The sequence below is a fragment of the Strigops habroptila genome, chromosome 14 (assembly GCF_004027225.2).
Source record: "Strigops habroptila isolate Jane chromosome 14, bStrHab1.2.pri, whole genome shotgun sequence".
Classification (NCBI taxonomy): domain Eukaryota; kingdom Metazoa; phylum Chordata; class Aves; order Psittaciformes; family Psittacidae; genus Strigops; species Strigops habroptila.
The window spans coordinates 9358171-9502349 of record NC_044290.2 but is presented as its reverse complement, the minus strand read 5'-3'; the positions used below and the strand labels follow the sequence as shown (position 1 = coordinate 9502349).

The following is a 144179-nucleotide window of genomic DNA, read 5'->3' as shown; positions in this document are numbered from 1 at the left end:
CCACTCCTGGAGTACACCAATTCATTTTACCTTCAAAGCATTACAGTGGAAGGTGGCTCTCTCCTGGGCTTCGGCTCATATTTTTTCCTTCAGGGTGGTTGTTTTGGCTGTTTTGAGGGGCACAGGAGCTGGGGACCACATCAACATTTGAGATGGTGGCTTTCTCTGTATTGGAATTTATTATAATATTAATGATAAGTGGCCTCTCTGATACCTCAAAATAGCAAGCCTCAGGGCAAGCTGCCTGCAGGATGGATAGCCCAGCCTAGACAGACTTTAGCTAGATTTCTCTTCAAATCCAGGGGCATTTTTGCCAGTTGTTGCATGCTGTGGGTCAGATGCACTGAAAGCGTTGAAGCAGTTCTTGATTTAGCCTGGCAGATAGTCCAGCCCCTCTTTCTGCATCTTCTTGTGGCATCCTGTGGCCTTAACATCTTTGTTCTCATTCTCTTTTGACTGTTCCTTGCTGAAATGTTATAACTTTCTTTCTGCTAAAAAGATACCTTCTAAATTAGCTTTTCAATGACCATGCAAGAGTCTTCCTTTAGAAAACTGGTAGATACTGCCCCAGGGAGAAATTTAAGATTTCTAATTTCTTTTCTGAACTCTTGAGCATCTCTGTGCCATCCTGCCAATGAATATACTTGTCAAAAGGCATGAGGTTTGGATTCTCTTTTCTCTATCTGTTTTACTTTGTTACCCATGGGTTTATCCAGGCTCCTGCTTAAATTACAAGTAACACTGTAAGAAGTTCTTCAATATTTTTGCAAATGGTATATGTGAAGGAATGCTAGATTATAAACATGTGGTCACGGTACAGAGAGACAGATGAAAGGAGAGCACATTATGGAATTACAGTATTTCCTGTGCAGATTGCCAGGCCCTGGTACTAATTAACCTCTTTTATTGTTCTTTTTCAAGCATTCCGCCTTTTTAATTGCTGTTTTGGAATTGTGCCACTTAGTTATGCCCTTTGAATGCTTCTCACTTAGCCAGTCCCATTAGCTTCATAATGCCAAATATTTCAAAGATACTCAGAAGCAATGAGCATCCCCTGTTTGAGTGGGAGAGGTACCCGATTCAGTGAGGAATTACCACCCTTGTTTAGCTGCCAGGGGTGTTTTTTCAGATTTAGTTAATAACCATTTTTAAGTCACTGCCAATTCTCTACTGGAGGTTTCATATCAATTTTCTCCCATTTATACATTTCAAATAATGCAATTTTGTGTAGAATATGGATGACTGATTATTTTCTCCTGTCCAAATATATAGCTTTCAATAATGTTAGGATTGTTATTGTCTTACTTGCATCCCAGAGGCATAGTTTATCTGCTGTTGCTGCAAGGCATTAAAAAGGAACCATGGCATGTTGCAATTATGACTTGAAATAGGATCTTGCTGGAGGTACATTGCCTAAATATAATCAAATCTAAAGTAGAACTTATTGCATACACCTATCTTAGAGCTGTGCATACCTATCTCATGGCTCACTGAGCATCAGTGATGGCTATTAGCAAGACACAGGATAATTCTGTTGTAAGAACCGTCATGCTGTTGGGTTGCTTTGTTTAAAGGTCAGCCTCCAGCATTCAGCTGCCTGCAAGCAAATGGAATAGCAAACTCTTAATGCTGGAAGATCTTGTGACTATTTAGACTAAGTTTTCAAAGGTAGCCAGATCTGAAAGTTAGTAATATTCCTTTCTATCTGACTCACTAATGGCAATAGTGGGCTTTAATCATGTTTGTCTAGTGGATCTTCTGAACTCAGGTAAACCATAACAGTGCTTCTTTGCATACTTGCATACATTTTAATGCAAAACTGGCTGGAGTTGGTTTCTTTGTGTGTGTGTTTGTTTTTAGCAAGCTGATGAAGCAGCAAGTTGCATTATGTCGCATCACATTTTTATCCACATGGATCTTGAGCAGGGTCAAAGCTCTCAGAGTCACTGAACAGAGCTCAGTTACTTGAGCCAGTGGAGTAAATAGCCCAAAGTAGATTGTTACTCTGCAGATACGCCTCTGCTGATGGTGGGTAGGTTATTTGTTGGCAATTGTGAATTGCCAAAACTTTGGGAACTCAGTTTCCAGGGCAGGTTGCAGAGGGAGAGCCCCAGACTCTTCATCTATTTCCTCCCCAGTTTACTGTCCCATGGTCCCACTCTGTCACCTGACATACACCTGGCTGACAGCGGTTTATTCTGTACAATTAAATCTCAGCAACATTATTAACCATTTCAATGAGGTTTTATTCGAGGAACTGTTGGAATACATCAGTATCAAGCAGAGCTATCGTAGACATGGTAAAATATCAATTAATAAATCGGGAAGCTAAGTAACTGTTTGGAAATGGCTTCTTAAAACTACAGTTGCTAATCGTAACCAGTTGGGTGCTTATTCTCGCCCTCCTGCCAGCAGGCAGCAGAGCATCAGTTATTTGCCATCACAGCAATTTTGGGTTCACCAATGTGCTCTTTGCAGACAGACCAACTTCTTCCCGACGGACCAGTAGGATGCAGACGGCCTCAATCCAAAAAGCCCCTCTACATTTATGCATGTGCTGAACCTGAGCCAATAAACCTGGCGAGAGGCTGAGTTTCTTGGCTCAGGCTTCGCACTGCTTGGATCTGCCCACCCTGCACTTGGATCAGAGCTGGTCCACGTCCCCCCAGCTCTGCCTGCTGCGAAAACACATTTTTGTCTGTCGACAAAAGATGCTCTGAGATGACAAGTAGTTGTTTCAAAGGCTGTGGCTTATGAACTCTAATCATGTTTCCAGTGAAGATTTGTCTTTAAACGTTGCATTGGGAGTCAACAAGATTTAATTTTTTAAGTTACTTAGATGTTTTCCAAAAATATTTATCCAAGACTATCTGCTAATCATGACATTAAACATTCTGTGGCTGTCCTCAGTAGACAGAAGGTTTGCTGCAGAGGTTGGTAAGCATTTCTCCTTTGCTCGGCATGTTTTGCTGTACTCTTGCCCTTGCCTTTAGCACTGGCAAATGCAGACAGTTTTGGAGATGCTTTGGGATCCTTAAAGATGCAAGACCTGGAAAAAAACATGCAGAATTTAGGAATAATGCTAGGGCTGTATTCACAGTATCACTTCTAATTATAGCCATTCAAACAATTCATTTGCAATGTCCCACTACGGTAGAGCTATTAAAATAGAATCCTTTTTATAGTTTGGTAGAAAATTAAGAGGGGAAAAACATTGCTATCCCATTCCATATGATGGCTTTGACAGAGGTTTACCCTCACAATTTGCTTTCTAGCGATATTCCCCTTGTTTTCACTTGTACTCCTGGTCTGATTTTTGATAACTTACTTTGTGTCTCTCTGTAGCCAATTCCCAGTGACATTTTTCCTCATTTTATTTTAATTCCTGTATAGAAATGGCAGCATTCTGGTTGGACACAGTCTTTAGATACTGCAGCAAAACCCTATAGAGAAAGAAAAACAGGCCAGAAATTGTCCACCTGAATTCTAAGTCTTACCCATGGCTTTGGCCACACAAAGAGCCAACATGTTCAACTTTGCAGCATCAGAGGAGCACTCACATGCAGAAGCTGGATGAAGGGCAAGTGGTTCAGGATCAGGGCCAGACCCGAGCAGCCAGAACCTTGCTGTTGGCACCTCCAAGCGTCAGTGCTGGACGCAGCTACTCTCACAGGTTATCCCTTTTTCTGGCATGACCACTTTGCCCTGGGAGGGCTGAGCAAGTGGTTGCAGCTGGCCAGAATATGGGTACGCAGTTCCTAATGCTGATTTTATAGCATTAATTGTGTACCTGTTTTGGTGGCCAGCTGGCACAGTGTTCAGCCTAAAATGTGTGTGTAAGCCCTGTATTAAAAGAGGCATAAGAATTAGCGTGTATCAAACATGTCATTAGGCACGTGCCTGGTAGACATAATGTAGGATAATGAGTATGATCACAAGAATAAATTAATAACTGAAAATATTTCTTTATACGTATGCACACTTAAAACAGGGTAAGAACTAAGTGACACTTGTGTCACCAGTTTATAATTAAAATGCAGTGCTTGAATGAAAATGTAAGCTTCAATTAGCCAGCATGACCCTGCTTCCGGCTTTACTTCCCACTGAAAAGCAACGATAACAAGCTCACATTTATTATCAGAGTTTTTCCTGGAGCTGTGCACTGAAACATGCTCACATCTGAGCCCTTTCACTGAAGACATTTTTTCGCTTCAGCAGTTTGGCATGCCATACAAAGGCTCTCTGATTTTTAGTGATGTTCACCTCCTCTTACATAAAAATGTTTTCTGTGCATATTATTTGGTTTTTAGTTAAAGTCCAGGTGCACGGGTTACTGAAGAACCAAAAGGATGCCTCATCACATAGCACAATGGGTAATTATTGCTGAGCTTCACTGTATTGCACAGACAAATCCTTTCTGGGAGCTCAGCATTGTAGCCGTGAGAGAGAGAAAATACCTACCATCTAGCCCAAAGTCCTACAAGGGTAAGAATAGATCCTCGGGTATATGCTTTGCCCATTTAATTTTTAACTATCTCAAAGGACAGAGATTCACAATTTTGTTTAGAGATACTATTTTGCATTTCAATTTCTCCAGTGGGAAATTAATACATATATAAATTATGAGGTCTCGTGTGTTCCTGTTTTAATCCCACGATTCTTTCTAGTTAGGCATTTTGTAAAAAGGATAAATAATTCTTTGGGTTTGGCCCCCATTTAAGCCAAGATTTATCTTGATTTATGCACGATCCAGGCAAAATTTGGTGTTGCATTGCCTAAGAATTGAGGTTTTGATTTCTGCAAGACAGGGCAGGGTCCTCGGCTGGGCAGCTGAGTTCCTTGTGGAGACAGGAATTAAACCCAGGTGCCTTGAAAGAGCAATTCTGGAAATGCGTGTGCTGTGTGTGTGGACCTGCCTATGTCAACTTGCAGGAAGGTCAATGCTTTGCTGCTACATATTGGCTCCTGACCATCTATGCAGTTTGGGTACTGGCTTAGTGCTGCATGCAATGGGCAATGCCATCCACTTGAGATCCAGATCCTTAAGGTGCCTTCTGAGAGCTGCTGACAGCAACGGTGCCTTCCCAGACACAAACCTTGCCAATGCCAAAAAAAATAGGAACCTTTTAGTCTAGGACTTACTCAGCCTGAAGGTGTTTGTCATGTCTTGGAGACATTCGGTAGGCACTTGGTTGGGCATTTTTGCACCCTTCAAATTGGTCCATGTGCTTATAAGGCTACAGTAATTAGAATCTAATCTTATTTTTATTTTAAATCCTTATTTTAATCTTATCTTTATTTTAAGTCTTTCTTGCTTTAGATAGGGAATGCCCTTCTCAGCCAGTGCTTAGGATGGCTGGTGAAAGGGATACAAACCCTCACCAGCCCCAAAATGTCAACATTGAGCAGTTGAGCCTCAGAAAGTGTGCTTAAGGAATATGTCCTCTCTGACAGAGATGGGACCAAATGTCCACATGGATATCTTTTGCAATGCCCTCTCCATATTTTAAGCAATTTCTACAGGCAGAATTTTTGTGATGTAGGAGTGGATGTCAAGCCAGGATATCTCAACTCAGCATAGATACGTACTCTTAGCTTTGGGTCAGGCAGTGATGTGTGGTATAGTTAGAGCCCCCAGGGACTCTTCAAGTTGTAAAAACTACAAACCTTCTGGTTTTTCACTGGTGCTGTTCAGCTGGGACAGAGTGACCTCTCCAAAAAGCTGTCCAACAGCAGCAGCAATCTCTCTCAATAACGTTTAATAACTACCCATGGAGAAAATTACACTCTATTTAAAAAGGCCAGAAAAATCATCCTCAGTGTAACTCTGCTGACTTTGGTAGAATTACACCAAAACTGAGGGTTTATTCTGATATCCTTTCCCATACTAATGTTCAGGAGCTGGGCTGAAAAAGCCTTTCAGAGGCAGATTGAACAAACAAGTCTAAATGGTGAAATATTCTTTTAATTTTCCTTTGCACATGTTATTTTAGGTGTAGCTTGGAACTCTGCCCTTACAAGAGGCATCCCTTTAAATATGTATACAGCATCAATATGTAGCCACCTTCATATGATTTTAATGCTATGTTCCTTTCTAAATTAACCATTAAATAACCCTGTTCTATAGCATTCCATATTTTGCACTGCTTTTACAGTACCCTTGGATTTTTATTTATTTATTTTGCTGTGGAACAATGAAGATGTCAAGGCAAGGCCCAGGGGCACCGTGGAAATTGAATTCTTGGAGCACCACCGCTGTTGCCATGGTGGACACACACTCAATAGCACACTGTGCTGCTCTGCAAGCCAAGGGGATTAAAACCCCATCTCTGCTGCTGGGCCATGTCAGTTCACTACTGTTACAATGACAGTTCTTCCTTTCCATAATCATCGTTCCCAGGATCAGGGAGAAAAAGGTACTGAAGCAAACCTGAGCAAGGAGGTGAAGGTGCTGTGAAGGGGCAGGATGCAATGTCTCTATTGCGAGGTTCTTTCTGGGAACCGCAGTTGTGTCTGGCAGGTTTCTGGATTCTCCAAAGGCTTTTCTCTTTTGTCTTCTCATTTCATGTTACTTAGTACGATGGTACAGTACGCCAAGGTGAATAGTGCAAAGCTCAGTGCTGTCAACTGAGTCAAAGATCTCTACTATTTCCTCAGCCCTGATCCAGGCTGAAAACCCACAGATGAGTAAAAGTGTTGGCACAAGCCATGGTTTTTTATAACAGTGGGATTTATGAGTCTTATTTAATTACACTGCATTGTCATAGCAAAATGATTTCTGCAGAACCTGCTCATGGCTTATTTCCATTCTGGTTTCCCTCTCTCCTAAGGGGACCGTTGGAGACGGCTGCACCATGAGATCACAGCTGCATAACCAAAAAGTTAGCAAAGCCTCAGCAGATTGACAGACAGCACACACATCCCAGGTTTCGTAGGGAGATTATTCCCCTGACAAAAAGAGACATCAGAGCTTGTTCTGTGCCCTGTTATACTGAAAGCAAGAGCAAAATATTCCTGCACACTGCTTCGCAAAGAAGAGTTGCACCCTTTAGAGCTGAAATCCAACCTCTCCTTCTCTTGCCTGGTGAAGGGGTCTTATCCTGTACTTGTTTTGTAAGTAAGAGCTTCAGCTAGGTCAGTAGAGATTTTGTCTGAGGATAATAGGCTCAATGAACCACTGAAATGCAATTTCCCTTAGTTGTGGTATATTGAAGAAAGAGATTGAGTCACAAGCAATCCCCTTGCAGCAGTGGAGCTCAGTTCCTGCTGTACACGTTGCTGAATCAGTCCGAGTAAGGATGTCACTGTCTTATGCTGGCAGATACGGTAGTTTGTAGGAAGCACGGGGGTATTTTTGTGTCTTCCCTCCAATGAACTGAATCTGGTATGATTTGGTTCCAGCAGTGACTTGGTTTAATTGGGTTTTTAAATGTACTGGTAAAGGGACATTTTTTGCTCCAAACAAATGCTGCCTGAACTTGGCATTCCTGATGTATTCCTAGCTAAAAGAAGCCAGGCAGCAGCTGAAATACAATGAACTGCTCTCTTCCTCCACGGGAAAGGCAAGGTATGGCCAGGGTTAAATCGTGCTGTTATTTGAGGCTCTTCTTTGGGTTGCAAAGGCAATTCTTTTCTCAGTGTTTGCTGCAAATATGTTTAAATTCATTCTGTTTTGGAGGCAAGTAGTCAATGCATCTGAAGTGCATAGTTGACATATGTTTCTTTTCACATGCTGTCCTCCATTCGTTTCATGTAGCAGATGCTCAGTTTACCGCTTTAAATGTATTCTTATTTACTAGAAATTATTTTGGAAAATAGCTGTTTTGAACTAAACATTTCCAACCCTTCTTCTGGGTGCTAGGAGCGCCTTTTTGCAGCTGTCCTATGTGGCTGCATGCAGATGTTGACAGGTTAATTTGCATTTGAAGAGCTGGATGCAGTGAGCTAAGCAAGGGTTTTTCTTCCCTGCCTCTGAAAGCAGTCACTTAAACACTCCTTGCCAAATTTATCCCTGATGCTACTCTTCTTAATTAACTAGAGCAACATCCAAGCTGAGTTTGGCCCATTGTTGGCCACCCGTTTATTCCAGGGTTGAATTAAGCCCCCTGAGCATGTAGAAGAAAGGATCTTATTCTGAATATTGATTGTACAACACTGAAACGCAAGGACAGTCCTAATTCACAGCAAAGTGGTATGTGCAAGCTGGTTTATTTGATTTCCACTATATTGTACCATTGCCAGAACCTGCAGGTCCAAACCTTCCAGCTGAGGTTTCTGATTTACCTAACTTCCATATACTAATGGAGTCAGAAATTCTGCTACCAAGAAAAATGCCTGATTCCCCTTCCTGGAAAGGGCTCTTTTTGTTCTTGTTGTGTGGGGTTTTTTCCCCTTAGAATAAGATTGCATAAAGACTTTCAGCACAAGGACCCAAATTTAGACTTCAGTCCCTCCCATCAATAAAGCAAAACGCAGAAGTCTTGATCCACAGCCATGCTGTCAGCCTCTAGAAACTGTTGCTCCTGGTCTTTCATGTACATGGTCCATCCACACTGACTCAAAGTGCAGTTTAGCAGAGACCAAAAACTTTTGTGCTGTAGTAGGAAGAAAAGCTAACATTCAAAGAGCTGCAGCACTGTCATGATCAAGGCCCATATGCTTTGCTTCTTCTTCATTTTCCTTTCTTTCCTTTAGATGTTACAAAACTGTCAAGGAAAGCTACCTCCAGCAGGTATTAGAGCACTGAACTGAACCTGCAGGAACATGGGAACACGTAATTAAGGTTGTCCTTTTTTATATACCTTCGTTTCACCACGCTTCTGTGCTTCCCTGCCATGTCCCTGCCATGATCAGCTGTGGGCAGATGCTGGTCTGACTTCTCCCCTATAATCTGGATTTCAGCAATCTTCCAGTTTCCTCATGCAGGTCTAGTTTGCTGTGCATCCACTACGGGGACAGTTACTCATCTGAACGTTGGCAGTTTTGATGTCTACATGTAGGCATTATAATGAACACTAATAACACATTGGGCTCAGTCTATGTATTGGAGCATTTATGGCAAAATTCGTACTCATCACAGTCAAATACAAACCAATTCATCACCCCAACTGTGCATGGGTGCAGTATGAGAGACCACTGGCTCAGTGAGCTTTCTTAAAGCAAAGCGTTTCCTCCAGTCAATCACTTGCACCACGCATAAAGCTTTTCTTGTAGATATGTCTTTTTTTCCTATATAAGAACTTAATGGGATAGGAATGAAGAATGTTGCTGTTAGACAGGCATGATTCAGGTACCCATGGCGACATGAGATCACTCCACACTGTCACCAACACAAGAAGATTACCTTATACAAGAATAACTAAGAATAGAATGTTTGACCTTCAAGATTTCCTTATCTGTAAACATTAGAACTGTATAGCAATGCAACCCAACTTGTCAACAAGAAGAAATAAAAGAAAAATAAAACTAATTTAAAACCCAGCAGTGGCAGTGGAATAAATTCAGACATTTATCATTTCAGAGGTTCCCATCGCTCCTGCCTCTTTTCCTGCAAGGTTTAAATTATTGGATTTTCTTTTTAATGTTATGCTTGCTCTCCTAAGAATAGAATACAATTTACAGAAGCTCATATGGATGAAAAAGCATTTTCCTTTTGTACTGTTGCTCACACAGTTAACACACACACAAACCTGCACCTTCCAGCTTTCTAAAACCTCAGTTCATACCATCAAATAAATTAACTCAATATTCAGAAATCTATTTTGAAATCCTTAGAAGAAGAAGGTTTGTTACCTGAACTTTCACTTAAGAAATATCATGCAGCTCAGTGTTTGGTGCAAAGCTCTATCTGGTCCAGTTAAAGGGGCAGATTCTTTACAACACTTGCATGTGGGGCTGGTCCTGCCAGTGTTGGAATTGGAGATATTTGCATGAGAAAAGACCCTTAAAGTAAAGAAATGCAGGATGAGGATCTAAGCTTACCATAACAGCTGGAAAGAACATAGTAAAATGAAATTCAATATCCGCTGCTGTAGATCTCCCAGGTTTTAAGCTTCTGAGGCAGGGAGTGATTTTTAAGCAGAATTTTAACTTGCACATACATGAATTATTTCTAGTGACTTGCTCAAAAATAGCAGTTTGAGCCTGACTTGCAATGTACTTACACAAGGCTGGAGTGCGGCCAGGCAGCCTGCCCATGCCTGGGAACACAAAACTTCCTGCACACACCTGAACCAAATACCCCTCCTTGGGTCTGGCACTGTGGGTTGGGGACATGCTCTCTGTGTCCCTTGTCCCTCCCCTGATATAGATCATGAGGGAATGGCCAGAGTTTGGGGTCCAGACAACTCATTAAGGTCCGAGCCAGTGAGAGAGAGCTGGAGTTGTTGCCTGTAGAGGCTAATGGGGAAGTGCTGTCCCCCGAGAGCAGGGGAGCATCATGCTGCATGACTCAGAGCACAGCTGAGTCACAGCCTCCCGTGGCTTCTCCTGTGATGGGAAGGGCTTAGACACCGTATTCAACATTGTGCTTGAAGTCACGATGCAAATCATTGTGTTCAGGCTCCTCATTTGCTTCACAGGGAGAAAGTGTGTTGTGCTTCTCGGAGAAGAAAAAGGAGTTGGTGGTGTGGGAAAACGAGCTCCTGGGTTCCCACTCTTGAGAGTGCTGTTAGGAAAGAAAAATCCAACAAAAAACACCTTAATAGCATAAGGGGATGACAATATCTCTGCTGGAGCCCCTCAGAAGGCAGTGAAGGCACACCTGGTATATCGAGTATTGCTGGTTAGCAGGACACATCAGCTAAGATCGCCTGAGGCATGCGGAGCTACTGCAGAAAAGCATCGATGTCTCATGAGGATACATGTGAGTTTGAGCCTGTAGGGGAGGATAAGTGCTCCCCTACTTGAGCACTTAAGAGGAGATCTGCAGAGAGGTTTAGGTATTGCTGTGCCTAAAAAGTAGGAGCTCAGCCTACAAACCTCAGCACCCTGGACAAGAAATGACTCTGAAGAGCAGAGCTTGAGAGCTAGACACTAATGGTGAGCAGACTGGCATCAAACAGCTTTGCAAACGCACAGGGCTGGTGTTTCAGGTTGTGCTCATACTGAGGCATAGACAGCACATTTATGAGTCCTCTGGATGGAAGCAGAGCAGAGCAGGCATGCATCGCTGCATCCCCCTTGGATGCTGGCACTTCCCTCGCAGCACCATTAGAGTTAAATGACAAGGCAGATCCTCATTCTCCAGTAGGTATTGCTGGTACATAACTGGGTGAAACCAGTCTATAGAGCATAAGTGATTTATAGTCACTAGGCAAACTTTCTCAAGAGCTTATTTAGAAGAGAAAGCCCTGATGCATCAGCAGCGCTGTGTGCAGGAGAGCTGCTGGAGCCGTTGATACTTCGACATGATTGAGTATTTTTAGAGCCATCCTATGGTGCAGGATTTTCAACTTCCATTTCATAGCCCTTGAAGCCTGGCAAACTTTCATTAACATTTGATGCCTTGAAGTCATGCAAGGTCTGGGGGAAAAGGGAGGGGAAGGAGGAAAAAGAAACACACCTTTTTGGAGCGTGTAGTTTGCAAAGTTGCTGTGAAGCTTAGAAAAAGCCTCCAAACCCTCCTGTTTGTACCAGGTGCTTTTAAAGTACCCAAACCATTTAGAGAGCATAGCTAGAATGCCAAACCATGGCTGCGTGGGAGAGCTTGCTTAATTAAAAGTTAACATGTGAAATACCTGGAGTGTCTCTGGCCCTTGGGGAGATTGAAGCACTTTTAAAGCAGAGAGCTCCCCACCCTAGAAGGATAATGCCTCTCCTCTTCATCCATTATTAGGCAACTTTGCTAACATATGGCTCTTTGACCCATAAATCCTCACATTATTTATAAGCCATCATGCCTTCAACCTAGAAGAAGAACCCGGGACCTGGAGCAATTAAAGAATTTGCTCCCAATTCCCACTGCACACACTGCCATTTCTGCTGAGCACAAAGTAAGGCTTTTCTGCCCAAATTTATACATGGTGAAAACAGTGCTTCCCTGGCTACAAGGCAGACTTTCAACTGGAAAATAAATTAACAAAACCGCTATTTTCCCCTCCCCTAAATATACACATGTATACACACACAGAGTCTCTTTGCGCACAACTGAGATTTTTCATAGGCTGAGGGAGTAGGAAGAAGAGACGTATTTTTGTCTCCTTGGCAAAAATATATTGGCAACATATCACGGAGTTGTAAAGATTGAGTAAGTACCAGAGCATGGCCCTGTTAGGAGAAGCTGGTTTTGGAAAGCTGCCCTTTGGCTGCTGGTGCCTGTCTGCCAGGACCCTTGCAGGGTTGCTGTCTTAGGGGGCTCTCAGCTTGTGGGACCCCAACAGCCTATACAGGCTCCTGTGGAGGAAGAGGAGTTTGCAGTACCTGGAAATGAGGAGCTGTCAGCTCTGCATCGCACCGGATGAAGTGTCTGAAGGGGAAAGGAGCTGTAAATCTCCCCCTGTGCATGGCACCATTCCCATGCGGTCGGAGCTGCTGCCTGCCTCCCAAGCTGCATACCTTTCAGGAGGTCTCGCCAAGGTGGTGACAAACTGGTCCTCTCCTGCTTTCAAAACTCGGGAGGAAATATGGTCCCCGAGATGCTGTTATACAAGGGCAGGGAGAAGGATGAAGGACTGATGAGGGAGGGCTGTGAGGGAGTCAACGGCTCGGGGGCCTCTGCCTTTTGTCCAGTCTTCCCAGCAAAAGGAAAATGTATTTTCTCCTTGCAGCTGTAAACCTTCCCAGACACATCCATGCCATCCTAGGACAACAAAAAGCAATAAGCATTTCTGGTTACAAATGCAGAGGTGCCTGATGCTACTAAGGGCTGGGACTCTTTGACATATTTAAATCAAATTCTGAGATCTCAGATTAGACTGCTCAAAGCCGTCACCACCATTAGCCTTCCCCCGTGCAGGTAGAGACATTTCATAGTAAAATGCAACTCTGAAATGCTGAAAGTAAACTCTACAATAAAATATTTATACATCTGTGCTTTAGTGCATTGTTATTTTGCATTATATGCTTTGCTTTTCAAGACTGACTAGATTAAGGCACTTCTGATTCATTAAACACATTTTCCCAAATCCTAGTTCTACAAATATTGTTGGGCTGTTGTGCTTACTTGTATTTATTAGCTGGTGTAACAAGAAAGTTACATCTTCCATAAACCTGAGAGGAACCTGCTTAAATGTGTTGCTCTGAATCTCAGCAGAGAAGAAAACAGTTCTAATGAATAATTAAAGCTTAAAGAGGTCATGCTGCGTTTGCAGTCTCATTTTTATTTGTCACTGCTTAGTTTGCATTAGGAAATAGAAAGTTTCAGGTACAGGAGCCAAATAAAATCTCTTCTGCATGTGTTCATTTAAACAGATCTGTTTGGTAGCCGCCTCCATTTTTATGTATTAGGTTATTTGTTAACTGTAGTCATTTAAATAAGTCCTGGGAATTATAAGTTTCAGGCTCTTTATTTTCATCAGGCAGTGGCTTTGTGCACCCCCTCGCCTTCTGTCAGCAGTACAGACACCGACTCTTCGGCTGGGAGGGCTGTGGATACAGTCAGAGCTGCTCAGGGAGGACCCAGGTCGCCATCTGGTCCCTGTCTCCACAGGCACCACCAATCTGCTAAGCTCCTGCTCTCCTCCTAAACCCTCTCCTTGCCTCCGGCCACCCACTGCCCACCCTTCCATCTCCTCCTCCTCTAATAACACTAATTCAAGCTAAAGTCCTTCATATTTCTGTTGTATTTTCTTCCAGGGTATATTACAGCTGCAAAATACTTTTGTTCCTTTTTTTTCCACACTGGAATCTATTCTTTGTAACCAGCAGCTCTGTCATGTGTTCCCAAGGTTAGACATCAGCCCTGGGTATTCAAGTAATCTCTCCTAGTGGAGTGTCTTTTCCACTAATACATCACACAGATGATTTTTGAAGCCTTTGCCTTGCATTTCCCAAACCCAGCCATCAGCAGGGTTTGGCAGTTACACCCCTTTCTCCTAACCTTTAGATTCCCCATTGTCATCTGCCTTGTTTCAGTCCCGCATCACTGATTGTGCATGATCAATCTCTAGAGGTTTAGCTTCTATGTATAACTCAACAAGCTGGCATAGAAACGAGGAAGACATGCTCCAAAATGAATGCAGATCCCACTCAAGGTCACAGCATTATGAAGATAGACATATTGCAAAGCATTCCCTTCAATTAAAATGATTTATGGAGTGAAATTTCACCATTGCTTCTTCAATATCCAACTATTTTTCTAACTGCCATCATCTTAAGATGAATCACCATGGATTGAAGAGATATGGAGTGTCCAAATATCCTGCCTATTTCTAATCAGTTAACTAGCAAGGTCCTAAAAACTTTGTGGTGTGTGAATGAACCAAAAGGTTTGTAAAGAAAGAGTTCAGTTCTAGATGTCAGGTTAGAGATCTTCCCTGCCATTAGAGCAGACAATAATTCATTTTATGCGGAGAGGTAATTATGTGATGCCTTGTAAGCTTCTGCTACACTAAGACCTCTCACAAGGAGTATCAATAATATGAGCCATTTTTCTACTGACCAGATCTGGAGGGTTTTTTCCATTACAGAAGAAGACACCGGGGCCATCCTTTGCATGTTACCCCAAATATCCCCAAGGATTACCCAGGTCCTCATTCTGGAGAGTTGTTTCTTAAATTTTAGGCTGCTCTATAACAACTGCAAACCTTGCCTGTTGTGAAATGATATTTCAGGAACCTCAAAAGCCGGCAATTTAAGAGGGTCGAAAAGTAGAAATTAAGACTAAGAAGGTACTAGCTCAAGGCTGCACATGTATGAAAGTGGAAGTGGCAGAAGATACAGGGGACAAAGCAGCACTCATTGTACTGGGTACATTTCATCTAGTTCAAGAACAGCATTCATTCCCCAGACGTGACCATGACTGTCTCAAATTATAAAGTCAGTGGAGACTTTGAAGTGATGTGAATGTCCATGTCCTTAAATTTCCTCCCCCAGGTAGTGGTGAGCCATGATACAGGCTTTATAAACATGCTGTGATCGTAAGAGGTGAAACCATCAAGCCCTGGTTGATCACGATGTTAATGAGGGAGAACTGATGACTTACTGAAGTAAGGGAAACCATATGGATAAAACCCAAGCTATCCCTGAAGGAAAACTTGATTCCAATTGTGCCAACACAGGAAAAAAAGCACAGTTTGACAATGATGTGAAAATAAACATGATTTGTCATTTTGCAGCATATGAACGCTTCATCAGACAAAATGACTATCTGTTCTCCAAATTGCATCCGGTACAATTTGGCATTTCAGCCCTCTTATAATGATTGATGGACTGGCAGCAATCTGCCTGAATGAGCAGTCTTTGTACCAGTGAATGTATGTCAGGGTCAAGAATACTGGGGGGGCAAAAGGTGGATTTTGGTCCAAATCAAGATATACCTGAATCCTGGCTAGCACACATGCCACCACAGCTTATTTCCTCCTGCTCTGTGAGGTCTTGGGGTGATGATGGCCATGGTGTAGTCAGAGTTGTGAATAAGAAGTTAGCCTCTGACACATTGTGCCAAAAGCACTGCTGGGTGCTAAAATACCTCTTTAGATTAAGACATTGTCTTGGGTTCAGCAACCACAACAGACGCTTTGGACCAGAATGTATGAAAGAGCTGGAAAGTCATTGGAGAATGACTTTCATGTAAAAGCTCTGATGGGTGAAGAAGCCAACACCAACCCCTCAAGTGTTAGACCAATTTTAGCTAAGGTAGAAAAGACAACTACATAACTCCAATGGAGGTCTCTATCCATGCTCCAAATTCATTTAAAAAGGATGAGAACAATGATATCAGCTATCCAGAAACAGCTTTGGCAAAGTAACAGCAGAGCAAAGTATGAAAATGAGTGGTGAGACAAACTTCTGGGCTGCTGGGATAAAGGACTGCAGCATGAGATGCAGGACGAGACGAGGTGTGAAGGCAGAATACAGCAAGCGTGGGCCGTGGTGGTAGGTAGAAAAGCAGACACAGAAAAGTGAGTTAGCAACCCCATGACAACTAGAAATGTTGACAGTTTCTTGGGACTGAGCCAGGCATGAGAATGCTTGCCATGGCAGGGCTAACTCATCTCTGACTTTAAAATGTTCCTCAAGCAGCATCACCATCATTGCCCCCCAAAATCATGCCTTACCCAGGTTGAGGAATTGCACTTATCTCCCTGTGCAGATGATTTACAAAATGCAAACTGAACATCATGACTGGTTGTATGTCAGTGTTTCTTCCTAGAAAACACAAAGTGTTCCCTCATTAAGATACATAAAAAAGAGGAACAAAAAAGACTAAAAAAAGCCACAGAACCCCCCTGAAATTTCCCCCATTTTGCCATCCCAAATCAGCATCCAAGCAGCAGCACAAGAAGACATGGTTACTAAAGAGCAAATTGCAGATGGTAATAGAAAGGCTGTCAGCAATACATGGAGAGGCTACTGGGGATGCCTGAACAGTGGAATAAGGCAGCACAGTACTTTATCTGCTGTTCAGCTAAGGAAATGCAGCTGGGAAAGGGATAGGAGCATTGCTGAATAAACCTCAGTCATTACTTCTGTGGCCAAAATGCTGATTTATGAGAGGAACATTTGAAGAAAATGCAAATTAAGTAGTTGAAAACAATATGTAACATACAATCAACTCTTACCTACTTTGCTGCTGTCCTACATTTCCCCAGTACTATTGGTATTCACTGTGGTAGCACAAGGGCATTTAGTACTTCTGGCAGCAGTTTTGTAATGACTAAAGAGAATTCAAAGGACAGCAGCCAGACACTGTGATGTGTTTTATTAGCTCCCAGATGTGCAGGTGAGGTGAATCTTTGGTAAATGAGTTTTGCTGCCATGGATTTTCTAACATCACTCAAGGTCTCATATAAAACCTTATAATGGAACAAAAGGCTGTCATGGAATTTTAAATTCATCTTTGGCAAAGCATCTTTTCTGCATGTGTTCATTTCTTACACAGAAATACAAATGCACAACATCTTTGATGGTATTTGCCCAGCTGAAAAGAGAAGGTCGCTGTAGAGGCTGTGTATACCCACGTGAATTATAACTGACAGAGCCTCTGTAGGCATTTCCCTGGATGCCTTCTGGTGTAGGTGATTCAGAAGCTTGAGATGCTTTACCAAGCTGTACAAAACGGCTTTCAGGTGTTACGTCCTGGATTGCAGCATGCCGGAATAATAATGCTCGAAGAATAAAATTGTTCGAGCCAGAACTAGAACTCACCACCCAGCAGCAGACTTCTTCACCACCTAAGTGAGATACGTCTTCTCCTCTGTGGCTGACTTCTTTGGGTAACAGTGAGTATATCCATTGGTAACTGGAGGAGATCAGCTAAGGCACCACATCTGGGCCACAGGAAACTCGACTGTTAGAAGAGAATAGGGTGGCTCATGACATGAAGGTCAAATTGCCCAAGTGGGAACCTCAGCAGTCGCTATTTATGGCTGGGAAATTGGCACTCAGGCCAGTGGAGGTGGCTTCTCTGCAATGCAGTGCGTGAGCTCCTCTGCAGTTTGAGACCACTGTAGAAGGAAGCTATGCAAGGAGTAAAGCAACACAACCGTCATTCTGTGAGGATATGGTGAGAGGAGAAGCTGTGAACTGCCTCTGCTTCCAACAGAGAGGGCTTTGCAGCAGAGCACCAAGGAGAGGCTGCAGATAGCAGAAGGCAATCAGATAAGACACTGCCACAGTGCTGGCAAGTTGGGGAAAACAGATCATAATACCCTAGAGTAAATACTTGAGAGTGGTGGTATAAGACAATCTCTTCTCTCATAGAAAGGAGAGAGGAGGGAGCATTAACTACTATATGAAGATAAGAGAAGTGAGGTTAATGGCAGGACTAGCATGTCAAATGACAAGATAAACTGAGACCTGTTCCTAGAGAAAACGTGCTTTTGCCAGGGGTGAGGGGAATGGCAAGTGCTAAGAATAAAGGGCAGGGTGAGAGCAGAGGTGATTCCCTGCCAACACCAGCTCATTTGCAAGTGCATGGGCAGAAGCAGCTGCAAGCTGCTCCGGTGCCCACCCCCTCCAGCACCACTGCCGCTGGGGCAGTCTGAGCCCTCATGAGGTGTGAAACAGACCAGGAACATGATTTGTGTTTAAAAGCCTTAAAAGTGGAGCAAGATGGAGCAGGCAGCAAAAGCGACCAGTAGTTATTCATGTGGCACCAAGGGGATGGGTGAAAAGCTCTGAGCAGCGGAGGGTCTGTAGGCAGCGGAAGAGGAGGATTGGAAAAGGGGGAAATTCATGTCAAAGCAGAAGATAAGAAAATAAAAGACTTGAGGAGGAGTTTTGCTTTGCCCACCAGACTATTGAAAATAGATCAAAAGAAGAACCCAAAGGGTTTGTTAGAGATGACAGCTCCTAAGGAAGAAAGTGGGGCAAATTTCATACATTTCAGCATTTTGAAAGCATTTTCTTTTTGCCCGGAAAGTAAAGGGGGAGCTAACAAAGGGACAAGACCAGATTCTGATATTGCTATTAATGGGGGTGACACATTTGAGCCCAGTGCACTGAAATCAGAATCTGGCTCTTAAGTAGGCAGTTCAGCTCCCTGCAGTGAGAAACATGAATTCGGAGTTAGGGGATGAAAGACAGAAAGAAGGAGAGGACTTCTGTGAGGAAAAATAAAAGATTATTGTTCCACTGTCTCAACACCATAGAGAAACACGGTTAAGATTCAGGATAAATCCCTTTTAAAAACTCAGCTAAGCTGCATTTGCTTTAGCCCAGCCATGGCACGTATGGAAGTTTGTGGTGGTTAGCTGGTTTATGGTACTGTGCTAGCCCACAGTTATGGGAATGGACTTCTGAACCTTTTAGGTCCTAAACATTTTCTGAAAGCAAGACCTACACTGGCAAAAGCATGACAATAACTCCTGGTACTTCCAGTGCTCATCAAACTCACCTTCAGGATGAAACAAAAATACATCATATGGACATACATTTGTCATATGGACAAATATTTCCTGGCCTGGCAGGTCTCGGGGTGTCAGACAGCATCTGTCTCAAAACCCTATGCTTTAACGTTCCCAGTTTCACGAGGCTCTCACAACAGCCAAACTTTTCTCAAAGGCAGACACCCAATGGATGTGTATTTAACTTCCCAAGGTTTCTTTCTCTGCTGGCTCCATCCTCCATGGCGATGAAGGTGGCGTTACAGCAGCAATGTGGGCTAGCAAATTCACATGGGGTGTGTTTTGCACACGACCTACATCAATACTTCATGATTTCTTTTATAATGACAGCATTAAACATCCTCTGGCAGACGCTTATAGGATCTGTGCTCATTCAAGTAACTTAAGGACAGGCTTGTGAAACTCTCAGCAAACAGCGGGAGACAAATAATCAAACTTGGGACAATTTAACATATGAAGTGCCAAGTAACAGAAAAACATCTAATGCTGTTCCTTGTTTCCTGAATGGAGAGCTCAGGACCGCAATAGTCCCTGTTTGAGCAGCAGCACCACAGAGCAGGTTTTGAAAGTAAAAGGAGGGGCACCACTTATTCCGCTTCAAGAGTGATTTTATGATGAGAGGAATGAAGAGAAAAGAAAGTTAACTCGGCAGCTGCATTCGCTGTTGTGTGTCAATGCAGTGAGACAGGGGAGTTGTACCAGTGGAAAATCAAAGAAATGAACACAGTGCAGAGATAGACTCCGTGCTATAAATTGTGCAGAGAGGAACATTTTTTGGCATGTCTGATCTCCTTTGCTCACTATTGCTCAAATCACACGGCAGAGGATTTCAGGACTTGTCAGCAAAGAAACTTTTCTATAGAAAAAACACATAACTGTTTCTTTTCTCCCCTGGCAGAGTCCAGTGCTGACATTCATTCACTATAAATAGAGGTTCTCCACTGTTGTCTGAGGGAAATGCAAAGCCATGCCACTCAGGAAACCCAGTCTCACACGGCGTGTTTGGATGGACACTGTGTTCAGGCAACTTCTGTTACAACAGCCCCACTCTGCACATCACGTTTTTCTTGTTGTCTGTGATGTTATCATCTGTCAGTCAGCCTTCTTTGTGCTGATATAGTCAGAAAACTTGTCATTTAAATGTTCAGATATTCAAGTGTTGCAGGAAATCAGGCTAACGGCTCTAGAACTGAAGCACAGCATTCAATCACAGAATAAATGCAAGAAGCAGAACCATTGGGCCCAATTTCCCATGGCTCCTTCCTAATTGCCTTATTCTTGATATGCAGTCAGCTCCTTACAACTTGTATTCTCTGTGTCTGCAAGCACTTGCTGTCAAATGATCTTGCATATCATTTCATTCCACATCTTTGAACATCCCAGAAGGCCCACATTTGCCAGAAAGAAATCCGCTGGTTAGTAGGATGTTAGGCTGGACAATTATGGGGTGTATTTACCTGTCTGCAGGTAATTGCTGTAGCCATGCAACCACTTCTGCAGCTGACATTCATAGCCCTCATTCCATCAGTATAACCCCCCTCAGGAGAAAACCTTACTTAACTCTATTAATAGTGTGCACGTGTGCTCACTAAGTATCAATAGCTCTTCAAGAATTACAAGAATGTGACATGTTGGCAGGGGAGAGTTTGATCCAAGGAGGTTGCAAATGTCTCATGCCTCATGAGAAAACAAGAAAGGTTTCTCAACCGAGTCCTAAACCTGATGTTTTACTGCATAAATTCACTACCAAAGGCAGGTGAGAGGGTTGGAAGATGAAATAGTTAATCTAGCAACAGCTCTGTAGAAGCTGTTGATGGAGAAGGAGGCAGCAGCTTGACCCATCTATCCTCATGTGTCTCCCACTGCTATCAGATATCGCCTCCCGTAAGCTCATGCTCAGAGCAAGGAGACAAAAATTGCTATTGACAGAAGTACCCTGCAGACAAGGTCCTCTGCTGCAAAGCTGCTAGCTTCTTGCATGGTGGAAACCTATTTTAAACCAGAACACAACACTAATGTTATGGAAAGATCTTGTTGTATATGGGTGTCAGGATTAGGGAGGAAGAAAACAAAAATACAGCCTGCCGTGACAAATATTGTCAGACATTTAAAGGCTCTATCTTCCAGAGCTGATTTGTGCAAACACTTCCAGGGCATCAGGGAATGTTGTCATTGATAAATATTAACCATGGGAAACGGCTGTTTCAAAGACATAGCTGATGGTATGGCCAACAACAACGTGATCATGTAATGCATGGCCACAAACAAAGTTAATAAGCATTGGCATCCTACAGCATTAACAATCACTCTCAGTGGTCAAAAAATAAAACCCCAGTGAGCCATTCTGCAATGGTACAGGCAAAATTATTGAAGGATTATGTGAGAAAGAGCAAGGAGACAGTAGTATGTCATCAGAACTTGGGATCACTACTTTGATTTACTGTTGAAAACTCTTTGTACTTTGAGATCTCAAACCCCAAAACAAAGCTAAATCTTCACTTAGGCACTACGATTCCCTCCCTTATCACATTATTGGAGTACATCACACTCTAATTATAGTTATCTGAACAACACTTAGTGAGATTGGGAAGTACTAACCGTTTTGGAGAAGCCCTTGAACACAGAGTAAAACCGAGTCAGAAACAATTTTAAGGTTTTAAATGCCAGCAAAGTATGCTGCAACCAGTGGAAAAAATAGTGTTCTTTTACACCACCACCAACACTTCAGGAAATTTGCCTCTTCATTATCGTTAACTCAGATCCTGAACTCCTAGCTCAAAATTCAGAACAAAGTTGTTGTTATTATTATTATTATGAGGAAAAAAATGCATTATAATATTTGTATTTCTAAAAGCATCATTAAAACATATCAGTAATCATTCAAAGAAAGGAGTAATACTTACAGCATCTCAGTGGGGTATTACATCTTACTCTCAAGAGGCATCCAGAAGTGCTGCTCAATATTTTAGTATCTGTTAGGCAGTGATTGCAGTTTATTTATCTCTCTCTAGTGGGTACAGCAGTAGAAGTTAAATATTCCATCTTCCTCTCCAAAGGATATAAGGGACTGTATCCCCTTACTCAAGCAAAGAAAATCTCTCTTCATATCACATTCTGGTGTGGGAAATGGCCCATGTGTGCCTGAGTGAGCATGGATCAGCAGCCACATCTGTCTACACATTTCTTCGAGGCAGCCTCTGTGAAGCCTTTGAGAAAAGCTTCAAGGAGTTCAGATCTGGTGCAGATGCTGCTGAATAGTTGTGACTGAACTCAATTGAGGAGTTTCCACCTCTTCTATTTCATGACTTTTATTCTTTGGCGTTGCTTTACACGCTAGGGTATGGAGCCAGGTATTTCACCAAATCTCAGTTTTGTTTTGGTTTTATTTGTTGTGTTTAAGTACAAGTCAGCCTCTGCTGTTGTGCTTTTAAAGCTGACCACTGCTTCGGTAGCTTCCACCCAGCTAGTTTTAATTTTCCCAAATCTGAGTTTCAAAGTCCCTCATGATGAAAAATAAAGTTATCGTTACACTTCCCAGCAAGACTTTGTTTGTGATACTTTGTGGATTAAAAAAGGCCCTCAATACCCTGTAGATCACCAGAGTTCATGATAGCACCTTCAAGCCTCACTGAAAGTTTAATAAGCTGCTGCACGGTTATATGATACCTGTTAAGTTGATGGAAAAATTTATCCAATCTGCTGCTGTTATTAGGTATCAAATACCACAGACACTAGAGAGGACCCTGAGCCAATATCTATGACCCGATCTACAGCAAAAATATTGGGAAGAATATTTTGGATTCCCAGGCTTTGATACAGGTCCAAATTTCACAGTAATTTGCTATTTCTATAAAAAGTTAGCCAGAATGACCAATCTCAGTATTCCTAAAAACCAGAAATAGAAGAGAAACCTCAAGCTCATCTAGAATTTTCTGTTTGGGGCTAATTATCCTCTTTGTTCACCTCTGCTTGACTTATATAAGCACCAGGAAATGAAGGTCTCCAACCATAAAAGAGGAATAGCCCGGACACTGCTAATACCAGCCCATCCTCTCCTGCTGATGCGTTTCAGGTCTGTGGAGGAAGGGATGGCTTCATGGCCTCCGCATAAGAGAGAGTTCTGCTGAGGGGCCCATTTCATCCAGAAGTTTAATAATGTAAAGCCATTTTACAGAGGCCAAAACCCTCCATCAATCCATCAGTGCTGCAAACAGAAGGGGCTTAGGGAACATTTCAGTCTTGCAGACTTCTCATCTCTTAACTGAGTTTCTGGAAGTAGAACATTTACTTGGGCTGTCGCCCCTGTCCACACTGTGAACGTGCAAGTTCACAAAGCAGCCTTCAATGGACAGAGCTCTCTCCTACATGCATGTACTTGTTGGGGGAGCTCAGTCACCTGTGATACTTCTACTTCTTTATCAGCTCTGAATAAATTCAGCCAACTACCTTAAAAGTTATTGGAGAAGTACATACAGACTGTATGTATATAAAGTACATACAGCAGTACATACAGAAGTGCATACAGATGGCACCACTAGACACACACAAGCACAGAGCCATTGAAAAGCCTATTTCATAGGAAATCAGGATGAGAAGATGATTTAGATTTTTTCCTTAATGAATAGGAGAGGATAAAAATCACACTCTAAATGTATTTCCTCTAAATCAGCACACCATAATGAAGAGGCTCAAAGAAATGACCATCCAACCTCAGAGGCCCTGTAACGTTGGGAGCGATTTAATTTCATTGTGTGAACTGCCATAAAAATAAGCACTGGGATCTTTAAAATCTGGATGTTGGATTGCCTTGCTGGAGAGCCATCGGGAGCGACAAACCAGCTGATGGCAAACAGAGGGATGCACGGACAAACATGCTTAGCAGGAGCAGTCCCAGCTGAAGGGCTCTCCTCCGCCTGGCAGACAGGGCAGGTGTGTCACTTCCAGATGTGACATGAGCCACTTACTTCTTGTTCACAGCCTTTGAAGTGCTGTGCAGAGAAAGCCTGAGCCGTTATCGCAATTAGAGTAGATACATCATTTGCTGGAAGAATTAAACGCACTGTAGTAGCAAACCTGCAGTTGACACTCACAGGGTGCAATTTAAATCCTCTGGATTAGTAATTCTTTTGAGATCTTTGTAATCATTGGTAATAGGTAGTGAAATAAATCCACATTTATATCCTACAGACTGCAGCTGTGCTTCTGTTAAAGCAGTATTAACTGAAGGCTTTTAAATCCTTCTGCCGGCTCGAGCTGTAAGCACCGAAACTCCTGTGCAGAGGATAACTCATCCTGGGTGATGTATGTTCCTGAGCATGAAAGCGCTGGTTAATGAATAATGAAAGCACCAAGGCAGAATCACACCTCAGGGCTCCGGTCCTGCAGTAAGCTCTCGGGGGAGAGGTCCCCGTGCAGTTTGCTGTGCAAGAGCTACCCAACTGCTGCTAAGACTAGATGTGGCTATCGATAACCATGATAGAAAATAATAAAACATACTAATGTATTTTTACCCAGATGGACAAAGTGCTGAACCTCATCTTGTTCAGTCAAGTGAGGGGTTCATCCAGCCAACTCTGGTATTGTTCCTTCAGGTATCAGGAGTGCGCACTCTCACCTTGACTTACTGCACAGGCTCCCAGTTAACTAAACAAATATGCCATTAAAAGCTGAGCCAACGTTGAGGGGGACATACGGGTTTAAATTGTAGCAGGAGGAAATTTATGGACTTGTTTTCCAAGCCTAGAGAGTAATTGAAGAGTCCTCAGACAGTTCAACAATTACCAGTTCTGATAAGAGAAGACAGCACTTCACTGGGGACGAGACAGGAGGGGTGATGGGAGCTAGATTGGTACTTGGCTTTGCTGTGGACCACCATCCCAGAGTGACAGTCACTCTAGGCACAGAAAGAAGCTTTGCAAACTCAGTGTGCTTGTTAAGATAAGCACAGTGCCGATAAAGCACAGAGAGATTTAAAATCTCAAGAGAACTGTATTAGTGGCAGACTGAAGAAAAGAGCCCAGAAATACTGGCTCTCCCTTCCTTCAGCCAGGCTTCAGCCCGATCTGCCCAAAAATCATGACATCAGAGGTGGTTTGTGACCAACCCTACAGGAGAATAATTTGCTTACACAACCTGGGAGGAAAAGGGAACAAAACAGAGCTGAGAGAAGCGCATTTACCTGGGTCTGTTCCTTACATGTTACATTTGCTTTCTTTTCATTTAGGAATCTACAAAGGACATTGCTTCCGAATCAACCATTTCCCTGAAGACAATGACTATGACCATGACAGCTCAGAATACCTTCTCCGTAAGTGAAAAGTAATACCTAATACACAGAGGCCAGAGAGATGTTCCTGGGTTTCTATTCTGTAGAGTGGAAACAAGTCTTACTCACTGTGAGAGACTGGTCCAAACTGGGTGGTACAGAGCAGTGGTGATATATGCCCAATTCACGCTGCCCCTGGCACAACCATGACCCTTGGAGATCTCCATTTCAGGGGTTTCCTTCAGCCAGTGGAATGCTCATGATTGTGGTGCCCGTTCTCTAAATAAATGGAAAATTTTTGAATGAAAACTACAGCCATCGTTCCCAGATTGGTGAGGATATTTTATAGAGCGAGTATTTATCCGATTAGGGTATCAAAACCAGTTTGAGGAGTGGGTTAAGAATTTCCTAATGCTTAAACCCAACCCTTATGCAAGCCTCATCCTTTGCAGCTGCTGAGCCACCTCCCCCTGCAGTGAAATTACTGCATTGTAGGAAGGAAGCTGAAATTTCTGCAGCTAACAGCAAAATCTCAGCATGAACATGGGCGGTGGCTTCCCTGCATGGAGAGCCAGCCATTGCTGCTCTGTGTTGGTGTGTAATCTGCCATGGAAGTAATTTCATCCACCAACCTGGTGTTTGAAATAAGGGAGATCATTTGAGCTCCTCCAGATGACCATTTGCTCAGCTGATGGGAAGTCTTGGAACATGCAGAGTCTGAGTTAGATTTCCCCCTCCACAGAGGACGCCCAGCCTCACTGTTCCTTTTGAGCAGAAGAGCTGGCCAGCCAAGCTGAAAGCAGTGCTCTTTACCAGAGAAAGTTCACAAGGCATTGGGAAAGCTTCAGGGAGCAATGAACGAGCTGATGGCTGATACACCCAGCAAGTCAAAACACTTCTCAATTACACTGCTATTAATTACCTAAAACACCACTTAGAGAACCACTCTGCCCTTCTGTTCACTTCTGGGAAACAAATTCTAGTTACTAACACAAGAAGAAAATATCAATCTCCAAAAAGGACACTTTACCAGAAAACCCAGATTTTTTTGCTCTTTACTCTTGTCGATTTAGATCAGTCATAGTGCTTCACTGACATGATTTCACTGCTCAGGCGAAGGCAGGGTAGCAGAGTGTGAGCACAGCTGCATTTATCTTTCATACAAAGACTTGGAATTAATGTTAAATGGGTGCCAAGTCAGCTTTAAGAAACAAACATCATTAATAAAAGGCCTGTAAAGGAATGAGGAATTAAGTAGCATCTTGATAAAAGCATATTATGCCTTCTTGATTTGGAGAGAAGGGAGAACTGGGAAAAACAGTCTACAGCTCTGCAGTAAGACATGAGATTGGTAAATTGGTTGTAAGTGTACTTGTGACGGGTGTTCCTAAAAGCTGTTTTCAAAAGTGACTAAGTACAGATCTTAAAAACAAGTTGGTCCAACCCTGTATCTCTCCTGCAAAATGAGCACCACAAAGGAGAGCTCATCCTCACATCGTCTGCACAGATAACAAGACTCCTCTGCTTAACTCTTGTAAGAAAAACTGAAGCTCCACTTAAAATGCATACCGTTGATTTAGAGATTACTAAAGGGCTATGTATCTAAATCCAGAAAAGATGAGCTCATATGTACATGTAATAGGTATCGAATCATTGTCTAAGACAGGCGGATATTTGCATCCTGTTTCAAAGGAGACGTGAGACATTCTGTCCCATTTTTGCCCTCTGTGCAACACTTTTGCAATCTCCTGTCTCTGTATCATTCACCATGTTCTTTAGCCATTTTTTGGCACAAGTTTCTCAGAGGGCCATGTTGAGGGTAATCCTTATTGTTCCTGTCTGGCTTAGACAAATGTGCCAATGCTGTGTTCATCTGGTGCTCCTGAAAAAGCAGCATGAGAGCCTGCTCCACAGTGACCACTCTAAAAGAGGCTTCGGATAAATGTAAACATTATGAATCAAGCACTGGTTCAAAAGCCTATTGAAATCAGTGAAAAAGGACCAATTTTAGGAGTCTTTGGTCCAGGGCGTGGGTAGGAGCAGGAGTTTGGATTTTGCCCTTTGGTATTTAGGCTGCTCCCTGCAAAACCAAGTGAGAATCAGCCGCAGTGACTACTAGCATGTGCAGAAGAGCTCAAACAAGATCCCTTGTGTTGAACCTTCCTTATGACAACACACACCAATCTGGATGTCTAAAATCATCCCCTTCACTAGGGCTGTGCAGAGCCCCAGCAAGTGGCAGGGGTACCACTGCCATGCCCAGAGAGTCCATGCAGTCCCCAGAGCTGGTGCCTGCATCACCCAACCCCAGGCATGTGCTCCAGCTTCTGCCCTTTCCTGCATTTCTGCAGCACATGGACACCAAGCTGCTCCAACCCAGCACTGCATGAAGCACATGCACCTCTCACTTTGCAGAAGAAGAGATTTCAGCCATACTCATCCTCAGTGCGTGTGTGAGGCTCTACTGCGATGCAAAAGCGCAGCCATAAGGAGGGGGAGCCCGTTTCCAGGGCATGTCTGCACATTCATACACTTCTTTCCCACATGCTATAGAATCCCCTTTTTAAAGCTGTTTGCTTGGTTCCTGCCTTTTGGAGGAGAATAAAAGCACAAGCACAGCACTGGGGCTCACAGCCCCATGGGGAGGAGCAGCGCGGTACGCTGCAGTGCTTCACCAAAGGAGGTGTCACAAGGCATAGCAGTGCAGAGCAGCCGATGTAAACAGACAGGATGGTAAACAAGGGAAAAAAATCAGGGGAGAAAGCAAAAATCAGATTGTCTTAATGGTTTTTGATGTGCTGTCGTTTTATTACGAGAATCAGGAGCCATATGTAAATTCTACATGGTACCTATGAGTTTCCTTTTAAATTCCAGAGCTACACATTGTAGGAAAAAATATACAGTAGAGCTCTACAGGAAGAGAACACTGTTTTCTTTCTCTTCATATTAATTAATTACAAATAAATGTGAATAAAATTAATTCATATTAATTTTCTTTCTCTTCATATTAATTTGACTGTAGAAAAATTATCTCTGGAGATCATTGCTACAAGTAGAACAACCCACTCCCTATATTTGGCATGTCTGGCAAGTTCCTTCCGATGATATCACTGAAGCATTTTAGGAAAGCTCTTTGATTTAATTGAAATCATTATAAACAGCATGACCATAAAATAGAGGAAACAACAGCCAGAAAGGGTGGGCCACAGTAGATTTTAAAGCCATGCTGCCTTGTGCCAGGACACTAACAGGCAGACAGTGATTTGGGGTGCCTTCATGTCCAGCAGCACAGAGATGACATTGAATCTGTTTCTAATAATTGACTTTAAAAACTGACCCAAAGGTCAAAGCACTATTACTTCATACCACACACGTGGGAATACACCCAGGACAACAGAACAGGCTCTCACCACTCAACAGGCTTTGATTAGAAACCTTACACCCTCATTGCTTGGATTTGCCAATTATTGCAAGACACTGTCTGAATAGTAATGCATCGACTGAATTGGGTTTAGATCCGGTTAGAAAATGCCCTGTCTGTAAAGGACACGTGCAGCGACATTGCCAGTTTTGGTAGGAGACAGACTTTCCTCGCTGTTGCAGATCGATACAGGCATAAGCTTCCCAGGCAGGGACTGTCCTTTTAGCTTTGTGTTTGCACCATCCTAATGAGGGCTGGGCCCGTAGCCGGGGCTCCTGGGGGGCTTTGAATCACTCACAAAAGCACAGTAAATGCCCAGCCCTGTCCCTTTTGCAGTCAGTGGGAGTTTTGCCACCGGTTACCAGGGGGATCGTTAGGAAGCAATTCACTGAATCGGGAACGCCGCGGCCATCAAAAGTAAAATGAGAAAGCATCAGCTGTAACATCTGGCTGTTTCTCCTTGGGAAACGGGCACTGCTGGTGGATGGCACCCGGGAAAGCACGCACTGGGAATGGCACCACAGCAGCAGATATGGCCAGATGGAGGTTTGCTCCTCTCCGTGCACCCAGTCCTGTGACAGCAGCCTCTGACCCCCATTCACCTTGGGCAACCCCATGCCCTGACACCCGCTCACCCTGATGGGACTCTCCTCTGCACCTTTGCCTCTCCACTGTCCCCAGCTTTGGGGCAATCCTGTTTTCCACAGCAGTATTCAGCACCTTATCTCCCCTTCTTCAACAAAATCCTCTCTCTCTCCAACAATATAACTCATTTCCTCGCTCTGCCTTTCAGGAACGCCTACCAGCTTTCACCCCTTTGGTTTTACAATACAGACATCTCTCTCCTTGTGCTTGTTTATTTTTCTCTCAGCCTTTTTCTTCCCTCCCTGCCACTTCCCTTTCGATTGCTGCTTTGTCTTGTAGTGACCTGACTTCGAAAGCTGGATTGAAGTGGTGGTTTAAATCTTTTTTTCAGGGATTTTATAGCCCATTCTGGTGAATGGACTGGAGCATACAGAATTTTAAATGACTCTACTTAGCTGTCAGGAAACTAAACATAAACATCTGAGACACACTTGTTGAAATTTCTCCCTTAACAATCTGAAAGGTTTCAACAGCCTCAATATTCAACAAGAGAAAAAGGGGTTATTAGCTGTGCTCACTGGCAACGCAAATGCTGCAGACTTCAAGAGCCGTAATTTGCTCACCTTGTGCATGTATCACGGAACAGATCTGTCTGCTGAAGCCATCCCCAAACGTAGGGTTCATAGCCAGCTCATGAATTTTTCACTGCTGCTCCCTGTGTGATGCTGTCACTTACCTCATGCTTTGCCACAGATGCTCTGTATGGTGGCTTCAGATAATGGTGATAACTCTGGACAATCTAGGAAAAAGAGATTTAAGCTACTCAGTTAAGAGCATCCATGCCACATTGACCACCTACCCATGGCACTGGGTCCCAAAAATGTACCCAGAAATGCGGAATCAGTGATAATTCCAGCAAAAGCCAAAGGTTTTGAGATTTTGTAATCTCTATACTTGCACCCAAGGAGACATCTGAAATGATTACTGTCTGTCTTGGTTTTCTACCTATCTCCCCTCCAGGCATTGTCCGTGCCTCCAGTGTGTTCCCCATCCTAAGCACAATATTGCTGTTGCTGGGAGGACTCTGTGTCGGAGCAGGAAGGATTTACAACAGCAAAAACAACATTATTCTCAGCGCTGGGATTCTCTTTGTTGCAGCAGGTATGTTCCCCTTAAATTGAGTCCTTAAGAAGTGCTGCCTTTTTAAACTGAAAAGGACTGTGGAAAAGCCTGTTGGCAGTTCTCTCCCTGCCATACAAAATATAAACATCTTTTCTGGATTGAGGGCACTAACAACATCACACTAGGCAAATTCCTCCAGACAAAAGCATGGTTTTGAAGCTCTAGAATAAGTAGATTCTAGAAAAGCTTTTAGTTTTCCTGCAAAAGGAAGCTAAATTCACTAACAAGCAGGTTTTGCACTATTTAAAATGTATTAAACATTAGATGAATCAGGCATCTCTTACATCCAGGGCCTTTTTCTTTTCTATGGTGGCAGAAAATATTCATCTATGATAGGTGAGCCCATTTTTCACGCTAGAAACATCGGAGAGAGTCAGCCACATTGTTAATAGCTTTCCCTGAAGCTCGGATTAAGCATGCTGCATATAGATGAAAATTCAGCAAGGTGGAAGAGAACTTATCTTGATCAAGGTGAACAGCCATAGCCCTGAGCTCAAAATGTATTTTTATTATTATCCTGAATGTTAGAATCCCACTAACAATATTAGCGAGCACCCAAATGCTACTTCTTCCCAACCATGGCAATGAAGAGGTGGGAATAAATCCTGATGAACATTTTGACATCCACGCGAGCATATGTGACCCAGATGTGGATCTGCTCTTTGTTTTTCAAGAATAAATGAAACCTTGAGATAGATGGAAGAGTAAATAAATGTAATAAAATTTCCTTGTAATAGTCTTTGAACTATTCAGGTCCAGAAAGTAACATGGCTTGAGTTTTATCTTACCAGGCACATAACCACTGATTTATGTTTTTCTTTCTCTAGGACTAAGTAATATCATAGGGATCATTGTCTACATATCAAGCAACACAGGTGACCCAAGTGACAAACGAGATGAGGACAAAAAGAACCATTACAACTATGGTTGGTCTTTTTATTTTGGAGCCTTGTCTTTCATCGTGGCTGAAACCATAGGTGTTCTGGCTGTGAACATTTATATTGAGAAGAACAAAGAGCTGAGGTTTAAGACCAAGAGGGAATTCCTTAAGACTTCTTCCAGTTCTCCTTATGCCAGGATGCCAAGTTACAGGTACAGGAGGCGGAGGTCCAGATCCAGTTCTCGGTCTACAGAACCTTCTCCATCTAGAGACATTTCTCCAGTTGGCATGAAGATAGCAAGCACCATTCCCATGAATGAGATTTCCATGTACACTCTTTCCAGAGAGCCTTTGAAGGTTACAACAGCTGCCAGCTACAACGCAGACCAAGAAGCCAGTTTTCTGCAGGTTCACAACTTCCTTCAGAAGGAATTTAAGGAAGGACTCCATGTCAACATGGTCAACAGGAGAACGACACCTGTTTGAAGTACCTTCCTTCCCCGTGCGTTTTGAAGAAATACCGAAACAGAATGGATCGGTCATGAAAGAGAAGGAGCGATGTTAAAATACCCTCTCACCTCTTGAATTGTGGCATGTGTTGAGGTAGCAAGTGGAGTTTCTTTGGACCAACATAATGATATTACACGCTCGTAGCTTTTTTTGAAGCTATTCGGAGTTTGTTTCTTTCAGTTCTTGGTGTCACAAGATGAAGGCGGTTCATGTTCCTGCACTTCTGTAGTGTGTACAAAGTCTTGGAGAAACTGCAAAGGACTGGCCACCAGTGTGTTTTAAAGGATTACAGAGAAATTGTTGTACTACTTCTTTTTTTCTAATGTTGAAATCCCTTAATATGAACTTGCAAATATAATTTATAACCAAGCCCAAGGATGAATACGAACTACTCCTCAAGTGAGCCACTTCCCTTTGACACAGCATAAGCTTTGCTTCTTTCCAAAAAAAAGGAAAAAAAAAAAAGAAAAAAAAAGGAAAAAAGGGAATATTTTTGAAGGCAACACTTTCTAAAACTGACCTGTGCTACTGAAACCATAGAGCACCCGCATGCTGAGTATCACAGACTTCCTGATGGGGTGTATGGGGGTCTCCCATCTCTGGTGTAAGTCGTCCCTCGGAGCAATGAAGGTAGGGGAGAAGAGGGTGGGTGCATCCTGAAACACCTAAAAAGGGAAGGATTAAAGTAGGTGGGACTTGAGCATATTTGCAAATATCATTTCTTGCCTAACATTTAGAAAACTTGAATTCTCATTTCGACTAGCCCTAGTGCCTGATCTGGCAAGGTGCTGAGTGCTGTCTGTCAGGAGCCCCTATAGACTACTTCTAGCAAGAGTGAGAAGCAGAGCTGAGCCAGGGTGGCCGGTTCCCTGCGACTGCATTCCTGTTTTCCTTACTGCTTCACAAGTGCAACACTAACGCTACTGGAAACTAAGATACCTAAGCAATGTGCGTGAGAAAATGAGAAGCTAATACGTTCGGACTAGCAAAACTTCCTGCAGCGATGGGAACTGAGTGTTAACAGAATGGATGACAACTTTGTATTTTTTAAACCAGAACAAAAATAATCATCGTTTATGAGATATTTATTAAACTCTTTTTATTATGAATAAGTGCCGCATGGTGCAAGGTATAGTTGCTTTTAGATGGAAACGATGGTTCGATCTAATTTAATTTATTTTGTAATGATGAATTTACTGACGTGCAGAGAGCCCACAGACAACTCTATGCATCACCTAAGGGGGGAACTAATTTGTACCCTTTGCTTCTGTATGTTTCTGAAAAAGTCTGAAATATTCTTTTTCTTTCAAATTCCTGCTTTCATTTTTTACACCTAGGCTTGGAATCTCAAAGCTCGAGGGCCTGACTCAAAGGTAATTTAATTTAGTAGTACTCATGTTAATTTTAGTGACCACTCGACCAAGCCATATGAGAATGAGGTGCCCAATTCCCTTTGGATGAATTAGGCGCGGTGAGAGAGGAGCATCTAATTCCTGTAGATTCCTTTGAATATACCCATCGTCTTTGGCCAGAAAATCTTTGCTACCAGAAGACTAGAGAAGTGGTGACAAGAAAAAAGTCATGATTTGGAAAACATGGCTCACCGGTAGTGGGAAATCTCAGCCAAACTGTTAAAACCTCTTTAGTCTTAATTCATCCTGTGATGGCCACGGCATCAGTGACTCAGTGGTGTTTTGGATACGAGGCTTTCAGCTAGTGGAACCAAGTCCTCCAGAGAAATCCCGGAGGAGCTGCCTTAACAACCCAAAAAGCAAGTTGTATCCCTTCTCCCCTCCAGGTAAACCCTGCTTAAGCCTCTCTCCTTGCAAGAACCAAGACACAATTCTCAATTGTAAGCTAAAGTCTTCCCCTAGTCGCTGTTAAGCTCTGCCTCGCCCTCGGCCTGGCAGAGCAACATGGTTATTTTGGTGGAGGTGGGTTGGAGCCTTCATCCCTGCTTATTAAGAGTTTCCATTCAGGTTAAAACTCTGCTGGGATCCTTTTTCAAACCTCTGAACTCTGAGACCTAAAGTGAATGAGTGATGGGAACAATTGAAAAGTAGAAAATGTTGTGCTACTTTCTGTATCAACACACTATGGAGAAAGATGTTACACAAGCTTTTTAAAGAAAAAATTCAGAGGCAGACGAGAAAACTTTTTTACCTACTTTTCGGCTAGGACAACATAAAAGAGTTCTAAAATTATTAAAGTTCTTGATGAAAGGTTTTTTTTACAAGAATCTTTATGCTTTCAAACAATAAATTATTTCCTACTTTTTGAGACTTCGTAATATTCAAATACTTTGATTAGCTATGATAGAAGTAGAAGTTTGCAATGAAAACAAAAAACCAACCTTCTGTCTCATTAGTGTGTCATACTAAGTGCTAATTAATTTACATCTAATTATAGTCGATGTATTTTTCAAGTGCAATTTCCCAGAACTATTTGTTTCCCACTGTGTTAATAAAACTAATAGTTAGAAATCAGTCCTCATTCGTGTTTACTGTAATTAAGAATAAAACCATTCCCTTTAAAACCAGGAGTTAGATATAGGCTGTTTTTCTAAGCTCATGTCCATTGAACTGGAAGTTGACAGTGTGAGGTTTGCTTCGCGCATTGGTTTTGTTCTTTTAATCATCATTCTCCAGTGAATGTGTTTAAAACCAACCATCTGATTCCAGTCAAAGCCCAAGGCTTTCCTACAGCCCGGGTCAGACCTGCAGAGGCACATGCGGTATTTTTACACCATGTCAACAAAAGAGTCTTACCAAGTGTTTTGGGATGTTCCTCTTTGCCAGAGCCTTCTCCCCAGAGCAGGGCTGGTTTCAGCAGCTCGCCAAGCACAATGTCCTGCTTCAGTCTGAGTCCTTCTCCAGAAGGCACCTTTGAAAATGGAGCGGTGCGAGCAAGTATTCATGGGATGCTCATGGGATACAGGGTATGGACAGGGAACAAAGGCACAAGGAGATAACAGGGACCAGAGGTTTTGTCCTGTGGGAGAATGGAGGCTGTCATTTAAAACTCATGGTCTATGTCAAATTGCAGCACAGTAATAACAATAATTAAATATTTAATAAGAATTTAATAATAATAATTTAATCAAAGCAAAAGAAAAAATGTTGTTTCATTTAACAATTCCAGTAAAAAAAAAATTCCCCCGAATTATTTCCAGTGAAAAACTTTGATTCTGACAAAACTGAAAGATTCGCATCATTCCTGCCCATGAGCAGTGTCTTGCTCCATGGCTGATCTGTCTGAACAGAAGATTGTGCTCAGAGTTTGAAACCACTCAGTGATAGTTAAAAAAAGATAAGAATAAAAATCATCTGTTCTTCCACATCTTTTTGGTTTCCCTGGACAGCATCTAACAAATTAGCCCCCATTTCTCAACAAGGCCTGCAGATACCATCATCACATCATTAACACAAAAATCAGTCTTTTGGTATTATTCTGTAACATACTGTAAGAGCAGACCTAAATAAAAAATGCTATGGGATCAGGCTCTATTTTCCAGGAAACAAAGTTTCAGGTGTATCATCAGCTCTCTTCCTAGTTTCTCGTACACAATAGGAGTAAAAGGAGAAATCACTTCATGTGCCCGTACATCTAACAGTAAACTATTTTTATATTTCCTTTTCTTTCTGTATGGATCACATATCCACAAGGGCTAATATATCACGTCCCTTGAGGTTACCTTTCTGTCTGCAGTTCTAAAGTGTGATTTTCACTGTGTTTCAGTTCTACTGGTATAATCACAACCATGTATAATGTACTTAATCCTTACTTTTTAAATAAACCATTTTAAATGTATTGATTTTTTGTGTGGAGAAAGGTATATAGATTTTTAACTTCCAAATTCCCTGAGCTGAGATTTCTGTGTTTATTGTTTCCACATTTCTACCTATTTTGATTGCAGACTTGAATGTTATTAGAACCCAATATATCAAAGGAGAGAAAAGTATTCTTGTGGTCCCCCAGACCACCACAATAGGCTATCTTCACAACATTTGGGTTAGAAACTAAGAAAAGCCTTCTAGTTTCCAGCTTAAACTTGGCCCATATGAGACACACTCTGGTTTCAGCGCCTGGTTTGAGAGTGGTATAGTGGCCAGAGGCACTGCAAAGAAAACATCAAGAAAAATAAGCCAATGTCTTCTGAAGTGCTAGCCCTAACCCTGTGCTTTGCCTCCACCTTTTGAGATTTCACATGAATTCACTTCCAAGCATCCTCCCCTCCCTGATCTTGTCCATTTTTGCCTGAAGAAAGCTCAACCCTGCGTGCTAAAGCTCCACGAAAGCCTTGCTCTGATCACCACCATAAAACCAGCAGTTCAGCAACCTCTGGCTGCTCCCAGACATGCCAAATCATCCCTGTATCACAGACACTATTTCTTCTTCAAATACTTCTTTTAACTTTATCTTCCAAGTTCCTAAGCCTCCAGATTGTTGTTAAAGATGAAGACTGCCTGTGTATATCAGCCTCTCCCCCTGCATATGATCAATCAGCATGTCTGGAGGGAGGCAGGGATTCACCTTTTCAAATGTCTCTCAACCTCAGGAGCCATTTAAAGCTCAAGCCCAAAGCTGATTCCCTTGAACGAAAATAAAGGTTTTTCCCACACTGCTGAGCAAGTCTGTGGGTAAATAGTGACCCAAGAGCTGTGGCTGCCTTGCTGTGAACAGGGATGTATCAAACCACCATGTTGTTTGAGGGGGAAGCAAAATGTAAGGCTTCAGAAAGTGGGAAAATAGTCCGGTGAGGAGGATGTGGCATTTCCTTGGAATAAGAAAACTAACAGACATGGGAGGTGCCGAAAATAAAAGGGAATGAGGAGTGTTCTGCACCTGTCTGCAAAGCAGCTCATCTTACAGCTCCTCTGCAGTGAAAGGGATCGCTTACCGAACCGGCACGCCGGGTGCTCCGTATTGGAAGAGAACTGTGGATCAGACACAGTGATGGGGTGGTCAGCCCTGCCTGCGCTCCATGGGCTGTGGGAATGGCGTGTCCAGAAGCTGGGCTGTGCCTGGTGGAGCAGGAGGCACATCCAGATGCTGGGCTGTGCCTGGTGGAGCAGGATCATGTCTCCTCTTCATGCCCATGGGAGTCTATTGAAAAATGAAAATGACTAAAACACACACACACATTTTGCTGTTGCCTTCAGTGGCAGTAGGATTTCAGCCCCAGAATTAGGGAGCTTTTGAAATCACAGAGTAGTTCGGGTTGGAAGGGACCTTCAAAGGTCATCTGTTCCAATCCCCCTGCAATGAGCAAGAACATCTTCAACTAAATCAGGCTGCCCAGAACCACATCCAGCCTGGCCTTGAATGTTTCCAGGGATGATGACACATCCACCACCTCTCTTTGGAGGGTGTCATTGGTGGTACTCGCAGGTATCATCTATGCAGGACCAACTGCAATTACAGTAGTCTCATCACTCTGGAGCAGTTCAGGCTCAGGAGCTCAAATGTTGCCAAGGAGCTCCCATTTGAAGAAAGTTGTTTGCTGAAAACACATTTGAGATGAGAGCAGATCGAGCAATCTCCTCTGCTCTGGGTTATTCTCACCTAGAAAGGGTCTTCTGCAGAACATTATTCTGCAAGAAGGGAACCATAGAATTTGGTTAACCTGGTTGTGGTAAATACTGAGGCCCGTCTGAAAATGCAAGTGCTGGGGAGCAGAGCCAAGCCAGCACCTCTGATAGAGGAGAAACCACACAATAGTTGGTCTTGAGACACCTCCTTTAGCATTTTCTCCTGTAGAGCAACATAATTGTGTCTCTCATTGCTGCTAAAGTGTGACTAATTACAACCCTCCCTGCTTCCCAACACGTCCTCATGAATAGGCTGTTTATATTTCATGTGATATTGATTTTTAGATGTGAATGCTTGCCACCTGACACAGGGAGACTGCAGGAACCATTCGTAGAGGATTAGGTATCATGAGCTTCTGGATGTGCAGAAAAATTCTGGGGTTTCTCTTAGTCCTTTGCTCCTCCAGAGATCAGTTATGCTTCTGTATTTGTCAGATGCCCACCTGAGCCACAGAGCCCACCAGCCCCAGGGAGGGCAACTCCATCTCCACACAGGGCTGTGGTTGGGGACAGAGCCTCAGCCCATGGGTAGAAGAACGTTTTGGCTCTTGCCACAGCAGTTACAGGGACCACAAGCAGTGCAGCCCCAAATACCTGCCAACATCCCCCAAAAACCGCATGGAGCCTGTGCTGGGCGTAGGAGGCAGCAGCATGCTTGTGATGCAGCTGCATCAGTTTATGTAGCAAACCCACAGAGCCCATGGGGAGCAATAACCCCACAAAATACTTTCTTTCCCATAGGCTGGTGGCTGCAGGTCACTTTATTTGGGCTGGGGACAGTGTTAAACCTCCATTGCAGTAATGTGAGTTTTCAGTCTGGGGAAAGCCACTGCTGCTCAAGTTGAAGCTCATCGCAGCTCATTCTCACTCCCAGCGCTGCCCTGCAGGGTTGGGGAGGATGAACTCCTCCCTTCTGATTGCATTTCAGTTGCTTCCTGGACATCATTAGGAAACCCAAAACAAAACCAAACCCGAGGAACTTACCCAGAACTAAGGACCTAAATGAGAACAAAACGCGTGATTCTTGCCAACACTGGAGGAGACACAAAGACCAACACCAACAAAACAAATTAGTGAGCTCTCACCCCTGCAGTGCTTGCAGGTTGTAATTAGTCTAAAGTGTGATCGTTAGCACTTGCTTCCTCAGCAGCCAGAACCTCGCTTTGTGCCCACATTGCAAACACACACTGGCTTTCCTCTGCTCATCTTGCAGAGGACCTGCAGTTTGGAGCAGCAAGGAAGCAGAGTCAGGCTGCAGCTCCTAAGATCGACTGGTGTCTAATGAAATTTAACAAGACTACTTCAAAAGAGAAGACATTACATTTTTAATGCATTCCTTTTCTGGTTTAAAGTCTGTTCCCTTTAGGCTTTTCCACTTTATGAGAACTCTTGGTTCTGGTTTAAATGTAAGCCTCTAATCTTTCTCCCAGCCCCAACACAGCATATCACGGTCCTACACAAGGCTGTGAGCATCTTCCTTCGGACATGCCCGTGGTCTCTGGTCCCTGCCTTGCCCCGTGGCCCCAGTGCACTCCTCAGTCCTTTCTCCCCCCATTTTGCACCACATACCTTCACTCCTGCCCATGGCTCCACCTCCCCAGCAGGACCGGGGCGCTAGATGTTGTACTGGGTTCAGACACATCATCCTGCTCCCCAGTGTGTCCAAGCCAGCCCTGTCACGCATCAAACACAGTAATGTTAACCCCTTGAAGTCATATTTCAATTCAGTTATTTTGGATCAATATTTTTTAACTTATTCCTTATTTCCTATCCTTTTCCCATGCTCCCCTTTCACCATAACTCCTTGCTTCAGATCATCCTCGTTAATTTGAGCTAACATGTCTGCACCTTTATTTTGGCATCAAATTGGGGTGTTCAGAAAGCAGGACTGGAGTAGCTTTGACATTATCTCAACACAATAACATGATATTTGCAGCTTTCCACTGTCATTTCTTTAACGTTGAGGTACTGTCACCCTCCTCAGTTTGACATTGCAATTGTAACATCATCTCCATAGTGGCCTCTGCACTGACATTATCATCAAATTAGCTTTATGATCAGTTGAAATACCAAAGGGAAGGAGAGAGGCTGGGTTCAGGGAGGCAGAAGGCACTTCTCAAAGAAGGAAAGGATGTGCTGGGTGGGTGCTGGAGTTACTATAGGCATCAAGGCAAACCTGGCTGGCGAGAAAGCGAGTGCTGGAGAGGTTTTGCATTAGAAAATATAGGCAAGAGTAAACAAAACACAAATCAACCCAACTACTCAGGATACTTCAGGTTAGTTAAAAATAATTATAACAAAAATAAGGATAAAAATAATAAAAATAGTAAAAATAAAAATAACTAAAATAATAATAATATACAAATAAAAATAAAGATATAAATAAAGACATTTGCTTATTTTGCCACTTCCTTTACCCCACAGTGCTGGGCTCTGGAGGGACATCCAGCTCTGCACTCCTTGCAGAGGCTGTCACAAGCTGAAGGCACGGGTGTGCAGCGAGCAGGCTCCCGGGCTATTAAATTATTTAGGATCAGTCTGAACTCAGGCCCAGCACTAGTATAAACACAGATGTTTTTGTAACCTCGCTGAAAAGTTAATCGTCCTGTTAATGCCTATTTCTGGGCATGCTGCAAGTCCAGAGATTATGGCCTTTGAACGGTGGCTGAAAGCGACTCGGAGCGAGCGCCCGCCCTGCCGGCTCGTGGGAATCCAAAACAATCCCAGTGGGACGGGGCAGAAAGCCGAGCTCCGCCGGGCGCTGCTCTCCTTATGTGCATTAATAGCCTCCTCTCTGCGCAGCTGACACAGCCCGGCAGCTGCCGGTGGCCATCCCGCTCTCCCTGCTGACATTCCCAATGCTTGGATGAGCCGGGATTTGGGGAGACCTCGTGAATCACCTGCTGGGAGCACCAGTCTGGAGCGGGATGGATGAGAGCAAACCCCTGAAGGTCCGTCTGACGTTCTTCGTGATCCTGGTGGGCATCTCGCTGCTGTTTGCAGCCGTAGTGACGGACCACTGGGCTGTGCTGAGCCCCAAAGTGGAGAACTACAATGCCACTTGTGAAGCGGCTCATTTCGGGCTATGGCGGCTCTGTACAAAGAGGATTTTTATGCATGATCAAGACCCCAAAGAGAAGGCCTGTGGGCCAATAAGCCTGCCAGGAGGTACGTGAACAACACACCAGCACATGGGAGAAAACACCAGGCGGTCACGCCAGGCTTTGCTTAGGAGGTTGCAGGACATGGCAGAAGGAAAAGAGGGTCCATATCCCGTGGCACTTAGTTTGGCATGGGGCTGCATGGGGCTGTTTTCATGTTGATCTGCAAACACACCTTGTTGTCATCCCCCTTGCTATAAGTGTGCATGATGTTGCCTTGCACATCTGATTGTGACCATATTTGAGCCTCCTGTGCAACAATGGCTGCAGCAGGGAAAGGGGAGGAGGATTTGACATGGTGGAAATCACAGAGGGAAATTGTCCCATGGGATGGGGGATATTCTGCTGAATATCAGCCAAGGGTCCCACAGCACCCAGGCATGCTGATGGCAGTAGGCAAGAAACAGGATTTGTGGGTCCACCATGCATATATGGATCTGGAAAGCCTAAAGATCCAGCTAGCTATGGAGAAACAGCCAGTTCATGGCAGGCATTAGGTTGCCTTTGAGCTATTTTAATAACAACCGTTCCTGAGGGCAGGGAGGAAGCGGGACCTGCAGCATGTTTTGCCAACTTCCAAAAGAAACAAAAAGTCACAAATTGGGTTTGAAGCAATTTCTCAACAAGTCACTGAGAAACTCCTCACCTCAGCGTTGGCAGGCTGGTCCCACACACATCACCACCACGGATTCCTCCAATACAATCGATAGGGAGGGTAGCGGGGGAACAGGCAGGGCTGCTTTCCGGGAAGACCATTCCATTCCCATGGTAAAAGGAGCTCATTATGTTTTCGCTGATCGCAAAGTCAGCAACATTCACGCCGTTTGCACTAATACACTGCCTCCGTGGCTGAGCTCCACTGCTTTTTTAGAAGGCTGATCGGGTACTGGATGCTATCCAGAACAGAAATAACAGGATTGCCTTCATGTTAGACTCGCTGCTTGAAATGAAATATAGATGTTAAGGCATATTTGAGAATTTCTTGTGAAAAAACCTGACCGCCTGGGCTTGCTGTATATTCCCTGTATCACTGCAATGCTTTATCTCCTTGGCCAAATTACATGTTCTGAAGAGAGGAGCTCAGCCTCAGTGTGCAGATCTGCCTCTAACCAAACTTGGGAGTGTGTCATCCATATGCTTAATGTCTCTCGCAAAGGTACTTATGTGCCTAGAAACCTATTTGTCACTGTACGTCTCCTCGCGTGCAGAGGAAAGCTCCCACAAAAGGAAAAAACAATAGAAACTGGTGGATAAACAGGGAAATTGCACAACTGTGGAGTAAATATAAACCTCATAAATAGCCAGCTGTCTGCAAAAAGCAGATTCACAGGGAGGGCAGCATGAAAGCAGCCACTATCTTTGACAGACATCAGCATGTGCTTGCACAGGCATTCAATCACAGCCCAGTGCTGCCGTTCTGCTGGGCACAGCAAATAACAGGGGGACAGTGGAGGGGCTGAGCCACCCATCCCCCACCAGAGGTGGTTTTCCAGGTTTTAAAGATATATGGGGATTTGGGTGATATCCTGTAATCAGCATCCAAGGTTTCAAAGGGTGAAATTTGCAATTATAATTTAAATAATATATATAAAATATAATCTATATAAATATGTTATATATATGAATATAATAATATAATATGATAATATAATAATATAATAAAATAATATAATATATATAAATATGAATATATCCCTGTTTTACTCAGGCAGGGAACACAGCAAGGGGAAGGGGGGAGTGCAGCCATGGCTCCGGTCTGCTAAACAATGCTGTGTGTCCCCACTGCTCATGTTAGAATGATTTCACACTTCTGGGAAGAGATGTCAGCAGGGAAACACCAGGGTTGTGAAACCTGTAGCAGCCAAGAAAATGTGAATGAACGAACATGCAGTAAAAGAGCAGATGTGGGCACTGGTTTTCCTGCAAATCATGAGGCATAACCAGACATTACAGCCAGGATTGTAAAAGAAATATAAGAATTTATCACTGCATTAATAACCACTCACAGTCGCTCCCCAAGGAGGAAATGGATGGCACAATTAACGTTATTTATTAGGGCTTGAGCTCAGCAGAGTGCAAAATGGGGAGGGTGCCCTGGCTCGCAGACCACAAAGCAGGGCTGTGATTTAGGCAGGGCTTTAAGGTTTTACAGCGCGCTTCTGAGGATGTTGACAAAACGGAAAGGGTTCAGCATCCTGCTGCAGAGATAAAAAGATGCTGTTAAAACAAGGCAAATTCAGATTAATACTGAGACATTTTTAACTGTGGCCAGTGGGCATCACGGCAGTTTACTACTGGCTGTAAACTGAGTTCACCGTCACTGTTAGTAACTCTGGTATAGCTGCTGTCCTACAAAGTAGGCTCTGGTGCACCTGGTGATCTACAGCCTGTGTGTGCTGCTGGCATGTTAAATAGGTCCTTGTAAATATGGGAACCTCAGTTTAGGCTATTGGAGAGGAAAAGTGCTTGAGCAAATGGATTATCAGCAGGGTTGTCTCCATACAAGAGATTCACTCTGCAAGACTGGTATGAATTTAAACTATTTGGAGATACCATCTCCATAACTCAGTGTGTATCAAAGGCCTTCTCCTGGCTTGTTGGCCAGGTCAGAGCGTGAGGTCTGGCCCCCTCCACTGCTCAGCCCTCACCTTAACACCTCCTCTAGTCACAACAGCAGGTCCTGCCTCCCAAACTTAACACGAGTAAAAACATCACATTAAAATCCATGTTTTTCTAACCACCCAGCCTGCCACAAAACCCCATCTCATGTTCAAGAGCAAGGTGGCTCCAGCCCCTTCCCAACCTGTCACTGCGCTGCTCATGGGTGAAGCAGCCACTTGAAACTCTGCATGGCTCCAACATCTCGTGGCCTTTCTGCCCTTTCTTCCCCCATGAGGTCTCCATCTTGCAGACCCCCAAGGTTCAACCACAGTTCAGGTGACTGTTCCCATCAGCACGCTGAGGTGACCTCATGGCAGAGATAATGCGGTTAGGGGTGGAGAGAAACAAAGATTGCCACACAGTTTTCATCCATTATAGAACCCATGTTAAATCCTATCCATTATGTAAATGTGGTGTGACACAAATGGGCTTTTCTCTTACTCACGGTGGCACCAGGGAGGCATTGAAGTGCCTCAGTTCTCTTGAATAACAAGGAGCCTTTTTGAAACAGGTATTCCCAGCTCAGCAGAGCACTGAAGCCTCTTTAAACAATATATCATTTCACCCAAAACAATCTAATTGTATTTTCCCACAATAAATGCCATTTACATAAAACCACCTCCCCTAGAGCTAGCCCCCTTCTGTGATAACCCTGTGTATTGTACCTTGGCAGAGCTTTGCTATAAGCCACAAGACACAGGGGGCAGCTCCTTTTCCTTCATCTCTGGAAGGAGAGTTTGTGTGTTCCCCCTCTGATGAGCCTTCACCCCCTGGAGAGGGGACCAGTTTGGTTCACCTGCAATGGACACAAAGCTGTGCTGTGTCCTCAGTCACACCATGTCTGGATGGCTTCGCCCTAGGCTTTGTACAGTTAACATGCCTGGGGACACCTTTGAGTTCAGGCTTTACATAGAATTAATCAAAAGACAAACCAGATAATACCAAAATGAAGCATCCCCATTTCATCCCATTCCTTCCCCTTTAGCACAGGAGCCAAAGGGTCCCCAAACTAGGATCACCAGACATGATGCTCAGTCGCTGGCAGAGGCACACAACCTCCCTCTGGGGCTCACAATTTGCAATTTCAGTGATAGAGGTCTGAATTCAACTATGTTTCCTCCAGTTGTTTGCAAGGATAATAAAGAACAGGTCAGAAGATGCCAGAGCTAAACATTAACCTAGTCTCCAGCAAGGAGAAGCTCCACATTAAATAAAAATCAGCTTATACAATTAAGTAGATAAGAGCATCTCAAAGGAATCTTCCACTTACTGACCCAAAAATGCTGCTTTGAAATTGCCTGTCTCTTGGGAGAGAGAAAATGAATCCTCCTTGAATCAGTAACTCCAACATCTGCCATTTACATGATAAAAAAAGAGAACAGGACCCAACAGGTAACATACAGTGTGCTGGTGTCTTCTTGCCACTAGAAATTAAAGCTGTAAATAACCACCAAAATGCACTACATGCCCACGGGCAAAACGTAGCACACCCTGCATGGTCCTGCACCCAGGATCTGGCTCAGATTTACCCCCCGATCTGCACTGCAGCAGTCTGACCCAGCCTGGATGCTGGAGAGGACCCCAAAGCATCTCCTGGAAACTGGTGCTAACTCTGTTATTCAATGGACAGATATGCTGGTGTTCAGAATATGGCCCCTTGCTGCAGGCAGTGCCTGTATTTCGTGGGATCTTGGCACAGTTTCCCAATCTGAAGGAGCCCAACCTGGGGTGCAGGAGGGATGCTGGGGCCAGCGCTGTGTCCTCTCCATCCCCTCTCAGCAGAATAGAGCAATCAGAGCTGGCACCACTCAGTGCAATTGCACCTTCCAGCCAAACTCCTGGCAAGCAACTCCGAGCTCCACACCCCTTCAGTTAAATAATGAGTTATGAACAGTGAGAGCACCCTCCACCCTAACCCTGCTGCTACCAGAGCTTCCAGTCAGCAGGTCCTCACCAGACCCTTCTCCATCCTGCTGAGACACTGAGGCTGAAAGCTGCCCCTGTATCTACTGACAGCAATGACACCCCTTCACTGCTGACTCTCGCTAGGCTGAGGATGAAGCAATACTGGGGACACGGAGAGACCCAGCTACCAAATTCCCTCTTCCCAGTATCCCTCTGCCCTACAATCTCAATCCCTGTACACTTGATATCCGCTCTATAATACCCCACATACCTGGCAGCACACTCACATTAAGTCTAGATAGAGGAACTTCAGAAAGTTCCCACTATCTATCCATCTAACTCAGGTATCTCGTAAAATTAATAGGCTGCTCTGATGGGAGAGGACTTTGGTAAAGCCAGGTTGTGTGAGAGCATCTTTGCCCTTGACTTACGGCTTTGATCAGTCTTCCCTGGACAACTGGTTGTGGTTTCAGACAGCTTTTACCTTTATTTTTCTGACAGCCATAAAAAAAGCCCTTAGTGTCCCTATTGCAGTAAAACACCATGTGCATTGCAGCATCTTCATCTATGGGATCCCCATAGTGTGGTGACACCCCTGAATTGCTCCCCCCACGAGCCACTGCCACACAGGGGTCTGTGAGCTGGAGGAGGGAAGAGCCAGGAGGGAGAAGGGGATGAGGACATTCCATCCTCCCTTTTTGGAGACCAAGCTCACCACAGGAGTGGTGACACTCCCATGGCCAATGGGGCAATGCCACTATGGATTGCATCTGCAGTGGCAAGGAGAGGAGAGCTGAGACGCCAGCTCAGCTCTGGGCACGGCAGGTCTCATCACCAGGAAACACAGTTACACAGAAAAACAGAAATGTGTGATGGGAAAAGGCAGAATGAGGAAAATTTGTCTGTCATTCACATTTCAATAGATGACCAATTGGTGTGCAAAGCCCTCAGAGGGAACAGCCCACAAAAGGCATCAGAAGGGGCTCCAGCCTTGTCCACGCTGGAGCTGGTGGCCTGGCCTGGCGTGCCACTTATCTGCTCCTGAATACAACAGATCCAACTCCAGTTTCTTGGTATCACTAAGGGTAAGAAACCTTAAAAACACTGCACATTTGATACATCAGTAAAAAGCAAATTCAGTTTGACTACATTTAATCCAAGATTTCCAAGCACACAAAATTACATTTCCTTTTCTCTTTCAGAACACAACTGCTCCTACTTCAAGCACTTCACTCCAGGACAGAGCTCAGAGATATTTGAAGTAACCACCCAGAAAGGTAAGAATGATGCTGAAAAATATTCTCTTAACATTGTATGAGCAACCTCATAACGTTGTATGAGGTGCACACAAGGTCTAAGGTAAAGGGGTCCCCAAAATGAGGGTTCAACCCTGGTCCCACTAAAAGCAGTAGTGAAATTCCTATCAGATTCCATCAGCTGTGAAAAATGTGGAGAATGCTCTGAACAAGGTCAAATGCCAACTTCATGGGAAGAGCTTTTATGTACGATCACACTCATAAGTGTGATTTTACTGAAAGCTGTCCCACAAATATATAACACTGTCAATATATAGGAAAACTGCAAAAAGTCTTTTCAGCATAAAAATGACGTTAGAACATTGATATTATCCACAATACCCTGAGCCTTTGCCATCGAAGGAAGAAAACGTTACTGAAATCTAAGTGAATAAATCATACCCCAAACAGCATCTTGACCCTGAAAAGAAGTACATAGACTCTGTGAAGACCTGCAGGAATTTTATGCTTCATATTGATTTTATATGGAAGCCGTGTAAAAACAGAGCAATCAACGGAAGGAAGGAACAGAAATCCTACAAAACCACAGAGCCAGTGTTTTCAGAGCATGGAGTTGGAAAACTTGGGTAAATTTCACATTTCTAATAAGTCCCTGATAAAGCCAATACTTTGAGCACTCACCTAACATGCTTCTCTCTCTTCCTTGTGCTCTCAATAAGGGCAAATTCCACTCTAATTTGCCACACAACATGTTTTACTGTGGAGTACATGAGCAGATGATCTCATGACACTTATTAAACAATCTGCTTTTCTTGCAGTGAAAATTATAATGGTGGAAAACACTGCAGACGGGTTTCTTAAATGAGCAGTTTCCTAAGACAGGAAAGAATGGAAATTCTAAGTGGCTACAAGAGCATATATGGGAGCTACCTGCTTTTGCTCATTTATATACTACCAAATCCAGCCATCTGAGCTAAAAACACACCCAATGCCTTCTTGGTCATGTCAGAAAAAGAATCAGGAAGAACTTCTTTTCTTTGAAGCAAAAGAAAAAGCTTAAGCCCAGCAAAAGATATCACATGGAAACAAACTGTTTCGGGCACTTCCAGCACCTAGGAAAGACAAACATGAAGGAAACCATAACAAAACAGTGGTATGAAAAGCAGTGAGAACAAAGAGTGATCTGCTGTTCCCCTCCACAGAAATAGCTACGTTTTGATGGGAGGTAATTAGTAACAGGCAAAACCTTCACGATTTTGCCTGGGAGATCTATATTTTAACGGCTTGAAAGGCAAATATCACCAGGCGCTCTGACGCTCACTCATGGCTGCGTGTGTTAAATATTAAACTAATCTGAAAACGAATGCAAGATGTAAATGAAGGCCTGAATTATTCAATTAGCAATTCTTCCCCTCCATTCAGGCACTGAAGTCAGCTGGGGGAAGCGTCCAGCACACGTCTTAGCTGGCTTAGCAAAAACCAGGATACTTTATGGAGGGTTTAATCCTATGCTCTGAAGAAGCTGGGTTTCCACAGAGCTGGAAATCGCTGGCTTAAAGGAGAACTAAAGGTAAATTAAAGAGGTGCCATGCAAACACTTCACCTCTGGCCTCCTGCCTGCTTTGGCTGCTCAGGTTTTGAGCCCCATGGAGGACACAGCTGTCCTGCATCGTACAACATCAGCACCATTTGCAAGGGCCTTGTCAGGGCTCTGCTGTACAGGCATGGAATAAACATAGCGTAAGGCTGCCTATTCACTCTGAGAACAGAGTGTGGGGTGATGGAAGAAGTGAGAGCACAGACTCCAGAAAGGCTTCAACAATAGCATCTATGCATCAGAGCTAAAACAACTCCAGCCCAGAGCTTCTTAGAACCAATTCTGGTGCCATTTGCTCTTTCAGTAAGTGTTCAGAAAGTGTTTCCCTCTCCTGCTCTGTTTTTGTACCCTTCACATTCAGCAGATACACGGCCAACACTTGCCCCTGCTTTTATCTGAGGGAAAAACTCAGTTCACAAGAGCCACCTTGCTATAGCAGCAGAAGTATACGTATTTCTCAAAGTGACCTACTGCGGTCGCCACAGCTGATGGAAGCGTGCTCAGAACTTGCATCCGTTTGCATTGTTTGGTATTTATTTTGCTTTGGCAGAGTACAGCATTTCAGCTGCAGCCATTGCCATCTTCAGCGTTGGCTTTGCCATCATCGGCACAATCTGCGTCCTTTTATCCTTCAGGAAGAAGAGGGACTATCTGCTGAAGCCAGCATCCATGTTCTACACCTTTGCAGGTAGGAGGCTCGGTGCTCACACACTTGCACTCAGTTCATAGGACAGCATAGAGACATTCAGGTCCTGAGAGGATGGAGACACTTCTAAAACACCCTGAAACTGGCATTTTCTTCCCAGCCACAGTCAGGCTACAAGTCCCTGTGTGATACTCCAGCTGAAGAGCTCTGAAAGCATTCTACTCAACAAGCATTACCCAGCAGCTTGTCTGTTCCAACTACGTTTAAAAGGGGTATTCTAGCATATTCAGCACCAGCCCAAGCCTAAATGAGGGATGTACGCTATTCTACCTCATTTATTAAGACTCAAGCCAAAGAAACAGCATATTCAGGCCCAAAATACACAGTTGTCTCCCCCAGCCATGAAGGCTGCAGTTTTATACGAGCTAGTAACACCCTGACATGCCGCAATGAGTGAAAGACAGAGGTGCAAATTGTCACCTCAGTAAAAATCTTACTCAACCTTTGGAAAAGCTCCCTAGGGAATGCAGTTATTCGTCCACCACTGATTTTCCTATCCAATCCTGCCTAAAAGATCACACTCAACAAGACACCAGCTGACTTGGACGGCCTGGGTGATAGCAGAGCTCTAAGCAGTTGACAGCATTGGTTCCTTCAAACACTGAAGTCAATGACTCACCTGTGAATCTCACTGCAGCTCCTGTAGGCAAAAAGGCAGATGAGGTGATTAATTAAGGATGCAAAATTGACAGCTGGTTATTCAACCCGGTGTTCCTATCGTCCTCCAGGTCTCTGCATCATCATCTCTGTTGAAGTCATGAGACAATCCGTGAAGAGGATGATCGACAGCGAGGAGACGGTCTGGATCGAGTATAGTTACTCCTGGTCCTTTGCCTGTGCCTGTGCCTCCTTCGTCCTGCTTTTCATCTGTGGCATTGCCCTCCTCCTGATCGCGCTGCCTCGGTTCCCCCGGAATCCATGGGAGACCTGCATGGATGCAGAACCGGAGCACTGATGTTCCCAGCACCCATGGGCAAATCCAGAAAGTGTTGTGAAAAGATTTGTATTTTTTAACATATTTGGGCCTCACTATCCAATGTGGGCTCCAGTAACCAAGTCATTACTGAACCAAGGTGTGTTCAATGTAATTATTGCTTTGTTTCTTTCTTTCCCCCCCCTGCCTTTTTTTAAAGAAAGCAGAAAGAGGGTTCAGCATCAGGTAGGTGGTGGGTGAATGCCACTGCTCTGTGACAATCTGGGGAACCCTGTCCTGATGCAGCTGGGAGAAAATCTCTGTGTGAGACAGCTCGTGCCACAGAGAAAACAGCTTTCTTAGAGAGATGATGTTTGGTGTAGTTGGGTGTATATTGGGCTTTTATGCCTCACTTAGAGAGAGACAGTGAGAAATTGTAGCTCTGTGGGGTGTCTGTTTCCATGTTCATGATGTACTCCTCTTCCTCCCTAAGAAGGGTGAGCTTACCACTCTGGAATAACTTGGAGATCCTTATGCTGTTCTATTAAACTGTTAAAATATGGGATTAAAAAACACCGAAACAAACCAAAAACTTTGCCTAGCATTGGGATAAAAATTTCTCCTACAAGCTTACACCCTGCAGTTCCATTCTTTTGAATTAAGCACTAAACCCCTGCAAGATACGTTTTTTGATGTGCTTCAACTTTGATAGCAAAGCCAGAAAGTACTGAACATTAAGAGTGATATTTTCCTTTAATAAAAAGCATAATCTTCCAGTAGCATGATTTTCTGGAAAAATGACTGATGGATGAATCACGCGGCCCATCAAATTCTGCTAGGTCCAGAATGACAGTGTAATTCGGGATGGTATTTACTGCGCGGAGCTCTCATTTGCTCTCTGTGAATGGGCTTTTTAAGACTACCATGCTTTGCTCACTGCGTACATATATAAAACTACATTCAAGGTACCTACCAAGAAAGAAAGATTTAGTCTGAAACACCCAGGAGATTCAGCCCTGAAAACACTACAGAAGCGCATGGCTGTTTATGCATGCCTGAAGAAACGCACCCCCGAGGCACCGCTGCTGGGATGCTGCAGGGCTGGTTGTGCTGCAGAGCCCCTGTGGTGCTGTGCCGCGGCTGCCTGCAGCACTGGGGGTCCCCAAACCCCACGTGCTCACTCAGCCCCTTGCACCATCACAGTCCCTCAGCACAAGGAGGAAAAAGTGTATGTTTTACATATAGTTTTTCCACACAATAATTTAAAAAGCAGAAGAAAAGGGAACTGAAGCATCCTTCCCTCCACATTTACCTGTCCACAGTTCTAAAGAAAAACAGAATTTGGAACAGAAAACCTCTGATCAATTTGAAGAGATCTGAAATCATGACATGTTCAAACATTCCAAGAAGCTACCCAGCAATTCTGTGCTGGTACAAGGGGCTGCTCATGGCCCTGCCATCAGCCAGATCCTGTCCAGGCACACTGAGACCAACCAAATCCCCACCAGACTCAGGCACATCTCCATTTTCCCACCCGCAGAGTGGCAGCAAGAACAGAAGCCTTTTGTGCACTTGCATTAATAGTTTTCAAGCTCTTTGAAGTTGAAAAGCATTACAAATAACACATATATTATAAAGTTTGGGGATAAATCATTCGCTGGTGTTCAGATCTGAGTGTGAGCTGGGGACCTCTGCCTGTCTCTCATCATGAGAGACAAGTGCAAGTCTTCAAGTTGTCACTGTGAAATGCTAAATGGTTTTGAAATCTTATTTTTGGGTACAGAGCTGACATTCTTCATTTGCATTTTCATTGTTGAGGAAAACAAAGGTTAGTTTCTAGGGAGATCCTTTACATGTGACAACAGAACGGAAAGGAGTTGGTGTGACCCCTGCAGCGGCTGAACTCAGGCTGAGATCTATCCAAACATACACAACACAGACTGATCTAAGCAAAACATTTCCAGCTCTGCCATCATCATCAAAATGACCCCACCTTGGACATGTAATGGGTTGAGATAAGCGAGGTTTGGGGCCATGGGCCTAAGTTTATCACCCATGCAGGCCAGTGGCATGTCCTGTGCCCCCAGGAAGTCCTTCATCCACACCTTTTCTGCAGCACCATCCCTCTCTTGCAATGCTGCTTCTGGGATGAAGTAATTTCTAGGTGGCTTCTTATCCTGATGGGCCAACATGTTTTCATGATACTCAAGAGCAAGACATACATATTTCAGATAAACACATCCCAGAAGGTCTCACCTGTCTCATGCACGCTCCTACTTGTGTCAGTGCTGAACTGCCTCATCCAAGCCCCAGTGAGTGCTGTGGTTTGGCCTGGATCCAGAGATTTTACAGCCTCTCTGGGATCACTCTACTCACAATCCAGACAAAACACACAGCTTGTAGCAGTGAGACCCTGCACCCACAGACAGCAACTCAGGCAACAGAGCTTGGTGCCTCCTAAAGCTCTTAACCCCACTGAGCTTTATCCTCTGTCTGCTTTAAGGTGAGGCTTTTTGATCACTCACTACTTCGTATGGTCCCTGCAAGACTGAGAAGCATGTGGATGACTTCATTTTCTTTTTCCAGATATTAGGAAACGCTGATGAGGGACCCGTGTATTAAATTGGTCATTGGTATTCACAGCAGCAAAGGCACTGCTCCTGCAGCAGGTTTGTTCTGCCATATCGAAATCCCTCTGCCAGGGAGAGCATAAAGTGTTTTGAGAGAGTTAATAAAAGTAATTGGCCTTCATAAAGGAAAAAGAAGAATATCACGTTGAGGGGGTAGCTGTAACCAGTTTCAGTTTTCATTCCCTCAGCTGAGTGAATGGCAAGGAACAGCCACCAAAACTTTGGGAAAGTAGCACGAAAATGTGCAAGAAACATCCTCGCTGGCAAGGAGTCAGAGTGAAACAGGGATGGGAACCTAGATGTTACACAACCAACAGGATCACACATGGGTTTGGGACACAAAGAACCAAGTGGGAAACATGTATCGGAGAGAGGAAGACGCAAATAAAGTCACAGAACAAGTAACTACCACCAGCCACTATAAAATCCTGAGCATTGGACCTATCACTACCACAGACAACTTCGGCCACGGCTCCCATGGACACATGCCATTTGCCACTCCATAAACCAAAATCCCTGCCTCACACCAGGGCGCCCCAGGGCATCACATGCGACACAGTACTAGGAGATTTCTCTTACTGGTATCTGCCCATCACACTGCAAAGCCCAAGCGTTAAATCCCAGAGCAAGAGAAGACACGGAGTCTTTTTGTTTATGTAAGAGCAAGATTTGCTGTTAGGCACAAGGCGTGGAGAGAATCTGCTTCCCTTATTTTTAAATGCTGTGTGGTGTGAACTTAATGTGCAGAAAAGGTGCCAGACTAACAACCCTGAAGAACAGAATTGCCTGTTTAGCATGTAGCTAGCTGAGCTCTCAGCATAGCGTCCATCTGCAGCACCTGCATCCGCAATAGCCACGCATCCCCAGCCAGGCGCAGGAGAAGGAGCTTACCCCGAGCTCACAGGTCAGTGGGTTTAGAGCACACAAGGGGGCACAGATGCGTGTGTGCAGGGAAGCTTCATTCAGAAATCTTGGTACAAAGCCTGCTTTCCTATTTGCCCATCCCTCACAAGGGCCAGCACATCCATTGCAAATCCATTCATCATTTCTTTTACAGTCCAAAGACTGCCTTGATTGCTGAGGCCCTGGCACAGGGCGCCCACAGAAGCTGTGGCTGCCCCATCCCTGTTCATGGCCAGGTTGGATGGGGCTTGGAACAACCTGCTCTAGTGGAAGGTGTCCCTGCCCATGGTAGAGGTTTGGAACTAGATGAGCTTTAAGGTCCCTTCCAACACAAACCATTCTGTGATTCTATATGTGCGATGCTCAGGTGTTTGACCACCCTGGCATGTGGTTTACAAAGGAATGATTACTTACTTATTTCCTTCTTCTTTTCTCTGACCCTTTTCCACTCTGTCACTTCTCTGTGGCCATCACCTCTTTTTTCTCCTTACTTTGACAGTTGTTGAAGTGATTTCCAGACAGTCTCAAAGACCTGAGAATTTCCACTCTCTTCCCCTGCAATGACATCTGCCCACTGCCCCACTGCGCTGGGGCCCTGTCTCTCCTGGGCTTTATAGCTCTTGAGGAACATACCTGATACAAGAGGTCATCGATGTCAAGAGATGGCTGTTCGCAGCACTGTGTCCTGCCAGCCCCAAGGAGGGCCCTGGAGATTAACACCGAGCTCTTGGGCTCCATCCCGCATGTGACAGTCGGACACTTGCATACCAGGAACCTGACCCATGTGCAGAAACTGTTTATAGAATGAACCTCAGTTTAAACTTCATTTAAAATAAGATTCCACTTTCCACAGTGGGACAGTGTCCCTTTGACTTATTTTTTGTATTTCAATTATTTGTATTACTTCTGTAACTTAAATACTGGAGTATTAGGCTGCTCTGTACCATAAACTACACACACACGACAACGGTACCTGTTTTAAATGCATCCATTTAAATTATTTCCCTTTTCTATCATTACCAAAGGGCAAGAAAAGAGCTTCACGGATTTGTTTTGACTGTAGTAGAGGATGAGATTGTTCTTGCTTTGTCATACTTGATGGATGTTCTGGCTCCAGTGGAGCTATTGAACATAAATTCAAGCCATACAGACATCACATATGCACACTCTGCAGCTAGACAGACAAGGAGCAGCTTCCCTGCTTTCTACAAGGAAATGCAGAGAAGGGAGTAACTTGGATTTCTGGCCTATTTCATTTTAACAGCAGGAGCAGCACAAGTCTGTTTTGGTAGGGCTGCACTCCAGAGTTTGGGTTCAGCTTTATGCCCACCATCACTGGTATCACTGGGAGCACACCACAAGTGATGGCTTGTGCTGGTCATGAAAGCATCTGCCCTTCAGGAGCGAGCAAGTCCTATGGAAAAAGGACTGACATCATCTATCTAGCCCGGGATAATTCAGATCACAGAGCAGTTTCTGTCATTTATCAGAAGCATCTACTAATCCTTAATGAGATAAAAACTTCTTAACATTTTCAACTAGAGCTAAAGGTACCACCCCACCACCCCTCAAACTGACATTTCCATTGCATTTGCTGCAGATCTTTTTGTTTTTCTTGAATGAAAGAGCTAGAAAAGAATTGAATGATTGAATCCTTGCTCCTGACAGCTAACAAAAAGATACTGGAGCAAGTATTGCTATACCAACACAAATAGCCCATATTTCATGTCAAGGAATATGATGTGCAAATTTTATAGGCACCATAAATCATCCCCACCCGTCTTGACAAGTTAATTGTCTGCAGTGTTTCGAGGAAAACCAGAAAGTTAAAAAACTAACAAAACAAATGAAATGAGCTGAACGATGACACGGGCAGAGCATGAAGCATCCTGGGCTGATTGCTTTGGAAACGTGCGGATTCTGATATGCTTGATTTCACTCCAAAGAAAAGTCAGAGTGGGCAGGCACAGTGTTCTCAGTGCTACTTATAGTAGAGATATCACATATACAGCAAAAGAATTGCTTATAGAGCATGATCTCTGCAAAAAAAAGGTACCAAAAGAGCTGAACTTGACAAATCTGGAAACAAAACACTAATTAATCAAAGTAGGGAATGGTACTCGCAGGGTTTGTAAAGCCAAGGGCAGCATTCACATTCTGCTCACAGTCAGGAATGCCATCACCTATAGAATTAAGTAAAACAGCACAAACTATACTTGAGGACATCTTCCAGGAGAAAGTATGTCTGAAGATCTCTGCCATATCATCCTCAGACTCCTGGGTGACAGCACTTAGGAAAATTTAGAACCAAAACCAGCAGGGATTTCCATAAAGTTTTAGAATTGAAACCCTAAGTCAGAGAGAAAATGCTCCTTCATTCATAGTATTTTCAGTGCAGAAAAAAATGCCAGTGTAAAACACAAATAAAATGTGGTGAGATGCAACCATCTCCCCCTTAACTAATTGACAGATAGCAGTAAATTAACAAGTGATGTTTATTAGTTTTAATATTCAAATATGGTGAACAGAATCAAAAGACTGCTCCATATAAATGAGTGATTTTGAAACCCCTGAAATTACAATGCCGACTCGGCGAAGTGAAGTGCATTTGAACCCTACCTCTTCTCTGTCATAGTCTCGCACATCTCATCAAGAACTCTTCACAGACTACAACGCTCAGGCACACAGATTCTTCTCTCAGAGCAGTGCCAGTCACTCCGTTGAGGAGAACTGGCACCGTTCCGCTGAAATAAAAAGACTGAGGCTAACTTAGACTGAGCACACACCCGGCCCTTGCAAGCGAATTTCCCATGGACCTATTTCTGCAGCCGTCAGCTTGGCAAAAACCCATTGAACAGTAGTTTTGCTTGATTCAAGGTTGCAGAATTTGGCCTCTCCTCATTTTTGGGTCCTCTCGATTTGATGCCATATGCTGAAGTGCTAAGCATAACTTGGCAAGGGGCTTTCCCCTCTCCCAGCATCTTTTGTTTGGTATACACATATAGGAAATAAATTAAGGAGTTACGCGTGCTCTTCTTTTTACAGCAAAAAGTTTTTCAGATAAGTTTCTGAATCATAAACCAGCAAAGATTTATAATAAAAAATTTATATGCAAACCTCTGCAGTGTACTGAGTTTAAATCAACCCCATTACATAAAGACCCTCGCCTTAAAACATGAAGTCAAATGCAAAAGAAATAATAACCCTGATTGTAACCAGAGCAAAAATCTGATTGAATACAGCAGCAGCCACTGCTCATTAGTCAGGTGTCCCATGGACAGCTGTAGAAATCTTAAATCACCCCCACACAGCTCTACAACTTTAATTCTTGCATGTCATTAAGTGGAGGAGTACTGCGACTACACCCAGCTCAGTCCCTGTAATGCACTTCCCAGATTTAAAGTTACTTCAAGTGTAAAAGGAGGACTATGAATCTGGAGAAACTATACCCCCCCTCGCTAGCTCCCCAGCTGCTAAAGTATGAACAGTGTGCAAGACCTGAAATCTTCAGCAACAAATTTCATCTTCCGAGTTTTCATTCACACTTATCTCTTTAATTTTTAAATATCCCATAATCATAATTTTCTTCTTTGCAGTTTGTTCTCCTAAGGGGCCAGGTTTGTGGAGAACTTGGCAGAACTCATATAGATAAATAACCTGGGAACCGTTCTCATCCCCCAAAGGTTTCGATTAATTTGGATACAGCTTTGACAAACATTAAATCTCTTCTTTAATGATGTTCCTCAAACAAAACAGTTAGCAAAATATCTGAATTTCCTTGTATAATGTCACATTTTAATGTAAACATCAAATAATGTACCAAAAGTTTTACCGGAGAGAGAGAAACAAAAAAAAAAAGAAAGAAAAAAAAAAAGAATTCAAGCGGCACAATTCTTTATACCACTGGAGAGGGGGAGAAGCCAGATTACAAACATTTACACATGCATAGTGGAAAAAAAAAATTAAACAAACCAACAAAAAAAAAGTAGTTTTACTAAAGTCACACATTTTTTTTTTTCCTTTTTAAAATAGTTATTAAATCTACTAAGCACCAACATACCTAAAAATTTATTTTCAGCTTCATGATTCATTTAAAAAACCTATCAAATTAACTTTTCAAACAAGCTTCTATTACCAGCTTGTCCAAAAATAAAATGTAGAGTTTCTTTGTTGGTTTTTTTTTTTTTTTTTTAGGGTTTTTTTGGGTTTTTTTTTTTTTTTTGTGGGTGTTTTTTTTTTTTTTTTTTGTTTTTTACATATTTTTTTTTAATTTTATTTTAAAGTATACCAATACTTTTTTATCTGAATGTTTCCAAACAATGGCAAAGGTGTCTGCAAAGAATGCCTTTACTTTACCCTACGGTGGATGGAAAATACAATACCACATCATACAGAATCTAAAACTAGAAAAGTCTGAGAATGCAGCATCCCTTCACAAAAAAGCTGATAAAACTGAAAGGATTTAGAAGATGCTGCACCTTTATTTAAAAAAAAAAAAAAAAAAATTAAATGAATTTAAGCAGAAATAACATACATTTTTACATTAACTGGCCATTTCTGGTACAGAAACCCAGCATAGTATGCTAATGTTATTGAATAAATGTAAATGCTACTTACAATCTTCTTAAATACAATTTAGACAAACTTTTTTTTTTTTCCTTTTTTTCCTTTTTTTTTTTCTTTTTTTTTTTCCTTTTCTTTTTTTTGTTGGACAGGTAATAACCTCTCAGCTGCTAGTTTAATGCAACAGATCAGTAACGTTATGCAACTTAAAAAATAACAGGTGTGTGTTTTCCTACAGAAAAGATTCCAAAAAAACCCTGACCCACATCCAAAAAAATGCAAAATAATGGAATATAATTAAAAAAAAACAAAACAAAACCCCCCAAAATTAGTTGCAAGTCTAGCAGCAAAGCAATTAAGTGAGGATATAGTTACTAATATAAACAAAGGGAATATTTGCAACTACAGGTGAAGCCCCAACTATCTTAGATCTACTGACACAAATAAAAATTAAATTCTCTCTAAAAAAAATAATCTGGTTATTTAAAATAGGAGTAAAAGCCATTGCTACCTGATGAACTACCTAGGCTAAGTTCCTGAAACAAAGACAAAGGGTCGCTATTCTTTTTTGTCTGCTCAGGAGGAGGTTTGGGCTTTGGCGGAGCCCGCAGAGCACTTGCGTAGGACATGACAGGCTTGCTCCCACCAGCGTTCTGCTGGCTGTTGCTGTTCGACTCGACGATCTGCTTGTTGGGCATGAGAGGTGGAAACTGGCCGAGATGCTGTAGCACGCTGTAGTTGAAGGAGTTGGATAGTTGTATGTTCTCCGCCTTCAGGTGTTCCTCTGGGGGCTTGACCGTCTTCGGTGGAGCTGTGAAAGGAGTAACCACAGTTTGTCTAAATGAACAGCTCAGACTTAGGAAATCACAGAATCAGCTCAGTTGGAAAAGACCTTTAAGATCACCAAGTCCAACCTTTACCCCACAACTGCTAAATCCACCACTAAACCATGACACTAAGGGCCTCATCTACACGATTTTTGAACACTTCAAGGGATGGTGATTCCACTGCTTCCCTGGGAACCTTGTTCCAATACCTGACCACCCTTTTGGTGAAGAAATTTTTCTTAATATCCAGTCTAAATCTTTCTGTAGTAACCCCAGGGTACTGAGGGATATTGAAACCACCAATTTTCTGTGTTTAAGTCACTCTAGGTCCTAAGAAATTTCTTCTTATTATCCTATCTAGCTTCATTCCCGACTATTGGATCTTGTATTATCCTTGTCAGCAATGCCAAGAAGACTGACATTATCAAAGATATTGTCCAGGTGTGTGTACCCGCAGAGTTCGTATCACTGAACCTGCAATTCTGCACAGGTGGATTTAGCAGATGTACTGAAGGTAAGCTGCTTCAGAATGGGATATATTCTAATTTAAACACTTTATCCACTGAGACAGCACAAAGAGCATTTCATTCTTCTCGCTTTAAAGCTTAATAGGCTAAAATTAAACTTTACAGCACCATATATAATTCATTCTCATACAGCAATTCCGACTCCTGAATGCCATCCAAATAATTATTGACATTTTAGTCTGAATGCATTCCTGCTAATTGATATGTTCTTGCTCCACATTTAACAAGCCCTGTAACTATCAGGAAAAAAATGGTGCTTTAAACCCCAGGTATAAAAGTGCTTTCAAGTGAATTTCCTGAATCCTAATGTGGCATCTTACTTTTTTCTGGACAATTCTGCTGTCTTACATAGCTAGAGACTGAAATACAGGTCTACATTCTTTATAGCTTAGGAGCTGGGCAACAGAGATATTCTACATTTATTTCAATCTTTAAACGTATAATGTTATTTTTGAAGTGCATAAACCAAAAATACACCATCAAATAAGTATAAAACTAGAAAAAAACATAAGTATATAGTTAAGTTTCTCACTGGAGGGGTCATACACAGGATTTTGTTTTTGATAAAGTAATACAAAAAAAATACCCAACCTGTAGAAGAATGAATATAGAAAGAACATAAGCAAAACAGTTTTGTTAGGGTTGCTATGATTCAAAAAATAGAACCCCAGAACACAAGCAAAAAAACCTCCCAAAAATAACCATAGCACTCAAAAGAAGACAAGTAATGACAAGCAAGGCCAGAGGTGAAAGCTATGTGTGATAAAGGTGTCTAATAGGAGAAAAAAAATCTGAAATAAACATCTTGTTCAAGAACTAAAATCATTTTCTTGCTATCAACAGAAAAAGCAATGCAAAACAAGCTCTCAAACTGGAATTTTGGAAAGTGCTGGCATATAACACCACTGAGCAATTTGCAGCAGCTCTCCTTGTACTCCATAAATCCACGTTGAGATAACCGAGTACTTGTGCCACAGCCATTTCTGATGTACGGGAAATACAAGCCCTTGAACTGTCTCGTGTCATGATTGCTCACTCTCAAGCAATGCATACAGGACTAGTTCAGAGCATCTCATTCTCATGGGTTTTAATTTCATGGATAAAAATCAATAGTAACCAGAAATGCTGAAGTTACTGGTCATTAACCCTTAGCACTATAAAACACTTCTGGGCTTTAAATATTATCATCATAGCCAGTGAGCTGTAAAGCAGAAAAGCACAACAGCCATAAAAATGGAGATCTGTTTGCACGAACTATTAGATACAGGGCAATATTGAATATACATTTATTTATAAACCAGAATTCATGCTTAACCACAACAAGAAACATTTTCATAGCAAATGCTGATACTAATCTAAACTCGCTCCTTTTGTTTAGGATTTATTATTTGACAGAAAATGTATAGATACGGTGCTTTTTACAGATACATATTTCCTCTGAGGATTTTACTCACAAGCATGTTCTCAACCTTTAAATTAAAGCAAGGAAATGTGGTATCAGCTGATCCCAGCATAATCTTATTAGGGTTCCTGAGCAACTATTAGATCACCACAGAGTCTAGAGAGCAACTGCAGAGATGGATGCCATTCCTGATGACATGTATCATGCATTCAGCAACTTGATTATCAGTGAAAATATAAATAGATTAAAGGAGGTGCCTTGAACTTGAAGCTTCGAACTTAGCCCAAAAGATGCTGCCATAAATATGGTTTTGTAAAATAACATTTGCACGCTTTGGCAATGAAAACGCACATGAGGAACTTAACTCTTGTGTGTTGTTGCTGATACAAACAGCTTTTTTTCATTCATTCTACAATGCATGTTTCTACTTCACAATTACTACACAATGAAATTACAAGATGTTTCAGGTTTATAAAATTTGACCCAAAGCAATTAGATCTTTAAGGACAATAAAACCAGCTTACAAAGATTTTTACACATTATTAAGTGTTTTTAATATTCACACCAAAGATTGCTCTTTTTTATTATTATTATTATTTTTTAATTATCGCTGGAGTTCCTCAAAGCCAAATCATGGAGAAGAAACTGCACTATGCTGGTAATTTTGTTTTTCACAAACATTAAAAATATAGAGAACAGATGAATAGCTGCACTGCTCCAACCCTGCACTTGCAGGTTTTTTTAATCACTGAAAAGTTAATTTAGTTTCCCTCTGCTAAATCAATCAGCACTGCTACTGCCAGCAGGGAAGCCAGGTTCCCGTGTGATTCTTCCATAGTGAGAGTTTAAAATTCATCATTACTTTGACGAAGTACCAGAATTTACTAGAAAATACAACAAAATTACTAATTCAGTTTATGTTGTTTCTCCTCCAGACTGTAATATCAACAAGAAACATCATTTATTCTGGAAACAAATAATCTATCTTGCAAACGAAGCCCACCAGTTACCTTAGCTCTGTTTAGCAACAACTGAGTTGCACTTGAAACCGCTGAAAGAGAACATGCGGGTTTACTAGGACTTTTGTGAGAAGGTAAGAATCTGTATTGCTTTTGGTAGATGAAGAATACTCAACAGTATTCTTCTTCAGGCACCAGCAATGTACTGGAATGTGAACAAGATAGCAAATGAAAATGGGATTACTCTGAGCAAACCTTTAACTACTAAAACAAGGAATAGCTTGAAAATCTTTGCTTAAGTTAGTTTCAGGATTTGAAGAGATGGCAGAAAAGATTTTGTGAAAAGGCAAAAAACCCAACCAAACCAACAGCCCTTTCATTTACACTTGCTCACTCCAGCCTGAATAGTCTACTTGATGGAACAGAGAGAGAAGCAGAAAAGCAAAGATAAGTCTGTACCTACCTAACAACTCCCGGGGTGGAACTGCTCTGTTGGCTCCATTGCATGGAATGTTTGGGTATGGGGCAGATGAGGAGGAGTTTACCCATAACTCAGGTGATGAATAATTGAAAGATGACTGGTTACTGTGGTCCTGAAGCTCTTTACACTGACCAAGACTGTCTTGAGGAGTGTTTAATTCTTCAGAACAAGCCTGGACTGAACTAGAGGAAATTCTTCTTTGGTACAACGGCCTGCCTGGTCCTCTTGGTTCATACTGTGAACAAGAAAACAGAACAAAAAAAGGCCTTTTGCTCCTTTTATTCAACTGTGTGTATCAAATACTGTTTTTCCATCCAGTTTTTCCACTGCAACGTCTTATTAAAAAAAACCCAAACCCACCTCCTTTGCATTTAGAAAAAAATCTAATATATATCAAGTTACATGTTGTATATTGCAGTCACTGATAATGTATTTTAATCACACAAGAGAGACACAATTTTAAAGGAAGTGCAAAAAGTGTCAACTGAGATTCCTTAATTCTTATCAACCTTTACATCTCACACTCCTACGTGGGAGATGTATCTCAGTGTGAGGAGGAAGATACCCAGCATTTACCAAGGAAGCAAATGAAGCACAGAAACAGAGAAAGCAAGAGGAAACACTCAATTACAACGTAGAGAGGAATAAAATGGAGTTTAGTTTCCAAAGGACAAACGAGTGATGTGTATACCAGGATTTGGGGAAGCACCATACATTTGCATACTGGATTTTGTGCATGTATACACAAAACAAATGCTCTGGAGAAGTGTGTGCCCTCAGGAGAAATAATGCAGAGAATTTTATCTGAAAGCAGAGAGATTACTTGTTTCCATAAATCCTGTAGATCATGCAAATGAAATGGCAGGAGCTCCCTTTATTAACCTGTTGGCTTCAAGAGTTCAGTTTCAAGGACTCTAAACTTTCTCAAGATTCAAAGCAAGTCTATTGTACTATAGCTTATTTTGGGGAATAAACACAGTATTTGTTCCCTTCTGCACTGTACTAACAAGAGCACAAATAACAAAGTCATAGTAGTAAATCTGTACTTCGTGAAGGGAAAAAGTAAACATCCTAATGAAATGTCATTAAAAAATTACCTAACTAAATATCAAATAACTAGCTCGTAATGCCCCAATATTGTTACATCTTCCACAAAAAATAAGGCAGAGAAAAAAAGAGTACATGACAGAAAACTGTAATATCTCATTATAGCTGCCACACTATTATGATATATCAAGGAAACAGCACTTAGATATCCTGTCACTCTCTCAAGGATATGCAACAACAACAACAACAAAAATCCTTAAGTTACTGCCTGAATCACACCCAGAAGGTATACATCTTATTGGGTTTAATGGACAATTTTGGTAAGCAATCAGGAAGTTATCAAAGTTCTGGACACTTGCAAGTATAGGGCCACACAGAGTAACTTAAGTATTCTCTTTGATATGCAGTTCAAATCTGGATTGACTAAACACATGCAAAAGCTTTCAAGTTTTATGAATGGTTAGAGAAAACTATTTAGTAGGGATACCAAAAATCACGACATCTCCCCTGACACTTGCCTTATATGAGGGATTTCTGTTAAAAATACAGCATTGTGTATTCAGACTGTGTATTCAGTCCTACCTACCAGCTGAACTAGCAGTCCTGGAAACTTTACAAGCAAGTCTCTGTCTTGAAACACTTTTATTGGGCTTGGTATTTCTGTCACATGCTTTGAAAGAAGAAATAAGACCAAAACCGAATTTGTACTAATTACATAAAGGCTCACTCTATTTGCCTTCAGATAGCAGGAGCTGTCACAGACTCTACAGGAATATTTATTAGTTTATTTCTGCTGAAAAGCCATTGTTCCCTTGTCCTGTTGTACTGATGGCATTAACTGTTGTCACACAATATTAGACTTTATACAAGGTAGTATGGCTTAATGGACCGAGACATAGAATTTCTGAATTTCTATAAAACCAAACCTTACTACAGCTCTGGCTGGGCCTGAGGACTCAGTAACTTCTCTGGATCTATGACAGAAATCTGTAAAATGCACTAGAATTCAGACTTAGTTATTTTGCTCAGGCACATAAATGAAATATTTTCTATTTTCACAAGTCAAAAGGCAATTAAATATGTGGGATAGTGATAAGCAGAGATACCCCCACAGCTCCTGTAAGAACCTTGACAGAAATGTATCACAGAACAAGCCACTTAACTTTATGTACCAATATTGGATTACAAGCAGTCAGTGCAAGATTATCTGAGAATATCAATTCTGACATTCCTGAAATACAACCTGGCTTCCAACATACTCCATGTCTACATATCATACACTCCTCAGCACTCCAGATTCCAGTAGGGACTAAAAACTCCTATTCGAAACGTAATCTGTTCTAGTTTTATGTGCCTGCATAGTCTGCATCCCATAACATACATCCTTAAAAGTCCAGAACAAAAAAGATCGAGAGGGGTAGAGCCAGCTGTGATATGGCAGGGTTTGTGCTGGACCTAGAATCATGAAGCACATCTGGATCTCTTTGCACTGATTTCCAACACTCTGAGCCCCCAAATACACGGGATTGCTTTGCACAGAATTAGCTCAGGGCAGGCAGGATTTATTAAACCAGGTTTTGTGCCGTGTTGAAACAACTGTACTGCTCTGGCCTCAAGCTCATATGGAAAGTCACTCAAACACTCACACTTTAATACTGAGCAAGTGGCTGGTTTATTCAAGCTGACTTTCCAGAGAGTCATTTCACCTGGGTGGGGTGTGGTTAATCTGCACTCCAGATAAATGACATGCAGCTAATACAGCAGTGATTGCAAGAAAACTCTGAGTAACATTTAAAAGGCCAAGATCTCCCGTTTAGTAGAGAAAACATTTTTCCTTGTGATGAGAACCATGAATACACACAGGGTGAACAGAGAAGACAGAAAGAAAATTTTTACCTCAGAAATTCCCAGTGTGAGCTTTTAATAAGTGAGATATTTTTCATTCAAGACCACTTCAACATATAATTTGATGTTAAAATGACACGCCAACTGCATCTACAGACAAAAATGCCTACCTCTTCTAAGCTGTGGAGCGAAGAAGCAGATACTGCTCGAGATGCGAGTGGATGAAATGGCTCCTGACCGACTGCATGCTGATGATTCTGTATCTGTATAAAAGGGTTTTGTTGCGACCTATGGGGCAATGGAGGTATACCATAATGAAAGCCCTGCCCCATAAGGTGATTCTGCTGTAGGTTAGCATAAGTCCACGATCCATCAGGTTGCAGGTATTTCAAGGGAGATGGGGTTATATGTTCAGATGGCATTGAGAAAGGGGGATTGTATATTTGGGGTAAATGCTGCTGAAATGCTGGGTTACTGGGTATTTCAATGTCTCTGTTGTTTTCAGTGAAGTTAGGGAAGTGACCGCTGTGGTTAGAGGTGCAGGAAGGAGAAGGGAGTGCTGGTGGGCTTCTGGGCTGAACTTGTCTGTATTGCAACAGTCTTGACTGAGGGGGTGGCATTTCAGCTAAGTCCCGACTTTCACTTTGATCACGGTGTGACAGTTCTCTGAGCAAATCCTGGAATCTGTATTGACAGAATAAATGTATCAAGAAAAAGAACAGATGTTTCACGGAAATCCTACTCTTTCTGAGGTGAAGAAAACTCAAAAGCACAAAACACTGAATTTAAATATACTCATTTTTGCACTCACTGACCCTAACTTCAAAGGATTTGACTGAGCAATCAGAAATTAGGCACAGGAGGATTAATTGGATGAAATACCTACCTCATCTCAAAGTTTTAATAATTCTTGAGATTTCCTTTTCAGTCAGAAGAATCATTTTTTGTTATCTCTTAAGAGGCAGCTAAGGTAAGGATTTCCTGCTTTACTATACAAAGTAAAAGACTTCACATAGTTATAGAAAATTTTAACCCTTTAAAAGGCAAAACCCAGAACAATCAGGGATTCCCCTCACTTGGACAACAGACTTCCAAACTTCTCCAAAAGGTCAAGAATATTCAATTCAGCACTTCACAAAGTCAGGTAAGAGAGCATTTAGATGCTTTACCATGGCTATAACAAACCAGATGGAAAATAAAGCATAGTGGGAGATGACAGTAAACAGAGGCAATTTAAAAATTCAGCCTTTACAATATACATGATTAAAGCTGATGACCACTGGAACCATTTTTCTGTTTATGTTCAACAGCTTCCTTTCTTGCCCCCTAATGCTTCATCTCAAAGATAAGCATTATTTTTACATCTGCTTTTAAAAGCAAAGCCTTTTTGAAAAGGAAGAAAAGATTAGGTTTTAGTGGGGAGCAGTGTCTGGGGAGAGGTTGGATTGTTTCAAGTACATAAACCTGAGGCTGCTAATTCAATTTGAAGAATTGGCAACTTTAACAGGCCTTAACTACACTCGGACACCTTTTACAAACACAAGGTTGTTACTCTCTATCCATTCCTTATGCCATAAATACAGCACTGAAAAGCTCCACAGAAGTATTTTTTCCACTACAGCTTTACTACCCAATACGCTAACAGAACAACACATAACACACAATAAAAGCATAGTTGTAAGTCAGCCTGTCAGCTACTTTAACCTTCATAATACCAGCAGCAAAAAGCAATACTTTTACGTGTCTTGCACTTATCACAGTGTTACAGCAGTGCCCACTGCTCAATTTTATACAAGCTCTGATGACTCAGTAAACAAATACCTTGAATATGTTGCCTCTGTTTCATCTTCTGTATTACTGGCAAGTTTCCAGTTTGCCCTAACTTGCTGCTGTTGATGCAATCCAATTGGTTGCTGAGGAAGATGTGGTAGATGAGGATGGTGATGGTGTTGATATGGAATAGTGCCTTGACTGAGATAGGCATTATGTTCATTCCATTGCTGTAACCTGGCTTGTTGTTGCTGCCTTATTGTTTCCAAAGCTACATTTCCATGCATACGATCTATAAAAATAGTTTTAAAAACAAAAATTTTATCTACTGCCCCTTTTTAAAGATCTTTATGTCAAAAAAAAAAGAATACTTTTTATACAGTATATTCCAGGGCCTATTATATACTAACTGTATTGCAGTGTATAACCTGGTTATTTAAATCATATGGAAAATCATATAAACATGGATCTTCTAATAAAGTGCTGAATATTCAAACATGCCTCAAGCAGCAAATTATGCTCAATGACATTACTTATGGAAACTAGCCCAACAATGACCCAATTCAGAGCAATATGCCTGAAAAGGTAAATACCTCCTTCATTTTCACTTCAATGTAGTTATAATTGCACACTCTGAATTTAAATAAAGTCACCTACCTAAAGTGTCCCCTAAGGGCATTCCTGATGGATTCTCTTCAATGAAGTTGTTCAAGTGGGTTGGTAGAACAGGGTTGTGCTGGGCAATAGGTCTCAAAGGATTATTGACTTCTTGTAACATAGGTGGGGGGTGTTGTTCTGAAATCACAGCATCTACAGCAGGAGAATGCGGTCGGTGGGGAATGGGATTATTAAAAAAAGATTGGCTGGGGCCTGCCTGGTAAGCAGGGGAAAGCTGCGAAGGTTGTGGAGGCTGCTGATTCAAATGGTTATGCTGCTGAACTACCTGGCTTTGCTGGGGTGGCATTTGGTTTTGTTGTTCAGGCAAATGATTTTGTTGTTGACTTAAAAGGTTTTGCTGCTGCTGCAGAGGATATGGCTGCCTTGGGATCTGTGCCAGGTGCTGGAAGTGGCGATTGGGAACTGCGTACTGTGAGTGGGGTGGGGTGAGATGGAGGTTCAGCTGCCTGGGGTTAAGGTTCTCTTTGCGATGGAATTTAGCATTAGGATAACCAACACTGGAACGGGACTCTGGGCTTCTATTCTGAGAATTTGCTTCTAAATCAACCTAAAAAAACAGAATGAAAAACTTTGAAAATTCACATTAACGAAACAAAACAAAAACATGTCAAGAAGAAATTCATTAAAAGTAGAGAATATTAAAAACCAAACAAACAAACCCCACAATCCCAAATAAGGCAGACCCACCTGCTTGGATTCCAGAGGTTTCTTCTCAGGTGTTCGAATTTTAGCGATTTCAGGTCCAGCAGTGTTTTCACTTTTACCTAAGAACATTCAAGAAATTAATTAGTTTCAACGGAAAATTGATTATTTTGTGTTGTTTTTCTTCCCCAGACACAGGAAAATGTAGACTTATTTGTATAGCATTTACAGCATCATAAACATTTAATATAATTTACACAAATAACACACTTTAATCTCTGTGCTTTGTTCATTAATCATCACTAAGTAGTTCTTCCAGCTTAATTGCAAACAACATCAGCTGTAGTTACCACTGGATTGCAGAACAGGGACAGACCAATTATACCCTCAACACCACCCCCCAAATTTGATTACTCCTATTCTGAATTTCACAGTATCTTGGTTATTCTATTTGTAATGGCAAACCACAGGTTATTTCCCTAACTCTGTAGATCCCTCGACATCACTTGAAAGAAAACAGAGCCCTTTCCACAATACCCCATTTAAAGTACAAACTCCCCTGAACCAAAACTAATTTGCAATGCAATTTCAGCAACTAACCATTTCGATTTTGTTCATGTTGCTCCTTGTCTTGATGCTGAAGCTGCTGCTGTTGTCCTATGCTAACTGGTGAATGATGTCCCAGACCATAAGGTATAGGAGACCCACGCCCATGTGCCTGTAACAGGTTCATATTATATGCCATAGCTGCTTGATGAGTAATGATTCGAGGGTCAACTGCAAACCTACCCTGATACCCCGTCCATGGTACCTACATCATTAAAAGAACAAGAAAAAAAATGCAATCTGTTAAGGTATATTAAAGGAAGGAAAGTAATGAACACACTGATATTAGGTCAGTAACAAGCAATTTTCCATGCATCAGATGACCTGACACACTAATGTAACGCACAAGTACAGATGGTGTGGAAAGGGAGAGCACTAAGGGCAGGCCTAGCAGCAAGGGGCAAAGAGCAAAAGGTTCTACAGGACTACTCCGATCAAAAAATTGTGTATCAACACCCATTCTTGTTTCTGCACGCACAGACACTTAGTGAAGTTAACAAGACTACTGGTAGCATGTTAAGAATGACATGGCCACTCCAAAGTGTCTATACTATGTGACACATGTATTGCGGATCATCTTCCTAAATATTTGAAGTAAAATTCACCTCCTGAAAGCATGTAAAAGAGTCCGGATTTTTTACATTTTAAAAGTTATTCCTAAAAGGAATGCAAAGGAAGACAGCACTGGATGAAATTAGTTCAATCTCACCCTGTAGGGAATTTATTAAAAGGAGGAAAACACATGAGTAAGAGGAGAGTGCAAGGAAAGCAATCATCAACACTCAGGCTGACAAAGCATCCTTTACTGATGACAGCAGATAACCTCCTCAGGTTTTTACCTTGGATATGGAAACTGCCTTAAACAAAGCAAAGAGATCATTTTATCTCACATGAAGAAACACATTTCAGTCCCTACTTGTTTTAAGTGTAACAACTTCCATGCAATTCTTTTTTGAAAATTAGTATTTACCCTTGAAATGTGCACTTTGAACTTTAGCTTTAGGCTACTACTGCATCTGTACAATCAAATCATGTCCAAGAAGCTTCTTTTCAACAGTAACTATCTCATTAGTACCTCAGTCTTGCCACTTCATTATTCAAAAATCCATCCTCAGGGAAGGTGAGCTCAAAATACTTTTTAATATATTTCTTTTGATTAGAAATACATAAAAAAATATATTAACCTTGGAACAATAAGACAGAACTTTTTAAATTACCTTGGTTTGATATTAATAAAATGTGAGCAAGCATGACAAAGGTACAGCTGCTGGCCTTCTCATTGCATTTAGATTTATCCATCAAATGTAGACTTCTAAGAAGCTAGGAAAAAGGAAAATCCCTTGACCTAGCAAAGAAAACCAATATATAGCTGCCAACTGATCTGAGACACACAACTGAAACCAGAGAACCTACAGCAAGTCTCCTATACAGCATCCATAACCTAAATTGTAATAGAGGACTCACAATTATTAATAAAACAAATTAACCATATGCCAACATTTAGTATTATCTGCATGTGGGGGTTCCATGTCCTTCCCACAGGCTTCAGGAGTTGTGTACAACACATACGTAATACTCCACAACACTCCTTCTGCAGCCTTTGTTCTTTCCTCCCCATTTTCCACCTGGAATATGTGTGAAGGTTAGAAATAAAGCAGAAACTGCTTCTTTAATTTGTGGAAATTTTAGTGGGATAGTTTTATTTGTAATGCAAAATTCCATACATAAAGGCAGCCTAAAAGACCTGATTAGGGATCTTCATTGTGTTCTCGAATGCCATTAAGAAAAGGGATTGGAGAGAAAACTGGTTCACTGTGAGGTTCTGGAAGTGGAAAACATCCCACTACGCTTATTTTTCTTATCACTTCAGACACCTTGCACTGCAGACATCCAAAGCTGGTAATTTAAACTGTATGAAGCCAATAAAGAGAAACAAGTTCCATCTGAATCACCAATGTCTCTCCCATGATTAAGAACTGAACCAGGCAATTAATTCAGATGCAGGTATCTCAAGCTAGATGAGACAGATTCCACTGGTGTGCCTAAACCTAGAGCTGACAAAACACCCCAAATTATATGAACAAGAAATTGCTTTTAGGCTGCCTGGAGTTGTTTGCAGGAGAAATGTTTTTAAGTCCTCATTTTCTGATCATCCTCTGCATAGTCACTCCTAAAGCCAGCTAAACCCACATATTTGTGGGCTGAAGAAACATGCAAAATATTCATCAACTGATTTTGCCATTCATTTTCCTACATACAATAACTGAGGTGAAAAAACCAGGAAATGAATTCTTACAGGCAAAGGCACAGACATGACCATATTTCCTCCATAGACAGCAGGTACGTATAGAATACTTGTCCCAGTGTGTGGATCTATCCTTTGAACAGGACTTGGAGATTTCCCCAGATTGGGGTGAGGTCCCAGAGGAGGAGGGGGAGGAGTATATGCTCGGATAGGATTTCCGATTAGAACAGAAGGATTGGGCTGAACTGAAAAGAAAGAAAGAAAGAAAAAAATATATATACATACAGAAACAGAATACAAAGGAGACTATTTCTTTTTCCTTTTATCCTAACAGCATCTATCTTTACAAAGCATGTGTGCAACTCTCTAGCAGCACAGGTCTGTGAGAAAGCATTAATCAAATCCTGAATCCCATTTCACAAATTTGAAGAGGCAGAAAATTCCAGTTGAAATATAGAGAAACAGGTATCTAGTAACTGCATTAATGAAAGAATGTCTCATTAAATATGCTGACAGTCAGAGTAGCTGTTAAACACTGCATCAAGAAATAGAATCATCCTCCTTTAAATTTATACTTTTTCAAATTAATAACAAAATTATTTAGCTGTTGCATGCTACATTGCAAAAGTACGATCAGTAGTATCTGGATACATGACAGCACAATCTTAAGTTCAAAGTACATCATAAAACAATGCATGCAATATAATATCCTAACTCTTCTAGTGCAAATACACTGATACAGTATTTTACATGATGAATTTCAAACAAAGCCGTTCTTAAGAGGCCAACAACTATGTTGTGTTAAGGCTCTGAAGTCAGCATGCACAACACCTATAAAGGGACAACCTCAAAAATACCTAATGTCTAGTTAACAGTCTATAACCTGTTTCCCAAATGCACACAAGTAGTAAATGGCTTTCAAAGACAGAAGAGACTAGATACACAATTTATGTCACATAACTATCAACTCCACTGAAGCCAAATCAGCGTGAGCTCAGAGGAACTCCTTCAGTAACAGCAGATTCTTACCAATTCCATCAGGTGGGAAATGGTCATTCTGGTTATGATGATGGACCTTGCCCTTTAAAGGGAAAAAAAAACAATAATAGTAATGCTTTGCATTCTTACATAAATCAAAGCTTTTTATTTCAAGTGAACACTATAATTAAATACAAAATAGAGTTGGAGATATTAGCCCACCATTTTATTCTTACACATTCAACTGTCCAGCAGCCCCATTACCTGACTATGAATTCACAATGTTGGACATTAAATCCCACTAATTTAATTAACCAGGGGGTCAGTCGTTACCAGTCCCTCCCCTAAGGGCTCTTTTCAGATGCACAGAGAGTTACAGCAAGCTACTTTAGAGTTTCCTTTCCCACTATTTTATTTCCCACTGTCTCACTTCTTTCATGAGCAGTGCCCAGTACTAACGTAACCCTCACTATTCCTCTTCCATGCAGTTCTTACTGGAAGCATGATCCATTTTCTTCTCCAGGTTTCAGCTCGAAAACCTTGGAAAGCAGCTGCCACCAGTTTTACTCAATTGCTCACTCAGCCTCATCAGACATTGCCTCCCTACCCTTCATGTATCTGCTTCTGAACTTCAGCCCCACAGTGACTGCTCCCTCAAAAGTACAATATAGTAAAGTCCTTAAAAAAGGAAGTTAGAGAATTGAGTTTATCCCTCCTACATACTCATCAGTTTACAGCATCAACTAATTACTTCACATGCATAAACTGTGAGCACATATTCAAATGAAGTACGCTCTTAAGTCTTTTGCAGGATAGGAAGAACTTACTTAATCTGGACCTAAGTACATTCATAAATGTAAAATAAATCTAAAAACCCTTTGATGCTGCAAAACTTTTCTTGCTCAGGAGATAAGTCTAGGCAGTGTTCCAGCAGTCTGAGCAAATTAGGGTACAAAGACAGGTTGTTTGACAATGTTGACTCATGCATAAACCAGATTAAAGAACGGGTCTCTGAATTCCCCTCTCCTTTTAAAAATGAATTATTGAAAAATAAAATAATAATTACTTTTCATCGCAGTACTTAAAAGAAACCTGTTTATTCACTAAAGAGAGCAAGAGTTTAAAAATGTAGGGGAGCTACATGTCTTAATCATTTATGGTTAGTAGAAGGCATTTCTTGATCTGTTCTGCTGTCAGTTAGCATCAAGCTGTATGTCTAACAAATCTCCGTTCTACCTACCACACTTGTATTTCATAGGTGGCATATTTTTCAAACTGAAATAGCAAATAATTACATCAATTCTTAAGAACAGCTGTCCTGTTGAACAAGAGCTTCAGCATGTAACGGTATCAGATTGGTAAATACAAGTCAACTGGGGCCATTTGTAAATTGGGAGAGGTGCTGGCTTTCTTTTGTCTTATTCTTTTTATAGTTTTGATGACTTAATAACTCTATAGTAGTCTATTATTAACTTAATCATTGTAATTTCTCAAAGACTTCCACACCAAGGCTCATTTCCCCACCCAGCTACTAAATACCTAAACCTACACTTTAACCGATGGCAATTGAGAGCACTGGAGTGCTCTCCAAACTGAGACACCCAGGTTCCCCTAAAAACTTGTTCCACATCCAGAGTATAAAAATCCACATTATATGGAGGCACTTAAGGCACATTCAGACCAAGATTTAGGTGACGTCAAGCAGTCAATAGCCCTGTCACTCCTAGGACCCCTCTTTATTCAACAGGAGAAGACTATTCTCCAGAGACTTACTCAGACCTGTGATCCTCACTGAGTGTATAAGATGTTTAGGATGATGCTTCATCCCGATTAAGTGCCTAAATCCAGACCAAAAAGCTGGAGCACAGGCAGTGCTGTAAAATTCAGAGCCTAATTTCCTGCACACCAACTGCCCTGCGGGAAGCTCCGAGTTCTGAAAACTTTGTTTCCACAACATCACCTTTAATAAAGGCTGTGCCTATCCAACTCTGCTACTCCTTCCACAGTTCCTCCATCCCCAGCCAAGCCACACAAACGCAGGTGAAGGCAGATGCCCTGACACACAGGGCTGCCATGAAACACAGCAGCCCACAGCTAGCCAGCATCACATCAGCCAGGTTCTCAGAGAGACAGGACTGAAACTTTCTTTCTTATCGAAAAAATAAATAGCAAAGAGGTTTTTCATGTCCTTGCATTAAGGAGGAGAGATTTAGGTTAGACATTAGGCAGAAGTTCTTCCCTGTGAGGGTGCTGAGGCGCTGGCACAGGGTGCCCAGAGAAGCTGTGGCTGCCCCATCCCTGGCAGTGTTCAAGGCCGGGTTGGACACAGGGGCTTGGAGCAACCTGCTCTAGCAGAAGGTGTCCCTGCCCATGGCAGGGGGTTGGAACTGGATGAACTTTAAGGTCCCTCCAGCCCAAACCAGTCTGGGATTCTGTGATTCTACATAAATCCAACAGCAATTCTGATGACTAAGGTGGTACTGTTTTGACAAAATCCCTCTTCACTGCACGGATGTCCATACACCACAAAGCACTGTACCAGAGGCTGTTGCCATTTTCTCACTACAAAATACACCAGCACTAGGGTTTTAATCTTTCATCTTTTAATGTTAAATATTGTACTTAGGAGGTCTAAAATAAGCAAAGCTAACCATCTGCTTTTAGAACTTGAGCAAAGGGAAATGTATCACTTATCACAGCCATTTTCTGTGTATGAAATATTGAGCATTACCTGCTTGCTTTACTTCTGTTACTGCACATGCTAGCTGACAATTGTATTCAGAGGGAAGAGATTTTATTATAATTACGATATAGATGGTTAAAACACTTAAGATTTTAAACTGAAAATATAGGGCTGGCAGTTTGAAAGCATCTCTTTTGATTTCTTCAGCTCAAGTTCTTAGTTTACTAACAAACTGGAAGAAAAATAAACAGTACAGTCTATTCACAAGACTCTCACTTCCTTTATTTTTAATGTACTATACCTGTATTTTCAAATACATTTCTTTCATTTTAGGAACCAAAAAGTATTAATAGTGATGTTCTATTATTAAAGAAAGTGCACTCAAAGCTGAAGCACTCATGAAAAACGAGAGTGCAGCAATGGCTTTTTAAAGACAAGTTTTTAATTTACCATTTTCTGTAAGCCTAGTGTTTTGACACATGACTAGATGCTTTAGAAATCTGGTGTTTGTTTCAGAAAGAAATGCATCTTGATGAAGAAACCAAATGTTCTCACTTACAAACTCTCTTTTGGGAAAGACTGCCAAAGGGAAGGCTTTCCTTTTTGTACTGTTTAAGTTCAAAATGCTGCCATAAAAATGTCACTTAAATGATACAGCCTGCAACAAAAATGCAAAGCTATGGAAAATACATAGGTTCCTTCCTTCTTGTACAATAGAATTCATCACAAGGCTGACAACCTGCATTTTAGTTGCATTTCTAAACCCAATTTAATTGAATTATAACTCAAATGATTATGAAATAAACTATAAAGAACTATTAAAATAGAATTAATTACCAATATATCAACCCCCAAAAAGCTCCAAAATGTGGTGTTCTTTATCATCTTAAGGAAACTATGTATTTTCATCACTTCATTACCTGCTTTTACAAAACAGCTGAATGGTAATTTAATGTCCCTGCCCTCTTGATGCTAATGAAATCTGGTCTTGTAAAGGACATTATCAGTGAGCTAATTTAGGGATCCACTCTTTTAAAATCCATTTGAGGCCAAGATCCTTGGCTGAAGTTTGTCACTGCAACAGTCAGTGAACATGCCAGAGTGACCCAAGGGATACATTTTAGTAAGGAAACCAGGCTTGGACAACCCCAAGCTATATTGCTAAATACTGTATTATAAATGCAAGCCTAGAGCTTTCGCTTAAAAATGCTGAGGATCCCTCTGGGATCTGCATTCATATCTGATTGTATTGATGCCAATTTAAAACACGCGGCTTGTTCCATAAACCTTTTCTATCATTTCTCAAAAGGCATTTCCACATTCACTTCCACTTTGAGACAAAATTCATCACCAGTAAAACCTTACCTTTGGTGGTGACTGCTGCTGTTTGGTGGTATTGGCTGAATGCTGATGCCGAAGAGCTCGCGGGATAAACTCGGGAGCCAGTGGGTTCAACACGTAAGTTTTCTTTAACTCCAAAGCTTCCAACTGAGCTTTGATCTGTTCAAATGTGATACCGTGGAGACTTTCATTCTCATGACATAGCGCAATAAACCTTTCCCAAAATTTCCTACGGAAACAATTTTTAGAAACAATAAAAAAGAGTAAGACTCGATGGCTGTTGTTAAAATTAAACCAGATTTAATATAACCGTGCGGCATTTTTATTTCTCATGTATGCTCGTTTTATACACCAAGCAACCTGATCCATGCATCTGAATCCCACAGCATAATGCAAAGCTCCCCAGTCATTTAAAATGGACGTTTGGATCTGGACATGCATATCAGATCGCAGCACTGGGTGTGTATCATATATAAGATGGCAGGGACAGGTCTAACTTGGAATTTTCTCCTAGAAAACCAAAGGTAGACAACACAGTGCTTAAAATTCTGGAATGCATGTGATTTATGGAATTTATTAAAGCTCAAAGAGTCACAGGGATTATACAGATTCTCATTCCCAGAAATGCCAAAAAGATTCTATGAATTTAGGCAGGTCATTCAAATCCAGTGTCACAAATACCAAAGTTGAGATATACTCTCAAAACTAGTGTTGTGAAGCACTTCAGAGTCACGTGAAGATTAATGTGCCAGGACTATCTAGAGGGCCTTTGAAATCCTCTGGTGGAAAACAAAAAAACCCTTAAATTTCACATACAGAAGACATTTCAAGCCAGAAAGACAACCACCAGATGACACATGAACGTTCTGTATGCAACTTTTTGGAAGGTGGAGTGGTTATTTAAACCAGGTAATAAAAGAACATTCCTACCTGCCTCCTTCTGCTTTCTCATGACATTCTATTGCTTATAAAAGTCTTTATATTTTTAACATCCACAGCAGGATTTACACAAAAACTTCACACTTATAATGCTTTTGATGGTTTTTTTAACCTCAAAGGAACATTGTGAGTGAAGTTACTTAAGCCTAAAAGATATTTAAATAGCGTCTGAAGATGTCACTTAAGAAAACCAAAACAAACCAAACAAAACCCCCCAAAACACCTGATTGAGCTGTTTTCTTTCCAAAAAATCATCAATAATAGAAGTTATTGAAAAAAGAGTATTAAAAAGAAAATGATCTTGAAGTTGTCCTTGACTATAACTCATTCTAGTTGACCCTTCAATTATAAGGTCTGGCCTATAAGCAAGCAACTTGTAAAATGAGAGATGGCTGCGCACTAATTTTAAAAGCAGTGTCACATTTTGCTGAGTAGCTGGTTTTGTGGAACAGAATAAATGTCTTTCTTGCAAGAATACTGTAATGTTACTGATGTATTTAAGAGTTCAAAACAGTTTCCCTAAAAGCCCACCTTCAGTCATGATTGTATAGACGTAAGAATTGCTGTTTGAAAATTCAGGATGCAAGATGGCTCTTTTCTGCATCATGCTGTAAGGCAAATCTATCTTGCAAGGTTTTAAGTGAGGATTAAAAACCAAAATGAATTACTTCACTGTGACGCTTTAACGATGGAACTCCCTCTGATTAATCAATTCAGTCACCAAATCTACTGCCAAGAACCACAAATCCACTGAGACCCATCCACTTGTGCTTAAAATGCCCTGAGCAGTCTCTCTACACATGGAGCACTTGTACTGGGGTGTAAGAACAGAGAATAAAACGCTGCTGCTTCTGTCTTACAGTGTGCTCTGGAGTTTAAAGGGAGTGTCTGCCACAACAGCCCTGTCTAGGCTCATTGTAACACACAGAAATGTAATGATTACCCTGGGCATACTTCACAAAGCTCTCTACGACTATCATTACAGAGTCTTGACTCATTTTGACAGGTATTAGAATATTTATAAAATTCAAGTACTCTCTAAACTTTTTTGAGGTCTGCTTTTCCTAACGAAATGTCACTTTCAGACTTCTATACTCCTGTTGTACTAAAAAAGAACCATCTTTCTAGCAGCATGCCTGAGCCCCTCCAGCACTATTTTCGAAGAGTGAATGTTCAATTATTCAGTGAAACAAGACAATGGCGTATTAAAGGGAAAGCTTGAGATACATCTTAATAAAGCTCCAATGCTCCTTGTTTCTTAATTATCTTTTTGTTTCATAATTCGGAACAGCTATACATATATAAACAGCTGCTGGCCTTCAAAAGGCAAACTCAATCCCTAAGTGCCAAGACTGTAACACATGTACAATGCTGATAGCCTATGCTTTTATTTTAGCAAGTTTTTGCATGCCCTATTTCAGATATTTTGAAGGAGCCATACTTGGAGAAATTGCTGAGCCCCCACGTTGAAAACTGAGTCCCTTTTGGGTATCTACATTAAAACCTCCACACTCAGGCTTATGTGAAAATTCAAGAGATTATCTTCCTCGCTTCCGCTTCAGGATTTCGAATAAGACACATGGTCATTCTCCAACAAAAGCTGTATTTAGACACATAGTTGGAGAACCAGTAATGGTCCTAGGTGCTAACTGGACTAACTAGGGATTAACTAACTCTCTGACTTAGGCAACACTGCACATCCTGAACCCCAGTGCAGGGAAGAGAAGCAAAATTTATGAACTGAGAGTAATTTCTGAACAAGCAGTAAGAGAAATCTCAGCCAGCACAGCATGGCAACCTCTACAGCTAAGTTATGCATCTCTGCAGAGAAAGCCAATGAACTAGACTGCACCAGCAGACTGTAACAGATGCTCATCATTTGTGGATCAAGTGTTTGGGAGGCACAGAGCTTTCTCATCAGTTAGTTACATAAACCAAGTATGTCTAAAAAAACCAAGCAGGTAATGGGGAAAGTGAAATAAAATCGCAACCATTATTTCTCTTTCAATAAGCTGTTATTAGTCATTTAGAGCAGATCATTCTAGTAATGTATGGATACTTTTGACACGTCCCCAGCAGATAAGAGGTTAAATTCAGGTTATAATTCATAAGTGCAGTAAACAAAGGTTTGGTTTCCATTTGGGCTTTTCAATTCTAGTATTTGAAAACCACATCCCTTTTCAATACAGTAGAAGAATACTGCTCAGGAAAGTAGAACACAACATAGATGTAACCACTGCCTAATACGTATTCTTAGCTTTATTTTAATAATGTAGTCAGTGCAGTGTTTCCTCTCTTTGAGAAATAAGCCTCAGGGTTTATCTCTAATCATTTCAAAATTTCAGCTCTTCCATCGAAAAAGAAATCTTTGAAAAATAAGAACTTTGTATCCTTAACATCAGTGTTCACATATCTTAACATTTTTCACATTTCTTCATTTAGGTCTGTAAAAAGCAAATTCATTCAAATCTTAATAAGTTTTTTCCTAGTGTCATGAAGATATATAAAAACGTAACTAGCAGTTTTCAAGTCTTCTACCTTCATATGACTGCCATGATATTTAACCTTAAAATACTACAGTACATCACAATTTTTAACTCTATATACTAATTTTACTTATATAAAAATTGTAGTAGGTACTAAAAAACAGTAAAAATGAAGCATCTTCAATTGTTACTGCCAAATAAAAATTAAAGCAACTACAAATACATTAAAGAGTTTAACAATGAGCAGGTGGTAGATGTCTCACACTTTTTCTCTGTAGGCTGTTACACATGGTGACACTATGACACTGGATAAGAAGGTAAGATCAGAACATAACAAGAACAAAAAAAAAAAAACCCAACAAAAAAAGCCAGACTTGTCCACCCATAGAGAATATTAGCTGCAATGCAGTTATTTTGAGGATTTAAATACAGTGTCTTATTTGACGCCTGAAAGAACATCTATCATTTTACCAAATCCATCAGCCACGACAAACACATTTTCTAGTATCCTTAGACCTGATGAACTAAGGAACATGTATGAAGTACCTGCATCTTCCAATGGAACACAAAGCAATAGGATCTCCCACCACAGCTACCAAGGATTGTGCTCTTGTAATGGCAGTGTTGAGAAGTTTGTAATTAGACAGAAAACCATAATCCAAGTCTTCTGTTGAATCCTCCAGTAACTGCTCTTTCCTTTTAATTGGTGTTTGCTTATGTTTGCATGTATGCCGTGTTCGTACTGTGCTGAGAAACAAGACTCTGAACTGTTTTCCTAAAATGAAACAAAAAACAAATGTCTGAGATAATAGCAGCTACGTCTGCTAGTAACACAGAGCACTGCACTCACCAGCCAGACTTCACACCTAAATACTCTGAAGAACTGATAGCTACCCTTCACATGAAGAGCTTTATGCAAGAATAATAAGATTTAAAAATTTTAGGAGACGCACTATAAATAGCATATTCTATTACCAGAATACTTCCCCTTTAAAAAGCTTATTTTTCATCTTAATATTAATCACTCCAGAACTTTCTGAAATGCTGATTATCTTTACAACATTGCCAGTCAAACAATTATAAATCTTAGATTAATTTATTCTACCTTAAAAAAAACCTAAGTTCTGGACATTCTTGTTTCGTATTTAAGAATTTCTCAACCATACGAATATCTACCATGAAACAACAGAACACCCAACAGTAACTCGCTGTCACTCAGTCACTTGATTATCTTCCTTTGTTTATTACTGACTAAAAGTGCAACCTAGCAACAGGCTATGCCTACACAAAATTCTTGTTATCCATGTGATTCCAGGAACAAATACCAAAATATGTGGACCTCTTTTTTACAGTCACAAATGCAAAGAAATCAGTAAAATGGTTTGAGGCTAAAGCCTTTTTACAATTTTATTTGGAGCTCTGTTTTTCCCATTAGGATGAAAATCCATCAGTTTTCACATTTTTCACCCAATCCATTTATTTTTTTAAGTAAGCTTGAACTTAATTTTGAAGAAAGATAAATCTCACATCCAGAAGTTTACTGCTTTGGTATTCAGTGGTGGAATAGCATCTAATCAGCACACTTGCCAGATTCATTTTGATACATTGGGGTTTATGGGCTATATCACAGCTCTCCTTTTGTTCTGATCGTTTTAAGATGATTTCGGTAAGTCTTACTTAGCTTCACCAGTCACATTTCTCACTTCCTTAGCATATCTTTGAGACACAGAACTATTACTTACCCTGAACGTTTAGCACTCTCTCCACACTGACATCAGACAGTCTTTTTTTCCGCAGCTCAGCCCGAATTCTGAACACTTGATCAGCATAAGGTGTTACGACACCTATACTGCCATCATCCAACTTGCCCCAGGCAACAGGCCATTTTCTTCTTAATTCTTCTACACGCTCCACTACTTCAAACACCTTAAAAGAAAGTCAGAATTCTTAAAAGCACGCTCCACTGAAGATTGTTCTTTGACATAGCAAGATAATATGAATTCTAAAGCTCTAGAACATTTACATGACACAGTACTACACAGCCTTCCTGAGCAAGCAATAATATTATTGCATCCTAATGATACTCTAACATATCATGTATTAAACCCATGTATTTACTATACAGTACCCCTTTTTAATCTTGAAATAGGAGTTTGACCACAAAAATGTCACCTTTAAAGTACAAGCTGGGAAATTATATTAATAACCTTCATTTTCATGCTTACATTTTTCTTAAGAAAATGGCAAGCGCAGTAGGACATTTCTTACCATACTTTACCTAATTTCCAGAAGTAAATATACTGCCTAAATAGAGATTATTTTATATTTATACTGGATTTTATATATGGCATATCAGAGTTTGTTAACTCTAGAAAGCGAGTACATATATCAGAGCACAATCACTTCCCATTCCAAAGGATAGCATCAGGAATTTCACATTATTCATCAACTGCTAATTCATCTCTATGAAACACTACTAAGTGTGTTACCCAGGGGGACTAATGACTAATAAAACCTGAAAACCACCTCCTGTGAGGAGAGAAGCTCAAAGTAACCTCCTGCCAAAAAGCATCAGGCATAGCAGCTTCTGTTTAAACACACTGAACAGAGATACTGTGCTATGGAAGGTAGCTCTGAATAACTTTATGGATGGGTTATGGCTCCTTTTTTAATTTATTTATTGATTTTACATTTTTTAAACAGTTACATTTACTATGTCATTCAAAATATCTCAATATAAGTCAATAAATATTTATCCAGCTATTTAAAGCAGGATAATTGATGAATGCAGTTTTCCCACAGCATCACAAATGGAAGCTCAGTCACGTAACGGAAGCAAGGCAGAGAATCTTTCCTACAAGAACCTCATGTATTCTTAACTTTCCTCTCTTCCCAAGTCATCCAGTTATCTGGGGGCATTAAATGGAAATTTAATGTTCTTAAGCTTTTATATTATCTCTTCTTCAAATTAGTAAGCGGGAATTCTAGGGACTTCTAGGGACATTTCAGGAACATGGAAAGTGAAATCACAATGGGTATATATAATAATACAAAACACAGTAGTTCTTAACTGCTTAAAGTCTATTGTTTCATGCTGACTTCTTAGCATCTAAGATCTGACTGTATGACACAGGTTCTCACGTATGTAGCTTTAAAAAAATTAATCTAAACTGGAACAGTTTATTGAAAAACTTAGGAACTAAAAAAATATCAGGAGGAAACTAATAAAGCAAAGAAAGATCTCTTAATGCTTTAAAAGCCTAATAGTTTATTGTTAACAACTTCAGATTTTCAAAGGGCAGTGAAATATGTGGCTGGTTTTGAGCAAACCCTGACTATAACTTTTTGCAACATAAATTCTTGTATTTAAAAAGCTAGTTCTACTGAAAAAGGATATTAGAATAAACTTTGATATCTATAAAAAACGTAGCACAAATATAATGATCTTACATAGGTATTTTGGCAAGCTTCCCTGTAAGCATATAGCTTCTGGCTATGTATTCAGAATTAACACCATATAGGGAAATTTTAGAATAAAGACCAAAAAGGGAAAGCGTATTTTCCAGATTAATACTTCATAGAGACACCAATGAACCATAAGATGCCCCAATGCAAATGTCCATTAAGAGTCAAACGGCAAAAATCTCCCTCATCATCTGAATTTCAGTTTTTCATGTTGGTGTTTAAGCAGCTGTTGTCCTTCATTTCTGCCTGTAGCTATTAATGACTCACAACCTTCAGACAGTTACTTGGCCACTGAAGATATTTTTAGGGTTTTTCCAACTTTTGTTCAAATGGCAAAGCAATCCAAGTAGATTAATTGAAGTAGTCAGGTGCCTTCAGTTTTTTTCAGTGATGTGTCCAGAAGTCATCGGAGCTTCTTGTTTAAGTGGATATTTTAATACATCAAAGAATGCATAACAAGTGCAGCATAACAACAAAAAGGTTTAAAATTGTGCATCACATGAACTGCATCATGATCAACAAGGTGGAAACACAGACAGCTCTGCAGTGCTTCATAACAAACACTGCTGCTAAACTGCAACCTAACTTCTGTTAAAATTCCTTCTCAGTTTAAGAAAATTAGTGGTATTTCTTGGTCTTTCTTTAAATCTTTTTGTTGGGGCTAAAAAGACATCTTTTTGTTGGGGCTAAAAAAGGAGTTAAGTCACCCTCCCATAACTTGAGGTGACCGGAAAAAGGCATGTTCTTCTACAAAAAGTATTACCAAGTCAGAGTGGGGTGGATTGGAGTGCATGTATTTGTTTCTTATGGGGTTTTGCAGGGTTTGTTGAGTTTAATTCAAGGGAAGGAATGAGAATATAAGGAATTTTTGAAGAATTTAAATATATCTATGTGAAACGAACATACTGAGAATAAGTTCTCACCTAAAAAAAACCCCACCTTATCTGCACATGATCAGTTAGACACTGATCCTAAATATATTAAAGCAAATATGAAATGTTACTCCAGAGGACTCTGAGTGGGAACATTTCTACAACAGTCAAAGAAATCTAAGTTTTACTTCAAATTGCAGCTACTCTCAGTTGCTAAGATACATCCACCAGAATGTCACAAAAAATTATGAGGAAAGACATCCTGAAGAATGAGCCTGAGAGAACTATATGCAGCTTAGAATTTGCAAAGAAAAAAGAAGATAAAATAGTGGAAATATTTACTACAATTGCAATGTTCACTTCTTCATGTTTAGCAAGCTCCATGTTCCCCTCTCCTAGTAGAGGGCAATTTATGTCTTCCACCTACACTGAGCATAAACCAATAAATCTGGGAGGAGTGGTGCTTTAAGAAAACAATCATGAATAAAGCCAAAGAAGAGTTACCTCTGCATTGTTGTAAAAAGCTGTACTATTTTTTTCTTGCACATCTTCTCCACGTGCTGTGAAGAAAGTCAAAGGGTAGAAATCTTTATGGGCTGGCTGCTTTCCACTTGCCATCAATTTGCCTTCATAGAAAAGTTCAGATGTGTAACTGCAACAAGACAAAACAGAATAAAATGTGGAGTCTACATATGAGCTCACTAATAAAATACGCAAATCTCACTGATAAAATATGCAATCACATATACCTGAAGAATATACCACTCTTCTGTGGATTCAGTTGCGAAACAATTTCTTCTGCAAATTAATTCTTAGTTATGAGTTCTCATGAAACAACAAAACAGTCTTTTTACAAGGACTGCTTTTTCCAATAGAGCTCCAAAGTCAGGCTGAACTAATGGCTTGTTCTTTATTTCTTTTGGTCTCTTTACTTAGGTAAGTAGGTATGATTAATGAGTCCAACATGAACCATCTTCCTACACTTACTTCTGTCTTACATGCCATGATCCCATTTGTCAGAGTAAATTCCATATTATTAAAAAAATAGACTTGAGAATCAATTAAATGGACCAGAGTATTTAACAGGTTCCACTTCACACAGCAGCACTTTGAAGTGGAATTAGGCACACTGGACTTCCACTAGACAGCTGGCTAGCCCCAGTGGTGTTTCTGCAATCCTTACCTCAGTGTTCACACAGTGGATCTTTCTGGAACCCACTGTCTGAACTCCAACTGCTGAAGTGAATTTTCATGAGGTAAATTTCATTGAAGTGATCTCTAACCAAGAGCTGAAATGATCCCTTTCTTTTCAGATTCTCTCTCATTTTGAACTTACAATTTCAAGAAATGGGTAAAATGTTTAGCACCACTCAGTCTATAATGACAGAGTCCATAAAATGAAGACGGATCAAGCTGTGTAATCAAATATGTTACATTCTCACTTCTGATTCCCCAGAGCAGTTAAATGCTTCTGCTTTGAACACAGTCATAACCTAATTAGTATGACTGGATACCAACATAATATTCCTCAGTACACATTTGAGCCAGGATTTCAACTTTAGCATTTTTCCCCATGATTGCACTTATTCTTTCCAGCACAGCTCATGGATGAGCTCATTACACTAGCAGCCATTAGTTTAGCATAGCATAAAAATGCAAACCCACTGATTAATGTCTCTTGAAAGAAGTAATAAAAGAAGACAACGGGAAAGAAACATGCCCAAAATTTGACCTATTTTTTCTGTTCATAGCTGTACATCTTTACATTGTGCATAGCTTACCATTCCAAGATAATCCACCCCAGTAATTCTACAATTCTAAAACAGCCCAAAGATAAACAGACCCTATATAATACACTGCTTAACAGTTAAAACAGGAAAGTTAGCTCTTCTTTAGCTTAGCATGCAAGTCTTGCAGTCACAGCATCCCCACCCGAATGAGGGGTCTGTAATACAACTGATTGAACCCCTGGCATCTGTTCTAGGAGACTGAATTTCAACCTAGTTACAAAAATTACTAATTAACTTTGAAACAACTAAAGACTTCATTACAGAAACATTTAATGCTTCTCTCTTTATTCAGCTCTGCTGGGCTGAGGAGTTGTTTTGTTCACTTACAGTCAAAGAAACACATGATACAGTGAAAAAGTTCACACCTACTTGATGATAGCTTCATGGGAGCGATAGTTCTCACACAGCAAGATCCTACATGGAAATTCTGCAGGGTAGTGCTCATAGAGCCGATCAAGCAATGAGACATGAAGGTTTCTCTCCCTGGCAAATTCACTGTAGACAAAAGGACTGAGCTGTAATAGACACACACATACAAAGAAAATGTAACTAAATACGTGGACTTGGAATTTCATGCTCCCAACATATCTGTTTTACATCAAAAAAACCAAACCTTACTTTAACTGTACATTCATAGTTGGAAGACATATACCATGGCTAGGCACACCGCAGTAACATAAAGGCCCTGGTTAGCTTCAGTTTCCTATTTCTTACTTGTTCAAATCTTTACCAGACTATGGCGCTTCTAGCAAAAAAAGGTTCCCTAAATCGTAATACATATTCTCTGTATTCTTCAATTCTTTCAAATATCAACAAGAAATACCAGTCATAAAAAGTAGGAGAAACTCTTACCCTGATTGTAATAGTAACTATCCCCTTATCTTTATGGAAATAACATCCCTTGGATTTTCCTTGGTTTCCCCCTCTATTCTATGGCTGGTAAAATGTATGCATCTCTCTCTTTAAAATGAAATTTTACTTGCATATAGATCAGTAGTTGAGTGGGCCAAGGTCTGTTCTATCACAGATTTCCTATGTAACCTTGGACAACTCACTTTGCGCCTCAGTTCCCTTTCTGCTAAGTGAGAATATGCTGTTGTCTCCATCTTAAAGTAATACTGTAAGTCTATGTTACATACCACAGAAATGTGGAGCAGATTAACGTAAAATATATAAATAGAAATATATATATACACACTTGGCATTCAACAATCAACAATTCTACAGCTCTTACCTGCATATGGTCTCCAGCCAAGACAATTCTTGTGTTTTTATTAGCTAATGCTAGAGGCATAATAGTTTCACACTCCATAGCTTGCGCAGCTTCGTCTAACAGAATGTGTGTAAAAAAACCTGCAAACCAGAGATATCAGCAAATAAATGGAACTTGAAATACGATAAAATAAACAGTGATAATAATACAAGAAATTGGACCTCAAGTTCTGTATTCTGATGGTAACCAAAACTAGAAAAAATTCAGTGTCTTACACAATTTCTAGCAACTACTAAAAACCACACAAACAATTTCCATACCCATCAAATGACCACTGCTCAACTGATTGCCAGTGACATTAGCAGTAGCCCACAGTTCTGCCTCTTTCTTCTGATACATGTGACGTTAAACAAGTGTTTTATCTGAGCTCTCCTTATACCAAAAGGAAATGTCTCTTGGCAGACCTCCCTCAGGAGGTCTCTCAACTCAGAAATCATCACTATGAGGCTTGAAGAGCTTTGGATGATGACAATGAAACAGATTTCCTCATATACTTCCGTCCTATTAGCTATTTTATATACTAAATTTCCCACTAAATTTGCACACACACCTGAGAACTTTGCTGGTTATGGGCTTTAAGGAATTTCAGGGGGGAAAAGAAACAGAAATTGAAAGAAAATTTAAATTCAATCTTATAATATTGAACCAAAAGGTTTGCTGGGTGGGTGGGAATCTATGCACTGGATAACTGGGCCACAGTAGATTTACATTTTACGGAATGTAAATTCAAGATAGGTATAGAAGAGACGTGGTTTTATACATTGGTATATATTAGGGTTTAAAACCAAGTATTAGAGGACTTACTGTACCATTCAATTAAGATTATATGCATAGGAATGTAGCAATTTTCTTTGGAAAACATGAATTTCATACAGCTGCACACACATTACTGTGGAATGACTATACAGAGCTTATTGCCAAAGGAGTTACTTCCATCTAAAGACCTGAAAATATTTACCAAGAATTCCATATTCGTTTTCTCTATTGCAACAAATGCCTAAATGTAGCCGTAAAAAGCCAACCATAACTTCCATAAGAAAATTCTACCTTCTCCAAAAAGCAGATGGATTTCATTTGGAGATCAAGAAAACAATGAATGCTAAGGAGCCTCTGCCCCTCAAAAAACAGTCTAGTATATTTCAACTTAGAAAACCCTGGAAGTATCACATTAACACTGCATGGCCTTGTATGTGCAGGAGTTCTTTGCAAAGCTAAACAATTCAGAAAACAAGCTCTCCGTGTGTATTTATGCTTACATGCTCCACTGAGTAATGACTTTACTGAGCATTATATTGAAAGTCAGAATCTCAAACAGAATTTTCTGTCTTGGATCTCAGAATCATCAGATCATAAATCATGGTTCTTTATTTTTAAATCAAGTAAAAACCAGAATAAACCAAAGGTTAATTTGACTGCCAGAGTTTTTAGCATTGTAATAAAGATTTATTCATTAAAAAAAAAAAAAAAAAAAAAAAAAGAAAAGAACATTTTAAGATGATCACTGTTTATTTTTTAACATTGGGTAACTAACTGGCACTGGTAAGAGGAATGTAATTCTCGTGCATGGACACTTCTTACTTAGAAATTATCTTACCTGGTTCAAGATCCAGTTGACATAGATACTGTGATGTATTTAAAGTAACGACTACTACTCGTTGCTTAAGAATGTCTTCTTTCTGTGGCATCTGAAAGGTGGAATGTGTGCTTGAAATCAAACAGTACTGATGCACAACTGGGTGGACAGTCTTTACCCAGCGATTTCTGAAATATACCCTAGAAAAGAAAAAGGGGACTTATTTTCTATACAATTTGAACACAGTGACAGCCTAATATTTCAAATGCTAATATTCTGTTTTCTGGTACTAAATGTAATCTTCAGGAAGAAAAACATCACAACTATGCAGAATAACATGCGAAAATATGCTAAAATGTCTTGGATTTACCTTCCATTATTTGCTGCAGTGCAATACTACATACATGAACAGCTACCAAGGATTAATTCACATATAGAAATCTGTAAATTCGTCACACATTTAAGTTCTGCAACACTCACATCAATGTCTATTTCATTTTAAACTGTCAGTAAACTCCTTGTAAAGAAGTATTTCCTCAGCTGAAATATAAATACCGCCCATAGTGTTGGACCTGCCAGAGCTGCAGTGCTCTGCACATTTCAGCAACTGCAGCCAGAGGATCTTAAAAAAAATAATTCAAAAGACATCAATAAAATCCTGTACTTCCTTTTACACATAGTATATGTCTTCTGAGGTCTAAGAAGCAAACAGTATATTCACCCTATATGCAAGCAAATTCATCTTAGCCCATCACACAGGGGCATAATTACAATACACTATATAAAAGAATGAGAAAACAGTGCCAAAAAGGATGGCTGGAGTCTAAAACATCAGGACGTTGCCAGCAAAGCACTGGGCTTTATCTTTCCATGACACACAAGATAATTTTAATTACCATATCATGACATCAATGATGAATTTTTCTTAAAAAGTGATGAAATGCTACAGCCAGTCTAGATAAATGGAAGAGGAACAGGGAAGACAAAACGACTGCCCCAGAAAACAGAGCAGAAGTAACTCCACAGAGGGATACAGGAATACACCAAAGCCCACCAGCAGAGGATCTGGATAAAGATTTCAAATGGCTTCTCTGTGGGGTGTTCCTCAAGAATATAATCTCTATCAAGTAGGAACTGCATCTATAGCAGAACCTTTAAACTACAAGAAACTATTGTAGAAATATTAATATACAGAATTAAAGTTATTCTTGTTTAATTCTAAACCAAATTAAGATGCTATTACTTCAACTAATTTCACTTCTAAATATGGGATTTAATGCTCTTTGGTTTATCTATTCATTATTTATTTTCACCTGCACTATTTCAAATCCCAAACCCTTAATCAAGTATTTGGAAAAGTGTAATTATGCACCTACATGCATTGCACTGGCTGGAGTTTGGATTTCACATGTCCACCCACGTTTGAAAATTACAGCTCAGTTCGATACAACGTGAGAGAAACAATTATAAGGCTCAGTATAAATTTGGTTTGTGAAAATACAATATCCATTTTGAACAATAAGCACAAAATGAAATGCAAAGAGGAGCAAAGGCCTTTGCATATTCTGAAGGGATTTTTAATTTGACAACACAACCAACCAAAATGGACACTTGAAGACCAAAGGTAACTCTAGTTAAGCCTGGGTTCAGGGTGGGAACAAACACCACGCTCCTGAGACGTTCCCAGAACAAGAAACTTCTAACATTATTCCTTATCAGTCACTGAACTGCTAAGCCTTATTTGACAAATTGTTATTACATCACCATAACAACACAGCCTAATAGGTAGCAGGAGCAAGATAACCCTGCTCTATTTATCCCAGCCTTCATCCAGCTTTCATATGACTCCATTTCTCAGTCTTAACTGAGGGCAATACTTACCTACCCTCTCACAGGAGCACTGTGAGGATTAATGAGTTTATCGTGAGTTTATGTTTGTAAAGCACTTTGAGATTCTTGGATGAAAGGTGTTATTGAAATGCAAAATATTATGGTTATTAGACATTATTATACCATGCACTGTCTTTTATTACCAAAATTCAACTATGTGTGACTCACAGATTGGCTGACAGCATTTCAAACTGCATTGCTGCTTACCCATTAATATATTTTGATGTCAGATCAAAAAGGTATCCCAGAGCTATTATTCACCACTGGCACAAAAACACCTGAGAGATGTGACTACTTCGAAAATGTCATGGTATACGTAAGCCACACTGATTTCTTTCTCAGGTGCAATTTGGGCTAACAAAGTCTCTTGTAATTTCATTATCAGGATTTCTTTTTTCTTGAAGTTAAGGAACCTATTACTGGGTTTTACCAGCTTACCACAAATCATAACGTTTCTCCCTGCAATATACCCTTAACTTCCGATGAAACAAGCAACTAACCTTCTCATATTAATACCTGCATCAGCAAAGTACCTAAATGCCAGCACAGTCAGGTAGTTACTAAACAAACAAGCAAAAACCGCAGCTACAAAACCAAAACCCAGCCATAGCTCACATGAGAGTGTATTTTCTCACATCATGTGCCTCACATCAAGACTTCAATTCCGGAGAAATTAAAACTTTGAAGGCTAACGTTTATGCAAAACACAGGCAGCGAAGTTACTATTAGAACTCACAGAAGATTACAGGTTAGGGACTCAATCCTGTGAAAGCAAAAGTACTGAGTATATCCACTGTACTTCCTAATACTCAGTTAACATACAAAGAATCTGCATCTCGCATGGAAATTCATACCACCTTTATTTCTAAATGTGGCATCTGGATATCTACAACAAAAGCCTTCATTTCTATGGGTCTCTAGCCAATGAGTCAAAGAATGGAACAAACTGCCAGCTAACCTGTCTATTTGTCCATCAACTTTCCAGCCATTACATTAAAAAAAATAAATTTGCCCTAGTATTTCTATTAAATGTTAGTGAAATTGAGTATTTCCTAATATTTCATGGTTTGCTCCCGTTGGTAAAGTTCCATCAAAGTATCACTTTGTACGACAGACTATTTGCAAAAGCAGTGAATTTATATCAGTAATTTAGAATCATAATCACGTCCTTGTTCATGTTTCAGGCTTGGACTGCTCCTAAATCACTTAAAATACACTTCTGTAAGTTAGTAAAGGCAGAGTCAGAACCTCTGAGGGAGGCTAAACGAGAGTTTCGTGTCACTCCTGTCCTACAAAAGCGACTTTTACTTCTCATGTCTCTTTAAGACAGAGTGACTGGGGACTAATTAAAGCTCCTCAAAACTTTTTTCCCCTGTTCTGAACTGGAAAACACAACTCCTCCCAGTTCTTGATATAAACACCAGGATCCTCCCTTCAGGCTGTGCTCCAAAGAACTCCGTGAAGAAACTCCAATCCCAGCTCCTCAGATTTTGTGCACTTATTTCTCACCTGAAATCCCTCAAGGAAAAGGAACACAGAAGCTTAGAGGAAAAAGAACCCAGCAGTCTAATTTCATGCCTCTGTTAAAAGACTATTAAAAATAAAATAATAAATCTCTAAGTAAACCCAAAAAGTCTAAAGAAAACTTGATAAGCACCTGATTTCCCTCTTCCATTTCTTTTGCTCTACCTCCAAAGAGAGGCTCATTCTCACAAACAAGCATGTTCCCAGGGATACAGAAAACATGTGAAGAACTTGTCTTACAACCTGACAGTTACCTCTTTTAATCAATTTTCCTCTGAGGATGGCATAAGATAGATAGAAGCTAGAGTTTCAAGAAGATAAGTGAAGGGCTAAAGAGGCATTTCTTCTACATGGCTAAAGAGGCATTTCTTCTACAAACTAACATTTGATAAGACACATTAATACCAGGTTCAGTACAAGAACTACTCCTGCCAATTTGGAAAAGAGGACAATAGTTCTTTAAAACCTGTTGGGTTTCTGGTTTGGGTTGTGGTTTTTGTTTGCTTTGTTTCAATTCAAACTCTGGTTTGCTCCCATTGATTAATTTTTATAGTCTGGGTATCTCCTGAATCTAGCAGCCACATGCTAAAGCTGCCTGGTTTCAGGCTACAGCAGTACTTATGCATACATGTTATGATTTAAGTATTTGAAAGATTAACTGAAGAGGTTTCAGCTGAGAGATTTTAAACAGAATCAACTTACTTTCTGACATTGCTGAACTGACAGCAATGACATGTTAGGCATAAATAGAAATAAAAATATTAAAAATAGAGATAAAAGCAGTATCAACCTCTTTCCCCTTGGTATTACATACAAAAACCAGTGTATGGATGCAACTAGATTTGAAATATGCAAGTAAAACGATAGTAATGAACAGTAGATACCTCAACCACTATATGCCCAGAAACATAGAGTGTTTCTGAGAGAGAAACTGCTACTATCTGCTCCCTAGGTCTTGACTGAGGTTTTTGGGAGGGTATATACTCTAACCACAGGAAGTGTGCAAGGCCAAGATAGACGGACAACCTGGTCTAGTGGAAGGTGTCCCTGACCATGGCTCTGACTCACCATCTAAAGGTCCCTGCTTCTCCACACTGAAAATCAAGTGTTTAGCACCTAACAGAAGCACTTAGTTGAAGGCTCTTTCCTCTTAACTGTAGGTTATGATTGGGGTTGGTTTATTTCAGAAACACATCTGCATTAATTTACATAAGTATAACAAAATCATTTCAGTGTCAAGTTTCTTCAGTGAGAGTCAGGGTTTGGAGTGTACCCCTAATACAGTTGAATCATCTCATCAAACCCAAGGGCATTTTTTTTCCTGGGTACGAATTTGTTTATGGGCAGCAGGACTAGGAGAATTTGGCCTTCAGGCTTCACTGGTATTTTGTTTAGGTGCAGAACTTAGACTCGACATAAATTCTCAGTGTTCGTTCTGACTTTGCACTTTCTAAAGGGCACAGAAAGTTATTTTGTTAGAAAAAAAATATGAATTTATAATATGATATTTACACAAAAATACCCAAACTCCAGGCTTCAAACTTTTATGTCGCATCATTGACAGGGTAATTTATTTAGTGTACATCTTACCCACAGAAATATACAGAAGTAGTCACACAGTTCTCGGTACTCAGTGGGTGTTAGATAATTTAGTTTTCCTTCTTTAAAAACAACATAAATATTATGGTGCTCCCCACTAAGCTATGGAAACATTTTTAGCCAGGATACTATTAAGCCAACTCATCACTTGTAGAGTAAATAAGGAAGAAAAATCTAAAGCCAACTATTCAGCCATTTAGAAACACAAAACTCTGCAAGTAGCACATCCAGCTTTGATAATTAACTGCTGCTGCTCCACTTGATGTTTCCTTTGGAATACTGCAAGAGGCTCCGAGCACCCTGTTTACACTAACAATGTTAATTTGAAAATGTATCTTAAGAACAGTCTAAAAAGCGAGGGAACAGATCCACAATTAATTTCATGGTAGGAGTCTCACACAGCTCCAGCTTTCAATTCAGATAAATTAACCCTTTAACTCCTGCCAGATAAGGCCGATACTTGGTTAGCTTTCAAACATCTCCCTCTCAATTATATGTAATAAGTTTTATTTGAAGACATACATATTTGTGGATCCACAAATATATATGCACAATTCCAAAGGTTCCTCCATTTCTGAAAACTTTTTACAGAGGTATCATGACTATTTGAGCAATATCATACAATCCACAGCAGCACTTTCTGAAGGCCTCATAACAAATACTATGACAATTATACTTAAATTCAAACATTCAGTGGCTTTAAATTATGTGCTGTAATTTCCTTGGCTAGTATGCATACATATATTTTAAGCATAAGGAAAATATCACTTTTGTTTATGTTTGTTTTCCAGAAGTATTTCTGAGACTGGACTATATAGTTGAATACAGCACATAAAAGAAGGTAGCAAAAGCCTGGCAACCACAAAAAAAATTGCATTTAACTTTAATTCCTTGCTCTGTTAAATCACGATTCAGTATTCCCAAAAGTGTCAGTTACACACATTCTTTCCCACCACAGAATTAAGACACCACAATGCTTTTCATCGCAAAGTGCTTTACAAATCACCTCAAGACAATCTGTGTTAAAATGCAAGCAGATCAAAAGTAACTATTCAAAAATAAGCTGCCTTCTTTTCCTTGGCCAGATCCTCAGTGTCTGTAAAATGTCACACGGCAACTAAAGCCACCAAACCTAAGGGAATTTACAGCTGTTGTAAATCTACCCCTTTCACACAACTTCATTGGCTTTACTAACATTGCATAAACTGTAAGTCCAGAATAGCTTTTAACAGCTAAGAAGCAAACATAAAGAGGCATTTTCTTAGCAATATATTAAACTCACAGACTGGCATTCAGAAAATTATGCCTATAGTTTAAAAAAATACACCCCAACCTAGCAGCATATATTGTGATTAGTGCACAAAATATTCCCAGGAGCCAGTTTCTGCCTTTAAATAACTCCTCCTTAACTGTTTCTATGCAAGTTTACCCTCCTTGCTCCTGAAGTTTCTACCTCTTCTTCATTTTTTTTCCTTAACTTCCCCAAAATCCCCACTGTAAGTACATTTAACCACATACACAATGACTTCAACCTGACTTATCAGAAGAAGCCAAACTACTTTCACATGATTCTCTATATATGTAGCTCCTATGACATCAAAGTTATTCCTCAAAAAGCCAGGTGGGTAGCCCCCAGTTTCCAAACTATCATTGGAAGTGTGAGTCAAAATGTTCTGGAATTAAAATACAATTAAAGTGCATTTGATTTTATCATAGTAGCTTTTAGAGGAGCATATCAAAAGTTTGCTCATTAGGAAAGACACATTTATCAGTAGAATAATAAAAGCTTAAAAAAGGATGTCTTTATTTTTATTTAATAAATGACCCAAAATTATGTTGACAATGTTTCACGGTCCTTTTAGTCTATGTTTTTAAAAGCACTGCTGGTAATGCCAATATGCTTTTATGTTTTAGAAGTTCTTTAACCTTTTTTTATAGACACCTTTTCTTAAGAATAGTATTTTATAGATACATAATAAGCCTTAAAAAAATACCTGAGAGGTCTTGCCTGGGGATTGCCTGCTTCTACATATGGATGTAAATAATCCTTTATGTAGAGATCAGCAGCACTATTAGAATGGGTGCAAATGAGAATCCTGCTGGAATAAATGGTGCAAATAAAAAAGCAATGAAGAAACAGAAAACAATTCAAAGCAGTAGAATACAAAAAAAAGGAAACAGTGGCCATCTTCCTGCATATTTGTCTTAATGAAACTAGTCTCTAACCTACCATAGTTGGCATGATTCAGCCCTTTAACTCAAATTCTTCAGTTAGGAGAAATTCAAACAGTTTTTCAATAATTATTTTGTGATTATTAATCTAGACTTGATTTTAAGCACGGAACAGCTTTTATTATCTAACATACTGCCAAACTTTCCATATCGAGCAAATCACAGTCATCTACATATTGTCAATTTTAATTAGTTTCATTCCAAATGGAAACTACAGGCTAAGACTATAAAATTACTTTCTCATTGAAAACAATGACGGATGGCTTGGGGTTTGTTTGTTTTTAAGCTGGATGGAAATTCTACATTTCTACCTTTTAAGTAAAAAACTACATTTCTGCTAATCAAGATTCACCCTATATTTAGTGCCCCATCTCACCTAGTATCCTGTTGTTGGAGTATGTGCTTGACTGCCTGAGCCAGAGTGAACGTTTTTCCTGTCCCATAGGGACCGATGATAAGAACAGGAGGCAGTTGTATTGAAAGTGGAGTAGTGATAGCCAGAACAGCCTCTTTCTGCTTAGCGTTTAGTCGAGGGTCCAACTGCTCATCCCATTGTCTGTACAAAAGGAGACAACAGAGTTTTAAAACAGAAGCTATGGCAATGCACTGTCAGAAATAAAAGGAGGTATAATTTCTAAAAGCTATAAATAAATTAAAGAGCTTATATGCTAATATCGTGGCATTGAGGCACAATGAAATAAATCAACAAATCTAGGAAAATAATCACATGCTTTAATCATAAAAATTTGGTATTTGCAATAAACGAGTTGGGGTTTTGGGTTTTTTTTTTTCTGACTACTTCTCAATTTACGTTATCTCACCTAACAATAATTAACCTGCATAGAACACGTTGCAGAAAAAGCAGACGCTGCACCATCACCTGATAACAAAGGCAAGTAAACATACAACAACTTTCTACTATTAATATGCAAAATGTAACTTCAGTTATGGTTCCTTCCTGCAGTATTTATGTTGTCAACTTTAAAAGTCAACAGTAAAACCGCCCCAGGGCTTGGTAAAATTTATCCATGATGAAATTAAAAAACAACTAAAAAACTTAATAGCTGTCAATAACTACAAACTTCTTTTTGCCTTTTGCTTTTTAAATCACTAATGCACATACCTCTAATGGGAAAGCAGTCTAAAAGAAAGGATTTTTGCTGTAAGCAACTAGTGATACCAGCATTAAGAGGAAGATTCTTTCAGAAAATTCCAATGAGCATAAGAGGTTAAAGATCTGTAGACACAGTTTTTAATATTCCCACTGACAGATTTAGAACTAGACATGCATTGTAAAAGCCACCTGTCACTGCTGCACATATGGCCATACTTTGGTAATGTGATCTGCTTTGGTACAAGAACTGTGCTTCTTACAGACTGGGGAAGTTTCTATTCAGTAGTAGGTAGTAACAGGGAGTAAAATCAAGAGGGAATTGACTGACTTCCCAACTTTTAAGGCAGCTATGAACAACAAGCTGGCAGGAGACTCCACGAAATACTGGAAAGTAATAGGGACATGAAACAAAAATAGAAGAAAAAGAGAGGGAAAGATTTCTAAAAGCTATAAATATATTTTTATATATTGAAATATATAAAATATATATTTAAATATATTGAAAATATACATTTTTCAATCACTCAGAAGTACTGATTCTCCAGGTAGGACAAACCAAGCCAACAGATGCTTATTACACTGAGTTAAACTGAACTATAACCATTATATGTATCATTTATGTATATAAAACATATCAAAACATTATACAAATAAATATTAACTACAGAGAAGATAAAAGTTCTCGCTTTATTGACTTACCTTCTTTCTATTGAAAACACTGCTAACTTCCAAACTCTTCTTAAACACCATTCCCTTGTGAGATTCACTCAAAACTTTACTAAGTCAGGGGATTGTCACTGACCAACTATTCCTCTTCTTTCTGCCCGTACTGTCAAAGCTTTGATGCATGCAGCAATCATCCCCACGAAGAGCACTGCTCCCACCCTTTTATTGTCTCTGCTCTTCCTACACTTCCAAACTAAAATTTTTCCAGTAATTTTTGTCTCACATTATCTCGCTGTCTCAGGTTTCTGGCCAGATCCCTTTCCTTTTAATCCTTGAGCTATCTTCTGATTTGTACTGCACCACAATCACTCTTCATTCTCACCTTCAAGACACCATACAACTCCTTGCATGCTGAACAGGATATCAGTTCCACATACCTCTCATTTCCCTGGTTTCTAAGTACAGAAACCTCATGCCTCTTTTATCCTTCCCCATGCAGCAAGAATACTGACCATATTCCCTGAGCAACATAGCCTCACATTTCTCTTCCCTAAGTTTCCTCTTCGAGACAAACTATTTTCACTGCATCAGCTTTAAGTTTCCTTATAAGTATTTATAGAACATAGGGGTTCACAATTTCATAAAGGAAGCTGTAAGACACGTATACAAAGAATCTCAGGACTGCTTGCAAGTGCAGTGCTGGTCCTTCCAATGCTCATTCCCACACCATTCTTAGTCATCCCATTCAACAATATGTCTAAATTTGGGCTCATTGCATCAAAATCCAGAAGTACTAATGGATCACTCCTTGCAAATAGGAGTCTGCACACTTGAGATCCTGCTCAGAAAACTCCTTGGAACTGGTATTTTCATTCCTACAAAGCATCATGCATATTTTCAGTGAAAAACAGAAGAGTGAGCAACAATAGCAGATTTGCTTTCTACAGCTGCTATGCAACTGCAATGCCTATAAAACCACAGCTCAATTGTAGGGAAAACCAATCAACAGATTCTGGTCCTCAGAGAATCACTTTTCTTGTTTTCTTTAGAACAGCTTCACTCCCTTCTCTGAACCATCCTCACCATTAAAGAACAGCAAGGCAGGTTTCTTGTTCTAGGGCAGGTTTCAGCCATCTGTTATGAGAAATTCAGTACACATCACCATACAATCTTTGATATTAAAGTGTTTGCATTCTCATACCTGTTGGGACTCCAGGGGATGGTGGGAGTCATGCTGACATCTGGAAATAAAATACTGTTGTCCTTAATCCTGTCCAAAGCATAATGCATTTCACAGAGGGGTAAGCGATTTAACTGAAACTGAAGTTCAACCTGCAGCACAAAACGGATGAAGAAACAAAGAAGTGAACTAAAAACGACTACTTTGGGAAACACTCTTCAGACTTTACTGCATATGATATATTTTTACCTTCCTGCAAACTACAGACTCTGAGAAGAAAGCAGTAAACATCATTCAATCAAAAGATCTGTGGTAAAATTAATTTGCTCCTTTTTGTTTTGAAGCAAAGATAAATACAGCATTTTCCCTCACGTAATTCTGTTGTTTGACTTTTAAGATTAGATCCCACTGTACTTTCAGAAAAAAATTAAAGGGAAAGTATTCTTGCAATTATTTTTTTTAATATAAAAAATACTCCTAGAAAATATTCTTGTCCTAAAACATTGTTTTTGCAAACAGAAGCTTCCATCCCTTATTGTAAGAACCACCTCAGAAAAGCAACAGACCAGAAATTTTCACGGCTCAACAGATGACATAAATCAGATGTGTGACCAGCAGAGATAAACCCCAAACATTATTTATTTCTAGTCAAACATTCTGCAATAACATAACTTGTTATTTATGTTCAATTATTAGGGCTCTCCAAAAGTTAATTTCTCACACTTTGTTACTTATCAATACATTCATTTTTTTGTTCTCTCAATTACTTATGTTATAATGCTAGTAAATAAAAGATAATGCCAACAAAACCCTGGTACAAAGCCAGAAACAACATGAAGAGCACTGTAACATCCCTGATTAAATTCAGAACTGAACAATGAATAGTGAAATTAGTTTCTACATACGTATACTAAAAGAGCAAAGAGAAAAATACACTGTAAATGTGAACATGGGATAAAAACAGCTCCTGGGGAAACAATTCATAAAAACAGTTCACTCAGATTATCATTTACACATATTTAAATTTGCATTTATTAATCTATCCAAACCCAAATGAATCTGAGCAGAGCATTATGCCCGAGAACTACGTGTTAACAACTAAAATAGAAGCCTTTATACAAAATCTGACATTTATTTGCACTAATATAAAGCAGCATAAAACCACCTAAAGCTGCTGAAGAATTTCAAGTCACTGACATATTTTTAGTTGTTGGTTGGTTTTGTGTGGGTTTTTTTTTTTTGTTAAATCATTGCTATCTATCACTAAAGGATTTGCAAAACATAGCTCTCAGCATTTATTTTCTAGTATATTTAAATATTATATTATTATGTAGCATATAAAACCACTATAAAATTTACAGCACTAGCTTTGCTGTAAATAAACAATGTTTGCTTGTATCAGTGCAGACCGTAGCCATTAACTTTCAGTCTCTGGCAGATATAAAGACATTAAATATTCATCTTGACTAACATATTTTAGAGCAAGATGTATAACCATAATGCTGGAGAAAAGGGCAGTAACAAATCTGTACAACTTTAAGCAGAGAGTTCACTGAAGTGACTGTAACTGCTAAGAGAAGTTTTGTAAATAGGACATATGAGCGTTTAAGGATCTTTTTCCCCACTGTTCCATCGTGTAGTTTATGCCTATCCACTACCTTAGTAAATACGGTGGTCTTCAGAGCAGTGGAGTTTAGCACTTGTCAGGAATGACAGCACCAGCTCATCCTGCCCAAGGGGGACCTCAAGCTTCCTTTCCTTCCAAAGCTCTGGCCTATCCAGCCCTACCCAGGGCCGATTTGTCCACTCAACCACATCCCACAGATGTTTGGAAGAGACTTCCCCAGGAATGGCAATGGTCCCAACCTCACAGTTTGATCTATACAGGGAAGATATCTACGCTCAAACAGGCCCAAGGCTGACAAAAGAACGCCCAATGTAACAATGATAATTTAAATGTAGAAAACCTGTGATGCTCATCTGAGTGACACTTCAATAGTCCCTTCTGGGAGTCCAAGCAAGGTGCCTCACATTAAATACCCCTCATTATCTACCTGCATTCACCACCTGCTTTTGATTTGCTTAGTTTTTAATCCAGTTTGGATGGAATCAAGTAGTTATATTTGCAGTTGCAGAGTACTGAATGAGGCCATCTGTGAAGGAGAGGCATGTAACCTGCTTTAATATATGTTCCACAGTAAGAAAACAGTGGGAAAGGAAGTTAATCTATTGCCAGTTTCGCAGAAGAGGACACAGAACAAACACTCCAAAAATAAAACTGTCGCCTGTTAGTTTGGTCTCCACGCAGAGCAGCAGCCAGGGGGTTTAAAGCACCTGTTCACTCCATCCTACCTTCATCACTTGATATAAGGAAAACTGTGTATTTGTTATGGTTAAGCCAGGACAACAGGCAAACAAGTGATCAGGAAGTTTCCAAGATGAATTATTAGAAGAGGAAAGGAAGCAACCCACCTAACTTAACCAAAACCTGCCAGAAGGAAAGCAATTCTGTCAGTGTCTGAGAATGCCATGGGGAATGCTAACTCCACTAAGCAGACTTTCCAACACCTTTAATAAAAAGGCTAAACATTCAAATTACAACATCCTCAGTTCTAACCTGAGAATCCCTTTCCAAATTTCCAGTTAATAGTTAATCAGAAAATGTTTCCTCACAATTAGAATTCCTTAAAACATAGGTAACACTGTAAGGATTTGACCACCAGTTCACTGACACATGAATGATATACTAAATGATTTTACAAACAAATTAAGACCCAATTTTTCATGCAGAATAGATTTGCTGCCTCAGGTGAAGTTTTATAAGACACTCAAAGCAAAATAAGCCATTTCTGATGCCCCAGCTCATTCTGCATTCCAGAGGAGTTTCTGATAGAATCAATTAGTAAGTTTAATTATTGTTTTAAGAAAACAAACACAAAACCAAGAGCCCAGAACAACATAAGTCTTCCCAGACCAATTATCCATGTTAAATTAAGACATTAGGATGCTTGCATATGTTTCTTCAAAACAAAATGAATGGGAGGAGATAATCCTTTGGTGAAAACGCATTCATTTCAAACAATTCTAGTGACCTTAACTTGAGGTTATTTCTGTTTGGTAACAAGATCAATCAAGCTCCACAGCAGACACACACTGGGGACGGGTGAGGAGTTTAAGTATTTAACTTCATTAGAGCTTTGCCTTCCTTTATATGCATTTCCATCTAATTCGTTGTTTGCAACCCACACAATATTTAATATTTAAAGTGTCCTCACCCATGTCATGTTATCTGCAAAGTAATCAAAAGCCTGATCTTCCTGCCAACACCATTTTCTCTAGCGAAAGTGTTACAAATCCTCATTTTGTGACTGAATGCCTCCAAGACAGATAAATATCTGTCCTGGATACAAGTGTCAGGGAAGCAAAAGCCATGGAGGCAAGTATTATCATTCTGAAACACAGGACATATATAATAAAGGTATTTATTCACCTTCCTCATGCCTTCACCTACCAACCCTCATCATCTCCATCAAGGAAGTACTGCAAGTTAGACTCTTCCACTGAAGGACAATATTCCCTTGTTCTGATATAGGCACAGAAAACAGCACAAGGCCCAATTGTAACATCAAGAAACCTTATTAAAAATTAATCTCACCTCAGGCCTAGGAACAAATAATGGAATCCACAATGACACAAACATAAAGACTGAGAAGATACAAAATAAAGAGTCCAAGATGCAAGTTATCAAAGAGCGAGCTGGCTATGCCAAGAGCAGCAGAGATTATTGGTTTGGTTTTGCTGTTTTTTTGGTTAGGGTCTGTTTTTTGTGGGGTTGGTTTGTTGATAAAAACACAGAAATAGAAAACTCCCTCCTTTGACTTCATTAAGAAAAGGCTCCTGAGGTCTCTGGTGAAAATAGCAATGACAGACACAATGATGGAAGCCACATCAGAGAGAATAAGCCAAAGAAAAGTCCAGGCAGCAAAAGTAAGCAATATATTCAGTGGGTTTAGATGAGAGGGGAGAGGCTGGGCAGGTCTGGTGGAAGAAAGCCCATGAACTACCCACAAACACCTACCTGCAGGAAAATGAAAATAAGATAAAGCTTTCCTTTGCAAGTCCACAGAGGGCTCTGTATTTGAACCAGAGATGTAAAACCATGTCCAAGATAACTTACAAATCAAACACTGAAAACCATGAGATATACAAGCAAAAACCTGCAAGCATGCCTAATATCTCAGAAGAATTTTGCCAAATTAAATTCATTAAAACATATTTTTACACTACCACAGTTCTAAAATACTAATTCATTTTCCATATAGTAAGACTCATATATACAAACCACACATACATATGTGTATATTTATGTAGAGAAAGATTTCACCTATCTGAAATTCTCCTCCGTGCTCTGCTTTCTGTGTATGATGACAACAAAATTCCTTTTCATATCTTCAAGCAATTGTTTTGGGTGGAGCCAAAACAGACACAATACAAACAGTTCCCACACCAAAAGCACTTCCACTCAGACTTACCTGCATTTCACAATCTGCCCGAAGATTAAGTTCTTCGCAGCATTCCCTGGATACCCTCAAGAAGATATAATCTTTTGTTTTCTCCTCAATAGCTGCTTCATAAACCTTCTCTTTGGTTCCTTGGGTCTGTGCTGACTTCTCTTTAGTGACAGGCAATAAATAAACAGCATTGACTTTGGTCATCACCAGCCGTCCAGCCAAAGTATCTTCCGAAAGCGTTTCAGTGAGCTTAAAGCGGCCAAAAAGTTGTCCATTTTGGGCGTACTTTGCACCTCCAGAAACACCAGTGAGCATGAAGCTTGCTACGATCTGCAATTGCACTTTTATGTTGAACCTAAGTAAGAAAGCATCGAGTCAGTGCAGAAAAGTCCTCTCGCATTCAGAAATGTCATGTATTCAGACTGAAGACTCACTGCCTTACATTCTGAATGTGTAACTTTTAAACATGAAGTACAGCAAAACTGGCCCTCCCTAAGTACATGCTGCCAAATGTTCACACATTTTCCTTTTGATTATAGCCTATAAAACATATATATAAAAGAACTAACATCTTTGAGGCTTACAAAAAGAACCCTCACAAGAAAGAATCAAAATACTAGATAATATCTGAGACCAAAAGAAGTTTAGGCTGAATTCGAGTTGCTGTGCATGTCCTAAAGCAGACAATTTCTATTTAAATAGTTTGTAAGCTTATGTTAGGTATTCAAGGAGAGACGTGCAGGCATAGAGCAGAGTAAGATTCCTATTTATTTCACTTATCTCTTCCAGGCTGCATACCACAGAGGGTAATCTACATCTCAAAAGGTAAATGGTATTATTATACCTATAATACAGAGGGATTGATTAAAATTTCTGGGGAAAAAAAGGAAAATAAATCAGAATGTATGCATGATGAGAAAATTTATCTGAAATCAGGGAATGGCATCACAGGCTCAGCCATATAAACCATCTATCCACAGAATTCCTACTAGCAGCAAGTTCCTCCTGCAATCAGAGATGTAACAAATTCATTCTTAGAAGCCACATGCAGAACACATTGGAGTGACTTATTCACACACTTTATTCACCTCTCACCAATACAGAGCAATCTCTTCCTAGAGTGCTGGGGTTTGTTTTAAACAGACTGCTTCAACCTGGTTTTAGAAGGGGAAAAAAGTCTGGCACACCAACAATATTCAGTTCTCAGTAACTTTTTCCTGAATTTGCAACAAATTATAGGAAAAAAAATAAAAAGTGAAAACCAAAGGTTTTCAGAAATGATTTGAGCTCATTTGGTAATTAAAAATCTACTGAACCAAAGCTATTGTTTTCCTATCTGGCAAATCATGAGTATTGCACAAAAACTGCAAGTTTGCCCCCTCGTGGTACTTGCTTCTCTACAGAATATGGGCAGAAAATCAAATCCAAATTTCACACTCCTCCACTCAAAAAGCAAGAGATGTTTCTTACTGAGCACGGATTTGTTCAGTCCATCACTAACCACAGATGTTACTGCACAAGCTACAGTTAAAGCAATCACTGAAAAGCATGTACTTCACTAGAATTAAATGTAACCCAATCTCCACATGTGCTTAAAAAAACCCCAAAACTAAACAAAAAACAAGCTTTCCTCTATACAAGCACTGCACTATTCCAAAGGAGCTATCAGCAAGTTAACATCATCTAAACCAGCTTATATCTCATTCAGAGGATAGTTAAAATACTGTATAAAATGTTTAACCCAGAAACCAAGAGCTCAGCATCATTACTAAGATACAATCACTTGCTATTGTGAATTGATTTTGTTAAGACTTTCCTAAAGTTGAATTCCTCTGCTACTGAATGTGTATCAGCTTGTTCTCAAGGTCAGATTTGCAAACACGTGCTGGAACACAGTATTACCGCCATTCTGAGACAAGGCACAAGTCAGTGTCTTCATAAATGACTGAACTGACTCTGCTGTGCTAAAGGGAGTCTAAGGTTTAGAGAGCATAAAGCAATTTCCAGTGAGCAAGCTGACACCTTCTGGCAAACTGTTAAACTACAAAATCCTCTAAGATTTAAAAAATCAAAAGTTGCTGTTTTCATCCATTCCTCACCCCTATTTTACTGGTTTATACAAAATGAGGTTTTCAGTCAGGCTGATACAAATCAAACAAAAACTTATGTTTTCTCCTAAGCAGTGCAAAAACCCAGCCCAATGGCAGTGCTAATGAAACTAGCTAAAAAAAAAAAAAAAAAACCAACCCATTGTTCCTATTTAAAAACACAGAAATTAAAGAAAGACTTCATAAATCATTAATCCATCCAGTACCAAAGCAAACAATAAATTCCCCAAAGGCAAATAAACCCATTTTGAACAAAGCCCCATATAACACTTTTTTAAAAGTACATTCAACACATTTGCTCTCACATTTACACATGCAGAGTTCAGACAGGGTGTGCAGTCTGACACCTACCTACGTATTGATAAATGTAAGATACAGTAATGACAAAAGCAAATTTATTTTCCATCAAAGCCAGTATTTTATGTTTTCACAGCCTTTAGGATAAATCTGCTCTGTAATTCTGCATGGAAAGAGCTCTGTGTCACCTCACACACTCTTTAATGTTCATACAAGAAAATACACATGAAGTTGTAGCCACTCATCAATCACATGCTGTTCTTCTTTTGAATGTGCAAGAGAGAAAGGAAGAGCTTTAAAACCATCACTGGATGTATGTAGGGCAACACTTTCCCAAAGCAGTATCAAGATCAGAACATTGTTTTGCTTTTCCTCGTAGAGTATGCTTGCATTTGGAAATAAGACAGCAGTGGCTCGCTTATTACTCTATTTTGTAATGTACTAACGTGCAGCATTTTTTATAAACACCTCTTGAAATATTAGAATAACCATGATTTCAAAGTAAAGCTCTCTAAGACTATGCAGAATGAACTCCCTTATCACTGAGTTCAAGACTTTTAAAGCCACTGAACCTTCATCCCATGATTTTCAGTCGTTCCCCTCAGGTGATCCCACATAAAGGCTGAGACACCGTTTTCCTAGAAAGTGAGAGATCATCAACATTCTTCCAACCCAATATTGCACTCCAGTCTGAACCGCAGACACTCATATTATTCCACTCTCATCATAAGAGGCCACGTTGACAACCCCACTTACTACTGTTACAATACACATACACAAACCCATCAGAGCGCAGCAGCTCATCCACATTTTCACTCGTGGCACAACTTCAGAGGTACCACAACCCACTTGCATTTGTATTTCCGGGCCCGTTTCTAGGCTTGCAACCCTGACACTTCACTAGAGAATACCAAGTGTGTGATCTTAGCCGCAGAGGATCAGAAGAGTGTGCTAGTTTGAGCCTCGTTGCAATAAAGTGGGTCAGCTACAAGATCAAAAGAGTATTTCTGTCATCAACACCATCAAAACAGAAGATTACAAGAACATTATTCAAACTTACTTTTATTAATCTACCAGGCAGAAAAAGAAGAGCAATAACTTATCGCTGCACCAAATTGTCCAAAGGGGAAGCATTACACATAGAGCATACATTTGTTTTTCTTTCTTTTCTACAAGCACACTACTTTTTGGTTTCCTATGAGGCATGAGTGTAATTCTCAATGTGAACATTCACTCAGTAAATATATTGTTTACTTTTTCACCATATTTCATAATGCTTCCTTTAAACCCACTTTTGTTTTAAAAAGCCTTAGAAAAGTCAACCTGATTATAAATATGTATGATGGAGAACATTTCTGTATGCTGAAAACAGTGTTCAAGCATGATTCCTCCATATGTTAGATTCCAGCTCAAGAGCAGAGCACAGCAGTGATGAAAGATATGAAGAAAAATGGTTCAAATATACTGCCCTTTATCTGAGATACAAAAAAGAAGCTGAACCATTTTTCTGCTTTAAAAGCATTAGAAATACAACTACTCATAGTATTTTCTTCCTAAATTCTAGAGGAGTGATTCAGTTGAACCTTTTTAGCTCCATGAGTGGTTTGTCTTAGAGACATTTCTGATATGGCACTCAGGTCATGGATAGAACTAAGTGTGCTATCGAATTAGGTTAAAGGGAAGTTATACCTTTTGACTGTCCATTCTGAGTAGTGCAACACTTTAAAACTCTTTTGTACCACGTGAGTGCAGGCAAAATTTTGAACCACAAATATCAAACTACAGAAAAAAGGCCTCGTAAGAGTCTATACATGGGAAATTCACATCTTTTTCCTAACTCTGTATTGTTCGTGCAGCTAATCCAGTTGGGTACAATGTACCTAAAGACAGAACAACACAAATGATGTATATTATGTGCCTTTTATTAGGAACTTCTATTCAGAAGCTCAGTTTCAGCCTATTTAGAGAATAAATATAACGAAATCAGCTGCCATATCATTGTAAGATCAGAGCTTGAGCCACTCACAATTCAATCCTTTATACAAACATTTTGTATATTTCTTTGCTATAACCTACTTTCACCAAGGAACAAATATATAGCTCTTATTATTAATATCTTTTTGTATAGAGCCAAAAAAACTCTAAACAAAAATAATTATTATCCAGACACTAACAAAACATTGTACAATAGCTGATACATACTATTTGTTTTAAATCAGTTACTATTTCCAGACTCGGACTCAAATTCATTTCAAAGAAACAGGAAGACTCAGTATCTTAATTAAGCATGTAGGTTTAATGAAAAAAGTTGTCATCGTCATTTCAATAGGACACCAAGAAATATCAAAGAAATACGTTATAAAGGTATCACTTACTTGCTAACTTCCTTATACTGTGCTATTTCCTCAATATAAAGGAGGTCATGGAGCCGTGACTGATAGTTGGTCTTGGTCAATGATTTGTCCAGGACAGATTGTGTAAATAGCTGGTCAGCAGACAGAGGGATTTGGTATCTGGTAAGAAGGCTCTTCTCCAATTCAGTAGTTTCATTAGGCTCAAATTCTACAATAGTCTTAGAAGTAGAATCCCAACGCTTAGCTGTGGTTAGTAGCTGTTGCCGTGCATGCATCAGGTATTCAAGATCTAAATGTAGACACATAATAGTGAAAGGAAGTAAGTTCAAACTCCATTTGTGTTTGGGTTTTATTTAAAAAGCCAGTAAGCTCTACTGAAAATAATCCCATTAGAGATAATGAACTAAATGGAGGTAGGAGTCTCCTCTGCCTACAACAGCTTTAGTAAATTCATTGTTAGTACTTACTACCCCTACTTTTCAGGTGTATACAGAGAGCAAACACGCTCTCAAACAATACCATAAAGTATTCTGTAGATAGGAAATCAAATTAATATTGACAAACACAGAAAGCACTTTTATTTTAATAATCACGAGCAACTTTGAAAGACTTGGCATCACAATATGCTTTCAAAGCCTAACTGCAACATCACCTCACTTCAAAGATATAAAGGAGTGAAGAACCTTGCAATATATACTATAAAATTTAGAAGGTAATAAAACCCAATTGATAACCTAGCTGGTCAGGTATCATTAAATTTGCAAGACTGTGAAAGCCTTTAAAAAATTCTGCAGACAGCTTCATTATACAGCTAAAGTAAGTTTGCTAGGCTAAACTTTGGAAACATAACCTAACATGACATAAAGTTAGAAAAATAAAGGGAAAATAATTTAGTATACCCTCATTTCAGAGACCACACAGCTTACATGAGAAGCAGACAACCAAGCATTGTCTACAGCCACCTAAAATATATCCATTAACACCACAAAAACACTATGACAACAGTGCATCAGTTAACAAAATTGCAGTTAAATTGCAGAGCTGAAAATATTTGGCATTTATAGTGAAGCTATGATATCTTAATGTATTATGTCTGAATAAGATTTAGGATGGGTATCCAGGATATCACACCAACGCTGAAAAATGTGCAAAAAAGACATTTTCAAATTCAAATTAGATACTTAACATCATCTTGGCTGTCTTTATTCTAAGTAGAAGGAAACCAGCTTTTTAGCCAAAGAAATCTCAGTTCAGCTTGACTACAGGAATGTAGCTTATTTTACTAATCTCATGTGTTCACCAACAAGCCACATTTAAATATCTACCTCGAGCCTGAACCATATTAGTCGTATGGCAAGAAAAAGTCCATGTTTGTGTGGTTTCTGTGTTTAAAATCATTTCACCGTAACTGATTTCTCTCATACTAACCATACCTCAGATCAAAAAGCTCAGTAATTATGCTGGGATGGGGTTCTTGTTTGCTGGAAAGACAGCCATTTAATTCCCAGCACTTGAGAGGCTTCCACTGGAAGCCTGACACAAACAGTTCCTGGCACAGATTGTGCATACCGTGACCCTTTCTTAAAGAGCATTTTGTACATTCTCAGTGCACAGAAAGCTTCTCTTAGCTCTTTTTTTTTTGCCCTAGCAAATGAAGATTTCAAAATGCTTAAAGGAAGCTCCTCCATTAAAATATTTTAACATTGACCTTTCTTTCCTGTTCAGGTAACTAGACAGGACCCTGAATTCCATGAAAATATAGAGACTTCTTTTTCTGTTTGAAAAGCCCTTCTATGAGATCCCAATTCATATACACTAAAAGAAACAATGGAATTGGACACGCATCCAGCAGAGCATTACCCCTTTCACTTGCCTGCTTACATGCTTCTTAGATTAGCTTAGCAAAAAGCCCAAGATACTCTCCTTACATTTATCTGTAAAGTACCTAAGACTCTTTTCATTTGAAATAAGTATTCGTAAGAACCTGCTTGAGGACTTCGGTATCCCTCTGCACACAGACAAGCAATATGTGAAAAGGAAATATCAGTAGCTAATACTAGAGAGTGCTATCTCAACTTTATCTACCACTTTCACATGGACTTGACTATCCCTAGTATCGCTTTGGTTAGTAATTTAAGCTAACAAGGACCCGGACGATAGATTGGTTTGACAGTAACTCTGACTTTGCAAGTAAGTTATGGCTTGGTTCTCTTGATCTTAAACAGGTTTACAATAAAAGGACATGTGTTCTGCACAAACTCAATGTCTTTGGAAGCCTGTCAGCTGTGGTTACCCACATCTTTAAATGGAGATCATATAATAGCTCCCGAAAAGACCACAGCCTTCTAAGCAGTTTCTCATTCGCAATGCAATGTCCTCTGCTTCAAGAGACATTACAGCTTGTACGGTCTTCGTGCTCTTGGCTACAAGTACTTGGGTCATCTGAAAGATCAGTTCATGATCTCTGGTATTTGCTATTTATAGTTTCTTTTTGTTAATGTTGCAAATGTTAGCCTGTTATTGAAAATAAACACCAGGAATAGAAAACCGCTGTTTTCTTAGTTACATCTTTTTTCCTTCTTTTTCCTGCTTAGACCCCAGTGCTACAATTCTGTTTCTTTTGTGTTTTTCTCTCTCAAAATCTCATTAAAAACTACCACACTATCCCACCCCCTTGCTTGCTGCCAAGTGACATAGTGACCTATATTTAGCTCTCTTCATCTTTTAACCATAAATCAAAGTGCTTCCTTCTTTTTTGCACCTCTTCAAACATCTTTGAATTTACTGACATCTTACTGATAATAGAGTTATTTCAGGTTTTAACTGAGAGGCACTCATCAGCTTCATAAACAGAATACAACCCTTACAGTAACAAGTTGTTAATTTATTTTTTCTTCTTGGAGCACATGCAAAAATATAGTTACACTTCCTTTACATTTTCAACATTCATGTCAACAGCAATTCATTGAGTTACAAGTCTGTGCTTTGCCTCTTGCTTTTGACAACCCTAGTCAGCTATCACAAGGGGAGGAAAATAACCAAACAAAAACCCCACACACAACTCAAATAGTCTGCTTTAACTAATGAATGAATTACCAGGTGTATTCTTATACAGAAAAACTTCAACTCTCTAGTGACCTTCTTCTATATTTTTAGTGTTTTCATCAGTACAAGAACGATTATAAAGCCATAAACATACTTGAACTTCCAGTGCTGCCTTCAGACATACACCAAACCAGATATTCCCAGCATTTTGTCAAGATTTAGGAGCCATAACAGTCATACTCCAGCCATTGCCATACTTAAACCCTCTGAAGGTTTTGTCTACTATTTGTATTTATATACATGATGAACATAACATACAGTAAAAGACATTCATTAGCTGTTAATACAGATGCCGTTCTGCCCAGAACTGTGAAAAAGAAGATAGCATGAAATATTTCCACTATTCCAAATAAAATTTTTAATACATTACCTTCAGTTGAAGCAGCATCAATCATTACTCGTTGCATGAGGACTGGTTCTAATCCAAAGTCAAACACAACAGTTTGGCGAAAAGTTCCAAAGATTTCTGTGTTAAATGCTATACTGACTTTGTATATATAATGATCTATTCCATTCTGGACCATCTTTCCTCCTATCCATTCCTGACAGTTTTCTGGAACTTCTTGTGATACCTGGGTAGTGCTGTCTCCAGCAGATATTGCAACGATACTAAAATGTGGGCGATGGGCATCATACAGCAATGCCACTCGATACAGCATTCTTGCAGGCTATAATAAAAAATGCAGAGGTTGAAATGACAATACATTGGAAAACAAATTATTTCAGGACTATCTTCACTTGCAATCAGATAATGAGAGCTTATAAGAACTTCAGATTCTCAGAGCAGATACAAGTCCTGCTTGCTTTCCAGAAATCTGGCCAGTCAATACATGATCACCAGAGTTGCTGGGAAGACAGAGAGAAGGGATGGTGCTAGGAAGTTTCTCTATTTTAAGAAGAATTACGCAATTAGAATCTTCATCACAAAGTTTGTGGGTTGCATTCCAGTTATTACAGACTCACTTTCAAAAGATAAGTAGTCCTACCTTGCAAGTGAGAGCAAATGTCCACGTCTGATGAGACTTTTTGGTTGTGACAGTTACCGATAGCTCAGGATTATGTTCTACTCTCACTCCTTCTACACATTCACTAAGCTAGATTAAAACAAAAGAAGATAATGTTAAACTTCTACAGGTATTATCAAAATAAAAACATTCAGGGAAAGGTAGTAATTTTTAACAGGAAGTGAAAAAGATGGTTTCCTAAATTATGCAGGATTGATGCAAGTCCTGTGAAGTGACTTTCATATTAATGAAAGTAAGTGCTAATTCAGAGAGACAAGCAAGCCAAAACTGCCAGATCACACTGTGTAAGTGAAAAAACACAACCATTTAAGGACAATTAACTGCAGGACTTGACTTTCAAAAACCAGCTTAATCATAAATGTTTAAAGTAAAATATGATTTGGTTTGGAAAGAAGGATCTGATACAACCAGGCCCAAAGACTGCATTTCCAGAAGACCCCAGGTCTCACCAATGAGACATCAATGAGACTACTAGAGACACCAGGAAACTAGGATCAGGCTTTATACTCATTAATGCACTTTGCAGAAAGTCCACTCTTCCCAGATTTTAATCAACAATAGATAGACCGAAAACTCCTTAGGGCCACTGGCAAGTAGAGCTGGTCAAATGCCATAAAAACTTTCTTTAGTAGTCCAAACAGCTGCTAAGTTCGATCATATCCATACCCCACACTCTGGTATACAAACTGTTTTGAACATTTGGGGGATTGGCTGTTCTACATACAAGTGCCTGCAGCTGCAGGCAAAGAAAAGGAGTCATGCACAAGCAAGAGTATTCTCCACTAAGTCATGAAAGCTTCGCCATTTATTGTTCCCCATTTTAATGTTCTGTCATCTAGTCAAGGAACAGGAACAATACCATGAGACTTGGCTGACCCACCCTGCACTGGGAAGAGTAAATATGCAAAATGAATGAGCTGCGATTAACCTACAAGCTCTAATTCACAAACTCTACTGAATTCCTGAAAAGAATGAGTACACTTGCAAATATCAGCTTAAGTCTCTGGTATCTTTGCAAGAAGACATAGGGCAGGATGGAGAAGGGAGCAAATTGGTTGGACAATTTCTTGGTAGGGAGAAATTCAACCAGCTCTGATAGTAAGGGCCAAAACCAGGCTTATCTGTTCGTTTTAAATATGAGCACATAGGGAAGCAGTATATTTTCCTTACCACTTTCTCAGGAGATAACGAATTCATCCATTTCTCAATCAAGGTTTCCATATAACTGCCCGAACATTGTTTGTTTTCCTTCTGCTGTTTTAATCTGATCAAGCGGGAAGCATATCGTTTTTGCCATTCTGTTAGCTCCTCCTGGGAATGTGCTGAAGTACACTGTGCACCGTACCTGCAGATCCCTTGCTCTAAAAATCTACATAAAATAGGAAACACGATTATGCCTTGAACTTTTTGGTCTCCAATTAAAAAACAAAGAAAATTATCAAAATTATACTTCTCAAGCTTCCTTAGGTCTCTCTCCCAGAACTGAAAGCAGTTTAGTCCAAGTGAACTAATTTGGAAATACATACATGTACCCAGCATTCTGAAAGAGGCAGCAGCCCCTCATACTGTGAAGCCTGGAAAAGTATACCAGATTTCTTTTAACCATAGGGGGACAGAAGTCTTCTTAAGACATTTCCAGTTTCAAAGAGGAAAGAATCAAGTGTACAGCAATTAACACAATGAGATCCTGGACTATCCCTGAAATGACTAGACCCTGTATTAATATGAATAAACCACTGTTCATCAGCAGCAAAGGGAAGATACAACATGATTTCTTCCAACAGTTACGTTATTAGCTGATAAAAACTCATTCAGCATTTTTTCTTAGAGCAACAGTGACATCACATGGTCCTTTCTACTAAATACACCTACACCACAGACATCACCTCTCAAGGAAAAGGTTTAATCCTCTCCTTTGCAAAGGGTGTATCAGACCAAAAGGATCTATTTGTGCAGAGGTTAAGGATTTGTTAAAGTATTACATTTTTAATTTAATGGCATGTACTAATGCATCATTCCAAGCACCTGTACACATTTAAGCATTCCAGTACTCAGGATTTATTGCAAGTCTGGGCAAATGCCTCTATAACTTGGGAACTATTTTTGTAATTAAACTTTGTATTAAAATTATAAAACAGCAGTAGCTGCACCTTCAGCATTCTTCAAAACTGAAGCACTTAAAATATAGATGACAAAATGAATAATAAAATGGGACGAGTAAGTTCTGACGGTACTAAGAAAGTATTGGATATATAGAATAAATATCAGGCCAGGATCTGGTTATTTGTTTTGCATAAGGAGACTATAAAGAGTTAATTTAAGCATCACATTTATTACAAATAAAGCCAGGCAGGATGGTCTCTGTCAGGATATTAAGTTTTTAGAAACTTTGTAGACATAGCTGTATTTGAATTTCATGTGGATATCTACGTATATAATTACACTAAGAATCTTTTCTTACAGTGATGAGTTACCATACAAAAAGAAAGGATGCACCAAGACTAGATACATACAGCAAGTCAGGACCCCACATCATTGATGAAGACAGCACAAGGGGATCAGTGAGTGAATAACTTTTCCGTAGTAAATGCTTTATGTAATGTAACGTGAATTAGAATGTGAACTTTGAGCTATGCAACAAAAACAAGTAACATCTGACTATGACATGAAAACCTTGCAGCACAAGTACCTGGATATCTAGGCCACCCTTGTATCAGTGGTTATAATTTGGCATGCACTTTTCCTTTAAGAATTGTTTAAGTATTTAAAGGTGTGTGTGTCCAAATTGTAAATAAAACAAGCATGATATATATCATGATGTTACTAAAGGCATTGTAAAGCTGTATTCCTTATTCTGAATTAAAATATTTTTCTTGGCATTTTCAATATTTTTATTGTAAATTTTCCAATTCACCACTGCATTAGAATGTTAAAGTACAATTATGATTTCCATAGCCCAAAGTAAATAGACTGCATAAAAAAAAAATTGTTGACCCGTTCTTACTAGCTATATAGCAGATTGAAAATCAAGTCATTTTCCTTTTCATTATTTAATAGGAAAGCATATTACCTTAAAATTTGTCATCATTATGCAAGTTTTCCACACTCTCATTGTTCGTATTTTTAACAGGCACTATTTTTTCCTCATTTTTAGTTTCTTATTTAATACCTCCTGCAATTCCATCACTTCATTATCTAGAATAAATATGCTGTACACCTACGGCTTTATGGCACACAGGGGGAAAACAAACCACGGCTTCAAAATTCCTATTCAGTACCTGTAACTGCCTCCTCATAAGGAACTACAGTCTTTAGTCCATGGTCAAAATGATACTGTTCACATGGATTTGCTGAGTAAGGCACATCCTTCTCACTGTAAGGGTTAACAGTGTGCATAAAGCTAATTACAGATTCAGTGGAAAAATGTTTCAGAGCAACGGCTGGAAACATGGTATAGATGTTACTCAACAGAAACATGGTATAGACGTTACTCAACAGACAATCATTAGGAGCTAAAAATTGTAAATATCTGCTTTTTGAAAATTGCTGAATATGCATCAGATATGATAAAAGCTAGGAAGAGATGCCAACATTTAACATCTCCAGAAAATCATGCCAAAAAATAGCCCAAATTCAGCGATTCAGTCGTGTCATTTAAAAACCAGGTCAGATTCCTGCTGATGTTTCTAAAATAACTTATTTGCATCAGTTATATATATTGCAGAATCAAGTGCATACTGATGGTTCCTCCCCATATATATTAATACAGTTTTATGCAAATATTGCTGATTAACACCACAAACTACAGGCAATATTGACTAGACAACTGAAAAAGGCAAGGAAGAGAAACTCCAGTACAAGCCACTGGATCTTGAGCGAGGCAATTCTATGTATTTCAGCTTATGCAGAATGGAAATAATGAGACCTGGAGGAAAATTCCACAAACACTTTTTTCATCTGGAGACAAAGCATATCTATCAACAAAGCCTATTTATTTTATCACAAACTAGAAAAGGTAGAGGAAGAAGACACGTGCTGCCCCGTCACTAGAAAAATGGCCCTCAAACCACTCTCTTCCATTTCATAAACTGAAGCACTTCCAGATAAACTGATCCTTCCAAAAGAATCTGTGCACACATCAAGTCTTGTTCTAACAAGTACCTTCATTTTCCTGACCTCTTAATCATCCTGTCAGCAGCTAAATAACAGACAAAACATTATGGTCCCTTGGAGAATGGTGATATAAAGCAACGACTTTACCTTTTACATAGCGTATATTCTTCACTGCTTGTGACTCCCCGGGGTGGAGGGCGGAAGTGCCAGCCATCCCGGGACCCTGCAGAGGAGGCAAGACTTTGGTTACTCCTCTACTTGCCAGCTATTTCTGAGTCAGGTACTAACTGTCCAGAGAACTCTCTCTCTAAATATCAACCCAAAGTGTATTTGTACACAAAGCAAAATTATCCACCAACAATTAATTTTCAATCCTAACAAATTCATGTAGACAAAGGACATGAAGGCAAGTTTCTAACAACTTGCAGAATGGAGCAGGCTGTGATACAGCACTTCGACCAATAAACAGGAACTTTGCCTCCAAATTCGGTCAACGATGAGGTAATTCTACCTCAATCCCTGGGGCTCATCATGATAGTCAAGCCCCCTTATTGTTTTTTGACTACTATGCAGTGCTGAGTATTCAGCAGAATCCAAGTCTTCTCATTACAAAATGTAGTAGCTTTAGAACTGATTTACATACCTTCTTCTAAATCTTCTACATGATATCCTGATGGTACTTTACCAGCTGCCTACAATTATATAAAAAAACCCCAGAGTTATAAAGGAACACACAATAATTTCATCAACAAGAACTGCTCTGGCTTTATTTCCTGTCAAAATGTGTTTCAGACCAACAAATACAAAAATATTAATCAGAAGTCTGAAATCACTTTCAGTCATAAACATGAATTTCATATTAACCTAATTGGATTGCAGCCACTGATAAAAGGAATTCTGACAGGAACACCAAGTCCACTCATTGTTGGATGAAAATCTGAGAGATTTTTACAAGTCCAAATTCCACCCTGTGATCGTTTCAATGTGGACTGCAGTGAAGCTTTTAAAAGGCCAAAAGTCTGAACTGTATTAAGATGTCTTTCAGCTTTGAATCTACACTAAAAATAAAGCTCATATCAACGACAAAGCATTGGGGGGGGAGCAAAGTGGCAATTTTACCAGTAGAAATGACAGATTAACCTTTAATACAAAAAAAGGTGACTGAGAAGGCATTGATATTTGTCATGGTTATTACTTCAGAATCATTTCCAACATAGAAAAATACAATAAATAAGTAAACAATGCAGATCTAAATGCTTTGAATTCTTTCTATTGCTACTTCAAGAAAGTCAACAACCTATTAGCAACTTTCTCTATTTTCTCATATATCATGCAAGATTGTGATGAAGGCTCCTGGATAGGTAGGTGGTAAAGTCCAACAGACCAGTGGAAACACTGATGTTTGAACCAGTATGTTCACAGTGAGCCTTGATCTCCTGGGGCTTTCAGCTCTTTCAGGTACTGCTCATTATTTTTCCACTAATATGCTCATTATTACCTCTGTTTCAGCAAGAAGTGTTTTCAGTCGTGTCAGATCTTTAGTTACCATCCCGTTCTGGGGGGAGAAAGAATATTAATACCTCAAACACAAACCTTCACATGCATTAAACCACAGCAACTAAGTTCATTTCCCCCCACACCACAACCAAGGAGAAGGGCAAGAAGGAAAAACAAGTTGGACTTAGAAAGCACAATTTTAAATGACCTACTACATAACACTGAGCAAACATTACAATGAATTACTGCCCAGAACCAACACTAGACTTAGAGCAAGTATCAATACAGGACAATGCAGGAGAGCAATATGTTTAGAACAACTTAGGAGACTAAAAAAATCTTAGGAAGTTTAGCTGCTGCTCAAGACAAATATTAATAGCTACAATATGTATTGATTGCTACCCTGTAGAGTAGTACTCTACATGCAGAGTAGCCATGGACAAGGTCTCAGGAGATCTGTCATCAGCTTGGCTGCTGGCCTGCTGAGTGACCTTACGCAGGTCACTTCACCTCTCCATGCCCCAGTTTCCAATCTGTGATACTGACTGTCTTCACAGAGCACTTTGTAAGCTACTACTGAAAAGCACTATACATGAACTGCATGCTATGGTTACTGAAACACTTCGGCTATGAAGTAATACAATAAACTTTCACTGCAGTTGCAGTGATGGATTCCTTTCTTTTTAAGGACCTACTTTAGAAATTACTAATTTCTACAGTTTCATAACTCTTTCTGCTCTGATGTAGACTAATTGTCAGAGTTTTCACTAAAAAACAAGGATTAGCCATGTAACTAAAAATAACTGCATATTCAAGTACCTCTGAAGTAAAAATCCTTCAGAATTGAATTTATCTGAAATATGTAGCTATGTGTAATGATTTCACACTCACGTAAGCCAAAACTTTGATTAAAGAAGCCAGACCTGTGGTTTTTATTTCAATCATCTCTTACAGAAACTTGATTAAATGCTAGTACATTTGTTACACTTCTCCACATTTTGATTGTGCTACTGAGCAGTAGAAATTACTCTTTGCTGAGAACTTACACACTCAACAATTCTCACACTTAGGCTTTTCTCAACCTGATTTTTCACTTCTTCAGCAGAAGGCTGAAAATTCAGCTTAAACATATTAGAGGATAAAAATGTTACCAAGAATCATTCTCTTAAGTCACTGGGGAGGAAACTGGATGGATTCCAACTCTTCAATTCATTTCAAAACCGACTTTGATTTCTTCTCTCATACAATGGCACAAGTCAGTAAATCAGTTGCTGATTTTAATATTCCTACTGAAAACAACTGTGTTTAACAACCTAAAGCTTGTAAAAACCACTCAAACTCTGCTTTGGGACAACACTCTGGAATTGGAGACTAAGTTACCTTTATTTGCACAAGACCTCAAAACAAGGGCACTATACGCTTCCTGTGATATGCAGCTTCTGGCTATTTTACTGATTTTTCCTGCAGGCAAGTTTCTTTTGACCTCACCAGGAATTTTTCAATGAAGCATTTTTTCACTAGAAAAAATGAGCTAAACAAAGTAAAAGCCTTTTTCTTTATGTAAAAATAGCCAATGGCAGGGGGGAAGGGAATTCAGGATACATACCAGACAGACAAACAGAACTGCCTCTCAGAAACAACCTCCTGATTAAGTTAAGCACCAAGGTATAGGAGACATGATCCAATTTCAAGGTAACAGGCTCTCCTACCACAGTTTCTGATGTCACTTAGACATTCCTCATGGTCTGACCAGAGGAATGCTCTTGTCTGTGTTATGACCACATTTCTGGATTTAGCGTCACCAGCAGTTCATGGTGACAAACTACAAGTTATTTAATTTAGATTACAGAAATAAAAAGGACACTATCCTCTGAAGACTTATATATGCCCCTAATTTTTCCCATATGAGTACTCACATACGAGTCACAATAGTTACTCACATGAATGGGGTTAAAAGCATCTTTACAAGTTTTGACAGTTGAAGGGTAAAAAAGAAGCTTTGAACTCAAACCTTTATCTTCATCTGGAAATACACAGGTTTGGGGTTTTTTTCTGAAAGGCTTTTCATGCTCTCTTACAACTTATCATGTGCTAGTTATTTAAAAGTCCTATCAATCATTTTTCTGCTTTAAACCAAACGGTGTCAGGTGCAACTTTAACAAAGTTTGAGATTTACATTATTCTAGTCAATCCCATAAATATGCAAATTCTTTTGTATTCCCTGAGGATTCAGGCCAGCAACAAAAAAAACCTTTTCAAAATCATAGCATCTCTAAAACACTGGTAATGCAACAACCGAGGTATCCTGATGAAATATGTGTGCCCATAAACTTCTCTTTGTCTTTTTCATACAATTCATTTTTGTTGCAGCCTTCCAGAAGTTCGTTATTACACACATTTTTAAAAAAGGAAATACAAAACTGCTTTTTAAATTATAGAGATTGCAGCAAACCCACTTACCAGTGATTCACCCATCAGTGATTTGGAAAGAACATTAGACACAATTTGCAGCTTCCCTTTAAGATGCATGCAGCAGAGCACTGCACGGAAAGATCCATCTCCCTTGGCCAGCCCCTCTCCCAGCACTGCAACACAAATCGGCAACTATTAGCTTCATCACAGTACACATTTAAATAAACTATATACAATTTTCCTTCATCTTTAACATGAAAATAAAGTCTGAAACTAGGGTTGATCCACGGCTTCTTGGGAAGACAAGTCTTGGATGTAAAGGACGTATTGCTCTTGTCTAATATTAACTTGAAACTTGTCTCCCACCATCTAAGAAAAGCTGTACAAGCTGTACATGAGCTCAAAAAAGGTTGTCATGTTTACATGCTAAAATAGACAAAAATTAAATATGGGAAGGTTAAATTCAAATATCTGACACAGACACAAAGGACCTCCTCTTCACAGAAAGGGTAAAAAATAAATCGCAACCAACAACCTCTCAGTAACACAAACATGCTCATGAAGATCCATTCATGCTCACAAAAAAACATGCCCTCTCGTTTCCAAATATAGCTAACGTCCTCGTGGTCAATTCCTGCGACTTTGAAAGGGCTTTTATTCACTTACACTGTAAAGTGCAGGATATAAGAACGATTGTTTGAGTCCAGAAATTTACAGGCACTGTGTAACAGAAAACTCTCCTAATGCTTTCTAGCACTGGATCAGATAGCTGCCAAACAGACACTTTCATTGACACTTCCAACAGTGAAAGGATTTATTTCACGATATAGACGTGCTTCAGACAAGCAGGAATAACACTTAATCATATATATTACCTGTCCAGAAAACGAAATGCCAGAGTGACTAAAAAGCTAGTAAGCTAAGCATGTGAGTTGAAAAGAAGGCTGGACAGTTGTTTAAAATTACAGAATCATAATATATATCACTGTTATTGCAAGCAACATCAACGTCTGTGTTTATACTGCTACTCATGCAAACAGCTCCTGTAAGTGCTACCAGGAATTTTACATTCACCGTAACTTCAGGATTATATTTTAGAATAATAAATCAAAACTCCTCACTCCACAGCCGCTCACACCATTAACGCAAAGTGCACGAAAAAAATAGTCCCACAAAACAGTTACATAAAAACAACTCAGCATCTCTTCAGAATGAAATGGTAATTAAATCCTGTTTCTAAAGTTCCTCAAAGATCAGTCTGAATTCACCACTCTGACGATACTGACCACATTTCCAAAAATAGAGCTTACTTCCCAAATCAGAAGGAGCCGCGCCAGGAATAGCTTTAACATGTCTGACAGTTTGCTATTTTAACCTCGAAGATTGGATGTCCAATTACAATCTTTCATATCATTAACTGCACAGTATCACCAAGCTAAAACATACGGTTGCACATAAAAAGTTACAACACATCAGCCAGTATCTTTTGGTAAAGATTTGTGGAATAATTTAATGGATTATGAAGTACCATCATTCCTTGTAATGCTACAAGCAGCACACTGTAAAGAACTTTAATTTCTCCAGCTATTTCAAATGTACTTATCATGCAGGTTAAAATAAAGCACTGTCATAGGTATGCAACATGTCAAGTCTTGTAAAAAGACAGAACAGCAGCTTGAATAAAACTGTCTATTTAAGAAAAAAAGAGTATCAAGGAAGCATGAATATCAGGTAGTCCATACTAAGGTTGTTTCTACCCAAAGATATTTCAAACATAAAACTAAAATTAAGACCTTTCAGGATCACAAAATGTAGCTACTCTAAACTGTGAGATGCTGGGCTACAACTCATAACAGCACATCGTAAAGAACCCCATCCAAATAGTTCATTCATATAGTCATAAAAATACAATGTGTGTGTATACAAAAATACACACATAAACCATTTTCATATACATACATAAATATGACATTAATAAGTTGAAAAACGTCCTCAGTTTTAGATCTGGAAAAAATATTTGCAGAACATGCTGGCCTGAATTAAGGAAATTAATATTAAACTAGATGATGTTCCTTTGTTACCAGTTACATTTGAAAGCTCTTTACTTAATTGGGAAAAAAAAAGCAGAGATCAGTGCTGCTCTTCCGCCCACTTCTATGCCCATCCAGTGAGACGAGAAAAATAGTTAACATGACAGTTTCTTTGAAATCCTGATAACTGACACATATGCCAAGAAAAAGTTTCACAGATGGATGTCACTGATCTACCCCTATGACAAACCCATCAGACCTCATCAATGAGAATCCTATTCATTAAACGGCATTCTCCCTCCTACCTCCTTTAACCTTCATTCATCTTTCCATGTGTGTGTGTGTCTCACTTTGATTTGCCACCGTGAAAGACAACTGTGAGGTTAGTCAGAATATTACACCCTTGGCAGAGATCAACAGTTAAAAGAAGCAGCTTAAAATAAAAAAACCTCCAGCCTATTTTAAGCATGATACTGATTAAGTGACATTCAGCCTTTTTAAATCTGTTGAACTTTAATTTTACACCTACAGAAGCAAGTTTACTTTTCTTAGTTAGATTTTGTGGGCCTTCACAAGCAGGCTGCAAAGCCCCACAAATTCCCCAGACTATGACTTGAGTATCAGTGAAGACAAATGCATTTAAAACAACCAAGCAAGCCACAAAAAAACCCCCACACAACAAAACCCACACAAAACCAGAAAGAACAATTTAAAGATTATCACTGCTAGCACAGGAATGGCAGAATAGTGTATGAGTCTGTGTAACAAAGCTCTGGTTTGAGGAAGTTGCCTTTAAAATTCAAGAGTAGTTAAGGAACCAAAAATTGAAAGGTGGCATCTACCCACCTGCTCTTTTCAAATCCAACTGATAAGGCTCTGTTCCAACACTTACCAAACTCAGCAAAGACTTCTCAGTGAGTTTTGAGTCACTTGCATTATACATGGATAATAGAATATTAGGCAGGATGGTTAATTCCTTTAAAAATACCCTGACTGAACAAAGCAGTGAAACATGAAAGGCTCAACTTCAATGTGCCATATGCACATTTGGAAGCTATAACAAACAGGAATCAATGTAAGCACATCATCTTGATTTTCTCTGAATCAAGTCCCAAAATGCAAACCAAAATATCGACCATGTGCCCAGGAAGAAAGACGGAACCATCAGCTGTCTTTAACTTCACAAGAATCCTAACAATAGCCATTCATCCTACACTTGTATACTAAATTATCTATTAGCCAAATACACCACTGTGCCAAAGACATGCATTTTGAGTTCTGGTACTTCAATATGAGTTACAAAATAGTGAGATCTCTCTAAAAAAGAAGGAAAAAAAGAGAAAAAAGTAGAAAAAGTCTTATAAAGCAGACACATAATTTTAACTAGGGAAAAAAAAAACCCCACTGTTAGCAAACTAACAAATCTGGGCATCAGTTTTCAAAATGCAGACAACTGATTGCAATTTATAACACTATGTAATGAAAAAAAAAGAAATAAGCATACCATGCCTACAGTCTTCATCTGCTTGCCCATACTTTTTCTGAAAGGTAAAACATGAAAAGTTTAAAGATGGCATCATTCCAGTTAGCACAAACAACGACATGCTTGAATTACAAGTGTCTTAAAACGTTTTAGAATCCATTACCTCATCTTTTCCTGGGTGCAACATTGAAAGAACATCAGTCACATGTCAAATATCATGTAATTAATTCTTAGAATGCTGACTTCTTCTCAGTTTCTCAGCAAATGGACATTTTAAGAGAGGAACACGAATGGGCAAAGGTATATAGAATCACAGAATAGTTAAGGTTGGAAAGGACCTTAAGATCATCTAGTTCCAACCCCCCACGTTTTATATGTGTTTGTAGGTGGCTCACAACATGTAGGAAAAAATAGGAAAACTGAATTTTCTTTTCTAGCTACTGTGATTCTTTTTTTAAACTTGCACCAATATGGTGCTGTTGAAATCTATGGGTATTTTATTTTACTCTGCCCTACCAGTGGTGTTTTTAAATAATTGCTTCATTTAGTAAAACAAGAAAAAAGAAAAAATTGGATTATTTTTTTATCACTTTTAGGCCTTCAAGTACCTGTATAACCCAAGTCTTTAAGAGGAAAGTTTTGATTACAAGTAATTTTCTAAAGCCCCTGAAGACTTACTGCAATAATGTCACTATGATGAACATCCAGATCGGTGCCTCACAGGATTTTCCAAGGCATCAAGGTCAGAAATGTCTTAAATACTGCTCAGCACCTATCTGCATATTGGCCTATGCAAACAATTTTGAGAAGTCAAGTCTGTAGTAACTTCCATTAACAAAAATAACCTTAGTTATTTCTGAATCTCTTCGCCGAGGGAGCTGTAAGATAAGGTGACCTCTCAATTTAAGAAGTTTCCCAATTCTTGCATAGTCCAATTCAGCTGGGTATTTAAAATGCTCTCTCATCAGATGGGCAAGATTTATCTTAAAGCTGCCCATCAAGGTCTTACAACTTGGCCAAACTTTTTCCACTTGGGATGAAACTGTTCATACCCAACACCTGAAGAAGTCCCCTGTAAATCTGTAATAACATTTCCAAACACAGAGGTAAGGAAAAAATGTAGGTTCATTAAGCAGGTTGTAGGTTTATTCTTAAGCACTGTAATGTCCTTTCCTTTAAGAAACTGTAAGTCTCTGATGCTTAAAGGAAGGACAGGAATTTGGCAATGGGATCACCTATAATTCACGGTTAAGCCTCTTACCTTACATTTATAAACCTCTACAAAGACCCCAGTTTTCACACTTCCATTAAAAACCTGCCAGAGCCTAAAAGTTGTATCTTTCACTAGATACGCCCTAGTCTAGCAATGGAAGGCCAGTACATGATCAAGTATTAAAAGACTAACTTCGGGCCTGTGCAAATGGAGCTAAATTAGGCATGAACTGGCTACCTGAATCCTGGCATTTCTTAACTTTGTTTTTTGAGTGTTTACATTTGCAACTTTAATTTCACGCTCTTTAAAGATAAGGCCATTGGTATGTAATTCAGCATAGCTGTACAAACATAATAGTCTAAACCCAGTCATTTTGCCTTCCTGGAATATATTTTTAATTTAAGCATTTTTGTTCATTCTTTTAGAGAACTGTGATTCAGCCCCAAACTACTTAGAGGTCCCAGTCCTGAAAAATAAACAGATCAGGGAAAACTACACGACAGAAGCCTCATATATGCTTTAGCAAGAGGGATTCCGTGGCAAACCAACATGCCAATCACAGGAAAACTCTGAATTTTATTTAAATGTTGACGGTACAAGGTTTTCGATGTTATTTCCAGTTCACTAAATACTATTAAAGAGTCACACTCACAAGTTGTAAAAAGGAAGCAATTCTATACAGAAGAGTCTCGATTTTGATGCGGTCGATTTCTGCCTGGCATGCCTCCGGGAGGTGAGCTGGGGGGTACTGGCTGAGGGAAAGGAGAGCCTCTGTGCAATGCTTCACTGCCACTTCATAATCCTGCTGCTTAAGAGATTCACATGCTTGTTCACATGACTTCTCTGGTCTTCTGTCTGCCATGACTCAGGGACAGAAATCCTAGAGTGGGGGCAGAGGGGACGATAAAATGTTGGTTAGCTATATAATGGCAGTGACAACTTGCCAACCAACTTCCATTCCCATCTCAAGGTGCTGTATCACATCCTCTTCGTTTTACGCCACTCATGTTTCCTATCCCAAGCTTTCTCACTAACTAATCTCTTCCCAGTCTTTTCTCCATCGCTCCCAGCTTTCAGGTTTGATTCTAATTCAAGAAGGTATTAAGCCCATGACCGATAGAGGCTTTTGGGTCTTCGCTGGCAACATGATCTTTGCTTTGGAAGTTATACAATTCATCCAAACTGCTCTTTCTCCAAGCCTGCTGCCATCTACCCCAAGACACCTCTCTCCAAAGCACTTCTCACCTACACTCAGGGAAGGAGCCACGCTCTCTGGCTGGGTGAAGCACAATGGGAATAGACAAGGATGAATGAGAAAGAACAGAAGCTCAACAGGAAATCACTTGTCTCTTCCTTCAGTTGGTTTATTTCCATCTGTGTCTGAGAAAGCCTAGATACCCCTGTCACAACAACACCTTCTGCACAACTTCTTAAATAATCTCAAAGTGCTTATTTTCAAGCAGGAAAAAACCTGAAAAGTTGTGATAAAGATCTGTATTCAAGGCAGACATTATATGCCAATAAACAGAGACAAATGGTTATCCACAATCTAAACCACCAGCAGAAAAGCAAAGCACTTCAATAATCCTTGTCTACATTTTCCCTTCATTGATGTATTTAAATATACAATACACATCCCTAGAGACATTGTACTAAAGCTGACTTCACAAAACTATGTTCTTATAACTGAAAGAGGAAAAAATGTCAGTTTTCATCTTCAGTTTTAGCAAGCAGCAAACTAGCAGTATTTGTGATTATACATCAACTATCACGATTGTGTCAAATAACTGTCTTTAGCCCACTTTAAAAAGTCACTGCTAAAAAGTTCCTTTATACTTGACATTTTTAGGTTTTTAACCAAACTAAGGTAAAGCCAAGAAGTTAATATGAAGGTAAAATAAATGCATTCTCCCTATATGAAAAATAATTTACTATCCCACTTCTTCATTAACAGATGCCCAAGCCAATAGAGAATAGAAATACAAACAAGACTTTACATATTTTAAACAACATAGAAGGGAACAACCTGTTCCCTTCCATTCTTAAAATTTGATTCAGTATCAATATGGAAACATAAAGAAATATTGATTTTTCCAAGGCTTAAACCACCTTCCCTTTTACAACTTTTATATAAAGATTTCTTATGTACCACAATGCCTCTTCCCAAAAATGAAGGAAGACAAGCATGAACATTTTGCAGTTATTCTGATACAAATCTGTGACATATGCCTCTTCCGTAATAGTGGCCTTGCAAAATATTACCTCATTCATCCAGATATTTCTTTTCCTGCTAAAAATAAGCCCCCATTTTCACTCCGAATAGGAACAGGCAAATAGGTTTTGCATTTCCATACATATGAGTAATTCATTCATGGAGTAATTCTATCAACATCAAAGACACTCAGCTGGATCACTTAAGCACATATTTTCAATTATATGAATGTTAGGTATAAAAGCTGTTTATGTAAGGATCCTTTCTAGATACAACTAAAAATTACACTGATTTCCACTTCAGTAACATTTTAGGCCACAGCGAATTTTACAAATCTAGGATTTGCTTCAGTAGTAATACAATAGTTAATTGATGTTTTTCTCATGTACATTCTGTTTTCCTCCTAAGGGACTGAAAAGAGAGGGTTTCATGAACTCTGCTGTACTTTTGATTTCCTCACTTCCTGGCTGACATAAAACCAAAATTCCTTTGACCAAAAGCCTGAGCAGAGCTGCTGTGTGTTTATTCCCAAAGAACTGATTATACACAGATCCCATCCTAACTGACCTGGCCAGCATAACTGAAGGCATTTGAAAGTGAAGTTACCCAGTCCTTCTTTTCCAACATGGCACTAAAAAAACCATGTTACTTACCAATTGCCTTATGCTGGCTGTTTTGATAAATATTGAACTAGTCTGTTTGAGGAAAAGCTGGATTTCACCCCCAGTAGTGGCCTAATGGACTGCAAAGACCACACAATGCCTTTAGTCAACTTGAAGACTTAGAGAGCACTTCATAGGAGGTAACTGATCCTAAGCAAAAACCTGTGGATTAAGTTAAGTGGAGCCAAGGGAAGTCACGACCAGGCTGTTTGGATAACTGGCTAAACTGACTCACACTATTAGTATTTCTGAGTGTAATTACAAAACCCACTGAAGTCACAGTGCATAGGACACAGAGATAGAGAAGGAGCCACTGCAGTCTAATTTTGTTTTGTTTTGTTTTAAATAAAATCTAATAATAATAAAGAAAAGCAGTATGTGGACAACATATGGAAAATTATACACTCCAGCTCTCAGATTTCATTTCAATCGTGTTTATATCCATACATGCAGACACAAACATGCATATTTATTGGGTATTTGCACCATCTACTTCAGACTTCAATCCAGGTGCTCTAAACTGCTCCCTGGACACACTTGGCTCTTCCTGATGGTCCTTTAAAGACCTGTGCTCCTAGTTTTGGTCCCCTGAGCTGTGCCTAAATTAGCAGCTGAGAGTAGATTAGGTAAATGTGAATTACAAACTTGCTTTCTTAAAATCTAGTCTATTGTAGTACCTGACCTACCCATGCTTAAAATCATTTCAGAACAGTTAATATTTTAACAGCCAAGGCATATACACTTGTCAAAGCAAATTTGTTTTGAGTTCTGTGTTTATTTTCAAAATATTTCAAATGTAAACCAGGAATTTCTACATGCACTCCAAGAGTAGAAATTATTACAGATTGGAATTGAAAGCTGAAGAGTCACAACGTCTGTGCTATATTCCTGACTCCTTTTACAAAACTGAGCAAATTACTTATGCACTTCACTTTTTCTGTCTGTAAAACTGAGATTAAAATACTAAGCATGTAACAGAACAAATGCCAGGATTATTCATTTTCTCAAAATGGCCTGCAGAACCACATGCCAGAAATTTCTCAACTCAAATTTGAGTAACAATTTATTCTAGTAGCAAAGTTTAGTACATCTGCCAAATTTTGAGGAAACAGTAAATAGGCATATTCCCATCATCTGAAGTTACACATCTAAAATAGGTGGACCTACCTTAGAAACACAGGCACAATGTCATATCAACAGAGCCTGTACTATCAGTGGCCAAATCAAGCTTTGAATCCCAGCAGCACCACTGCCTACAGAAGAGCTCCTGATTTACACACTCAAGTGAAGTATTTAAACACAGAGCCTGTGAATTCCGCCCCATACAGTAGTAAGCATTACGCTCAGCAGAGCATGGACAGAAGCTTATGCAACTCTTCCTCACTGGCTAATCCACAAATCTAACCCTGGCGTTATAGTTCGTAGCTCCAAAAACCTCCTGCTTTTCAGTAGAAGAAAACTTACTGGTCTTCAAAGATATTTAAGATCAAGTTGTGCTCAGCTCAGCTTCCACAAAATATCATTTAAAAGATCTTAACTTAAGCCTGGGTGGTTTTTTTTCAATGAACTATGAAAGGATTTTTTTTTTCTCCGTACAACTAATGATTTTCAGGCTCAATATTCCTAATGAGTATTTCGCCTTCTTTCCAAAGGGATTTTGTAAACAAACATAAAGAGAGTAACTACAATCTAATCTCCAAATAAAAGCACACACTTCCCCTCCAGAACTGCAGAGGGGGCTGGGAAAGGCAGAAGGGACAGCAGCTTGAGGAGGAAGAGCCATAAACAACGTGATCTACACAGTCATTTATTTTCAAGTAAACACTACGCCTGCTTGGTGCACAGGAGGCTGTTGAAGAACTACTCCACAGTCTGATGAGTCCAACTTCAAATTAAAAATCAATGTAGGAGGAGAGAACATCGTGAACTAAAATTTTAGTGTTTCACGGCAGTTTAACTCATGACTGTGCACTTTCATGCTTCACAGCTTAGAGATGTATTTTATGCAATCAAAGGGTCCATACATTAAGATAATGATAAGTTAAAGCATGTGACGGTTCCTAAAAAAATTTCAAACAGATGCTTTTTCAATTCACTGTAAAGCATCTAGCCAGATAACTCTCACTGTACTTCATAAACAAACAGATTAGAGGGCACAATGCTGTTCCTATTAATGTTATTGGCAAAATTCCCAATGTCTGCCAAGACAGAAGGATCAGATCCAAGGTCTCGCATGCCAAGCTGACAAACAGTAGACAAGTCAGTAAATATTTGCATATTTTAACCAGACATTAACATCTCTTATAAAGATTTATGCTAAAGCAATGATGTTCAACTTGCAGTCCTACAGTGAGACTGGTAGGAATTTACTGTCAATTGAATATACTTCAAGAGCCACATCCTGGGATTCACCAACTGAAGCAAATGAATGAGACCTATTGCCATGGGGAACATGCAGGGGAAGAGCCTCTCCAGCTGCCTCCCATTACACTCCATAACCCTTCAAACAGTTCTGCTGTGAGAAATAAGCACCCAAATACTCCTTGCCAAAGCTATTCAGCTGTGTCCTCCTGTTAACAGCTCACTGTATTGCAGGAAAGGAGAGGAGGAGAAGGGTTTGCCCTTCCTTTGCCTAGTGCGGTCAAGCTGGCACAGGCTCAGAGAAAGCAGGGCAGGAATTCAACTCATTCTGCCCCTCTCTAAGGAAACACGTGCAGTGACCACACTGTGTTTCCTAACCCTCTGTGATTTCCCAGCCCTTCTCACAAACGGGAAAGGCTGGCCACCAAAGTGGACAGAAGTTTTACCTATGTAAGAAATTCAGGTAATACATCAAGAAGAGACAGCTTTTTTACCATACCTTCCCACCAATTCCTTGTAAGAGTCAAAAGGAGATCTTTGACGCTGATTGCTCTGTCCTTCCCCAGTAACTTTTGAAGTCAATTGGAACTGAATTGCACTGAAGTCTAAAGAGTCTTGAAGATGCTGCAAGTTTTATAAAACATGTGTAACAAGTCAGGTAACAGACCCAGACTTAAGTCAACCCAGGAAAGGGTAAGTTGTAATTCAAGCCTCTTGTTGGTACCAAGACATCCGCTACCCCATCGGTTACTGCCATGTGCTGCCAAGAGAGCAAGCACTGTATCAAAATATCATTCATCAGTAAAAGAAAACTCTTGCTTATTTTTCTTGCCCATAATGATAAAAGCCATAAGCTACATTCATTAGCTTAACTGCTCAATAATCCACCCAGTAGCTTCAAGGTTTCACTAAAGCAGAGTTTCCAACCTTTTCTGGATATGGACACTGGCAGTACGCATCACACAGCTTAATTCCCATATGAAGGCCTCAAAAATTTGTTGTTTCATAATGCTGAAAAGTAGTATTCGGGAAGTCAGAAAGTTGGCACAGACACAATCCCTGTGACTGATGAGTCTTCTAGTTCCCTTTCACTCAAAATTATCAGGAAAAGACTGACAAGATGCTTAAATTTACACAGGTACAGAAAGATCCGGGTTCGTTTAATAATCTGGATGAATTACAACACATTGAGTGTATCACACAATAGAAATGCTAGCTACTGTGAACATACCAATGTTAGAGTTAAAAATGATGGGTCACTGAAATTCAACTATTTAGACTCTGCAAACAAACTGCATTTGTCAGTCCACATACTACAAGAGGGAATAACACATCTACTTACTGTTAAATCATGCTATACAGTTGCTTGACACCTCTAGTGATCCCACCTCAAGGCATGCTTGCATCTCTACATGTTATGTCATTGTTTTTGTAGTACTCTAAAATACCACACAAGTACCTTCGTATTAGTCATATAAAATTAACTATCTATTTATTTTCCTTACCTATAGCCATCAAATATACTTATCTTTGCCTTAAGACAAAAAAAGCATTTTACATTTTACTCAAGCCTCCGGGAAGGAATAAAATACAGCTGCACAAAATACAGAAGCCACTTACAGATATACACAGGAAAAAAAAGCACTTTCCTAGTGTCATGACATACACATCATAAATAATCCCACACTCAGAAATCATTTAATAAAGTAAGAGTAGATAATGATAGTGCACTATACCAATGTGAAAGACTTAACAGAACAGAGAATAAGGATGGAGCATCTTTCATGCGGAGGGTGCAGAAAAAAAACGATATGAAAGGTGTTTTTGCCTTTTATTTTAAGAAAAATATAATAGCATAGAAACCACACACTTATTTATTGCAATTCTGGCTGAAGTCAGTAATGTTAGTTATACACAGTGCTCAGAAACGTACTGCACACCTTACAGAACAAATACAAAAGTCTCCACCCTTGAGAGAGGACAATCTAATCAGTTTTCTGAAATAACTGAATTACTCTGGTTAATGTTGTACAACTCCAGGCAAAATGACCCTACTTGAAATTCCAAAAATGATGTTAAATCTGAAATGGAGCATAGAGAATGAGGAAAGCTCATTTCGAGGTTTTATTATATAGCATAACAGCAGCAAGAACTTCTGCTACATGGGCTCTAAGGAACATGATATGCTTGATTTTGGGAAGGGAGAAAAAGGAATTAAGAGGTTCATGATGCCCCCCTACCATTAAATACTTAGATTATCCTTCCTCATTGAAAAAAAACGGAAAGAGCACCATAAATTAAGGGGACAAGTGATCTCTGGCCACATAAATGGAGCCTTGAGTCTGATCCAGTAAACTTAACGGAATAAACACATCCACATTTACCAAAAAAGGAACAAGTGCCTGTGGGTGGTTTACTATTCACATAACAACAGTAAAAAATATATCCGCAATTGAGATTAAGAGCAAATGTCTTCCACATCTGGATCCTTTGTGTTCTTTAAACCACTTTACATACATCACAGTAACGAGCCAGCTTTGATTGCATGCCAGTTACGATTTCAGTACAGACACTTCATTAAGTGATTACTAACACTTTATTACCTTTACTTATCTCATTTTCATTTTGGAAATAGCAGCAGAAAGGACAATCTATACAGTCAGTGGCAGCAACATTTACACACAGACAAACTGGCCATGTTTGGCTCAAAGTCTGAAAAGAACTCATGGCCTCAGCACTTGTAACCACCCCATCCACCATGTAAGTATCTCACATATCTTCATCACCTGCCTATAAAATGATCCTTTTTCACACCACTGCCTGAAAACATTGCCTATCTTGGTGAAACTAAGCAAAATAGATGGTAAGTCAAAGCATAACATCTACGTGGTGTGTACTCCCTTTGTCTGAAAACCATCCATTACTGACAAATGCAAGACTCGGAGCTACACAAAGCAAATACATCTACGTATTGCATTCATCACAATTAGAGTATAAATACTAGATTGCAAAGGTCAATCCTCAAGGGTTGTGTAATGACAAAAGTATCTGTACGAGCTTATGTTGGTCCCTCTGTGTGCCTGCATTATGATATTGCCTTTCACTGTATTAGACACGTACTACATTTTCCAAGGCTACCTGGTGGAATGAGCAGGCAGAACAGAGGCTGCCTGCTTAATGGACGTTGAGTTAAATACTTAGCACAGGGCCTAAGGCCTTATTTACTGCATGCTACTCAAATCTGGTTTTGAAGACTGCATTTTAATGTTTCCATTACCTTTTCAATAATGCTTACAAATACTGTGATCGAGCACTTCACAAGTATTAAGAAAATACCTTTATCCTTCTGACATTACTCCCATTTTATAAAGAATTAAGACACTAAAACACACTAAAGCCAAAAGTTTCTATAAACTTCTTTGATTCAGATTAAGGCAACTAAAAGTGACTTTTCCCCATTATGCTCTGCCTTGTACTATACAGCCCTTTATATGATCAAAGCCAAACACCCAGAGTCTGCAGAGTGACTTACAAGTACTCAGCATTTCTCTATATTGCAATATGAGAGCGATTTCGTTTCATTAGAAATACAGAAAATGAACTGTAGCTAAGACGGGGCTTAACTATGATTTGCCTTTTATTTGTTACTCCCTACTCCATTTCTGAAACACTTTCTAATTTATGCAAATAGTGAAACTGTATTCCAACAAACTGCATTAGCATTATAAAATAAATTGTATGAACCCAGACAGTATAGCCTCCCTTCTATTTCTAACACTAGTATTTTTCAATCTCTTTGTTCAGTCACCCCCATCTCCACATTTACTCTACATATTCTGTGAAAATCTCCATTTTGCACCTTCTGTTTAAATCCAGTCACTGCTTCCTCTGTGCTAAATGAAGGTAGAGCTGGTAGGAAAGAGGAACTGGGTGTCAGGAGTACAGAAGGGGAATTCTCTGCGCTCTCATTTTTGTCCAAAATCATACCAGGGAGGAATGTGGAAGCCCTAGCCTGCAAATTGTACAGAAATCCCATTTAGCACAAGCTGAAGTATATTCACTGCAGGGATTAATTATCTTTTAGACTTGTACTAAATGCTAATTTGACCAACGCTGAGCAGATTTTCACAGGGTTGGTAACAAGTATGTCCTTGGCAGAAACATCTCACTATACCACACCTCAACATTTTACAAAGCAGCTCTATAGGTCATTAGATTTTTTTTTCCCTCCTATTTTATTGTGAACATAAGAACACATTTTTTGCCCGATTTTTATAAAAGATTGAATCATGTAGGCAAAACCTTTCACTCCCTCCACAGCATCCAAAAAGTCAGCCTGCGATAGACACCTACCATGGGAAATTTCAACCCAAATAATTAACATTTGGCAAGTGGTAACCGACTGAAATAAGGAGTATGTCATAGTAAGCATCAGGTAACATAATAATAGGTGGTGCTTCTGCCCCACCTTAAGTTCTTTTGGCTCCTTCATAGAAAATCTTCACGTAAACAGTCTTTCATAATAACCGGTTAACAGCAGCAGCCTGTATCCCATATACCTGTATGTTCTTACTGCTTTTTGAGAGTAGAGTTTCTCACACTTAACCAAGACGAGGGCATTTTAATTGAAATATTGTCCCATGGTTACCATTTTATCCCCATAACAACATCACCAATTACTTACTTTTAAAAAAATGCATTAGAAAAGTAATTTAATCTTTGCTTCTCTTAATGAAATTTGCCAGAGAAAAACAAAGGGAAAAATCAGCACTGCACGACCAGCAGCTCTCCATGGAGCAGCACCAACCTGCAAGTCTCAAACTCAAGCACACTTTGAGAATACAGTGTTCATATCCTAAAAGCTGTTTTAAACATCATTAATCCACAGTTCTTCAAACTATAACCTACTTGTGGCTGAACCTCTCTTTTAAGCACTTGTCTAACAGAACACGGCCTTGTTCGTGTCTCTGCACATTTCACATTATGTCTAGTAGTAATTTTGACCAAAAGAAGTGAACATCATTAATCTTAAGGACTTCCACAGTCATGCAATTAACAATATTCCTCTCTGCTGAGTCATAAGATAATGCCAAAAGTCCTTTTTGAGAAGTGCCTGCTGTATGATATATAGGTACATCTGTGTATATGTGACTAAACATCTGTCACCTCATTTTCAAAATGCCAAGTACAAAACTGTGTTCCCAAGGAATGCAAAGGGGAATCAAAGAAGATTCCCAAGCGTCATTTCAACACAAAACACATCAGGATATTTACAAACATATTTCAGAAGTTTAAAGGCAAAATCATGTCATAAAGTTTTGCACAACCACTCACTGAATTTGCCATTCATACAGAGAGCACCTGACCACACTTCATTTGCTAAAGTTCATCAATTTAACTAGCCACAGAGACAGAATCAAAACTAGCAGTTCCTTACTTCCACTCTTGTGTTCGATTTGCAGCTCTCTCTAACACAAGTATAGTTGGATTCCAGCAATAAAAGTTATTTTTAAAATTAGGAAATTATCTATCACAGCATATCCCCTTTTGGAAAAGCCCATGCAAACTCTTCTTCCCCACCAGCTAAGCAGCTCCTAAGCTCAGTGGTTCAATCCACGCTTTCCCAACAGGGATATTGTAGTGATGATGAAACAGTCTTTCCTCAAATGACAAACTTTGTTTTCATACAAGAACTTATTCCACTCTTGACATTTCCCAGTACTGCAAAGCAACATACACCTATGGCTAGGGGCGCAACCTGAAGAACACAGCTCGATCACCAGCGCAAACACTCCAGGTATGTACCAGTTTTAGAGAGGGATGGGGGAGAAAAAAGCCCTAAGTTCATTTTTTGAGATGCAAAATATGAATCACATTTTCAATCTATTCAAGAGGCAAAAGAAAGTAAAAATCTTCATGCTGAGTATCAGTTACATCGCACGGTTTGTAGCGCACAGTTCACAAACTGAGCACAGAAATAAGCCAGAAAGCTGCAAAACCAGGAAAATTTTCTTTCAATATACCTCAGTCTTCACTGCGGCATTATAATGAACTTAAATTTATTATAGTAGTGAATAATACTGTGACTGAGTTTTTTGTTACGCATTTATACAGTGCTTAGCACAAAAGGGTCCTACCATAACAGATTCAATAACACAATCATGCCACCCACAGATACTCCAAACACATCTTTCCCCAAACCATACCTATTATGTAACTGTGCATGATATTTTTGTGTGCTGTTTTGAAAGTTCAAAGCAATAACTAAGCTCCACCACTAAAAATTGCTATCTTTATTGTAAATAACCTTTGAAATTCATTTTTACATGACTGTGCTTCAAGTAGTTAGGCATAATAAAGCTAAGCTTGTTTTGGGGAGTTGTCTTCTAACTCTGTATTTTAATGATATTAACCCTTCTGCATCTGGATAATGCTTTTATAACATCCCTGTTTTCTCTCCTCAAATGCATGAATGTGATACTATCAGCAGGCTCGATTTCTACACCTCTCCTGAGAATAGAAGATGGATTCCCAAGTTCTTCTCACACAGCAAACTCTATGGGGAACACCATAACTTGTATCCAAAGCACAAGTTTCCCAGTGGCATTCACCCTACTCATTCCTTTTGAAATGAACATTAGGGATTCAGTCACCTATTTCCAACCCCACTCAAAGAACAGACATCAGCAGGAATGAGTAACAGTCCTAGTGTTGTTAATGGCATCGTTCTGACAGAACTTTGGAGGAAGAAAAGCAGTGTCTAGCCTAGCCAAATACAAACAGCGCTAGAGGCAAGCACCATCAGTCAGTTCAAAAAACAAATGTCCTGCACCATTCTAAATGTGTGAGTGTTTTAAGATACAGCCAGAGTACAGGTACCTCAAAACCACTAGCACAAACAGCTATCATCGAAAGCATCACTTCAATAAAATACCTACAGCACTCAGCTACAGCTTAGTGCAGATTCAGAAGGATGCTTAAAAAGCCACTTCTCTCAACGACCTCCCGATGCAGACAGTGAGAAAAGCGCAACAAATTCTGGCTCCCACAATGGCAGAGGAGCTCCCACAAGGCAGCTACTGTGGCTGGTCCACAGCATTTGGGAATCCCAGCCTGCTCATAGGGAATTGAGTTTAGAGCAGCGAAGGAACATCGCTTGGGAAGAGATGCACAGTGCCTGCCCCCAACCCCCAAAATTATCCCAGGATAAAACGAAAACTTTACTTACAAAAATACAGATTATCTTATATTAAGTGAGAAGATATATAAAGAAGAATTTTATATGCTGCCAAAACCACCATGCTTTTCATTTGTGGCATTCTCCATTTATTATGTCCACAAAGATTTGCTACTTTCTTGGTTTACTGAACCACTAAATATTTCCCAACAAATTAAACACTCGTGCCACACCACCTAACAAGCAAGATTCTCAGAAACAGCTCATGTGGCGCTACCTATTTTCCTTTTGCCATGGGGTCTGAAGGGCTCTGAAAGATCTTCTAAGCATATTTAAGCAGTGTCATTTTCAGTGTTTTGATGAACATTGTAATTTTGATACATAGAACTACGAAAAAACAACCCCAACCCTGTGAAATTCACAGACTAAGAGATCATTTCTAAATAACGTTTACCCTATCTACCACAAAACCAGCTGAGAGGAATGCACACACTGCTGACATTTCTGTCCTTCACTTCCTGCCACTCCAACATTCAAAATTTCATACCAAACATAAGTCTACTATTCTTTTCTTCCGATGTTTAGTCATTACAGCTCTGAGAGTCATCAGCCTTCCTACTGCTTACAAACAGGGGACATCATGAAATTTATTTCCCCAAACCACATATACGCCAAAGATTTAAAACATCCACCTCGGACACATCATTCTTCATGCAAGTGGTACTTCCTGAGACTAACAGAAACAAATCGCACAACAGTTTATAGTAACATCTCCAAAACATCTCTTTACATAAAATCACTTACAGAAACTCTTGCTACCAGCTCAGCAGCACTGTGTATCTACTGCTTCTTGGAAAAGCAGCATAGTTCAGTGTTGTTTAATTCTAAATTACCTTCTTCCTCAAGTACAAGTCTTCTAATAGCTGACAGAGACTCCATGCCACTTAGAAAATCTGATAGTTTGCATTCGTTCAGAAGGAGGTTGGGGCCATAGTAACCACTCAAACTTTTTAAGTCACGAAATGGAACCCTTCAGTGTAGTAAAATTACATTTAAGAAGGAAAAAGATTGAAATCTATGATTTCTTATCTGGCTTTCCTGTAATAAGTTTGTAACTTGGTATTTTGGAGGACTCTGAGAAAAGACTGGGTAAATAACCAGTGCATTTCTATTAAATTTATGACAATGGATTTGCATAGAAAATTGTGGAGAAATATTTGGATATTATGGTATAGCCACATTAAGTACCCTTTAACTTCATCTAGCAGTGCAATAGAAATGCAACAGAGAAACAAATTCTCACCCATGGGTAATTACAATCTCCCTGCTTAAATTCCTAATCATTTCTTTTCCTACAGTAATATTCACTTTTCTGTTTTTCTCAGACATGAGTGATTGCTTCTGGTTGCAGCCTCATGTTGTAAACATCTGTGTGAAGAGAAGATGAAAGCTCAGTAAGCAAGACTGGCTCTGAATAGGGAACTTGAGTTACATATCAATACTACCATCATAAAATCACTAGAAGCTGGCCTGTTTCTGTGGAGAGGCCTTGCAGACTCCTAATTTCACTATCTATAAAGTTCAGTTATTTTCTTCCTCTCCTCCCCACCCCACAAATAAATACCAGGAGAAAACAAATGCTAGTTTCTCAGCCAAAATCTCCAGACCAAGCATTCCTTCAGGGGTTTTATTCCTTAATGCTCCGTGCAAACTTTTGAAAAAGCACTCTCTTTATCAATATTCTCTTTTCTTCCATGCTGAAACAAGAGTGAGCATCACAGAAGTCTTCCAAAGGGAGTAAGAAATCAAACATATAAAGCATGATGTCTCTAACTATGTCATTGATATACATAAATGCAAGTGCTGACCACTGCTGAAGGCCACAGAAGAAATGTTAAGCCAAACAAGATGAGAAAAAGTAAGGCCTTGTTTGTTCTGATTATCTAACCCATAATACTTCTATTTAAAGGGGAAAAACACCATGTAGTGATAATGGGATCTTGCCTTAGGACCTCAAGAAAAGAAGTGAGAAATTACTAAACAGCTATAACATGTGAGCAGAAGGGAAGATGGAGAATACAAAATTTGCTAGTTTCTCCCCGATGATGAGCCACCAGCACCCCTGCATCAAGAGGAACACGACGGATCTGCTTCCAGGAAGAAGCCTTTAACAATGCCAGGAAAAACATAGTGACGGGATTCGCATTTACTAGGATTCTTGGACTACTGATCCCCCGGGCAGGGGGAATGCCAGCTGTCCACCTCCTCCATCCCTAAGCTGGAGCAGAATGACACCATCCTTCCCTCTCGTCCTCCCAGCCAGTTCCCACGGCTTTCCCTGGTTATTCAGGCTGTGCACAGAGGACAGGATTTAAATTATTACAAAACACTTTCCTAATTTAGATTTCACTCCTGCGACAAGACCTATTGGGTACCACTGACCTCAGGAGGGAATGTCAGTGAGGTGAAAGATTCAAGGGCTTTGAACTAATAATCTGAATTGCTCCAGCAATTGCTTCTGTCACTGCTAAAATGAAAACACCTAGAATAACGTGCAGCAGCAAATGTAAGGTGGTAGTAAACAATGAAGAAAAAGAAAAGAACCACCACACTGAGAGAATATCCAGCAATAACTGCACAGGAGATTTTACTAACAAAAATAATTGCCGACAATGGAGAAGATATTTCATCAGACTACTAAATTAACAGAGTTGGAAAACATTAGTAGTAATATTGCCTGGCTCTTACACAGCCTCTTTCATCCACAGGCGTCAAGACTCCTTACAGGTTGTAAGATTCACTATTCCTATTTTAAATTCCTTCAACAGAAAGCATAAACAGGTGAAGTGATTTGCATCAGGCTGCCCAGCTCTCTCAAGCACCAGGCCTGAATCCTACCCAGTTGGAAATATCACCTCTTCAAAGTTTCTAGACACTGCCACTTACATTTGTCAAGATGGGAACTTCTCTGTGAATAGAACCTTCAATCAGAAGTTCTCTCCACACTGCAGCCCTTCTCCTGTTCTCCTGCAACCAGATCTACTCATACAGAGCCCAAAGCCCAGGAGCCACTTCTCTGAAAACAATGAGATTTCACAAAGCGAAAGGCTCCTCCATGACAGATCAAGCAGAACTGGGACAAATTACAGATTAAGATATTGCTTCCACATCTCTCTTTAATTTTTAGTCTGGTGGGGAGAGGCGAAAAACCCACACATCTCCTCCCCCCAGAAAACCAAAACCAAAAATCCCCCAACATAACCAGCTATTACAACCTTTCAAGTCCTAGAGCCATCACTTCAATAAGCCTCTTTCATAGAAAAATTCATCTGGCTCACTTAAAAAGGCACAGCGTGTGTGAACTAAAGGAGGGGAAATACACACTCGGTACATTTCATAACTTAAAAGAACTCACAGAGATGAGGAGTGATAATAGAAATGTGACTTCAGCTAGGAAAAAATTAAAAAGTAAGTTCTGCTTTCATAATAAATTACAAAGAGAACTCAATTCTATCAGCAATAACACAGAAAATGTTCCTTCACTTACCAATAAAGAAAAACTGTTCTGCTAATTAAAGTTCAACACAAAAAACAGCATAACTCAGCTTTCACCACTCACAATTTCTGCGCTGTCAAAGCTAAGCCTACCAAAGCCTGATTCATCTAAGAGTGAATCCCTCGGTTTGTATCCCGAGGAGGGGGAGGGAATGTGATGGTCACTTGTACACTTCCCCCTCATCTAAGTTTCAACTGCATGTTCTAAATCAGCTCCTCACTGCAGAGGACCAGCGAGCTGCCCGACATCCCCAGACTGTCCCCATCAAACAAGCTTTGCCATCTAAAAATAACAAACCACCAGAGTTTTCATTCACAATCTGCTATAACTCAAATGTACTGAAACAACTGAATTTAAAACACATTATTGTAAAACCTCCCCGTTCTACCAGTCGGTCTTGGAAAATAATGCAAACTTGCCAAGTATCACTTCAGTTAACTCTGAGGTTTTTCATCTCTACAAAGGATTGTGCCTTTTTAAACATAAATAAAGGGGGGGAACTATTTTATCCTTTGCCTTGTTTCAATTATATTCTTTATTAAGAACAACATTAGAAGACCCCAACAATTCAAACCATCCCAACAAGACTATCCATGATGCACTCAATCTGTAAATAGGGATATTCATTTTCAGGACATTTTTGTGTCTTACAACTGAATTATTTTATTTGTTCAATGAAAAGGAAAATATACTCTGTTATTTTAAAACTTCATCTCAAGCTCACTGTACCTCTGATAACGTAAAAATCCTGTCGCTTCGTTACCCCTTACTCATTTTGTCATTAACTGGAAAGCAACCTTGCAACTGTTTCCCTGCAGTTAGCTCTTCATTTCCATCAATGATGTGTTTAATCACATTACTATAACCAAAACAACAGTTTGACTAACAACGCACTGAAGCCAAACAACTTCACTCATTTGGAAATTAATAATAAAAGGACATGACCCACCCCAGGAGGAGTAACATATATCCTTTCCCTACTTGAAGATTTGCCCTATATATATATATATAGAGTCTCTGTTGGGAGGGCTGTATGGCAACCTGCAGTAGGAACTCCCCTATTTTCAGTTTCTGGGCAGTTGCATCGTGTGAAAGGTGATTTCGGGCTCTGTGTTAGACCTCCCAACTTGTAGCCACTCGGCCCTGACAAAGCCTCCTGCAGAAAACAAAAATAAAAGCTCCTCTGCCAATCCTTCAATTGCTCCGAGGGTTAATTTTACAGCAGCTGTTAAATTCTTTCAATTTGTTTTTCCATCCTTTAACAAACCCTACCTAAAAGCGTTTTCCTACTTGTATTTTATGGTTGTGATTTCCTGGCTGTCGCCAGCCGTTCCCTCCCGCCCCGCCCGGCACAAAAACAAAGCTGACTCCCACCCCCTGCCTCTCGCCAACCCTCCTCCCTGACGGAGCACCCCCGGAGCCCGGGCAAGCCGGGCTTCTGCGAGGCATCCCCGGCTCTCCACACCGGCCCCTCCGCCTGCCCCCGCGGCGCCGGGCTCAGGGCCGCGCCGACCCGCCCGCCGGCAGCCGCGGGCCCACGGGAGAGCGCGGCAGCCCCCGGCGCTCCGGCAGAGCCCGCCCGTAAACAGCCCCGGAGCGGCTGCCGCTGCAGGCCCCTCCGCAGACACAGGGCCCTCTCCAGCCGGCACCGCTCAGCCCCCGACCCGGCCGGCACCCCTCGCTCGGCCGCTCGGTCGAGCTGCGGGTCACCGAAGGTCCCCCGAAGCCTCCCCGGAGCCCCCCGCAAGCCGGGCCCGGCCGGCCTCGGCCCCCGCGGGGGGCGAACGGGGAAGTCCTGACTTACCTGTCATTACTTTCTACGCCATCTTGGATCCACTTGTCAACGTCCCCACAAAGCATTGTGGGAAAGCCCTCCCCCGCCCTGCGCCCGGCCCGGCCTGGCCCGGCGGCCAGCGGGGCAAGGCGGAGGGCGGCGGGGTGCTGCGTCCGGGACCGGCGGCAGAACGGGGATCGGAACCGGGATCGGGGGCAGGACCCGGACCCGCGGCTCTATTTGCGGCACGATGGGGCAGGCGGCGGCTGGCGGAGGGGCAGCCGCGGACCCCGGCCCACAGCTCTTCCCCTCAGGCAGCGGCGTGAGGGGGCAGTGCCGCGCCGCTTGGGCTGGGTAGCGGTAACACCGGGGTGGGTTTTTTATTCGTTGTTTTCTTTCTCTTTATTTTTCTCGCCCCCTCCCGTTTCTTGAGAATCGCGTCGCTGCCTCTGCACGCAGCAGCCCCTCAGCGGGGTAGAGCTGCGCACACGCGTAGAGGGTCCCACCGGTAAGCTGTGAGGCAGGGTCTGTCTGTGCTGAAATGCGTGTTTCTCGCGGGTTTTCTACTGTTCTGACGGGTTTGGGGTTAGTTTGGCTTCGGGGTTTTGTTTGGTTGGTTGTTAGTTGCTTGTTTGTTTAGTTTCTGCCCTTACAGACACTCGCAGCCCCCTGGGCCCACAGGCAGAGGCTGCAGCCAGGTGATGGAACAGCGCCTGTTGTACATCGTGTTCTGCAAACCCACCTGCTTCTGCCCAAGGACTGATGGTAACGTGGCTGCGCATGAATTCCAGAAACTGCTTTGCGTAACAGTTTTATTTTCACAGGGTAATCTTCCCTGTTAGCCGTGTTCTCCAAATGTCTGGCAATCGATTGTTCATACCTACGCCGTTGTGCAAACTGGCTTTTCCAAGGCTCGACTGTTGTGGATGGTGCCTCTCGCTGTGCAGAGGCCATCGTGCTTCAGGGCAAAGTGGGTGAGAAGTTTGGGGGGCAAACAGCTTACTTCAGGCTCTTAATAAAGTTTATCAACAGAACAGGATTGCAATGTCTTTAAAAAAACTTTTCCTTCTACTTTAATTAAAATAATTATAAGATTCAGATCATTTTATTATTGGATTTTCCTAAATACATTTATATTTAAATTTACGTGTAACGCCTCCCAAGTCTTTGAAGAATAACCACCAGCCAAACCTCTGATGCATTGCCACTGCAAGAAGATACTTGTGCCCGAGATTATTTTCAATATTCACCAGTAATGCATTTATAAAGAGAGCTCCTTGCAAAAAAATGTAAATGCAGAAGGAAATAAACTTAAATCCTTTGCATTTGCAGCACAGACTTGAATCAGTCCACTTTTAATTCGACTTTATAAATACAGTTGGGAGTGTAGTTAACTGTTCCAGTGCCCTGCTCGAAGCTGTGCTGGAGGGGAGTGTGGTTGGACCCAGCCTCAACCCAGGAGACTCCATTTCGGGAGGACAGAAGCATTCTGCAGCCATCGGCCATCCCTGCTGGTCTGTGGGAGCCCAAAGGACGTGCTCCAACACAATCTAGAGCCATTTCCATGGGCACTGTGCAAGGACCGGGGCAGTTACAGTGATGAGCTAAAGGTGAAACCATGTTTAGGACGTAACTAACTTTGTGTCTCATTCAGTCCAGGTTGTTGGAGTGGAATTAGTTCTTTTCTTTGGGAGGTTGGTTGTGTTTGGTTCCTAGTGAGCTTCTGTATTACTGGTGACATTTTCTGTTACAAAATGAAAGGAAGGTTTTCCTTAATTTTCTTTTTTAAAGCAATGGAAAATAGGATGAGTTTTATATGTGTATGTATCTAAAAATACACATATATCCTCTGGGGTTCTGTTTGGGGTGAGGCAGAAATTTGCTGGGTTTATTTTTGATGTAAGCTCGCATTAACTTTT

The 144179-nt window shown here is 40.1% G+C and overlaps 3 protein-coding genes and 2 long non-coding RNA genes across 12 annotated transcripts in view; 3 read left to right on the top strand and 2 right to left on the bottom strand.

The window, feature by feature from the left end:
• Positions 1-35660, top strand: part of CACNG4 (calcium voltage-gated channel auxiliary subunit gamma 4) — a 43202-nt gene extending 7542 nt beyond the window's left edge. Inside the window, exons 2-4 of the mRNA XM_030506378.1 lie at positions 25231-25314; positions 30299-30439; positions 31288-35660. Of these exons, the coding sequence (XP_030362238.1) occupies positions 25231-25314; positions 30299-30439; positions 31288-31826 (764 nt within the window). The 3' untranslated portion in view covers positions 31827-35660. The remainder of the gene's footprint in view (positions 1-25230; positions 25315-30298; positions 30440-31287) is intronic.
• A 4708-nt stretch (positions 35661-40368) lies between these two features.
• CACNG1 (calcium voltage-gated channel auxiliary subunit gamma 1) lies at positions 40369-49846 on the top strand. The gene is made up of 4 exons (XM_030506392.1): positions 40369-40609; positions 46371-46445; positions 48572-48709; positions 49456-49846. The coding sequence occupies exons 1-4, from the start codon at positions 40369-40371 to the stop codon at positions 49680-49682; spliced, it is 681 nt and encodes a 226-aa protein (XP_030362252.1). The 3' UTR covers positions 49683-49846.
• Positions 49847-55862: 6016 nt separating this feature from the next.
• Positions 55863-142371, bottom strand: HELZ (helicase with zinc finger). 8 transcript variants are annotated; one of them, XM_030506349.1, is made up of 31 exons: positions 142291-142343; positions 125171-125398; positions 123327-123363; positions 119841-119965; positions 117382-117438; positions 116527-116575; positions 116031-116106; positions 112941-113139; positions 111732-111839; positions 111116-111413; positions 107662-107929; positions 102903-103236; positions 98392-98522; positions 95787-95966; positions 95173-95277; positions 88187-88365; positions 86554-86672; positions 85689-85834; positions 84034-84181; positions 80935-81118; positions 79739-79967; positions 75792-75996; positions 71795-71846; positions 70817-71010; positions 68515-68725; positions 67960-68036; positions 67252-67819; positions 66646-66886; positions 64995-65508; positions 61915-62167; positions 55863-58547 (listed from the first exon to the last, which is right to left on the bottom strand). In XM_030506349.1, the coding sequence occupies exons 2-31, from the start codon at positions 125378-125380 to the stop codon at positions 58216-58218; spliced, it is 5829 nt and encodes a 1942-aa protein (XP_030362209.1). In that variant the 5' UTR covers positions 125381-125398; positions 142291-142343; the 3' UTR covers positions 55863-58215. The 8 variants fall into 8 exon arrangements, with proteins under 8 accessions (XP_030362209.1, XP_030362213.1, XP_030362212.1 ...); XM_030506353.1 differs by having other exon boundaries at positions 57422-58547; positions 68515-68632; XM_030506352.1 differs by having other exon boundaries at positions 57422-58547; positions 95173-95274.
• On the bottom strand, positions 96817-97084 carry LOC115616733. The gene is made up of 2 exons (XR_003994374.1): positions 97049-97084; positions 96817-96971 (listed from the first exon to the last, which is right to left on the bottom strand). It is a non-coding gene; the product is annotated as an uncharacterized LOC115616733 (long non-coding RNA).
• On the top strand, positions 142366-143358 carry LOC115616731. The gene is made up of 2 exons (XR_003994372.1): positions 142366-142768; positions 142916-143358. It is a non-coding gene; the product is annotated as an uncharacterized LOC115616731 (long non-coding RNA).
• The last annotated feature ends 821 nt before the right edge of the window (positions 143359-144179 follow it).

What these genes read in the sequence shown, in the direction of transcription:
- CACNG1 (XM_030506392.1), top strand. Translation starts at nt 40,369, where the DNA reads ATGGATGAGAGCAAACCCCTGAAGGTCCGTCTGACGTTCTTCGTGATC. An exon ending in TGAAGTAACCACCCAGAAAG is followed by an intron (nt 46,446 to 48,571) that starts GTAAGAATGATG and finishes TTGCTTTGGCAG; the next exon opens with AGTACAGCATTTCAGCTGCA. An exon ending in CATGTTCTACACCTTTGCAG is followed by an intron (nt 48,710 to 49,455) that starts GTAGGAGGCTCG and finishes ATCGTCCTCCAG; the next exon opens with GTCTCTGCATCATCATCTCT.
- HELZ (XM_030506349.1), bottom strand. Translation starts at nt 125,380, where the DNA reads ATGGCAGACAGAAGACCAGAGAAGTCATGTGAACAAGCATGTGAATCT. An exon ending in CACTTCTTGCTGAAACAGAG is followed by an intron (nt 116,576 to 117,381) that starts GTAATAATGAGC and finishes ATATAATTGTAG; the next exon opens with GCAGCTGGTAAAGTACCATC. An exon ending in CATTTGCTCTCACTTGCAAG is followed by an intron (nt 111,414 to 111,731) that starts GTAGGACTACTT and finishes TTTTTATTATAG; the next exon opens with CCTGCAAGAATGCTGTATCG.